The sequence below is a fragment of the Mytilus californianus genome, unplaced genomic scaffold, assembly GCF_021869535.1.
Source record: "Mytilus californianus isolate M0D057914Y unplaced genomic scaffold, xbMytCali1.0.p SCAF_1, whole genome shotgun sequence".
NCBI lineage: Eukaryota > Metazoa > Mollusca > Bivalvia > Mytilida > Mytilidae > Mytilus > Mytilus californianus.
In genome coordinates, this window is record NW_026262581.1 from 688,231 (window position 1) to 832,409 (window position 144,179).

Consider the following 144,179-nt stretch of genomic DNA (forward strand, 5'->3'; position numbering starts at 1 on the left):
AAGCAGACCAGACGATGTAGGTGGTAAACCACAATCTAAGACGTGGTAAAAATGTCGTTATTTAGTTTAGACACAGACACATCGTATAGATCAACAAATTCGTGATGGTGTCCATAAAATTTACGGAGTGTCATTTTTAATCTTCCCTCCTCATAACTCTGTTGGAGCAGTTTCTGCCTTAGGAGCAAACTCCTGTACATGAAGTCCGTATAGCGTGAACATGCACGAGCATAACGTATCATTTGAATTATGTAAACACCATACGATGGGGCAGAGGGTATGTTACTACTGAGAAATGGCAAATTGATAATTGGGAAGTTAAAATCATTCCGTTTGTCATAGATTTTAGTCTGAAGTCGTCCATCTGTGTCAATATTGAGGAAAAGATCAAGGTATGAAGCAGTCCATCTAGTATCAGTAGTATCCTTAATTTCAAGTTCACTGGGATAAATGAAATGAAATGTGAAATGAAATTTAAATTATATTCTTTTACTTGTAGATTTTTTTAATAATAAAACATTGCAGCCTACTGTATATTCATATTTATATTTTATTTTCTCAATCAGAGCCAAGAACTGTTTTTGGTAAGACTGTCCTTGTACGATGAATCGATGTTTAAAGAAATGCCATACAAAGATATTAAGGTTTTGTATAATGTATGACTTTATTCACGTCTCTTAATTACTTTTATGGATTTTCATCTTCGTTAAAAAAAAAATGAACCTAATATTGTTGTTGATTCAATCGTTGTCTTTTTTTATCTACGAATTATATCATTACATTAAATTACATATTCATTAATGGAAGTCATTTATTTCTATTCATCCTGTGCATGTGTGCTGTTGGTTCTTTACTATATAGCTATATGATTATGTATTCGACTTTACACTTCACTATATCTCTTTAACTGGTGATCATACACAAAAACAAATATTCAAGAACATTACAAAACCTAGAAGATATATTTAGTCAAATCTCCAGACAGATGACATAATTGTTTTTATTTAGAAATAGAGAATTTCTTTATCACTGATACGTGTTCATGGTGCTCTAATATATTAAAGTATGGAGGAAATGTCTTAAAAATTTTAATTTGAGTTTATCATATACTGTAAATTCAGAAATTATTGCGTACATTTATCATTGCAATTTATGAACAATGGACAAAAAATGCAAGATCAATTATTGCGATTTCTGGAAAAGCTGTATACATGTATATGTATATGTACTGATTATCAGAATGCGAATTTTTGTTATTGTGATATTCAACCAGTCGCATTATTCGCAATAATAAAAATCTCGCAATAATTTTTGAATTTACAGTATGCATGAAAGGTTGATTTTAAACATATCTTTTTAGAAGTGCTTTTCTGGATAAACCTTTATTAGGGATTCTCAAGTTTTAAACTTTTAAAGTCAAGCATGTATTATACCAAAGCTAGTAATTATTTATATAATCAGAAAGGACATGAAAATGTTACTAGTAGCCAAATCCATCTAAAGTCAACTTTGCCTAAAGGAGTTTTTACCTTAGTTTGATAATAATTTTTAACTTTTTCAACGGAAAATTTAATAAGGGTTTGTGATAAATCATATCAATACCGAAGCACTGACTACTGAGTTGATGAAACACTTGGGGAAATAAAGTCTACCAGTAACGTTTTCGACCCACTGCTTGAAAATGAAAAGAACAATTTGGAAATTAAATGCTTCAAAATCGCTTTTTCTGGATTGAAGTCATAAAGAACCGTCAACGTCAAATATTTAATGGTGAGGAATGTGGGACTCAAACTTATGAAGAGCTATGTAATCAAAACGCAACCTAGAAATAATAGCCTAATAGCTAAGTGTTACTTTGCCTGGGGAAGTTGGAACTTACGTTTCAATATAATTTCTAACAAAATCAACGGGAATTTTCGAATGGTTTGTTATAAATCATGTCAGAATCGTATCACTGACTATTGAGCAGATGGTCGTTTTGGGGAATTGTAGTTTAACTGTAGCGGTATCAATTCAGTGCTACAAACCAAAAAATAACACTTCAAATTGTATGCTTCCGGAACGATTTTCTGGATTGACCTTCATCAGGAACGCTCAACGTCAACGTTTTAAGGATGTAAAAGACCCGAAACTTGTAAAGAGCTATATAACCAAAAAGGAACCAAAAATTTATACCCAAATATATGTACGGTCAACATTCCCTGAGGGAGTCGAACCTTAGTTTCATGATAATTTCTAAATTTATCAACGGAAAATCTAAAATAAGGTTTGTTATAAAAGAGAAGCGAATCATATCTTTACCGTCGCACTGACGTCTGAGCTGATGATACCCTCGGGAACGAATAGTCAACCAGCAGTGGTTCCGAACAAGTGTTAAAAGACAGGCGAAAGATACCAAAGGGACATTCAAACTCATAAGTTGAAAATAAACTGACAACGACATGGCTAAAAAAGAAAAAGACCAAAAGACAAACAAAGGTACACAAAACACAACATAGAAAACCAAAGACTGAGCAACACGAACCCCACCAAAAACTTGAAAATAAGACTCTAGAAATTGTTTGCGTGCAAATCGTTTTATCCGTATTAAACTTCATCACGATCGATCAAAACCCAATATTTGAAATTCAATGATGTAAAAGATCCAAAACTGGTGGAGAGTTATATGGCCAAAACGCGACCCGAAAAATGATAGCCAAATACATCTTATTGTCAACTTTCTTGATGGAATTGCAACCTTATTCATGTTAGATTTGGTCCTGTTTGGTCATAAAGATCATCAACTGTTTTGGTTTTTATAGATCCTTGGCTTTCAAATATTCGGCTTTGGGCGTTCCTGAAGAAGGTAACTCCAGAATAGCGCTGCGGACGAATGAAATTTATAACGTGTTGTTTTCCTTTTTTCACAATAATTTCTAAATTTATCAACAAATAATTTAAGAAAGGTTTGTTATAAATCATATCGGTACCGATGCACTTACAACGTATACTAAGGAGATGCTTCCCTTAAATAGTATACCAGCGGCGTATCGAAACAATGCAAGAAAATGAAAATTACCCTTTATGCATTTTATTCGTTCAAAGCGCTTTACCACAGAAGCTTTCACGCAACCAAATGAATGTTTATAAATAATTATGGACACATAACGTTCTCATGATCATTTTCTATGTAACCCACAGCTTTAACTTATTGAAACTTGAACACTAATATATCAAACTAATTTTATTTAGATTGTATTATACATGGTTATTTGATATCAGGATATTCCAATCCTTCAACAACTCTTCTTGTAAATTTATCAAGGATTACTTTGATTTTGATATCGGTTAACGCATACAAGGTTCACTGACAAGAACTAGGCTGCTAATTAGTTTTCCAATTTGCAAAGTATTTGCCTTAGACCGAAAAAGGGCATCAATTTTTTAAAGTACTAAGGATTTTCTACCTCAGAAATAGATTACCTTAGCTGTCAAAACTTTTAAGAATTTTGGGTCCTCAATGCTCTTCAACTTCGTACTGTTGTTGGCCTGTTTAACCTTTTTGATTCGAGCGTCGCTGATGAGTCTTTTGTAGAGGAAACGCGCATCTGGCGTACACAATTTCATTCCTTGCACTTTTGATGAGTTTATGTACAATATGTAAAATAAAAAACCAGAAAAGGAAATCTTTATTTCGTTAACAGATGGAAAATTGTCGCAGCCTAGTCCATATGGAACAAAGCTTCCAGAAATATACCAGAGTGTTTAAGAAGTAATGTGGCTTTGAACAAAACGATATAGCAACTTTGGGCACATGTTGTTGCTTATAGAACAAGATGATATGTGTTAAGTGTTATAGTCAGAAACGAGAATTTAGCTTTACATCAAAATGCTAAGAAATACAAAAAGATGCGTCCAAAAGTAAGTCCACATTTATTTTTACACTTTTTCATTGTGCTATGTATGGATTCCAAAAACGTTTTTGTTTCGATTATGAAAATGGCTGCCTTTCTATCGAAGTACACACATTTTTAATTTTCCTTTCAGATTTGGTTTATTCTTTCTAGTCACGTTTTATAATCATTTTAACATGAGTAGTCATACTATTTCACAACATTTTACATTACAAAAATTTTGAATTTTTCCATAAGACATCTTAACTTAATTCCGAAACCGAATCTAAACCGATAACGAAACCAAATTAAAAACCAAGGACAGTTGAGTGGGTTAAAATTCTCCTCTGTTAATGTAAGTGTGAACCCAATCAGTGTTATCATTTATATTGTTCTAAATCATATGAAAGTATCATATCGATGATTACTTGACTAATCAACTCATATGAATCATTATTTGAAACAGTGAAGATTAATTCCACCTCTACTGAATACGATGGTAAAAGTAGTATACAATTTGAGATGTAGATATGGCTAAAAATGTTATAGACATTTACCATATGGCATGTTTTCGAAAAGACTGTGCTGCACATAGCTAACTTAAAATTTGTCTAATGGGATGTTCTACATTCACTCTTCTTGTTAGGGTCTTATCGTGGACTTTGTTAGATTTGTGTTGATCACGGATTTTCAGATTTCAGAATTAGAACATTATACTTCATGGGTTACGTTATTAAATTGGGATCAGGATCAACGCAAACTGGTCAACAAGGAGACTTTAAAAGTTTCGAAAACGTAGATGAAACGAAAACTTTTTAAATCATACGCAATATTACACCAACTATATAACGATGTGTAGGACTGAACCTTCGTAGAAAAATTCTTCATGTTAAATGCACATCATTAAAAAGTATAAAGTTAAACTGACGTATTCAACTGTATATTATTGAATATGTGTATTCAGTAAGAGCTGCAAGAACCATCTTCCTTTTTATCTTTAGATTCATGTGAAGTGATGTTTCATGTTATAATCGATGTGATATCGTCAGTTTCAGAAAACAATATCTGTTTAGAGTTCATTAAAACTAAACAACACTGACATTTACACATTATAATCCGAACTCCCTCAACCATCCTTGGTTTCGATATGTGTCTCGGTTTCGATCTCGGCTTAGAAGATCTTTATTGGAATTGAAATTATTCTTTGATGTCATGGTCTATGATGCTCACTTCAACATTGGTAGGCATTATGATTGTGAAAATTTTACAATACAAAAGTTTTCGATTTCCTTATTAGAATTGAAATTATTCTTCCTGTGTTGTGCTAAAAAATGTAAACAAGACGTCAAATATTTTGAGCGTCAGAGGCGCATTTCAGGATTTATTGTCATCATATAAAATAGCAATTTACAAATGGATGTTCATTTAAGAAAATATACAGTATTAATTTTATTTTCATAATAAGCTGAATACAAAAATCAGATGTTCTGGTATGATTGCCAATGAGACAAATCTAAACCAGACACCAAATGACATAGAGGTAAGCTATAGGTTACCGTACGACCTTCAACACTGATCAAAACCTATATCGCATAACAAGCTTTAAAAGGCCTAGAAATGACAAATGATAACCAATTCAAACGAGAAAGTTAAGTAAAGGCTTGATTTATGTACAAAACAATAAAACGATAAACAAATATGATATACAGCAACACACGAGAACCACTGAATACAGGCTCCTTACTTGGGACAGGCCCATACAGAATGTGGCGGGGTTAAACATGTTATCGGGGGCCCGCTTTATCATGAATAGTGGTGCAACAGCACAATACAAATCCAAACTTTACTAAACAATAAACATAAAACAAATTTCATCAACAGCAACAAATGACAACCCCTGAATGACAGGCTCCTCACTTGGGACAGGCACATACGGACTGTATCGGGGTTAAACATGTTTACGGGCGCCCAACCCTCCCCCTTTACCTGTTATCGTAGTGTAACATAGGAATAAGCTATAAAAGTGCTTAACTCAAGAAAAGACACAAAGTACCAATGTGAGAGAACTATCCAAGGTCAAAGGAATATTTTTGACGCTCGTAAACATGTTTAACCCCACAACTTCCTAAGTCAGGAGCTTGTAATTGAGTGGTTGTTGTTTGTTGCTGTTGATTATATTTGCTTTTTCTTTATTGTTTTGTACATTCGATAAATAATGTCTCTTCAGTGATGCTAGAGGCCAAAATATTTGAAATTCAAAATAGAATACAAACGTTAAAGTCCTGATTAAACCAAACAAGAACTGAGATATAGTTAAATCTAGATTAGTAATCAGATTTTTGCATAAGAGAGAGATTTAGACCTTAATTCAAAAGGATTTCTCAAATTTGATAACAGCAAACTTCAATCAAAAGTTATCCGTATTGTCATGCCAAGACCGAAGTAAAAGCTACTAAACTGGTGGTACCCTCAGGGACATACAGTTTAATAACATAGATATCGAACCAGTCGTAGTTATAACAGAACCGGTACAAATTGTACTGCACCAGATGCGCAATATAATCGTGATTGTCTCTTCAGTAATGTTCGAGGCCTATATATTGAAACCTGCAATATCGCGTTCATGTGTATAACAAAAATAGCTACCAATAGAAATTAAATTTACTTTCGTGAATGAAAATTGTCAAATGAACGCTTGCATTTTGTGGTCTGGTTTGTCATAAATGTATGCCATTTAACAAAATTTCAAGAATACCAGGGTTATAGTTTTGTACGCCGGACGCTCGTTTCGTCTACAAAAGACTGATCATCGACGCTCGAATCAAAAAAGTTATAAGGCCAAATAAAGTACGGAGTTAAGGAAGAGCAAAATACAGATTGGACTTTACTACAATACATTCCTGACGTTCTTATGCATCTAATATAGATAACAGAGCTGTCGATTGGTATTCATACGCATTTTTTAGCAGTATCGGTCAATTTGGTACACAAGGGATGGGAATGCGTATCATTATTGTTGTTAATACAAGTTTTACTCTTTTTTATTTCTTAATTAATAATCTGTTTGATATATAAGACATGTGATTTTGACACCCTAATGCCGTTTCTTCATTTCTCAGCAATCACAAACCTTTTGCTCAATCGTATGACGTTTATATATCTCAATTGATACGTTTCGCTCGTACATGCTCACATCATACGGGCTAAATTATTAGGGGTGTGCTTCTTACACAACAACTGCTCCAACAGAGTTATGAGGAGGGACTACTAAAAAAAGAAACGAATTGTTTGCCTTGAATTGTCACTTCTAAATTGAACATAGGTTAACTACTGTCGCTTTAATTTAATTCTTTTAACCTGATGTATTTTCATGTTCTTCCATACTCCGGATAAAAACTGATTTAACAACTAAAGGGTCTTGGAATAATCTTCATTCCAGTTAAAAACTGGTTGAAAATCTAATCTGGTGTGTAGGTCCTGGAACGAGTCTTACCTGGAAGAACAGGATTTTGATATCTATTTAAAAATAAAAAATAAGTATATTCTAATTTTAGCCTTCGATCAAGTTCTTTTCTTTTTTTCTATACTTCATCAATTTGTTTAATCATATCTGTCACTTACTTCTGAATAGATATACAAAAAACTCATCAAAGGAACCAGCCTTATAATTGTGTACGCCAAGCGTATATTTAAGAAGTCCAATATTGAGATTAAAAGCTTATCTTGAAAATATATATGGTGATCTATGTTAATAACTATTACATTTGACATATATCATGTATAATAACCGTTCATAATTAATCCATTGATCGATGAACGGGTTAAATTTCTTCCAAATGTATAGATATTCATATGTTATTACTCGATCAAAAGTTAGCAAGCTTTTATTTATTTTACCGTTTAAATTAAATAAACAATCGAAATATTAATTTGAATAAGCATTTTGACTTGAGCAAGAATTGATTTTTTGAAAACTGCAAAAGCCATGACCGGAAATGGTTCAGTATAGTTGTCAAATTTATTGACCAAAATCCGCTCTTTTCTGGTTTCAGATCTTTGTTAGATAAACCATCAACTCGATTTTTAAACCGATAGCTATATTTGTGTTTTTGATATTATTATTAAGTAAAGTCATCAACATGATAATCTCGGATGAAAAAAATCAACGAATTGGTTTAAAACTGTTTGAGATTTCAGTTTCTTCAGATGAGATTTCTCTGAGTGTATCTAGATTAAAAATAAAGAGTCCTTGATATATTATTATTGGTTGAAAGTATTTTATAAAAAATGACGTGAAATGTGTTCCTAAAATCTTTCTATAAGAATCAATTTCCTATTGGAAGTGTTTGACTATATAAGGAAACGTTGCATTTTAAAGGGGCATTAGCTACGAGATATACAAAAATTAAAATATGATTTTTTTTTCAATCATTGATGAAGGTGAAATAGTGAAATAATTATTCGCTTTTAGCAGCCAGTTTGGTTGAATTTTGTCTGAATAAGTTAAGAAACGTCGCTGATGAATTATTCACTTGCAAGGGAATAATTCGACCTTATTGGATCCGTATTCATGTGACCTTCAATTTAACCCTTTAGCTAGAGATGGGTTATGTATAAACAAGGCCTGTAAAGCTATTAAAAAAAAAGAATGTCAACATTGAAGTGAAACAAGGGTAAACTATTTGGTTGACTGATTCGATCCACAAACACTCATTCTTATACAGGTAAAATTGATGATTAACCTTATAATATGAAATCAAACAGACCTAGAAAAAAACCAATTACACGTGTTCGCTATCTATCAATATCTATATTTATGTTTATATCGGGTTATGTGACCGTCAACAGTCTTCTAACCTCGATGGTTAATTAGATGGCGTCTAGACTGAAATACACACGAAATGCTAATACATATTATCGAGTCCATGCATCGTAAATTGTTTGTTTTAGACTTTTTTATAAATTTGATATACGTTTTATATTAAAGTAAAAAGATGTGGTATAATTGCCAATGATACAACATTCCACAAGAGACAAAATGACACAGAAATTAACAACTATAGGTCACTGTACGGTCTTCAACAATGAGTAAAACCGCATAGTCAGTTGTAAAAGGCCCCGAAATGACAAATGATAAAAAATTCAAACGAGAAAAATAACGACCTGATTTATGTACAAAATAATGAACGAAAAACAAATATGATATACAGCAACAAACGAGTTTGAGTCAAATCGGTGAACATGAATTTGACAGCTAATGCCCCTTTATATTACTTTTTTTTCACTTTTGACGCTCGCAGCCCAAAGTTCAAGCAAAAACAAGAGTGAACGTAGAGTATTTGAGGCTCACAGAATCAATAAAAATTAATAAAAAACAGAAATGAGTTAAAAAACATTGCTAAATAATCAATTTAAATGTTAACATCATCATTTTCGAAATGAAGTCGATTCACCCTCTGTACCAATTGAGACGATAAAATCATTTGTTGATTTGAAAAGTTTATGATCTTGTCAATGACAAGCCTTCATTCGTTCGGTGCAAGATCATACATGATTATATCAATTTCATCGTACTTCATTGGGTGTTACTAAGTTTAAATATACTGTAGAAAGATAATTAATTACGCGCCACAAATACTTTATATGTTTTGTTAAAAAAAAAACAGTAGTATACCGCTGTTCAATAGTCATAATTCGTTTAAGCAAAAACAAATCCGAGTAACAAACTAAAACCGAGGGAAACACATCAACTTTAAGAGGGAAACAACGGAACAATAGAAACACTGAATTACAACAAAAGCAAACGCCAACATACATAGAAACATACTATCTGATAACAACTGCCATATTCCTGACTTGGTACAGAACATTTTGAGAAAAAATGGTGGATAGAACCTCGTTTTATGGCTAGCCAAACCTCCCGCTTATATGGCAATGTTAAAAATACCACTAAAATGACAACACTACGTGACAGGAAAACAGTACAAACAAACACAATAATATAATAGTACATAATAGTACATTACAACATGTAAACCGCAGAAGAACAACGGACAGCACACCAGGAGACCACAAACAAAATAGAAACTGCGCGTCACATGAATGGATCAACGTCACACAAAGTGCTGTATTTTTTGTGACGTTTATATTATCACAGGTAAATTTCTAAAAATAAAATAGATTGTTTTATTTATAGACACGTACAAGAATATAAATTTGAATTGAGTTTGTAATCCTGTGCATATAGTTGCTTTAAACTTAAAATCATATAAATGAAGTAGCTGATCTTTTATCTTAACTTTTACATACATATATAAACTATACTATAACTATATTAAGCAATGTAATAAAACGGAATCAATATTTGTCTTGCAGGTGTCTCAAGAAGATAATCATAGTTGTAAACACTTATACATTTATAAGGTTGTTGTTAAAAGAAAGGATGTTTTGAGTGCTGTACAGTACCCGTCTTTGTAATCAATTATGTTTAGCAAAATAATTATACACATAAAATTGAGAATGGAAATGGGGAATGTGTCAAAGAGACAACAACCCGACCATAGAACAGACAACAGCAGAAGGTCACCAACAGGTCTTCAATGTAGCGAGAAATTCCCGCACCCGGAGGCGTCCTTCAGCTGGCCCCTAAACAAATATATATACTAGTTCAGTGATAATGAACGCCATACTAAACTCCAAATTGTACACAAGAAACTAAAATTAAAAATAATACAAGACTAACAAAGGCTAGAGGCTCCTGACTTGAGACAGGCGCAAAAATGCGGCGGGGTTAAACATGTTTATGAGATCTCAACCCTCCCCCTATACCTCTAGCCAATGTAGAAAAGTAAACGCATAACAATACGCACATTAAAATTCAGTTCAAGAGAAGTCCGAGTCTGATGTCAGAAGATGTAACCAAAGAAAATAAACAAAATGACAATAATACATAAATAACAACAGACTACTAGCAGTTAACTGACATGCCAGCTCCAGACTTCAATTAAACTGATTGAAAGATTATGTCTTCATCATATGAATATCAGGCACAATCCTTCCCGTTAGGGGTTTAGTATCATACCATCATAACATATATGAGAAGAACATAACATAGCATACCTTAAGAATAAATAACTTTATTAGGTTTTAAGGCACCGATTCACCTTTTCCGTGTGATAGATATTGCCATCCAAATGTGCTGTTATTGTAGTTGATTCTCCTTTTATTTTCATTTTTCTTTTTATCAACACGATCTGACAAGGTTCGAAAATATTGACACGATACATCAACTGGGCTCGGGTATATTTTATACACTATATTGACATTAATCCAGCCAAAGCATGATATACATTAACATGTCTTTTCGAATTATCTGTGGTTTCGAAAGTACAATCAGTCAGCTATCACATGTGATTTTTAATTTAATTTTTATTTCCTTTTAAATTTTATCGACAACCTAGTATTTCAATAAAAAAAAAAGTCGATACCAGATGATGTTACATGTCATTTTCAAAACATATGTGTTGTATTTACTGGTGTACATGTACGTGTTTATTGAACTGATATATAATTACTTAATGCGATAAAAAATAATCACTATCTAACAACAAATCTCAATCACCATATAAAGAAGCGGGACGTTATTCAGATGAAACAATTAGTAATCGGGATAGATTTTATTAATTAAGTACTACTTAGAAAAAACTGAGGTATGAGCGTTCCGGATAAACGTCAATCCAGAGAAGTGCATCGGTCGCATTACAATTATAACGTGTTATTGTCCTAGACTTACAGCCCTTGGATGGTGTAAACTTCCCAAAATAACGTGTATGGTGTAATGGTGTATGGCATATGGTGCAATGGTAGAAGGTGTATGGTGCTATGGTGTATGGTGTAAGGGGAATGGTGTAATGGTGTATGAGGAATGGTGTGATTGTGTAACGTGCGATTGGGAATGGTGTGAATGAATAGTGTACGACATTTCATTGGTTGAAACCGAAGTTCATTTTATTTTAATTTTTCGGATTGTAAACATAAACAATAATAATAATCCTATTGTTCTTTTTTCCCAGTAAAGCAAATTACTTTACTCGTTAGACTCTATGTCATATATATTTAATATACACATATTAAAAAATCTTTTTTTTTCATATTCTTATTTACATTAAACAATGGCTTTAAAATTACACACTTGTGATCACATGCAGTTATCATAAAAGAAAGGATTTTATTTAAACTAGAAGGCGGATAGAAAGGTTATCCACGCATCGGAACAGTATTTTTATATCACGGGTTATCAACATCATTTTTAAAGTTGCTTCGTTCCCCACTTTTGACAGTCTCTTTATAAATATCTTATCGTCATTCACCTATGTTTGCCTTGGATTTACGATTCTGTTTTCCAAAAAATGTTCAAAGGAAAATTGTACAGTGTTATTGCACATAAGGTGTTGTATAATTATGAACAATCTCGTCAATTTCGTTAGATTTGTCTTTACGGATTATAAATGATATCTTGAACGTCCGAAAAAATATACTTATGTGAAACGGAATGAAATATTTGCCACTTGATATTTAGCCACCAACAAAATCAACCAACCGACATAATATACTAACAGTATACTTTTCCTAGAAGAGAACTTCTCATACTTTTCATTATAAAGTACAAATGAAATCTGTCATGTCAGTCACACTGTTGGATGATGAGGTGGAATAGTTTTATTATACAAACCATCCTGAACTACTGAGTTTAAATCATCACACCTCAGCAAGCACGACTAATTTATGCGCAGACCAACCCATCACACAATAGCCCAAAAGGAATCTGTGATGTACCCGTCCATATTCAGAAGTCATGGAAGTGGGAAATACAGATACTGATACTGACTTTAGTGGCAGTTTTATATAACGAATACAGAGATGAAATGCTGGCACTCTAAATTAAAGCGGACAAGATTTTGTTATCATTGTATTGCAATGTTGCTGTCATTTGTATTATACAATCCATCCTGACATCAAAATATTGCTGATTTACTATGCGGCTGCCGCTATATAGATTTACATAATAAAGTGCAAATATGGTCAGTTTTGTTTGATACTTTAAAATAGTTTTGTTATACGAGTCAGCCTGAGGTATCAAAACTACTGAAATTTTCTTGCGAGACAATATTTTTAATAAAAAGAGGGCATGCTGGCTATCTAGATTGATGGGGACAAATTTTTGTTGTCATTGTATTGCAATGTTGCTGTCATTTGTATTATACAATCCATCCTCACATCAAAATATTGCTGATTTACTTTGCGGCTATATGCTGATTCACTATGCGGCTATATAGATTTACATACATGACATAATAAAGTGCTAATACGATCAGTTTTGGCTGATGCTTTAAAATAATTTTGTTATACAAGTCAGCCTGAGGTATCAAAACTACTAAAATTTTCATGCAAGACAATATTTTGAATAAAAAGAGGACATGCTGGCTATCTACATGTCGATTGATGGGGACAAATTTTTGTTGTCATTGTGTTGCAATGTTGCTGTCATTTAATTTGTATAATGCAATCCATTCTGACATCAAAATATTGTTGTTTACTATGCGGCTATATAGATTTACATAATAAAGTGCAAATATGGTCAGTTTTGGTTGATTTGTTTAAATAATTTTGTTATACGAGTCAGCCTGAGGCATCAAAACTACTGAAATTTTGTTGCGAGACAATATTTTGAATAAAAAGAGGACATGCTGGCTATCTAGATTGATGGGAACAAATTGTTGTTGTCATTGTATTGCAATGTTGCTGTCATTTGTATTATACAATCCATCCTGACATCAAAATATTGCTGATTTACTATGTGGCTATATAGATATACATAATAATGTGCAAATATGGTCAGTTTTTGTTGATGCGTTTAAATAATTTTGTTATACTAGTCAGCCTTAGGTATTAAAATTACTGAAATTTTGTTGCGAGACAATATTTTGAATAAAAAGAGGACATGCTGGCAATCTAAATTGATGGGGATAATTTTTGTTGTCATTGTGTTGCAATATTGCTGTCATTTGTATTATACAATCCATTCTGACAATAAAATATAGCTGCTTTACTATGTGGCTATATAGATATACATAATATTAAAAGTGCAAATATGGTCAGTTTTGGTTGATGCTTTAAAATAATTTTGTTATACAAGTCAGCCTGAGGTATCAAAACTACTGAAATTTTCTTGAGACAATATTTTGAATAAAAAGAGGACATGCTGGCTATCTAGATTGATGGGGACAAATTTTTGTTGTCATTGTATTGCAATGTTACTGTCATTTGTATTATACAATCCATCCTGACATCAAAATATTGCTGATTTACTATGCGGCTATATAGATTTACATAATAAAGTGCAAATATGGTCAGTTTTGGTTGATACTTTAAAATAGTTTTGTTATATGAGTCAGCCTGAGGTATCAAAACTACTGAAATTTTCTTGCGACACAATATTTTGAATAAAAAGAGGACATGCTGGCAATCTAGATTGATGGGGACAAATTTTTGTTGTCATTGTGTTGCAATGTTGCTGTCATTTGTATTATGCAATCCATTCTGACAACAAAATATTGCTGATTTACTATGCGGCTATATAGATTTACATAATAAAATGCAAATATGGTCAGTTTTGGTTGATTTGTTTAAATAATTTTGTTATACGAGTCAGCCTGAGGTAACAAAACTACTGAAATTTTGTTGCGTGACAATATTTTGAATAAAAAGAGGACATCCTGGCTATCTAGATTGATGGGAATACATTTTTGTTGTCATTGTATTGCAATGTTGCTGTCATTTGTATTATACAATCCATCCTGACATCAAAATATTGCTGATTTACTATGTGGCTATATAGATATACATAATAATGTGCAAATATGGTCAGTTTTTGTTGATGCGTTCAAATAATTTTGTTATACTAGTCAGCCTTAGGTATCAAAATTACTGAAATTTTGTTGCGAGACAATATTTTGAATAAAAAGAGGACATGCTGGCAATCTAAATTGATGGGGATAATTTTTGATGTCATTGTGTTGCAATGTTGCTGTCATTTGTATTATACAATCCATCCTGACATCAAAATATTGCTGATTTACTATGTGGCTATATAGATATACATAATAATGTGCAAATATGGTCAGTTTTTGTTGATGCGTTCAAATAATTTTGTTATACTAGTCAGCCTTAGGTATCAAAATTACTGAAATTTTGTTGCGAGACAATATTTTGAATAAAAAGAGGACATGCTGGCAATCTAAATTGATGGGGATAATTTTTGATGTCATTGTGTTGCAATGTTGCTGTCATTTGTATTATACAATCCATTCTGACAATAAAATATAGCTGCTTTACTATGTGGCTATATAGATATACATAATATTAAAAGTGCAAATATGGTCAGTTTTGGTTGATGCTTTAAAATAATTTTGTTATACAAGTTAGCCTGAAGTATCAAAACTACTGAAATTTTCTTACGAGACAATATTTTGAATAAAAAGAGGACATGCTGGCTATCTAGATTGATGGGGACAAATTTTTGTTGCCATTGTATTGCAATGTTGCTGTCATTTGTATTATACAATCCATCCTGACATCAAAATATTGCTGATTTACTATGCGGCTATATAGATATACATAATAAAGTGCAAATATTGTCAGTTTTTGTTGATGTTTTTTAATAATTTTGTTATACTGGTCAGCCTTAGGTATCAAAATTACTGAAAAATTGTTGCGAGACCATATTTTAATTAACAAGAGGACATGCTGGCTATCTAAATTGATGGGTATATTTTTTGTCGTCATTGTGTTGCAATGTTGCTGTCATTTGTATTATACAATCCATTCTGACATCAAAATATTGCTGATTTACTATGCGGCTATATAGATTTACATGATAAAGTGCAAATATGGTCAGTTTTAGTTGATGCTTTAAAATAATTTTGTTATACGAGTCAGCCTGAGGTTTCAAAACTACTGAAATTTTCTTGCGAGACAATATTTTGAATAAAAGAGGTCATGCTGGCTATCTAGATTGATCAGGAAAAATTTTTGTTGTCATTGTATTGCACTGTTGCTGTCATTTGTGTTATACAATCCATCCTGACAACAAGATATTGCTGATTTACTATGTGGCTTTATAGATATACATAATAAAGTGCAAATATGGTCAGTTTTTGTAGATGCGTTAAAATAATTTTGTTATACGAGTCAACCTGAGGTATCAAAACTACTGAAATTTTGTTGCGAGACAATATATTGAATAAAAAGAGGACATGTTGGCAATCTAGATTGATGGGGACAAATGTTTGTCATTGTACATGTTGTTTTGCAATGTTGCTGTCATTTGTATTATACAATCCACCCTGACATCAAAATATTGCTGATTTACTATGCGGCTATATAGATCTATATAATAAAGTGAAAATATTATGGTCAGTTTTGGTTGATGAGTTAAATAATTTTGTTATATGAGTCAGCCTGAGGTATCAAAATTACTGAAATTTTGTAGCGAGACAATATTTTTAATAAAAGGAGGGCAAAAATATTTCCAAATTTTTTAACCCTATATAAATTAACAGATTGTGAAGAAGTGCAAATATGGTCAGTTTTGGTTGATGCTTAAAATAATTTTGTTGTACATGTTGTACATGTACCAGTCATCCTGAAGTATTCATTTTTGGCATTGTTTGTCGATTTTATCTGAAAACCAAGTTTATAAGATTTACGATACATGTTAAAACCGATAATAATAGCATTGTAACCAATATCGTTTTTAATTTATAGATAGGCAGATCGCGGATAAATTTGCATTACAAGCGTACTTTATTTACAAATACATGTATATATATTTAATCTGTATTGTTTATATAACCATCATAGGCATGACCACGGAGATTTTAATTTTATACATTAATTTACAATATTGTGATCAAAATTCGTTTTTTAAATCAAATAAATAATTTTGTAGTCGCACGCTTTCTTTGAAATTTAATTGCTTTATGGATTATTTCGGATCGTGTAGATAGAATGGGGAATGGTGTATGGTGTAATGTGTAAGGTGTATGGTGCAAAGGTGTAACGTGTATGGTGTAATGGCACAAGGTGTATGGTGTAATGGTGTATGGTGAATGGTGTAATGGTGTATGGTGTGAGTGGGAAGTTTACACCATCCAAGGACTGTATACGCAGGAGGGGTTAACTTATTTGTACTTTTACATACTGTTAATTCAGAAATTATTGCGGCATTTTTTATTGCGATCTTAAAATGACAGACCAAAATGTATGAATAATTATTGTAACTCAGGAAAAGCTGCATACAAATGTATGTTAGAATCAGAATGATGCGAATTGCTATTTTTGCAATACTCAACAAGTCGCATTATTTGCAATAATAAAAACCTCTCAATGATTTCTGAATTAACAGTAATACAAATATATTTAAATATATATTGGAAACAATTTGCTTCATTCGAGTTATAAAATAACAAATCAGTAATCATGGTAATGAATGAGCAAAACTGGTGCAAACCGATATAATTCGGTTGATGCAATGATTGAATAACCATGTTAAAATTTATAATTCATTATTGAAACACATTGACCATAATGCAACCAATATGATAATTCCCTTCTTGAAACATTCAATCAAGTGAGAAAATATTAAAACGGATATATCTCTGATCAAATAGATGACAAAAGTTGGGTATAAGACCCAATGTATTTATTACATACTGGGCATCTAAATATTTCCATTATTCAAACATTGATATTGTTGTTCATTTAAATGAAGTCTTTCAGACAAACGATGGTTAAGTTTTCAATAAAATCTGATTGACTGATGGGAAATTTCGAAATTCCAAAAATCTTTATTACCTAAACTATAAATGTGGCAACGGAAATATATGCATCGGACAATTTGGTTAATCTATATAAGTGTTGCAGATCATGTGCATAAAGAAGGTAGTGAATGGAAAGATAGTTACTTAACTTCAAAATTTATTAGTATTCAGCTGTAATCCGTTACATTCAGTTAAAACGAAAAATTGAGGATTTGTACGAATGCTTTAGTTTAATATTCAGTTGCAGAAGACCACAGTTATTACTGGCCATAAGCCATGTGCATATATAGATGTCTTGATTATATGTCAAAGAAACAGCAAACGACTTTTAGGTCCATGTGCAATCTCTAACAATGGACTATTGATATTCATCAAGTCCGAATGCAAATGACGAGTTCAACTTGAGTAAACAATCTGAAAAAGTGGAAAATTAATTAAGTCTGTATATATCTTTTACCTTGTCTTTGTTAATTTATCCAAAAGGGACATATAAAAAATACCACAAATTTCTGCAATTGAATAACCATGACTTTCTTATGCAGGTGTTATAGATTACAAACACATGTTAGGTCAAATCAATATTCATAATACCGTATCGAAGAAAACTAACAGTTTCTAAAAGTATCAGCCTGCTGATATTCATCATGCTGGATTCTAAAACCGCTACTTGTACTTCAGAGTTGATTTTATATAAAATCCAGAAACAGCATAGAAAGATACGATCATCAGGAGTATAAAGAGACACATCTAAAGACATGATGAACTGGAATATGCCTTATTGTCATTAAAGAATTGTTAAAAAAAAAAATGATATTAAAAGAAAGAAGAAATTGGAGGTGAGTGTTACAGTGACATTTGGCCTTGGATTGACCAAAATTACAAAGACAACATGTTATTTACAATAATCTTTTACAGGTATGAATAAGGAGAGATGTTGGCTGGCTATATGTCATAATTGCTTAATGTTGGTTTAGAGGGGGTTAAACATAAATAGGGTGATATATTACAATGTCTAATGAAAAAACTATCCAGTTGAAGACAAGAATCTATGCAACTATTAAGCACTGTACAGTCTTAAACAATGAGCAAAACACATGTCGTAAAGTAAGATATGACAACATGATAAAAAAATTATAAGCCAAAATCATCGGCCTAATAAATGCAAAAAGCAAAAAACAAAGGGCAGACAGCAATCAAATGCAACCACTATTTTTTTTACATACGAAAGAGACATAAAAATGTGACGAAGTTAAAATGTACCGATCGTTCGACACCCTCATAGGCAGTCAAGGTCGTTAAACAACCCCTTTAGTAGTTAAAATGTGTGTAAGTGTAGAGACCCGTACAAAAAAACAAAAATGCATAGTACCGTTCAATGAGATTACGTGTCTTTCTGACATGCATCCATAACAAGTTGGATTCATTCCAGTGCGCAGATTACATTTCAGTAGTAGTGCTATTTAAAACAATGTCGTTTCAATTTTTGTTCTTTATATTGACAACCTTTCATGTTATAAGTTTTAAAAAAAAATTTTATTCATGGAAAACATTTCGAAACAGGATATAACTTATCGTACAAGTACAGATTGTGTAGAGAAAGACCAAATAATTGTCCAGTTCTGAGGAATAATGCAGCAGGCATGTAGGGCCGACGCCCATTATTTCTAATGAATGAATAGTTATTTGGAAACAAAGGGGCGGACGATACCAAGCGTACATTCAAAACTCATGAGTGGAAATAAGTGGAAGAAAACTGACAACGCCATGGCAATAAATAAAACAAAAAACGACGAAAATACGAACAAATTTCAGAGAAAACTGAAGGTAACGCAACATAAATCACACCAAAAATCGCGGGTGAAGTCAGGTGCTCCAGAAGGGTAAGCATTTTTTTGCTCCACATGTGGCAACCGTCGTGTTGCTCATGCAAGTACAAATTTGGAGATAAGTCTCATTTGGTGATGTCACAATCGCGAAAAAGAAGACGGTATTGTGGTTATGACAATTTTTACATATCCGTGGTCAATTGTAACGCAGATATTCCAGAACGGTCAACTAACTCGCGACCTCATCATTAAAACTTTCGAACGGATGGTTTCAACTTCACGACATGGACTTTAGCAAACTTTAAATACACCTCAAATATTGAAATTAATCTCCATAGTCAAAAATTTTGAATATTTATATTTTAAGTGGTTTTCCTTTCATTTTCCCGTGTTGTAGCAAATAATTTGCAGTCAGAATTCTTAGATCAAACTGACCATTTATTAACTAAACAGAATTTTTATGAAAATAAGTATAGATATTATAAAAAGATTTTCAATAAAATTCATCCAGATTTATTGGAGAAGCACGTCGTGTAGCGAGAATGAAAGGATTTTGTTTGGTGTTTTAGAAAAACAAACCTAAATATTAATGTGTATATGTATATGTTGATGGATTATGTGTTTTTTTGTTTGATAAAGACTGGATGCAAAATAATCTAAGACTGAAGACTAGGATAATCTTCCAGGTATGTTACACTGTAGTCTAGGTTATTTATATAATTAACTAATAAGAATGTGCTCGATTGTTTGTACTTTCGCAAACAAAATATCCTTCCATATATCAAAGCCTATTATCGGATGAATTAAAATAAAGCAGCAAAATAAGTGTTTGATGCATATTCCCACATTTTGTTTTGCTTTTCTGATATCAACAAACTTAAATCTTATATCATTTACTAAGAATCAATAGAGAAAATGATTCAAATAATAATGAAACAAAAAATATCCGTTGAATATTTTTTCTCTCAATTTTCTTGTAATTACGAAGAAAAAAATTCAAGGATAACTTCTTCATGTACATTGAGTATTTTACACTGTACATATTACAAAAAAGTTCATGAAATTGATGATATTACGCGTTTCTGTTAAAAAAAATGAAGATAAAACGCGCTCAATCTATAACAGTTATCTTATTCTAATTGTATCTACAACACCAAAAGTATATCCCTTAGGACTGTGTCTAGATTAATAACAATCCTTATATTTGAAAAAAATATAATCCGAATGCTTAAATTGATAACAGTTACAATATTTAAATTAATAATCAGCCAAATATTTAAATTAGAGCAAATATGCAATTTCGACCATTTCAGTTTCTTGAACTATTTGTTCCTCACACAATATTATTGATGAAAATAGCAAGTACGCTAAAAAATATTGTTGAGTATCTATTTTTTTTCTTTATTTTTAAACCCCCAAGGGTGACTGAGGGAATATAATTATTGTCAGTTAGATCTTCATCTGACCGGCAGTAAAACCCTTGTCAAAGTAGGGCGTCCGTTTGGCTGAGCGGGATATACAAGTACGCTGCCAAGTCCGGTCAGAATTGGAATTTTAAATCCGATGCCTCCTGTAATGAGAGAGCCACGCTTTCTGCATGTTAAGAACTCTTGCAACAACTATTTGAGGGGGCTGTATCTGGCCTGTTGCAAGGCAAACTTTTTCCTATCCAATATAACCTCATTTTCCAGTGGCAGTTTTAAATTCCCCGACCATGATCCCGGACGGGCTCTATTACAGGACCTACCTTTTGTATTTATTACTAATTTGTTCTCGTCCTGAACATGCTTAAAATATTTCTCTCTTAATATAGCAAACAATTAGAAAATCAGGCTAGGGAGTTTTGTGTAAAATTGATATAAAAAGTTGCTACGCAAAAACTTGCATATCGACTTCAATTTATTTTTCTAATAGATCTACACCTGATAAGAGCATGTCAATTAACCGCATATGTTTACAGCTATATTAGTGAAATTCAGAAAGAAAAAATTCATTGACATGCAGCAAAGAGTAACAATATTGAAATTAAGTAACATGGGGATTTAAACGGATGCACATATTTGATGCAAATACAACGAGATGACCGCACACACATGTACAGAATTTCGAGAGACCTATTTTATTTTTTTTAAATATTTTTCCTTGATTTTTTAACCAGAACAGACACAACTTTTAAATCTTTATATTTAGGCAGATGATATTTTATATTGCATGTTCACTTAACATTGAGCAGATCAGTGTACTCGAAAACTTTAATGTAGAAAAAAGGGTAAATTTGGGGAATTATTGCATGCTTAGGACTATGTGAAACACTCCGAACATTGGATACTAGAAAGGGTTTTTTGTTATTGATATGAAACAAATAATATATTTTAAGCAAGCTTCTAATGCAATCATCTTGATTAATAGCGAAAATAAGACATTATGTATTTGTATGTCTATCATGTATACTTCAAATAACAGAAAACTAATAGATAAATTTTCATTGCCAACTTCACAAATTATACATACTGGTCTTGAGTTATAGATTCTAGGTGCTGACGTTGTGTGTCATCATCTTAACTTTGCTGTTTTCCCTTTATTTCTATGTGTACTTTTATGCTACTTTTGGTCGTATGACTCTTGGCGTGGCACGGTATTTTGTCAATCTAGCTTTCAGGTTTTTTGGCTTTGGGCGTTCCGAGTGCGGTTGGTTCCAGCATTTCAATTTAGACGCATGAAAGTTTTACAATGTTTTTTTTTTATTTTGTACACTCATTGTATTTATATTTTACTTAATTTGTACTTTATCGGGAAAGTGTGTATATGTCATTATGTTTTACTATAATGTACTATTATCTACAAAAAATTTTTTCTTGGCGTCTTTCTTGGAGTGTGCTCCTTACGCAGAAACTGATCCAACAAAGTTATGAGGAGGAAAGATTGAAAATGACACTTCGTAAATGTTATGGACACCATCACGAATTGGTTGATACATACGATGTGTCTTTGTCCAAACTAACTAAGGACATTTTTACCACGTCTTAGATTGTGGCTTGACATTACGTCGTCTGATCTTTTAAGTACCGAACGTGACCTATTCCCGATTGTGACTATTTTGCTGAGTGTGAATTCGCATTGCTATAAGACGTGTCACGGTATTTTGCTATCCAAAATTCATGTATTCAGTTTTGATGTTATATTTGTTATTGTCAAATGTCTTATCGCTTGTAGTTGTTATTCTTACTTTTTTCTGTTCTTTTCGTGTGTGAGGGTTAAGATAATTTATCACCCAGTTCATTTATAAGATTTTAGTTTGGGTCAACTAAAATTACACTATGTATTTGGTTTTCAGTTTGATTTAGAAGAAATACCGACATAGCTAGATAATATAATTAATTATTAATTACTAAGTTAAACACACTTTTATATTAATAAGTATTGTAATTTTCATTGTTATTAAATACATGTAATATCAGTATTACAAACCTTATCTTGAACTCTATCCTATTTTTTTGAAATTTTTAGAAATTTACCTGTGACGTCACTTTTGTGTGTCGATCTATTCGGCTGACATACAATGCGTTGTTCGGCTGTGCTGTTTTTATGTGCTGATCTAGGTAGTTTTACATATTCGTTTTTCTTCTGTAGTTAGTCTCCACTTCAATGTTGACATGTATATCGATTGTATGGTCATTTTTTATATTTTATAAATTTGCTGTTTGCAAAAGTGTGAATTATTCTAATACTAAATATTTTTTTATCCTAGGCAGATAGCCTAGCCGTGTTTGGCACAACTTTTTGGAATTTTGGGTCATCAATGCTCTTCATCTTTAGGCCAGGCGCCTTTGATGACTATTAGCTTGTCGTAATGTTCTATTGTATTGTTTATTTGTGTGTTTCTCTGTCCTGTATGTTCTTCCATTTACTTGTATTGTAGTCCTGTCATGTAATGTTGTGATTTTAGTGTTATATTTAACATTGCCATTAAAGCGGAAGGTTTGGTTAGCCACAAAACCAGGTTCAACCCACCATTTTTTCTTAAAATGTCCTGTACCAAGTCAGGAAAATGGCTATTGTTATCTTATAGTTCGTTTCTGTGTGTGTCGCATTTTAGTGTTCCTGTTGTGTCTTTGTTCTCCTCTTTTATTTGATTTGTTTCCCTCAGTTTTAGTTTGTAACTCGGATTTGTTTTTTCTTAATCGATTTATGAATTCCGAACAGCGGTATTGTTGCCTTTATTTAGATTTATTTGTATGTTTGTTTGAAGGTTTTAAGTCAGTCGAGTAGTCCATGTAAGCATGTGTTTACATAATTTTGGCTGCTTGATCCCAATGATTGTCACGTTGACCATTTATTTTTGTTTGTGTTGTTCTCACGACTTTATTAATATACATGTGTTAAGAAACTATAAACAACAAGTGTTTTTTTAGCAGGCTATAAAGCCAGGTTTAACCTTCCATTTTCTTCGGTAAATGGTTGTGCCAAGTCAGAAATATGACAGTTATTTTCAAGTCGATCCTTTGGTTGATATGGTCGAGTTATACGTGTTATAGGATTTGTCAGGTTTTATGAATTTCTTCCTTTTTGAATCTTTCATTGAGTTCGGTATTTTTGTTAATACATTTTTTCTTTAAACCGTACAACGGTGGTTTATAAATAACTGTTTGCCATGGCATTGTCAGTTGCTTTTTTCGTATATATCTTCTCAATCAGTATGGTAACCTTCAACAACAAACTTTTGATTTTGTCGACTTTTTAAAGACTCCCTTTTTCTATTGCCCTTACTTTATCACTATTGTAGAGTGCATTGTTGAAAGCGGATGTGGTTGTTGAATACCACCTCAAAATCCAGTTTAGCCAATTTTTGACTAAAAGACGAACATGACTAAATAATTTAGTGTTCAGACTTTTAACTTACCGTTCAAGACTTAAATCCATTCCCTATTTTATAAAATCATATATTTTTATTTTGTAAATATATTATTTTATCAGGTTCTTAACATAATATATGACGTGCGTAAGAAAAAAAAAAGTATAACAAAAATACAGAAATCCAAGGCAAATTCAGAACGAAGTCCATAAAAACTGACAAAATCAAATGCTATCAATCAACGGAAACAAATGAAAAACAACTGCCATATTCCTGACTTGGTGTAGGCATTTTCGCAGAAAATGGTGGGTTAAACCTGGTTTTATAGCTAGCTAAACCTCACTATTGTATGACAGTTGTTTATAGTTCCGTTATATTAACAAAATTGGGGTGAGCAACCTAAACAGGCATAATAGGTTAATATGACAATAATTGGTATTCAGCAGCCAAAACTGTGTAAACATACATCACGGACAAACAGCACAACTGACATACAAACATTCAATTAAATTTTACATAACTGGATTTGTAAGGGAGAAATAAGATAAAACTATCAAGATTCTCACCACAAGTAAAACACCTCTCAAATGAAATCTGAGACGCTTAAAAAATAACTGGAAAATATCCTTATTTATATATTTATATTTTGAACTGCTTACATCAATTCTACACTAATTTAGTGTTTTGGCTGTTATGTATTGATATCTGTATTGTGGTAAGCTGTTAAAAGCATGACATTCAACATCCACAAATTCCAATCTATCAAATGCCATTAATATAATGATTATTTATTTATGCAAGAATAATAATACTCTATGAGTTATGTGCCCTTATTTATATAATTATATTTGGAACTGCTTACATCTGTTTTGAAAGTAGCCTTGAATAACAATGGTAGAATACATTTAACGAAAAAAGAAGAAAAGTGAAGCAATTCACAAATTAAACGACTTCAGATCTGATATCATGCATCAATCAATCAACTTTTGGATCAATTAAAATCCAGGAATGTTTACATTCATAAACAAAAAACACTCTGAGCTTTATGAAAAAAGTGGACATAAACAGAATATCCAAATGTTAATGAAGGAACAGGAACCTTAAGCTTAGATTCTTAATTTATCAACAATGAATTATCGAAAAATATGTTATAAATCATTACAATTCCAAAACAATGACTTCTGAGCTGATCATACCTTAAGTGACCAACAGTCCTCTTGCAGCGGTACAAGCCTATTTTTAAATTATTTGTATATGTATATAGCATATAATTTGGTTTATAATTGCATTTTATTATTCAGTTGATGATGTCTTCACTTAATGATCTATAATGATTTTCGGGTGTTTGTTTTTGTTTCTGTGTCTCGTCAGGAATTTATAGCTTAGTGGTCAGATCACAGCCGTAAAAATAATTACTATTGAAAACCGTTTTCAAAGATAACGCACAGTCTTCTTGTTTTCGTTTAGTTTGTTAGCGATCTGTCTTTCCAAAAATGATTCTTCATATTTTTGCACTGGGATTTAACATAACAATCTTTTTTTACAACAAATGTATATATATATCTGAAGTTTATTTTTTAACATTCTAATTGTTTTACGGAAAACTATACTCAATGGCTCTCCGAGAAATAGGATATTTCCCATATACAATTGCAAGCAGCAGACAAGAAAATGACTGTTCATCTTGGTCAGTGCAAGAATTCAAGGAAGACCTTAATAATACTGGAATTAACATCATTTCAACATTAAGTAAAACAGTGTTACAACAAATTTATTTGGATAATCTCATATCAATCACCGAACCTTAAGAATTATCGAATGAAGACCAGGAAGGCTCGCCAAATTTACAAAATATGACCAGTTATTTGCCTAATGAACTACCACATCTTATCGGAAATCTAACAGAAGTTGTAAGGCCACACCAAATTATTTTCTAGTTCTTCGGACACTTTCGGTAAAAAAGGGTAGCGAGAGAGCGAAATTTTTTTATTTGTTTTTTTTTTACCAATTTTTTTTTTTGCAGACGAAGGTATTTTTTACTAGCGAGCGATTTTATTTTTGAAATATAAAAAAAATAAAATCTATGAAAAGCATTTAATGCAAGCGAGCCATGAAACATTTACACAGTTTTGGTGCTTCATGTTTTTTTACGTCTCATATCCTACTTTGTTTCTTAGTATGTTCTCAGACACCCTGTTGAATCTTTATACAACATTTCTAGTACAACTGCATTGAACAGGTACACATCCATGTTTGATGACAGTTATCATTGGTGCGTTATAAAAATAAGGAGAGGTAATATGATTGCCAATGAAACAACTCTCCACCCAAGTTCAAATGAAATTGGCATTTACAATTATAGGCAACCATACAGCCTTCAACAATGAGAAAACCCATACCATATAGTCTGCTATAAAAGGCCCCTAAATGAAAAACATGAAACAATTCATTTGAGAAAACTAACGGCCTAGTTCATAACAAAACAATTTACGAAGAACAAATGTGACAGACACGAACCAACAACTAGTGAACTACAGGCTCCTGACTTGGGACAGGCACATATAGAATGGCATGTAGTTTCGAATATACGTATGCAAAGCATATATGCATGTATAAAGCTTTTATATTCAACTATACATGTCCATATTTGTGAATACATTATGATGAAAATTTATAAGGACTGTCTTTCAAAAACTACATCAATTTATACTACTACGTATTCACACCAGATGCTATATATACTACATTAAACAAAAGAAACATTTTAATACATTCAACTTAATAGTCATGCTTTGATGAAAAATTTAATATGATTAACTGATTGTTGGTTGCTTAACATCCAAAGGCAAATATTTCATGCATGTTCAGGACGAGAACAAATTAGCAATAAACAGAGTGGGTAGGTCCTGCAACAGAGGCGGTCCGGGGCGAAGGTCAGTGAAATTTTGACCGCCACAGGAAAATGAGGGTACATTGTACATTGGACAGGGACAGAAATTTAGCCTTGCAACAGGCCACCTACTAACCACTGAAAGAGTTGTATAAAGGATTTTTAATGCGCAAAGAGTGTGGCACTCTCCTTACACAAGGCATCAGATTTAACGTCCCAATTCTTACCGGACGTGGCTGTGCACCTAAACATCCCGCACAGCCATACGAATTCCCCACTCTAGGGAGGGTTTACTTCCAGTCGGTGGAAGACCTATGGTTATCATATTTCTTTTCCCCAATCACCCTAGGGGGGAAGAAGAATTTTATAGCAACTGATCAGATCTTTATGTATATGGGGATATTGTTCTGTGTTGAATGCCATACATATACTGTGAACTTTACTGGTTACAAACCTCAACAAATTTAGGCACTGGTGCCAGTGGTGGAAGTTTGTCTCGTTGACAATCATACAATTTCTTATTTTTTAGAAGATTTTGTAAATTGTTGAATTGGATTAATGTGTTATATTCAATTACCACAAGCACTTTCTTGTCAAATTTCATTTGCTTTATAAATTTGTAATGATACTAGAAAATACAAATAAAAGTTTCAAGGGAAAGTTTTATTATAAAAGATTTAAAAAAAGTAGAAAATATAATAGTTTCATCGCGGTGCCATTTAAATGCATGTACCGCAATCTCCAGAATTCTCTCTTCATGCATGTTATATTGTCATCATTCAAATCTTCCAATTCGTAGGCATTGGTGCTTAGTGCCAAATAAGTGTGGTCTTGCACGGAGTCGGAGCCCTTTAAACATATCGGTTAACGAATTATCAAAACCACATTCCACTGCTGTGTTTGGTAATAAGGCCGTAGCCTGCGTTACCACTCTAACTACACATATTCCACTCGTGTCTAACGTTTAGAATATATACATATCATATTTGTCCATGTATGTCTGTATGACGTTACTTTAAAACGCACAATTGATTAAAATTTTGGTTATATAAATTAAGAGACAGCCGCGCGCGGCTCCGTACTGGACGCGGGTTTTTAAAAAAGTAATTTTTTTCTCGTCGAACTTTCACAACACGCGGGAAATCCGACGAACGAGGTATTAATTTGGCGTGGCCTAAAGGAACTAAAATTAAAAATTCTACGAATTCTAACAACACAAACAGCGAAAATTCTATTTCTTCTTTATCAGCGGAGTTTTCAGGGACTCTACAAGAAACGCGTCGAAACAGGTTTGCACAATTGCACACAGCAGATATTCATGCGTTTACATTATACAAAGGTCATGAAAGTGATTTCGGGATAACTCCCACCCTTAGCACCTCTGCTGCTACAAACAACGGGTGTGCCTTTCTTGGATATCATTTTGACAGCGCATAATAAGCAAATAATTGCAGGTAGGGTCGTCAAATTAGCTGGTTTGTTTATGAAGGAATACGAATCCGTTCAGGCAGCTAGTACTTTACTTACCAGCAGTGGTCTAGGAATTAATTTGCCGGGAAAAAAAGATATCCGTCTTCATAAATTTCTGACTATCAAAGAGTTCGTATGTACTTTTTGAAAATTTAAGCGCGTCATGTGTAGGGTGTTTTCCTCAACGTAGTGAGGAATTAGATTATTACCTAGCTAAAATTTTACAGATTGAGACTAGTTATGGTGAGATATTTTATGAATACCATCAGCTTTTGGTCCCAAAGCTGATACTGCACTTCACGATTTTAAGGTAAAATTGAACTGGGGGAGTAAAAGAAAATGACATCCTTAGGGTTTTAGCTCCGCATGCAAGGCCAAAATTTGTAGACTTTGTGACGCTATCGACCACGGAACAAATGTTTGTCCTCTTTCTTCTCAATCAGTAGAACGTAATACCGTAAATTGGGAAATTTTGGCGGTTTTCATTCGAAAGGCATGTGTTTTATTTTGGTGTGTGTAATTTTGGTGCTTCGTCCAATTGATGTGTTTAATTTTGGAAAACAATAGAAGTGTGCGAGCTTATTCATATTTGCCCTTATTTACCCGTTTACGTTTATTGACAAAATACACAAACTAGAAACACGACAAAGTTAACTAAATGAAGGAATCGGATACGAATGCAATTGCAAATAATTCCGTATCTCGGTGTTGAAAGCCAAAAAAAAGTGATTTTAAATAGATTATTTATTTTTTACAAATATCATATGAAATAAATTTTAATCATTATCTCTCTTGCAGTACATGTTAATGATTGACGATCAAGGATTTAAATTTTAATCCTTATGCCTCTGGCAGTTCATGTTAATTAATAGAAGATAAAATAATACAGGAGTTTTGATATTCTAATTACCAATAACGGCGTCTAATCAGCAATAGCCTGGCATATTTATGACATGTGTGAATACAACTTCATATTTTGTGTTCTTAACAATTTCAGAAAAATGACAATTAAGTGAAAATTATATAGTGTTGTTAAATTATACCCGGTATTTATTTGCAGATTTGGCTATGTATAGAATTATAGGAAATATACAAAAGATATAATAGCATAAGATATTTTCCCCAACAATTAACATTACAATATCGTCGTACCGGTCCGCGATTTTGGCGTTTTAATTTTTAGTGTTTGCTTTATTTTCGTGTGTTTAATTTTAGCACTTTCATTGGAGGCATGAAATAAACCAAAATAAAACTACAACCAAAATAACCCAATTTACGGTACATATCCGAAGAAAATACCATCTTCCGATCACTTTGATAAGAGGGGCAGAACATGAGTTGTGCACGACGGGAAAGAGATCTGCAATAACTATAACACCACAAGGGTTTGCGCTAAACGGGGTTGTTCATTGTTATTGGTTCTTATTTGCAGTTCTTGTTTCGCTTTTCATTCAGACTTCAATTACAACAAAGTACCAGTGGATACTAAAAAAACTAAATTTCAACGAAAATAAAAATATACTAGTAATAATTCCCGTTATCGAAAATTCACCGATTAGCGTTCAGTTGTTACGTGAATTATTGCAAACACATCCGGATATACTTAGTGTTAATTATCTTTGTAATGGGATAAACGAGGGTTTGACTCTGTGATTAAATGTACTGATGTGCAAACACTTGAATAACTTTTCACTTCGCTCTTAACCTTTCTTTGTACGGCAGCTTATTGACAAAGCATGTGAAAAGGGTTTCTTGTCAGGTCCGTATAAAATTCAATCGTTTAACAATTATCGAGTCAGCCCTTTGAGGCTTACTGAGGTGAAGTACTCCGGGAAAAAGTTGATTGATCAGCTCCACATAATGATGATGGTAATTGTAGTAATAATGACTTGATCAGTAGAGAAGATTGTTTAATAAGGTATGTCTGAATGGACGATGCAATCAAAGTTTAGGTATTTTTTCGTTGTGCTCAAAGTTTATAGCTTAGAGTCAGATCATAGCCGTAAAAATAACGACTATGGAAAATTAGTTTATTGATAACGCTCAGTTCTTCTTGTTTTCGTTCAGTTTTTAAACTTGTAGTAATAATGACTTGATCAGTAGAGAAGATTGTTTAATAAGGTATGTCTGAATGGACGATGCAATCAAAGTTTAGGTATTTTTTCGTTGTGCTCAAAGTTTATAGCTTAGAGTCAGATCATAGCCGTAAAAATAACGACTATGGAAAATTAGTTTATTGATAACGCTCAGTTCTTCTTGTTTTCGTTCAGTTTTTAAACAGTCTTGTCTAAACAAAAATATTCCCTTCGCCACCCCCATTTCAGCCAGCATTCATTCTGCATGTGACGGGGACATATCAGCTACGCAGCAATACCTCTGCACTGCCATTCAATGCATTTTATCACTGGTCAGTCTTTTAAATTACATTTTTTTATTCCCCAAGTTATATCAAATCACAACTCATATTTCATTAGTTAAACAACAGTTGATAGGAAAGGTCACGTCGATTTTACCACTGTTTCGCAAGCAGACATAGTTCGCGCAAACTAAACGCTTTACAACAGATCAGGATTAAGAGAATTCGACGGAAAAAAATTTCAAAATTAGCTTAATTATTTTCAATATTAGCTGAAATATTTTCAAAATTAGCTGAGCTAATTTCCCAAGGGCAATACTATACTTTTTCATTTTCTGGTTATAAATTTTATATTTCTTTTATATTTGTTGTTTTTTTCTATTGTAACTATTCGTTTTCAGTCAGACATTTTGTCTCTACTATAGCACCACCAGTCACTTAGTTACCAACAGCTTATCTTAACTTGGTACAGATCATTAAGGTCATTTACAAGTGTATACCAGTTGCAACCTTTCAACCACTGTTTCGCAAGCATCCATAATTCGCCCAAACTAAACGCAGATCAGGATTCCGGGAATTCGACGGAATTTTTTTCAAAATTAGCGAGAAGATTTCCCAAGGGCAAAACTATATCATTTCATTTGTGGTAATACATGTTATATTTCTTTTATATTTGTCAGTTTTCTCTGTTGAAATTAATCGTTCTCAGTCAGACATTTTAAGACTGTTAAATCACCACCAGCCACTTAATTACAGAGAGCTTATGTTAACTTGTTACAGGTAGTTAAGGTCACTTATAAGTGTATACCAGTTGCAACCTTTAGTCAATGTGTTCTAAAATATGTCACAATGTAGTTTACTGTATACGTTCTTGAGGTGGTTATAAATGCAAGTAATAAAAATGATCTTTATAAAGTTCGTGCGTTCTAAAATATTTTTTTTATTAACCAATATCAAGAACGCTTAATCTTAACATTTTTTAACCCAGGGATGTATAAATACATAGAAACTTTATGAGCTGTAACTCAAAAGGGGACCTTATAAACAAGACAATTAAATCTAATCTTAAACTACAAGTACAATTACATGATTTTCTTTCAATACGTGTATTTAAGGTCGGTTGCGTTTCATAAACGACTATGTATGAAACTACAACTAGGTGCATCAATGTTTTCCAACAAATTTTATTTGATTAAACAACACTCTCCGTTCTCGCAAGGGACTGATGCTTGTAAGGTAGTTTTTCGTTAGTACTTTGATAATAACGTTACTGAAGAGAGTATTTTTGAGTGATATGGAATATTACAACACTCTCTTAACATACATATCTCAGTTTATACGTTAGGTTTGTTCATGTTCACACTAAGCGGACAATAAGCTTAATCGTAACAGTCAGTTTTTATTGGTTGAGGAAGTTGGAGTGCTCAATGAGAACCACCGACATTCGTCAGAAGCCGTTGCATGTGTACTGAATGATACTTTAGCCTAGAAGAACATGATTTATTTATAAGTTGTTTTGAATCAGCCTTCAATAATTGGTTCAGGGGAGGGTTGAGAGCACACAAACATGTTTTATTTTACCCCGCCATATTCTATTTGTGGTTTTCAAAAGTCAGGTACTTGCAATTAAGTGGTTGTCGGTGGTTGTTGTCTGTCATAATTGTTTTTCGTTTATGGTTTTGTCATAAATCATGCACAAGTGAATGAGTTCTTGTCTGAGACGATCAGGTTGATCTTCACATCATTTGCATAGTCTGAAAAAATGATTGAAAGTGTCATGTTCAGTCTATAAGTCTATTTTCTGAATTTTCCACTGCGATAAATGCAGTGCTGTTCAGACAATTCGCTTGCAGTCAATTAAGATCTGTTCAGTCTATGCTCAGAAGTTGTTATTTACTTTTCTCATTAACATCAAACTGAAATGTTTGAAAATATACTGGCTGGAAGCGAATGTATGAACAGTACTGAATTGACCGCTGTGGAAAAGTCTGAAAATTGACTGAAATACTGACTGAATAACTTATTGTTCAGACGTTTCAAATGCTTTTCAGATCAAAATGACCGTTTAAGACTAAAAGTATGACCCACCGAATTAGACCTATCACTGAATTTGTACTTACGTGAGTAACACGACGGGTACCATTTGCTTACCCTTTCGGTGCACCTGAGATCACCGCCGGTTTTTTCGGTGGGGTTCGTGTTACTCAGTCTTTATTTTTCTTTGTCGTATTTTTTATACTGTTGTTTGTCTTTTGATCGTTTGTCCTTTTTATCATGGACTTGTCAGTTTGCTTTCGACTTATGAGTTTATATTTTCCTTTGGTATCTTTTGGGTCTCTTATTTTAGTGTTATACATTCAAATTGTCCCAAATAAGAAGGATATTGTCAATGTACTATATGAATTTTGAATTTATCAATTACTCTGCTTATTGCATTTTGATATTCAATATCTTTTAAATAGAAATTTCTAATTTTCAGTACTCATTTATTCTTCCGGAAACCCCTGTTCAAAGGTTTAACACTACCGCTTGATGGTCAGGCATTCTTATCAGTACCGATTTAATTTTACAATTTACAAAGATAGACTGTATCCCTTAATAATTAAAACTAAAAATATCATACTTGCGTGTGTCTTATTTTTTACATTCCACGTAAAATTGTGTGCTTTCATGTAGAAAACGCCAAATATGTAGAATATTAAGATTATTCATGACAGTTTATTAACTATCAACAGGATTGGAAAATCTTGCATGTTTATTTAAACTTTTCCTTTCCACATGTTTAACGATACATAGGAATCCCCAACAACCAGTGTTATATATATATATGCTAATAAAGTTTTCTTTATAAAATTGTTTATTTTGTTAAAGACATAATTGATATCTCTTCTGTAATATAGTGTATTAAGACAATTAATGACAATATTGAATTGTATTTTTTTGCATTTGATATAATAAACCTCCAATCATCAACACCTCATGAACTGACAAATATTGGCATTCAGTTTTAATGGTAGAAGAAACCAGAGTACCCGGAAAAACCAACGCCATTGGTCAGGAAACTGACAAATAAATGCAACAGTAGTATACCGCTGTTCAATAGTCACAACTCGATTTAGGAAACTGACAAACCTTATCACATACAAATTGAGAACATCCATTTTTGGTAAATACACAAAGCTGGAGTCAAAATCACACCTGTAACAGTGATAGGCTAGTGGTCATCAAAGTAAACCAACCACCTAGACCATTTGGCCACCATGCCCCTGCATTGGAGCAAACAAAGATAAACAGTTAAGAGACTTTTTTTCTTCAATAAACTCATCAGTGGAGTTAAGTAAACTACTTAAAATTATCACTTTGCATATGTATAAATAAAGATCACAGAAGTATAAGATGATACTGCCTAAATATTAACAAAACTTATATTGTTTTTTTTTTTTCAGAAAGAACAAACATGCAATCATGCAAATCAAATTTTTAAATATTTAAAGATGAAATCTGGTCAACAAATTTGTCAGTTACAACGTTGAACTGGAACTCAAACAACTTCTGCAACTCACCACATCTGGAATAATTTCCAGATTGCCATTTCTATATAAAAATAAGGAGATGTGGTATGATTGCAAATGAGACAACTATCCACCAAAGATCAAATGAAATGGATGTAAGGAATTATAGGCAACCGTACGGCCTTCAACAATGAGAAAAACCCATACCGTATGGTCGGCAATAAAAGGCCCCCACATGAATAATATGAAACAATTTAATTGAGAAAATTAACGGCCTAATTTATAACAAAACAATTTACGGAAAACAAATATGACAGACATGAACCAACGACAACCACTGAACTACACGCTCCTGACTTGGGACAGGCACATAAAGAATGTGGCTAGCTTCAACATATTTGTGAGCACTCAACCTCCCCCTAAACTGGGACAGTGGTGCAACAGTACATCATAAAAACAAACTATAAAAATCAGTTGAAAAAAGTCTAAACTCATCAGATGGATACAAATAGAAATATATCTCACAAAAACACAGAGTGGACGTGGACGGGTACTAATAAATCCCAAAAACAATTGCATCTGACAAATTGTTAAGATATAAGGAAGGTCGAACCCACGTCCTTTTCATCTGATTTTAAATAAAACAAAATTGAATAAAAACTTTCCTTTTTTTTAACTTGCAAGCAAACAAATATGGAATTTAACTGACAATTACAAATATGAATAAGAAATACCAGGAAACATTTTTTTTTCCATTAAGAATAAAAGAAAATGTTGGTAATACGTCAATGAGGCAGCAATCAACAACAAAATCCCCGACGTCAACAAACTGTCTTTAACATAAGACATGTATCCACACAATATGTCAAGCTCCATACAAGTTTAAAATTTCAATTTCATATTTAGGTTCTGTGCTCGCTTTAAACAATTTGTTTTTCAGTATTATGATAATTATTTATTGTTGTTCGATTTTCAAATATTCCCTTTTGTAACAGCTTACAATCATGGAATTTTTTAATGTGCTATGTTCCAGGATGGAAGTGAGAAAACATGTTTGATGTCTTGAAAATGAAGGGCGGGGGACTCAACATGGAGTTTAAGAATGTTCCTTTATGTTATTGAAAAAAAATGTTGGTTTTTATTAAATAATACAAAAATGGTTTGTACCACGATGATGAGTGGTCGGTACTTTGAGAGTTCTAAAGATGTCACTATTACGTTTCTAAAACAGCGTAACAATAGGCGAACAAAGGATTTTGAAAATGATTGAATGATTGATTGTTTATAGCTAAACGTCCAGTGGCAAATATTACATGCATGCTCAGGACGAGAACAAATTCACAATAAATACAATAGGTAGGTCCTGTAATAGAGGTCGTCCGAGATGAAGATAGACGTGGCTTGATACTTGTACATTCCGCAAACTGACGCCTTACTTTGGAAAGGGTTTTACGGCCAATGGGAAGATGATCTAAGTGACCATATTTCTATTCCCCAATCACACATACTTTGTCCTACAAAATGCTGGACTTTGCAAGAACAAGTTGTGTACAAAAAGCGAAAATGATATTCGCACTAATAAATAAGCCGTACTATCAACCGGTGTAAAATGAATATTCTATTAGCAAAAAATCCCCCTCCAACTGAAAAACAAATGGTATACTAAGGCTATTAAATTTAATCATGTTTTTAACAAAGCAATGTTTGAGTTTTGTCATATAAATAGGAAAATAACTTAACTCATAGCATTATAATAATCATATATATTCAATAAATGTAACTTCCTTATTATAATAAATATTCACAATAAAATCGAACCTGTTTTAAACTACATGTAAACATTGATTTTTATCATTGGGAATGTAAATGAGATTAATGTAAGTGTAGAGTACACTTACACCACACCAAGTTGAGCTCAATGTGAACACGGCCATTAGAGATACATTTGTTTCGTTTGATTCCTAAAGCATTCATAAAACGTATTTTTATCCAGATGAAAATTTCACAGTTCCTGTCACATATCGATGGTTTCATTGCAGCGAGTTAGATTTGAATGCGGAAGCGGTTGTGTGTTTGATTTCCAGTCTGCAAAAAGTTAGGAGTAAGATCAACGTCTTTAAACAACAAAAATGCTTGGCGATTAGATGACACAAGAATTTATCTGGACTGTTACTTTGTGAGTTAGCAAAAAGGAAATTCGACTCAGTGTATCCGTCTTGTACAAAAAAAAGTTTTACAAAAATACCGAACTCCAAGGCAAATTCAAAAAGGGGAAGTCCATTAAAACTGACAAAATCAAACGATATCAATCAAGGGTACAAGTGAAAAACAACTGCCATATTTCTGACTTCGTACATGTATTTTCCGAAGTGGTGGGTTAAACATGGTTTTATAGCTAGCAAAACATGGTTCATATGTATGTCAGATAAACTCGTACTTGTCTAAATATGTATGCATTATTTGCCGCTAGACATCAAACATAACACACCAAACTAGTTGGTTTCATCGTATGAGTCAGTCCATACAGTTGACAAATTGAAAATAAATGATTGGATGAAATCAGATCATAAGTAAAAAGACATTTTATCTAATTAACATACAATAACCCCTGAAATTCATAACCTATATGAAATGTATAAAACTGTATTCTTATTATTGTCTGTAGCTTTGACAGAAATGAACAAATTAACGTCGTAATTGTTTAAGCGGTGTCACATTAACTTAACTTTATCTGATTGAAAAAAAATTTTGAAAAAGGGAAAAGAAATGAACAGTTCCGTAAACCACATGTATTTGTCAATGTTACATCAAAAGAATGTAATTTTCCATAGCTTATGCTTACTGAGGTAAAATGATAATTGCCGTGATTGGATTAGCCTTTTAATACGATATATGCAACATTTTGTTCATTACCATATAGTATATGAAATATACAGTGATTTTAAAAAAAAAAGCATCACTCATCATAGTATGAAGGACATTCAAACTGGAGTAAACAGTTATAATATTGTACCATGAAGTACGGCATGTTTGGTTATGCTTATAACTTCATTTCATCAAAGTTAAAGCAAAATACAGCTCCTTTCCTAACTGTTGATACAAATAAACGGTTGATCAATTAAACATTATTTCTCAGAAATATACATACTATTTGTAAAGCTGAATTCACCAGATTTTACAATTGCATAAGAAATAATTGTATCAGTTCTTCGGAAAGATACATAGAGAACTATTTAGCAATTATCTAAAGTAATCTTATATTGAAAACAATATGGTCTCAATTTAAGACACTTTAGACCAATATCATAATCCTCCATCATAAATCAGTTTACTCCAAAATACCTCCCTACTTTAAAGATCAGTATGTACCTATCATCTCTTATACCTAAACCAAACCAATTGCAACTAAAACTATCAATTAAAACACGTGTTGTAGGATCTCCACATTGGCGAATTCAATTCTAAACCTCCTGTTTGCACCTGTGTTAGCTCCTCATTTATATATAACCCTATTGGCTACGTTTTTATTTGCGACCTGCACATTGTCAATATCACTTCTCTGTGAAATGTGTAATTCAGTGGCCCGACGTATCGTGAGCCTAAATCCATCAATTGGAAATACAACTTTAAAATAATGATGGAAACAGTCGAGGATTGTGCTAGGCAATGGGCTAAACGCAAAAAAGAAAACGTAGAAACTCTTCCCAAATGGGTTAAGGCTGTGGGGTCGTTGATTCAAATTAGAATTAAAAAACTAAATGGGTCTATGAATGCACACACTACATCAATCTTCAGAGACCCAAACTGTCCTACCTCCATGACAACTTTGTTATTGTCCTCGCAGATCAATCCCCAAACAGCTTCGTAGTTGTGTGTTAATCACATTACATTAACTGTTTGATAAAGGAATTGTGTATTGACGTTTCACTTAGAAATTCAACATATACCCCTACGACACTTAACAAGGAGGAAATCCTGAATAACCATAGGTCTGTTCTATATTCATTTGGTATTTCAACCAAAGATGAAGAACTGGATTTTAATTCACTGTATTGGATACCGAAATTAATTTGCTCACACATTTTTGTCAATATAATGGAATGCTATATGACTGTCATACAAGAGAGAGGTTTAGCTAGCTATAAAATCAGGTTTAGTCCACCCTTTTCTACATAAGGAAATGCCTGTACCAATTCAGGAATATGACAGTTGTTTTTCATACGTTTCATGTGTTTGAGCTTTTGATTTTACCATTTGATAAGGGACTTTCCAATTTGAATTTTCCTTGGAGTTCGGTATTTTTGAAATTTTACTTATTACATAGGTTTCTCTACAAACAACGATATAGTGCTGGGTCCTTTAAGTGCTCAACGAAACCTCTTACTAAATTATTGGCATAGATTTTTTCAGCAATGGAAGTCGGGCTACAAATTTACACCTTTTCACTCTCCTGTCAATCATTAGGAGATAAACCATTAGCAGTTGGTTAATTTATCATGTGTGTAAACAAATGATTGCAACGTGTTTGTTGGCCATAACCTCGGTCAAACATTCTTGTCTAAACAGTTATATACATCACAAAAATCTACAAATTTTGTTAAAAACTATTTAACAGATGTTGTTGGGGGACATGTGATTCTGATACCAGGTATCCAGATAGAGTCCAGAATGTTTTTTTTTATACCATTTCCAACCCAAAAGACAAATTTTGATGTTTGTTTGAGATGGATTAAAGTATGTGGGAGACCAAATAACCAACTGAATATCAACAATATAACAAATGATACATATGTTTGTTCCAAGTTAAGCAATGAATTTATGATTCATATGATATTTTTGCAACAAATTCAGTATCTACTTATTAATATCAAAGACTCCTTGTATCTTATCTTAATCTAATAATAATAAATTATGCAATAAAGTTATATGAAGTGAAATGAATACAAGTAAACTGGATATGATAATGAAATAGGTAAACAAGGATTGAAAGTGATAAAAGGTATATATTTAATTCTTTTTACATATATTCATTAACACAAATTAAATTGCATTCTTCTAAATTTGAAATAAAGCATTTCACTCTTTTTGTCTTGTAGCACTTCATTGATGGAAAACCTTATATCCTGATCCTTGTCCTGGGACAGGTGGAGGGGTATTTCAAGCAAGAAAAAATCAAAATAAAAAGTAAATTGAAATAATTGACATGAGACAACTGTTTCTGTTCCAAAAAAGTCTGCATTTGAAGATCAAAATAATAAAGGGTGTCAAACAGAAGAAACAGGTACATTACTACTCATATTTTGAAAATAAGGTATTGCATGTAATTTGTAATATTCACACAGTTTTACAAACATAGACATTTGAAATTCTTTTTCTGGTAAAACTTTTGCAACAGCAAAATCACTTTGAGGGTAAACAATAAATTCACAATAGGGTGTTCCTGTAACTAACAACTGTTCTTGCACTTGATAATAATAATCATGTGATTTATTTATGATATATATATCTCCAGCTTTTAATAAATAAAAATTTGCTCAATCCAGTGCTTCCTCAATCGTCATGTCACGTACAGAATATGGACATTTGATTTCTATGATTCCAGTTTCTAAATTTGAGCACACTTATCCATCTGGGCCCAGTTGTTCAAAAGTGTCGTTAAATTTAACGATGATTAAGCCTAACGAGTCGTTAAATCTTAACGCAGTCGCTAACTAATCAATGCGTTAAATATTGTTGTTCAAAAAATGTTAACGACAATGTTACTTAACGCAGTGTTAAAATTTAACGATGTGATTAAAAAAAAAATTCCCACAATTCTTAGAAAAATTAAACTTCCTGTATTATTCAACATGGCCGAAAATATGTCTGTAAAAAGTACAAGGGAGAGGAAATTAAATTTCACTGCTACTGAGAGCAACCTAATAAGTGAGCTGGCTACAACCCACCTAGACCTCCTGCAGGGGAAGCATTCCCCAGAAGTAACCAATGCCAAAAAGCAGGAAATGTGGCTAGACATCACCAGCAAGGTTAATTCCTTGGGGGTCTGCCTCATGACAGAGACAGAGGTCAGGAACAGGTGGAGAAACCTTACCCGTGGGGCAAAACAGAAGTTTACTAAAGTGCAGAGGGAAAGGTCACAAACTGGTGGTGGTCCTCCTCCTACCCAGCCTTCCCAGGCAGAGGAGAACATCATTAACTGCATGAGGGACACTGCCTCTTTCCGTTGAGTTCCCGGTGGTCAGGAAGCTGCAATTGAGGGACCAGAAGGTAATAAATATTTAAAATGTTTTCAGATTACTGTAATAATGCTTTTAAAACAGTCTTTTTATTCCGAAATTCACATGACATATTTATTCAAAAGGCTACTTATCGTCTGCAATAGACGTATTTACACTTGTATGCAAATTTGTCCGCCATTACGTAAAATCACACAGGTTCCCGTAAACTTTGACATCATAATTCAAAACATTTGACGTCATAATTAAAAAGTGATTGTTGACGTCAAAAGGTGATTCGGAGTAGATCGAAGGTCATTCGGAGGCAAAATATAGCTTAATACCAAAAGTGTAAATACGTTTATGTTTACAAATATACAACAGGGGAATCCCAAATAGTGACCCTGACCTTCGAAATAAAAATAGATGCATTTTTATTGTAACAATATTGAGTTGTAGACTGCGACAGTTTCAATGACAGTCTTGTGTGCTTTCTTAAATCATTAATATAAGACAAATGTCCTGCCGTTTGTGTCAAAATCTCACCTTATGTAGCTTATTTGTTTACAATTCATTATTCCCCCCCCTGCAACTTGGCTGTCCTTGGCGCCGAAAAGAAGCCGCTTGTGTCATAGCAAAATATTTATGGGGTGTTCGAGGATAAATTTTGTGCAACGTTGTTTTTTTATTTGATATGCATCCATTTTTGTGTGTTCTGTAATTTGACATTCATCCGTGCAAGATAGGTTTTGTGCATGTATTTATTTCCTGCTCATCATGAAATGCGTTTGTTTAAACATTCTCCAGTGCACGTACCCCACCTCCTTTTATCACCCTCATTCCTGTTTATTTCGGTATCGGGTCCGTTCGCCCTAATAACATGTTCGCCCTGGATCTGTTCGCCCATAGAGTCCGTTCGCCCTACTTTGGAAAAAATAATAATGTTCAGGGCATTAAAGTTGACTATATACACAAATAAATTTAGATGTCTTATCAAATTTCCAAGAATTATAGTAAAGCAATGTAGCATGGGTTTCATTATGCAATGCAACTTGTTCCATAATTTGAGTTAGAAAATGAATATTACAAAACAGCTTGCAGCAAACATTTGTTTTAATAGCTATCACCTGGGGAAAATTATTAATATATCAAGGATATTTTTATAGTGATATATACTATAAAAATCCTTGTTAATACTAAGAATAATTTTAGGTTGGCCTAAGTAGGCAATGCCAAGTTCTGCAGCCATTTAAGTGCCTATATTCAAGTTTACTATTTGTTGCATAAAATCAGTTTCTCAATGGAAGTAAATGTATAATATTTCCTTCAGGTAGGCCCTCTTCCTTAGTAAAAAAAGCAAAAGAGATGAAGGGTCAAATTGAAGAATATCTTCAGAATTACCAGCCATTAAAATCATTGCCAAAAGTTGAATGATTATGTTGACAACACTAAAGGCATCTCTGAGGAAGAGAGAGATGAATTAACTTCATATCTCAGCTTGAAATACAAAGACATTTTCAATATATCAATCAGTTCTGACATTCCGTCTATGATGCACAACACTATATCGTTCATAATCCATCATTCAGGAAACAAAGGTACAACTATTTTGTGAGAAAAAAGTCTTATCTTAAATTTCTGTCACCACTAAAAACCTAAATAACCTATATGATAAAATATTAATATTTTGTCCTCGTCTAAATTCTTGTTTTTGTATGGCTACATACGGTTTATTGATATGTTATATATTATACCATCTTCATTTTACACATACAATACAAATACAAAAATAATCACAGATAGAATATGTTGTGTTCATCTGAAAAGATATGGTAAGATATTTTTTTTTGGGGGGGGGGGGGGGGGGGCTCTTCTTAGGTTTGGTATTTCCTAGTTAGACTGGATACATCCGTAACAGGAAAAAAGTTGAATGTGAGCGCTATCTTTACTATGAAAAATTTGTGGTTCTGCATAGGAATATATTATTTGATTATACCACCAACAAAAATAGGGGCAGCCCCGTTATTCCGACGCCCCATTAGTCCAACACCCCATTGGTCCGACACCCAAATAGTCCGACGCCCCATTAGTCCGACACACCATTGGTCCGACACCCCAATAGTTCGACACGGAATAATTGAACAATATTTTAAATAAATGATCTTTATTTCAAGAGGATAATCCCATTAGTTAAAACTAATTCTCCTGAGAGTCCTCAAAATAATAATAACATATTCATAAAGTACTTACAATATTATAATTTTGCTTAATGTCCAGTGGCAAATGTTACATGCATGATCAGGACGAGAACAATTCAACAATAAATACAATAGGTAGGTCCTGTAATAGATGCCATCCAGGATGAAATAATGTCAATGAAACTTGGACTGCCACAGGACAATGAAAGTATAGCGAATAGGAACAGAAATTTGCTTTGCAACAGGCTCAGACAAAAGGCCACCGACGGCCCCTCAAAGAGTTTTTGCAATGGTTCTTAACCCACAGAGAGCGTGGCACTCTCTCTACACGAGGCATCAGATATAACGTCACAACTCTGACATTTGTTGAAAATTATACACCCGCACAACTAAACGGACGTCCAAATTTGGCAAGGGTTTACTGTCAGTCGGAAGAAGACCAAAGTGACAATATTTCTATTCCCAACTGCATTTTAAATATATATTAAAACTAACATGACCTTGCCCATCGAATGACTTAGAACAGGTAATGCAATTTATCAAGGTTGGTTGGTAGATATGTATTAGCGAAAATAGTGGGATATATTTACCGAAACAAAATGTAGAATGATTGAGACGCGGAGTAGCGAACATTTTGTCAAACTAAATATTATACTTTGTTAAGTTTTGTCGATTAACTAACATGAAGATACGCAGCTTGTATCTCTCTCAAAGCAGAGAAATAAGAAAAGTTAAGGCTCCAATTAGGCTTTACTGCTTAAACGATTGTATGTGAGATGCTTGCTTGGTTCAGTGGACAGAATTATTTTGAGAAGAACATTCATTTAGTTTGTCTTTATGCAACAATGTTTGTACTTAATTGAAGAGCGAATTATTTATAGTTAATACCTTCAACTCTTAAGACAGTGTAAAGTTTGGCGCGTTCTCCGTAAGGAATCTGTTTGAGTATACGAGTTTACAATAAAATGCTCCGCTGGGCGCAGCTTGATACGACCGCAGAGGTCAAACCTTGAACAGTTGGGGCAAGTATGGACACAACATTCAAGCTTGATACAGCACTGAATTTGGATTGTGATTAAATATTTGACACAGCATTGGTTTCTGACACAGAATGAATGTGGTCTAAGAACTTAAAATTTTTAAATTTACCTATTCAAACCATATCATTATTATTTGCTTTTATATATAAATCAGAAATAACAATTTAAAATGGAAAATTAAAAAAAAAAAAACCTCCCCCAAATTTTTTGAACCCCCTTATGATTCATCCCCCCCCAAACTCAATCCCAGCCTTCCCTTTGTGGTATGGTACCTTGCAGTACAATTTCAGAGAGATCCATACACTTGAACACAAGTTATTGTCTGGAAACTAGAAAAATGTTGTTTTTTTTGCCCCTTTTAGGCCCCTTATTCCTAAACGTTTTGGGCAATTACCCCCAAACTCAAAGCCAGCTTACCATTTGTGATATGGAACCTTGTAGCACAATTTCATAAAGATCCATACACTTACACACAAGTTTTTGTCCTTAAACTAGAAAAATGCTTAGTTTTGGCCCCTAATTCCTTAACTGTTAGTACCATCACCCCCAAAATCAATCCCAACCTTCATTTTGTGGTATTGAACCTTGTGGTAAAATTTCATAGAGATCCATTTACTTAAACTAAAGTTAGAGTGCGAAAACCAATGTGTCTTCGGACGACGACGACGACGACGCCAACGTCATACCAATATACGACCACAAAATTTTTTTGCGGTCGTATAAAAATGTGCTGGTAAATAGCAATGATGACAAAACAGGTACATTCAATGTCAAGAGAAGTTGTGTTGGTTACTAGAGTTATTTTCATGTCGCATGTTTGCTTGTGTTGTTCAAAAGAAAACCGATAAGTTGTGTTTTTAAAGATGCAACAAAGAACACAAATGAAAATAACTATATACAGAAAAAAAGTTTTATGAATATGCAATTACAAATATTATCGCTTATGTAAACAGTACATGTAGTTGGCTATTTGTACATGATTGGTAGTTATTTGTTTGTCTAATGTCCAGTGGCAAATGGTTCATGACTATTCAGTTCAAGTTCATTCTGACAGCACATTTCATCCATTTTTATCGAAGTTTCAACCTTAATAAAGTCTTTTTTGTATAGAAAAATTATCAACGATTGGACAATTTTACTATCGATGTTATAAACTTAAACTCGCCAATTTTCGAGTGTATCATCAATTAACAATTCGATAGCTCTCATTTTTTTTTTAAGTTTTCGATCTTTAAGTTCTTGTACAGAATACTTGAATGGATATAATAATGTTTGGAAACAATAATCCCTTTTTATGGTAAAATGACACTTTTTACAGTTTTGACTGTATCCGAGACCTAATCGCGTGAACATTATTCTTTATGATGAGAGACTGCACTGCTGATGACATTTCTTTTTTAGTAGAATGCGTACCCATATAGAACACATCTTGTATTAGTTTACCAAAACTTGAAAGGTTCTCGATTTCTTTATATGCATATGGTCATGCTACTTCTTTAATAGTAGTACCAGATAGGTGGCATGGTATTATCTGTTTCTATGATATACTCATAAGAAAGAGTAGTTCAAATACCACGTCAACAACGATTCTACGAAGGAGTGTCTGGATTGGTGAGGGGGTTCGTTCATTTCTGTATTCTATAATTTTTAGGCCATATTCTCTATTCTTTATACTTTTTGCCCATTATTCTCTTATCTTTATATTTAAGCACCTCACTATTCTCTATTCTTTATTTTTTTGGTCCATTTTTCTCTATTCTTTATATTTTTGCCCATTATTCTCTGTTCTGTAAACCCCCATCCACACCCTCATGAAGTAGATTTTCTATTACGGCAGTTATTAACCTTTGTCAGACTATTGGGGTGTCGGACCAGTTGGGTGTCGGACAAATGGGGGTGTCGGACTAATGGGATGTCAGACCAATGGGGTGTCCGCATATCGGGGCGACCCCCAAAAATAAGCTCACTAAGACAAATACCAACCATCTTTTATTTTTTCTAATATTATGAATCCAAAAAAGGAAAAAAATGTAATCATAATCGAGGGGCCATTGAGGGTGTGAATGGTTTTTTTCAGAATGGAAAATAATGGGAAAAAAAATAATAGACAAAAATTGACAAAAAAAATGTAAAAATAGAGAATAATGAACAATAGCATAAAGAATAGAGAAAATGGCCTAAACAATTTTAAAATAAAGAAATGAAGAACCACCCATCCAGACCATCATGATTTTATTCTTAGATCACGGTAATATCGATACAAATATCTTTGATTTAAACGCTGTGTACTTGTTGAATTAATACCGTGCTAAAAAAACATTTTTCTTGAAATCATCTGAAAGATAAACAGTTGGCTTCTGCTAACAATTAAATACAAATTATGATTTTTATTTCCATTTTGTTGAAAGTACACAGAAAAGCCATTGGAGTCAACTATGTTTAGTCTGCATTTTTTTAGGGGTAAAAAATAATTGGAAGTAAAAAATAAGAGTGCAGAAATGAACATTCATCAAAGAAAATTGAATAAAAGATTTTAAGATTTATAGTTTGTTCTAATGAGTACACATACCTATTTCAGACCAATTAGAACACACTTTGCAGTCCAGTGTGGATGTGCAGTCCAGTGTGAATGAGGAGATGGAGGCTGTATGGAGGAATCGCCTGGAGATTCATTTTAATGCCATCAGTGATTCCTCAGTTCCTGCTGCAGCCCCACTGACAGTTGTTAATGAGATGGTACAAAACAGGACTGACCTGAATGTTAGGTATACTCTAAACTCTAAGTACACAGACATTTGAAATTACAAGGATATAAATGTCTTCTCCGCTTTTAAAGTAAACTACATCTACATCACCTTGCGATAATATATAGTGGCATTTATGGTTTTGTTTTTGTTTTGCTTTTTTTTAAATTTATTTGCCTTTTTTACATTATTTTATTAGTACCAGCGTTAATATATAGCATAAAATGCTTGAAGAATAATATGTGTATATGTTACAGTGAATTTGTATAATTAGGGATTATGTAGAATCCCTGACTTTTCAGGGATTATGTAGAATCACTAAACTCATTAGTGATTATATATAATCCCTGAAAATGACGAGTGATTTTACATAATCACTGAACATTTTAATAATTATTCTACAAATTCCCTAATATAATTTCAGGGATTATCAATATTGATTAGAAAAATTAAATATAGACAATTTATCATTTTTTTCCCTTATTCCTTGAAATTTTAGTTGAATCGTTTTCATTTCTGATCTACTACTACTAGGTAAATCTTAAGTAAAAAGTTTTTTCCATTTATATTTTATTCAACTGTTGAACCACATTATTTCACAAACAATAAGTATGGCACAGGCATAGATGTTGCTTGGGTTGGAGCAAACGTATGCTCAAAAGTTACTGCAAATTGCAAAATCAAGGAAGTGTCAAACGTGTAAATGCTGATATTAAAGATATGACAATTACATGGATGCGGAATAATGGTTGGCATGCAGGAATTAAATTTGTTCAATTAAAAAAAATCCAAGCAACCACTCTGGCATTAAACGGACACCTATAGACAATGTTTGGAGTAGAGGCAAAGGTTGGCTTAACATCATCCTCCTTGCCAGATGAAATAATTTTTAAACACAGAGGATGATCTTAAAGATATAACCAGAAAAGAAAAAAAGATGTGGTAAAATAGATGTGAACCAAATAGATGTGCCTGTAGAAAAGTAGGACAAATAGTAAATAGTCGTTGCCATCCAAATTTAGTTTGTAAAAATGAATGATTGTTTTTGAAATATTGTGCTTTACATTTTAAAATATTATGTCACATTTTAATGTACTGTACCTAATATTTTAATTTATCTTACCTTCTATAGATTTATGGGGATATGATTGGTTAATCGACTACACATGGTGATCATATATATTTCATATAGGGTGTCCTAAAAAATACATGGTTAGTTACCATATACGGTTAGCAAACATATGGGGTTAGTAAGGGGTTACTTCCCTTTTAAAAGAAAAATGACATCTGAAAGGTTTAAACAGACGAAGAAACTGGTAATAAACGATTGAAATACATTCATAAAACAAATCTAAAGCTAACACGTTGTTATTGTTGGCATTTGTTTTTTGTATAGACAAATGGAAGTAGGTTCTTAAATATGTTAATTTTAAGTATTGAAGTCTTTGAAATCACTTTAATAGGCCGCTAGTCTTAATACCACATGGGAAGATAGTCGGTAAGATAAATTAGTTACATGGTGTGCTAGTGACCTAATACGATATATATGGGGTCAGTAAATTCCATATGGGGATTTGAGCTTCGCTCTCACCCCATATGGAATTTACTGACCCCATATATAACGTATTAGGTCACTTACACACCATGTAACTAATAATATTGTGCTGATCATTTTAATATATTTTGCCTAACATTTTAATGTATTTTGCTTAACATTTTGATATATTTTGCCTAACATTTTACTATGTTGAGGTTATCATTTTAATATTTTGTGCTTAACATTTAACAATTTCTGTATATAATGATGTTTTAATATGGTTTTATAAAATAAATTATTTAACTTTTATTCATTTTCTTTATATATAAAACTAATTTTTCATTTCAGTTATTATGTATAATCCCTGACGTTTTTTCTAGTGATTATACATAATCCCTGAAAATTTTAGTGAGTATATATAATCCCTAAACTAACCAGTGATTCTACATAATCCCTGAAAATTTTAGGGATTCTACATAATCACTGATTATACAAATTCACTGTAACATATATACTAAAAATATTCAGTCTCCCAAAAAATGTAAGTTAAACTGACCTCATTGTTGATACTATAGATCTTCTATTTATGAAGAATTGTTGTTATATCTCGTCCAATCGTACATAAGAACATATTCACAACAACCACACGTCGCTTAAGCATAAAATGATAATTGAAGTGGTCCAAGACATAAAGCATCAATCGTTTCACTTTTTAAATGATTTTCGTAAAACATAAATTGTTTCTGAAAAGAATTGAAAATAGTGGGGATGGGGAGGGGTTTAACATTCACTAAAAAATAAATAAAATAAAGTTGATGTCTAATTAGTAAGTGATAGTAATATTCCCAGGTTAAGTTTCGTTTCATTGCAAAACTATAAGTAAACCTTAATACAAGAACATAAACAAGTTTATGAAGCCTGAACAGACATGGATAAATAGATGTACCTGATACACTTTTATTATGTTTTTATATGCTATCCTCTTGTACACGTTGAAGTGTAATAATTAAATCAATGAAGTTCTATGCATATATACAAAAATTGGTCAAGTGGAATTCATGACATCTATTTTATGTTTTATCTCCTTGTTTTCTAGATCCGATGAACAGGAACCACCACAAAAAAAAAACCGAAGAAAAAGACAGCTGATGATGTCTACAGTCTGCAGTGTCAAGTTTTGGAGAGAAAATTAATTAAAACAAACCTCCAAATTCAGTTGTATGAAAGACTACACAGCAAGCTTGATGACAATCTTACTGCTGGGTTGCTGTCTTTCATGGAGCAGTAGAATATAAAGATTCTATTTCTAATGTTAACCTGTTGTTTTTTTGTTTTGTTTATCTTAAATATATATATATATTTATATAATGACTCTTTGTCTGGTTTATTTTTTATTTTCCACTGGCAAAAACCATTTCATAAACAGGAGTGCCCACACTGATATGTTCAACTGCTTTCTGAGGCTGATCACAATTCAATTTATGCAGAAAGTCTTTAAGATAAAATTATAACTACAAATATCACAAAAACTTTATAAATGACTATACGGTATATGTTTTATTCTTATGTGAGGTCAGGTGAACCATGTATTGGTGGCCTTCGGCTGTTGTCTGCTCTATTGTCGGGTTGTTGTCTCTTTGACACATTCCCCATTTCCATTCTCAATTTTACTTATTGATATGAAACCTAGCAATAATTCAATAGACCAAAAACTGTCTAACCTATAAATAATGATTGAGAAATTCACATGACAGCAAAAAACTTCGTAACATAAAGTATCTGTATACAATTTATGAAGGAAGCAGAACTTCTACCTCTTGAAAAATAAAGAGAGACAAAATTACAGAAACCAATTGTTCAGAGAACAATTGAAGGTCTTTCCACATCAAAGAAATTTTGAAAAGAAGATAGTTAATTTATTTTGATGCGATACATAAGTGGTTTCGATATACTTTTGAGTCATATAAGGGAGATAATTTGCTTCTTTCAGTGAATTAAATGTCACTTCAGGTCTCATATGATAGCTTTTTTTCACACTGATTCCAAAAATATATAGTTTGTATATACTTTTGCCTGTAAACCAGGAGATAATTGGCCACTTCCTGTTTATCGAAAGTCACTTCTAGTCTTTAGTGATAAGTTAATGTATCTACAATACAAAATATATGGATTCCTTTGAACCAAAATTTAGAAGTTACCACATGTTCAAATGACAAATTATTAGAAATATATTGTCAATATCTTGTACGGTTTATGAAAAGAAGTGAGAATAAGCCAAAATCAAAATTTAGAATTTGACCTTGACCCATTTTTCTTTTTTTTTGGACCAAGGACCTCAAATCCAAAGACCCTAGGTCTCTAACACTTTTGGTTTTTCATTTACCATTGCAAATTACTTATATCAAATGCATAAGGGGAAATAACTCTGATATGAAGTCTCCAGATAACTTCGGTTCAAATGATACCCTTAATCCTGAAGACATAACGAGCAATTTGGTAAAATAAATTTGTCGTAATCTTTTACGGTTGCGAAGAAGTAGCAAACACAAGATAAATAGTGTTCGGGGAGATAACTCTTACAAAGAAAAGTATTCGGTTAAGCAGGGTCAGTTTTGAAAGCGCATAAACTGTTCGATATAATATACCAAATATCAAATCGACATCTTGCGAAACAACCAAACAGCGAAAGAAAAAAAAATTAGGGGGAAGAAAAAAAAAATAATCAGAACAAAATCAATAGGTCTTTCCATGGAAAAGTGGAAAGACCTAATAATAATCAGAACAAAAACAATAGGTCTTTCCACAGAAAAGTGGAAAGACCTAATAATCAGAACAAATACAATAGGTCTTTCCACAGAAAAGTGGAAAGACCAAATAATAACCAGAACAAATACAATAGGTCTTTCCACAAAAAAGTGGAAAGACCTAATAAAGTGGAAAGGTAATTAAGAATTTAATGTGCGAATGTAATGTGTGAAGTACATCTGAGTGATGTGATCCCTCATTCTTCTTCCATCATTGGCTCCATTTGTACACTGCATCTATATTAGGCATCTCCTCTTCTTGATCTTCTGGCAGTTCAGGCTCATTCATCCACAAAGCTATATTGTGCAGAATGGCACAAGCCATGATAATGCTACATACCCTTTCAGGTTTCATACGAATCTATAAAAGTAAAAAAAATATTAAAATTTAAAATGAACTTATGACATTAGCAGCCTTATTAATTTGACACTCTTCCCAAATCTTTATTAAGCCTTTTGTTCAGTGGTTGTCGAGTGTTCATGTTGTTCTTAGGTTTTTCCTTTTTTTCTATAGATTAAACTTGGTTTCCTTTTTGAACTGATTTACACTAGTCATTTTGGGCCCTTAACAGCTTGCTGTTCAGTGTTATACAAGGCTCCGTGTTGAATGACGTATAATTGACCTATAATTCTTAACTTTTTATACAGTGGCGGATCAAAAATTTTAATAAGTGGGGCCCACTGACTGCCTAAGAGGGGGCCCGCTCCGGTCATGCTTCAGTGATTTGCTATATAATCAACCATTTTTTTCCAGAAAAGGGGAGGCCTGGGCCCGCTAGCCCCCCTTCCCCCCCTCTAACTCCACCTCTGTTATACATTGTGACTTGGTTGCAGAGTTGTCTCATTGGCACTCATATCACATCTTCTTATTTATATGGTCTTATATACATGCATTTTTTTAAATTTTAGTTTTTAGTTTTTTGACACTATATAATGAATCAAATTATTTTTTCTTCAAAATTTAACACGTTAAGTCATGGAGGGAATCTGCTTTTAAAATATAAAAAAATTGTCATTTGCTTGAACAGAATTATTTTATGAAAAAAAAACATTACCCCAATCGTAGTTAAATGGTTGTTCCCTAACTTGATTATTTTTTTTTTAATTTAATTTAATACCTCTGAATGAAGTACATGAAAACGCCTTTTCCATCTCCCAAAGGTCCTTTCTATTACACATCTTGTTGTAGCATGATGCCTGTTAAACCTTGTCTGGTCTTCATTTGCAGGACGGGCATAAGGCGTCATGATGAATGGGCGGCATGGATATCCACTATCCCCAAGTAAGATGCCACTTTCCCAGTTAGGTGTCTTTTCCATGTGTGTACATACCTAAACAATGAAACTGGTATATGTAAAACAAAATCATGTTTCAACTGGACAAATTGTCATGTAAATTAAGGGATGATAAAAATGAAAATATTTAAAGAAGAGTTCCAATATAAAAAAAGAAGATGTGGTATGAATGCCAATGAGACAACTCTCCACAAGAGACCAAAATGACACAGAAATTAACAACTAAAGGTCACCGTACGGACTTCAACAGTGAGCAAAACCCATATGCAATGTCCGCTGCATTGCATATATGTTATCTATTTAAGATACAAGGGCAATAACTAAATAAAACAATTTAAAACAATTTATATATCTCTTAAATTAGAGAAATTAAGGCTTCAGATAATGAAATGTCATTACCAATATGATTGATTGTTCTAAAAGGCATAACTCTTTTAAAAATTAATTGCTCAGTGCTGTTTTTGAAACTCATCAAAAGCATTGATTATAAAACTTACAATATAAACTTCATAAAAATCTGGCAAGATTTGTACACATAATTAAGGGGTCCTTATGGGGCAATTTTCCATATTTAATCATTATTTCCAAGAGGCATAACTATATTAAAAATAATTCATCAGCGGTGATTTTTTAACTCGTTCAAGACACATAAAAATATTTTTTGTCAAGATTATGCATAAATTTGTCAATGAAAACATTTTTTTATTCTAAAATTCCCAGCCTTTATTTTATTTTTTTCTACAGCACTTCTTGGCCATTTAATAAACTCGTTCTGCCTCCTACACAATGCAGTTGTGGTGTCCTTTACAACCCTTGACACTGTGCCTTTGTCCAACCCTTTAAAAAGATTTTTTTTTATTAAAACCATGATGACATAAGAAGAAATTGGCAACATAGATATTGAGGGTAAATTCGGTAATATATTAACATTAAAAACAAATAAATGAATGAATACAAATATAATAATAAAATCAATTAAATTCTTACCAAGTGTGTCTCCAACAACTTGTAGGAAACTTCCACTGGCCAAAAATCTTAGTGTAACCATGACTTGCTGTTCCACAGTGAATGCATGGTTTCTGTGTGTCCCTCTCTGTAAGTCATCCCTAACAAGGTCTGAGAGCACCAACATACTACGTCTGCTGAATCGATATCGTGTCCTTAACTCCTCATCAGTGAAATCCAAAGATAAGCCATCCCTGTTGCGAAAATGTCGCGGTCTTCTTTGTTGAGGAACATTGTATAATGCTAAGCCAGCCATGTTTAACGCAGTCGTTAGTATTTAATCATGGGTAAAAATATGATTAAAGTTAGCGAGAGTTTAACACAAAAGTTAGCGATAATATTTTTGAACAACACTTAACATTATCGTTAAATTATAACGACACGTTTACGACAGTTTAACGCAGTCGTTAGCCTAACGACACTTTTGAACAACTGGGCCCTGGTGTAGCTCCAAGAAAACTAAAACTTGGATTTGAAACTAATCCACAAGCATGTAAATGGCTGTTACCACATTTGCCAGCATACTTTTCCTTTGCCTTAATCTCGTTAGCTATTCCATAGGAAGTTGATGCTAATGTAAACTGTTTTTTATTGGAAATAGAATTCAAAAATGTTTCCTTTATATCCCTTTTTCTTTTTGCCACTTTTGAAAAAATGGAGGCTGTGATTCTCTCTTTTTTTTGGGGCTATCCATTCCTCCAAATCAAACTGTCGTACAGTTTTTCTTTCCAACTCAATCGCTTCGTTGGCTGTTATTGGTATGAAGTCATTACAGCACTTATAGTTTTGATCAATTTGAAAATCACTAGCAATTAGAAATGCTGTGTTTCCACGTAGTTTAATTGGTGAAGTTTGAATCTGGCCATAATGTTGTAGATAAAAAGATAAAAATAAACAGTATAACATGGATGTCAATTAAATGAGATAATATCTAATATTTTTTTTCACAGTTTATTCAAGTTTAGACATCTTGTCCTTTCAATCATCAATACGGAACTTGGAGGAAGAAAAAAGTGGACTAATAACAGAAAATGTACAACTGAAAACTAAGATTGCTTCATATATTGAACAGGATTACAGAAGAAAGAGTTTTAAAACTCCACCTAAAAAGAAAAGTGTGAATGACAAGCTTTTTCAGTGGATAGTGTTTTAACTTCTAAGGTCAAAAATATATTTGAATACTATACAGGTCTGTCTTATGTAAGATTCATAATGCTTGCTAATTTCTTATTTCCAAATGACAAGCCAAACCCCGGTTCATATAAGGAAAAATGAAAGGAGGTTAGAGAGATGAACCTGAAGGAACAGCTATTTTTAGTTCTATGCCGTTTGCGTAATGGTTTGTGCATCTTAAGGATTTGGCATATAGGTTCAACCAAGAAATCAAATATCCACGAAAATGTTAGTTTTCCTCAATCCTAGAAAATTGATATTCACGAAAAAAAATGAATCCACAGTATCCATTATCTGTACCTTAAATTGGGATTTTTAACATACTGGCCACATAGAGATGAAATAATAAAAAAATATGACAAAGCAGTACAGAGATGATTTTCCAACTTGTCTTGCAATTATAGACTGCACTGAAATCAGAACAGAGAAACCAAAATAATTAAAATCCCAAAGTCAGTGTTATGCAGATTACAAGTCATCCACAACTTTGAAGTCGCTGGTTGTAACTGATCCAAGGGGCTTCTGTGATTTTTGTGTCAGACTTATTTTCAGGTTCCATATCTGCATTTTATACTGCAAGTGGATTTTACAAACTATTGCAACAACTCAAGGACATAGGATACATACAAGACAATGACAGTATAATGGCAGATTAAGGTTTTAGAATAAAAAAAGACCTTCATGAATTAAAAATGAAACTAAACATCCCACCATTTGCGTCTTTCGCAACTCAGATGTCGGCAGGATATGTGACCGTTAACTCGTAAAAAAGCTTCACGCAGAAAGCATATTGAACGCCCAATAAATTAAATAAAAACTTTAAACTAATAAGCAGAAGAATTCCAGGATTTTTATTTCACAGTATAAATGAAATATGGACAGTTTGTAGTCTTCTCACAAATTTTCAGGATATTCTTGTTAAATAAACCTATTGATTATGTTTAATTATGTGTATATGTCGTATACAAGTTGCGATTTTATACATGTTATAACATGTACAGAAATAATGTACATGTTATAACTTGTTCAATGCAAAAATACAAGTTATAGCATGTACAAAAGTACTCGTACATGTTATAACATGTACAAAATATTTCTTAAAATGGTTTTAACTTGTACAAAATTTGAAAATAAAATGGAATGCTGTATTTAAAAAAAAACAATAAAGCAGAATATACATTTCAAATTTATAGAATAATAAATAACAATAATCAAAAACTCAGAACGTATTGCTTGACGGCTTATTTTGGCATAATGCGTTTTCATGTCATTGTATGTTTTAAGCAGTCAACCATGGCCAACAGCAGTTTGACTCTGTTTGATAATAGCATACATTTTCTCAATGGCAACAAAGTATATAACTGTTTCATCTAAAGTTTCTAATAGCAATGCCTTCAAATTTTGAATTATACCCCTCCCCCTTTTTTTTAACATGCAAATAATAAAGCAAGGTCTTCTATGCATACTCTATCAAAGCCAGAGAGAGAAAATGGTTTTTATTGGGCCACGTTTAACTACATGTATGTCTTAAAAGGTATTAAGTAATTATGAAAACTATTCATCTGGTCATTAACTGTATCAGAAAGGACAAAACACACTAACATGAAATAACATTAATAAATAACTTTGGAATTGTTGAATCTGCTCTTCAATATTTTTATCCTTGGGCATAACTGATGTCAATCTTATGCATCAAATTATTATGTTGTTATAATAAAAAATATCATTGCATGAGTCGAATGTAATTTTGATGTTTTAAATTTCAATCCTATCCTTTGAAAACAGGGTATTGTTTACAGAGGATTTTTTATAAAAACTATTTATCGGGTCATTAACTGTATCAAAAAGGACAAAACACACTAACATGAATGAACAATTAAAAAATGATGAAAATATTATTGAGAATAATGACATGTGTTGTAATAATAAAAACATATCCTAATTTAAAAATTTTGTACAAGTTAAAACCATTTTTATGCAATATTTTGTATATGTTATAACATGTACAATATTTCTATACATGTTATAACATGTACAAAATCGCAACTTGTACACGACATATATATTCTTTGAATCACTGATACATTGCTTACATGGAAAAATAAAGATGATCCTGTTTGAACCTGGCCAAGTTTAGTTGGTACTGTAGGACTATTTTCTTGAAGTAAATATGATAATGGAATATTTTTGTCCTCTTTCAGTGTCAGGATTTCAGTAGGCGTTGCAACTGGGATACTTTCTTCATGTATTTGCGTGAAGATTGGTTTTCTCTTCCTTTCGGCTGGTAGTTTTGCTGGGTCTGCAAGTGTCATTGAGACAACAGGCTGAGGTTTGATTTTTTTTCCCTCTTGGTTTATGCCATTGCTGTGGTAAACTTGTAGACGACAGTTCAGCTGGAACCTCTTTTGAATTTAAATTCTGGTAATGTGCAATTGTATGCACTAGTCTTACAACATGTGAGCATGTTCCTGAAAAAAAATATTTTGTTGTAATATATATCATGCATTTGTGCAGAACATAGAATATAAATATCTTTTTTTATCTTTTTGCTCAAATTATAACACTGAGTTTTGATATCATAAGTTGATAAACTGATAAAAATTAAGTGCACAGCATGCTGTGTAATACTATTATTTATGACTAAAACATGGACACATGTAATCATAGTTCATGTTGAAGTCTTGCTGTGTTTGTTTACATATACTACCAGTTCTTATCATTGTTACACTAATTAAACATCCCAATAACCAGTTAATACAAAATATTAATAGATAAATACACATATTTATATAAGAGATTGATATTACTTACCCAGCTACACATGCACATTTGCTATCAGAGATGGATTTCTCATCTTTCCTCACAGTAATGTTTACTTTATGTGGATGTTCATTTTTCCTCATAGATCTATAACATTTTGCTGCAATATCAACTACTTAGTCATTAACTTCACACGAATTTACACTAAGAATATATCCAAGGGTGAAATAATTATATCCTTGTTCTTTGGATCTTCCACTTCAAGGTTTATCTTTAAAATATCCAATGTTGGTAAAACATCTAACTTTGTAGTTACCGCCATCTTGTTGATTAGCTTGACCTAGGATGCTGGGTTGCTATGTGTTGTTAACGGAGGCGGGGCATAGCATGGAATAATGGAAAAGTGTATTGTGAAACTATATACTCTAGGGGCGGCGCAATCAGATGTGGATACTTAAACATTCGAAAGATCTGTAAGAGTACATTCAATCTAAGTATCTTTCCTCTTGCAATAGTATTTAAACAGTTGACCTTTCTACCATTTACACAAGTATTCCCGATTCCAAACTAAAAGACAAATTAAACGAATTGGTCCTTACTTGTTTCATTAAGATAATGGCCAAAATAGATACAGGTATATTGTCTTAGTCAGAGAAAAATCGTACTTTGTAAAAGGATAGCCTTGATTCAAACAAAAAATTCTTTGAAACTGATATTCTCAAGATGCTTGATTTCTTGATTGACAACATATTTGTTACGTTTGGAGGACTTTTTTTTAAACAAACCATCGGCATTCACATAGGAATCAACTGTGCTTCTCTTCTTGTCGACTTGCTTCTTTATTCATATGAGGCTGACTTTATGCAGGAGCTTCTTAAGGCGAAGGAAAAGAAGCTAGCATTGTCTTTTAACTGCACGTTCCGCTATAAAGATTATATTCTTTCACTAAATAATTCAAAGTTGGTTGACTATGTTGAACGCATCCATCCCATCGAACTTGAAGTAAAGGATACATTATATACAGATCAGTCTATCTCATATCTTGACTTACATTCAGAAATTGATAATGATGGTCGGTTGAGAACAAAACTTTACGCCAAAAGAGAGGATTTCAGCTTCCCAATTGTTAACTTTCATTTCTATGAAGCAACATTCCGGCAGCACCTGCATATGGAGTATATATCTCCCAGTTGATACAATATTCCAGAGCTTGCATTTCCTATCATGGTTTTCTTGAAAGAGGGTTGTTGCTTATAAGGAAGCACGCTATTGAACCACGAGTTCAAAGTGGTAAAGTTGAAATCATCTTTTCGAAAATTCTACGCACGCCATCACGAGTTGGTTGACTGTTATGGAATATCTGTTTCACAGATAACGATGGATATGTTGCAACTGTTGTAAGAACAATCCTGTCCTTTTTTCCTCGAATGCGACCTACCGAATTAGACTTATCACCGGGTTTAAAGTTACATGAGCAACACGACGGGTGCCACATGTGGAGCAGGATCTGCTTACCCTGCCGGAGAACCTGAGACCCCCCCCCCGGTTTTTGGTGGGGTTCGTGTTGCTCAGTCTTTATTTTTCAATGTTGTTTGCTGTGTACTGTTGGTTGTCTTTTCGTTATTTTTCGTTTTTTGCCATGGCATTGTCAGTTACTTTATGACTTATATGTTTGAAATTTCCCTTTGGCATCTTTCGCCTCTCTTCATTCAATTAGAAAATGGATACCAACATTACCTTTGGGAAACATAGGATCCAAAATTTTGCCACTTAACTGATTATGACTTTTTATGTGTTTTGACGTAATTTGATAATTGTCTGCCTTTAAGCACCAGCGACAAATGTCACATACATATCTTATGTTAAATAATTGATCTTGATGAAAGATATAAACATGTAGAAACAGATTTTGGAATACTGTGACGTCTCCAGAAATATAGGAAAACGACAATGCGAATTCGTTAACTACATCGAATACTCATATGACTTATTTTGGGATTGTATATGTGCCAAAAAACACCAAACATTTTTTTTTTAATACAAAAATTATAATCTCACTATAAATCAGGAAATGAGTGATTCCCACATATCTTCGTGCACGTTAAATCGGTATTTGGAGAACGACAAGGTAATAAATTATACAGTTTTACCCGTGAACTGCTGACTTTTTCAGTATCCTGTATGATTCTAATATCTCAATAGATTTGGTTTATCGTTGTATATCGTTTTCAAAAATAAATGTTCGACTATAAATGTTAAAAACGTGGCAAACCTTATTTTGCTTCACAAAATATACGTACAAACAACGGTACAGTTCCGGCTCATCTGCATGTTCTACAAAGGAATTGTCCATTAGATTGACAAAAATTCTGTTTGCAGTGATAGAATGTACATATAACTGTGGTCTTTTATCTTTTCATTCTATCAATACATCAAAAACAAAAATAAACATCTAATTGATTATTTAGAAATATTGACTGACAAAAACAACCCATTTGAGAACAATATCAGTAACATTTTAAAGTAGCAGTACCCTTATATTTGACAAACTCTTGATTTTTTATGTGTTCCGTCCAATTTTACCAGAAACACGAAAATACTTCCTAAATGATTAGACTTTAAAAATGTTTTATGTCTTCAATATATGAACAATATATCTTGAGACTTAGTTTGTTTCTAAAGACATGCAATATCGATAAATCATACATGGATATGTATTATGTTGATTTGTAGATTTTTTAAATGGTTAAAAAGGAAGCTAGCGTGCATATGTATATGTTTTTTTTCGGTTTCTCATTCAGAGTCAAGATCTGTATTTTCAGACAAATGAATAAGTTTCACTCGTGATCCTCTTCTATAAGACAGGAACTTGATATCATTGTACATACAACTGTCGTCTTTTATCTTCAATTTCTATCATCACATTGAACAAATTTTGACATATACCATGAATATTTTTCAGTTTTATTTTATGCATTCTGTAAATGTTTGCTGTTGAATGTTCATTATTATGCATTCTTCTATGTATTTCACTAAATATCCTCTATCCGGTGTTTTTGTACAAGAAAAGTGGCAAATCTATTTTGTCATATTTGGAGACAGATGACATGAATTAAGTCATTCTGAAATACTAAAATTCCTTCCAAACTGCTCAGGTTTATATGATACTGTTCATGTCTTATTATGTATGCATTCATGTGCATGCTTGATTTTGAAAATGTCATGGACTATGTCCATGTTACATGACATACAATAAATGCTCAAGATATAGAGTCGAATTGTAATTATATTTTGAATCGGGAAAATTTGTATCGGTGGTTATTGAATTCAAGAATCGACTAAAAAATATTAGCTCTTGAATGAGTTCAAACAATTTAAGTCATAATCAAAATGGCGTCAACAAAAAAGTAATGTTTCCAAAAATGAATGCATACGACAATGCTAACATTGAAACCTCAATGGCTTGAAAATTGGAATAACGTGGTTACTCTCATTCTCATTGGAATATGGAAATACAATGCATTGTGAACGGAGACCTATGCAAACAAATCCATTTACACTGTTGACATAACTATATTTTTAAGTATACTCTTAGATATAGAATTATAAAAAAAATATCAATAAGAATGCGCGAACAATATTGTTGCGTTCTTAAAAAATTCCAAGAAGTTATTATTTTTAGTATTCATATTTTATGACAACAGTAATATCGAGTAGATTAAAATTACAAAGTAACATAATTCATAGCATTTCCATCACCAAAATAAACTTTGTCACTGTACGCTGATTTTCCGCTTTTTGGAGGAAACACTGAATCAATCTGTCCTTACAACTCGCTTGAAATTGTACAAGAAAAAATCTGTATCTTAATCTATATTATGAAATCCTACTTACACAAATATGCTTATTTTATGATTTATCACATTTACATCTTAATCGCGATATGGAAATGACCCAAATTTGTATATTCATCCCTTTGCTCAACGTACTGAGGTAGATATCAGGCCGACGAAAGGACACAATGATGTAAAATGACGTCGTCTAAAACCAAAATAATTTGACGGAATGATAACGCTTAGAATCAAATCATAAACCTCCTGATTCTATTTAGGATACATTGATAAATCAACTTTAAGTAGCATCCAACGGAACTCATTTTCTGTGAAAAAAAGTATTTAAAAAAGATTTCTAGTATAACAGTAGTCCCTTTGTAGCTTGATTTATAATGATCCCTCTTCGAAATATTGACTGACAATATAAAAAAACACATTTGAGTACAATATGAGTAACATTAAAAGGTAGCTGTACACTAAAGCAAAAGTAAAACCGCGCGGGAATAAAATGTTTTTGGCTTGTCTTCTTATAATTACTAATGTCTATTTCTTTTTGGGTTAATTATTTCTTGTCTTAACATCATGCAGCCGTTCTTCAACATTATACACCGAGCTAAGGGTCAAATTATTCATCAAGGAAACTTTTTTGTGCTCACCTCAGGTTTGAGTATAAATGTGAGGAGATACCTGCAGCACTCACGTGTGTCCATTGGGTAAATTAGTCTGAGACACGTCAAAAACTTTTAAAACAGATACACTTAGAAAAAACGAAGTCCAAGAATCAACGATTAACCAGCTTGTATCTACGATATTTACCAAACGTAGTGGTAGTTGGCGATTTCTTGGATATAAGACACTATAAAAAGGAATTAAATGAGAGGCAAAAGATACCAAAAGGACATTCAAACTCATAAGTCGAAAATAAACTGACAACGCCATGACTAAAAAAATAGTCCCAACATAGAAAACTAAAGACTGAGCAACACGAACCACATAAAAAAATGGGGGTCATTTAGTAATCAATACATAAAACATTTGATGCATACTTTGAAGTGACAAAAAATACTTTCTCTCTATTTTTGAAGATTTAATTCAAAGAAACTGCAGACGAATTGTTTTCATTCGTGTTTTTCAATATGTGAAGGAATACTGATCCTTTGAAAATACTAATTCAATCTAGAGGTCACGATGGGTCAATCGGAATATTATATTTCAGAATATACAGACGATACCTCTATCATACTTAATGCATCACTTCAGGCTAGTTTTTTTGTTCATCTCTCCATACTTTACTTACAAATGTTGGATTTTAATATCTTTATTTAAATTTAGAGAAGACCAACGTTGTTTGATGTGAAAAGAAAATTTGAATTAGTATCCGTATTTTGTGATGGATTGGAATTAAATCTAACAAAAATAGATACGTAAAATAGTTTCACGACTCTGAAAAATGAAAGTAATTAAAACACAAAATAACATCTTTTCTTCCCATTAGTACCTAGTTCAAATAATAAAATGCTTAACTGATTTCCTTTCGTTTGTATGCGGAAATACAACTATGACTTATAGTTTTATCAAAACTACACTTAACAGTAGGCCTGATGATTATGATGACAGTTAAATGAAAAGATTTAAACTTATATAAATAAGAAGGATACGCATAAATAATTTAAAAATTTTTAAGGAAAGAAAAGAACAAAATTTGTTTTTTTTTAACTTTTTCTAGGCCCTAACTCAAACTTGAAAACGTCATTTTAACAATGCAATTAACATAAAACATCGATTTTATGTTTAACAGTTTATGGGTTGATTTAAATGTATTTAATAAAGTGTTGGTGTTTTATCAATTGTTGTTTTTCTTTCAACAGTCTACTCTTGTTTCTCTTAAAAGTGTTATAGTAAACATACGATGCATTAGAAATATGTTCCTATGAGAAACAAAAACTGTTTCGTGGACAGATAAGCAATATTTGAAATCTTTAAGAAAATAAATACTTATCAAATTTCAATATATTGAAGCAGTGCTTTTCTTGTTCTGACTGTTTGTTGTATTGTTGTTAGTGCTTCCCATTGTCAACTGACGTGGTAAAGGGGCATGTTTTTTTAAAAAAAACCTCTCATGAACCTCCGCTATAAGTTCACGTGTCTGTAATAAGCTTCTTTGTTTATATTGTGGAGAATGGTGATGAAGACAGATCTTTCGTAGTATTGTTTAATTTATTCCCATTTTTTGAAGACTAAACCAGGTTCAATATTTAATAAATTAAAAAGAAACATTATATAAGAGATGTGATTATTTGATAATCTTGATTTGCTGTTGATTTTAAGTTTACTTTACATCTCATGGTACGTGCTATGGTCTTTTGATATTGACCAGAAGCAAATTTTAAACTTTGATTAACGTTGTTATAATTTTACATAATGGCATTTCTACTATTTTGTAAAAACATGAACCCGTTGTTTTCCTTTCCCTAAGTAATGTTGATTCCAATTCGTAGTAAGGTAAGGATATCGTTTTCTACCATAACATCTGTGTGCGTTAAAAGCTATAAAATCATGATTAATATCGTAAAGTACACCAAGTACAAGAGACCCGTTGCTTTTCGTGACACACCATGCTCTAGCAACTACAATTAAATCACCCCAGGGGTTTAAAACATCACCATACCTTCCCAAACCAGAATGTTCAATCGAACTAAATGATACTACGACATCAAATAATCCAAGAGTGTTATCCAAGTACTGGCGTCTGTATTCCGACGGAACGATTGTTGTAATGTTATCATGTTCAGAATGAATTTTGCCATATTCAAGTGTTACAATGTTGTATGCACCTGCCTCTAGTAAACAAGCTTCAACCCACGGTCTTTCTGAACCAATGACTAGAATACGACCGTTTTTAACACCTGGTGCATGACGTAGTCCATCTCTTAATGCATTTGTTTCAGATATTCCATACGCACCGAATAGTTTTCCTTGTCTTGCTTGTAATAAATACTTGTTAATCAATGATTTTGTCCAGACAGGTGTTCTTGCATCATTTCCGAGATATGGCTGATTGAAATAGGATTTGTGAACTCTTATCTTACCTCCCATTGTAAAATCTTCCTGAAAAACAGAAGGTATATTTCTTGGAGCTTGATGAAATCCATGAGTAGAATCAACATATGCATTGCTGAATAATGCTTTGCAATTTATATTTGCTGTTATTCTATCAAAAAATATGCCTGGATGGCCAACACGCGATGTATTGCAGAGGTCGCCACAAATATTTCGAACATTGTTGATTTCATCGATATATGTACGTTTTGAAAACTTCAGGTTTTCATTATTTCCCACCCATTTCCTTTTTGTCATGCTTATCATGGTGCAAAACAAAATTATCAAAATTAAAAGCGGAACAAACTTTTTATAATCTAATTTTTTAAACATGGTAAAGTCTTCAATTGATGATACTCATCAGCTAAACTTCTGAAAGAATAATGATAGAATAGATTAATTACTATAGATGACATTAATTTAACAATAAGAACTGTATGTTATATATTTGCCACAATAAAGCAAGGTTACTTGTTTGACAAAACTTTTTTGTACATTCTATCCTTACAAATAAGTTTAAGGTACTGCAGAACACACATATATATTTGCACATAGGCATGTTTATTCAATTTAACTTCCTATTTCTGTTTGTTTATATTACATTATGTATTACATGTACCTATATGACATTATATATTATCTATATGACATTATATATTATCTATATGACATTATATATTATCTATATGACATTATTTTTTTTTTATCTATATGACATTATTTATTATCTATATGACACTATATGACATTATTTATTATCTATATGACATTATCTATTTGACATTATTTGTTATATATATGACATTATCTATTATCTATATGACATTATATATTATCTATATGACATTATTTTTTTTTTATCTATATGACATTATTTATTATCTATATGACATTATCTATTTGACATTATTTGTTATATATATGACATTATCTATTATCTATATCACATTATTTATTATCTATATGACATTATTTATTATCTATATGACATCATTTACATTATGTATTATCTATATGTCATTATTTACATTATTTATTATGTATATTACATTATTTATTCTTCCAAGGCTATCAAATATTCGAATTTGAGCGATCCTGATGAAGGGAAATCCAGAAAAGCGCTTCGGACGCATAAAATTTATTTAGCTTTGCTTTCAATTTATATCCAAATACACATGTTGCCTTCGTTGTTGTCGTCCTCTTCATAAAAGAAAAGGCGTAAAGGATGCTGTTTTTTACAAGTCGATTCAGTATTTATTAACAATTACAGAGTGTTATGTTCGCCATAAAAAATCATATCAAAACACCATTTCAAATCACTAAAAAAAATAAAATACAATCGATTTCACTAAATCAAAGTAATATACTGAATATAGAATACTATGCAAAACGTGTGGTTTCATGACCATAATGTGAGTGCATCGATAAATACTGTTCAGCCAACTTACACAGATAAAATTGACTTAAGATGGATTTGGTTTTTCGTTTATGTCTCTATTGATCATTTAGATTCCCCAGTATTCAAGTATTTATTCAACACTGCTTTTGAAAATGGTAGGTTAATTATTTCTGATTTAGGTAAATCTACTTTGGACGATCGATTTTTTTTATCAAAGTGTTATTTCAATTTCTTAGCACTCGGTCAACACCTTTTCTATGGGGCAGTTAGCCTCAAGGGTATCATTAGCTCAGTAGTCAATGGTTAGGTACTGACATAATTCATAGCATACATTTTCTTAAAGTACCTGTTGTATAATTTAGAAATTATTAAGAAACTAAGGCCTTCTCGGGCAAGTTTATATTACATGGACTTTGCTTTTCTTCTTACGTCTCCTTGAGTCTAGTAGCTCTTCAAATATATAAGTATTTATACATATTTGAGTCTTATATATTTGTTTTGAGCGTTCCTGATAAAGGTATATCAAGTAAAAAAATTTAATTGCACGAAATCTACAAGAGAGGCGAAAGATACCAGAGGGACATTCAAACTCATAAGTCGAAAATACAAGGTGCTATCTTTTTACACGTAGCGTTGTCAGATGGACTATTTCCGTTGTTGAAGCTACAATAAAAGTAAGAACCATCAGTGTATCAGTATTGTTTTTAATATGAAGGACATACCTCTTACACAGTGAGGTACAACCAGAAAAGACAAATTTCCTATGTTTTAATGTGTATTATAGGAGAAACTATTTGAAGAGCAATATATTATTCACTACATATGTTAAATGAATAACAGGGACCCTTCAAGTGAACAGAAAACGTCTTCAACAGTAAAGTATTTGCGGTCCATTGTATTCTATATTTTTCCATAATTTGATTCGTCGTTTACTTTATATATTCTAAATAATTTATATCCGATTTGGTCATTACTGTAAGTAAAAACATATGACATACAATATTGGGCACAACTCTTGCACAGTAAAATCGATTACAACGTAGTCAAAGATACTATGCTAAGGAAATATAATAAACTGTTTATTAATACTGCTATTTTTCAAATTGCAATCTCTCTTTAAATTTCTTTCATAAAACAAAAACTAACGTCGTTGAATGTAAATAACAAAGCAGAACTTGACATTGATAAATGTAAAGCAGGCATTTCTAATCAGCTATACTTTGATTTCTTATTTCTATTTCTTTGTTTAACTTTTTAAAAATTAGTTTTGTCAATATTCTACTTTTATATTGTTTAGTAAAAGTTCTGTTAAACTGCATGGATAAATATTTAGCGGTATGAGGGTGGGGTTCTGTAATTATATAAACCAATCTATCAACCGGATACCTGTATGGAATTAACTGTTAGTACTCGAGGTTGTCAACAATGTATCAACAGAAAATATGAGAAAAATTGGCATTCTATAGATCATGTTAATATTGAAGCACTGACTATTAAGCTGATAGTTCTTTCGGAACAGAAGTCCACCAGCAGAATTTTAATTCTAGATAATTTGATCATGGACTTCATATGGAACTGACCGTTTATCTATTATACAGAAGTCTAAACGGATGTTCGTGTAATACATATGTCGAGTTTCCATTGTATGACGTAACTTAAATGTTTTGTAAAACATATTTTGGTCAAATTTCTGTAAAGCAACAATATCTGCAGTAATATATGAAGTTAAAACACGAATAAGGAGCACAAACAATCAACAGTTCGAACCTTACAATTAAAACAAATTAATTGTTGATCAAGAGATGCGATTTTTCCCTGGCGAAATTGTTCGAAATAGACTTCAATGAAAACATAGTAGAAATTATCATATTAGACAAGTGTTAATTTGATTCTGGAGTGCTTAACTGCATTTTGGTAGCATTAACAAAGCGTGGTATACAATTAAGAAAACAAACACTGCTCTCTGAAAATACTGTGTTCTAAAAAGTATAAAATTGATGTTCATTTTAACGATGTTTATGATTTTGAAATCCGAATTTTTTTTATATGCAATTCCTGTTTGACTGTTTCAAAGGATGGGGACATACGGGAGTGTAGTATCTTTGATGATGAATACTGTTTTTCTAAGGTAGCTGGGGTGTCTAAATGTTCGACGATAGATTTTTTTTAAACTTCTGTAAATGAATTTCTGGGTCAATGTACTTTCAAATTTCAATAAAAAAAATTGGGGTTACGGACTTAGTTTTTTTGTTTTGTTAAAATACATTGAATTAACGAAATCACAGTTTTTTTTATATGGGTTATATAGGAGAAACTTAATTTTTCTTTATTGAGGAAAAATCAAACGAGAGAATTGGCTAAAATTTAATGAGAGAATTGATTTTCATAACTATATCCGAAATATCAAATACGAATAAGGGGTCACGGGTTTATTTTCTTGAAAAATAAAAAAAAAAAAAAAAACACACAAATTGTCGTATCAAATTCAGTATGATTATAGGATTTTTTTTTTTAAATTTTAGATAAATTTACCGACACTTAATTTTTTTATACTTGGTAAAATATTTTTAGACCAAAAAGTATTTTTGCAACTTGCCTCAAAGGATGATCAGAAAAAGACACCCGATCTACATTAAGAATTTACTTTTTTAACATGCTGGGGTTTTGACATTGGCATTCTGTATAAACACCAGTCTATGACTCTCATATCATAAGATATAGAAATATTGTCATCCCTGGATTTCTCCCGGAATCTAATTACCCCTTGTTGACGTTGGCGTCCGCTCTGCTGGATGTACAATTACGCTGCCACATTAGGGAGAATGCGGACGTTAAATCCAATACGATGTTTAAAGAGAGTGCCACTCTCTGCATGTTAAAGAATCATTGAGACAACTCTTTGAGGGGGGTCCGTATGTGACCTGTTACAGGGGAAAATCTCCAAAATAATATTGTTTTCTATTGGCAGTCATGCAAAGTTTCCGCCGTTAATCCCTGGCGTCTCACCTTGCAACAGCTACTTATTGTATTACATGTTAATAGTTTTTCGTCATGATTATGCACGAAATAATTGCCGCTTGACTTTAAGCAAAAAGAAATCAATAAATCCTGATCGATTTTTATGTACCAATTGAATTAATTGTCAATTTGGTTTGTTCCTGGATATTTACGTAAAATTTGCCAATGGACGTTATCCAATCAACTAATTCATCTATTCATATATCTTGTTTTGCCGAACACAGTCAGTGCCGTAAAACAAAGGTTAGAATCTGTGATGTTTGTCTTATGTGAATGAGGATATTTTCATCAACTTTTCAGCATTCTCGTTTCGTTCCGATATCACTTAGCTGTCTCGTCTATAAACTTGTTCATCTTTTTTCAAGCAACATTGGTATATAAATAATTTGGGATGAGCTTGACTATGACAAAAATGGCGATAAAACAGGAGGAATATCTGTTTTAATTGTGATGGGCAGTAAGCATTGCCATTCAATAATGATTTGTACGTCCCAATTTTTTGCGTTTTCAAAGTAAAACTAGAGTATACAAGGAGAACCCGTCACCACCAAACAAGATCTGCACACAAGTTAACTGATCGAATTAGCAGTTCACTTATTTTGCGTTTTAGCTATTACCATACAAACTGTAATACAAAGAGGAAAATATTAGATTGTAAAAAAATGTCAACTAGATATACACATAAGTCCCATGACTGAAATTGTCAGTCGCCTTGAATGACGATTGTCACCGTTGTTTTGCGTAATAATTGTAGATGGAGAGAAACTTTAAACAGCAAAAACGGTCAGAAAAACACGATCTACAAATAGGTTTAACTGCCTTAATCGTCAGTTGATTTGTTCTAGAAATTATTACCCTGAAAGACATTTGTTTTATCCATTATTGAAAACTATAACAGATTAAAACCATAATAGAAATAGAGAAACTTGAAATATCAAGTAAAATCACCTAGAAAAGATCTGCAAATTTTTCAACATGACGTAGATCGTAATTCATATAGGAGTTATTGCCTCTCAAACCGAATTTTTCGGCTCTACTCTCCTTCCCTTAGTTTATCTGGCTAGGATATGATGTAAACCCTTGTTACATTATTGTTTACAGGGAGGTTACGGCTCACGTCAAATGTAATAGACAATAACCCGACAACTCTATTGTCATAAATTGCTGTAAATAAAATAGAAAAGCGTCGATACATATTTCAAATGTGCATGTTGAGCAGACTTCTGGTAAACGAATATAACAGGAACTGTTGTACAAAACCTTTCTAGATTGTTAATTCATCTACCCAGTATACTGGTTCATAATACTATCTTAGACTACCTTATCTTAAAGAAAATAACTAATAGAAAAAGACAAATGAGTAATGAACAGATAAAATTGGTACTGTTATTCTAAAAAGGTATGTAAAATCCCGTTTGAATGGTTTTACACTAGTAATTTTTGGGGCCCTTTATAGCTTGCTGTTCGGTGTGAGCCAAGGTTCCGTGTTGAAGACCGTACTTTGACCTATAATGGTTTACTTTTATAAATTTTGACTTGGATGGAGAGTTGTCTCATTGGCACTCATACCACATCTTCTTATATCTATGTAGAGTATAATATGTATTCCTGACTCACTTCTGGTATGTATTGAAGCTTGCAATAACCTCCTACAAGTACATTGTATTGTTGTGTTATTTTTTTTAGAATCACGATATATTGCTAAAATAACACATACAAACCAAATTTGAGAAAACAAGTATTTAGCAACTTAACAGAAAAGAACAAATAAAGTTCGAAACTGAAGAGCATTGAGAACTCAAAACTCCGAAATGTTTAGCCAAATACAGCTAAGGTTATATATTCTAGGGGAAGAAAATCCTTATTATTTCGAAAAAATCAAAGTTTTGTAAACAATTGATTTATAATTATCACCATATCTATGATAATTCATGTATGTCAACACAGAAGTGCTGACTACTAGGCTGGTGATAACCGCGGGAAGGAAACTACTACGAGTGCGGTATTCTCTGGTGGAAAGTTGTCAAATTGGTTCAAATTGCATCGTGGTGTTGAGAAGGAAGTATACTTTCAGCAAAACTCTACCTAATTTTTATCAACGACCTCATTGACAAATTAGAAACTTGTCAACAAGGTGCTTTTATACATGACCTTAAGGCTAGCACGCCGGTTCAAGCTGGCGATATTTCAATAATCGCAACTGATCGCCAATCTTCACAAGTTATGGTCAAAATTTGCGAAGAGTACAGCATCCGTTGGACCTTTGCGTTATCAGCAGGGAAAAGTCAGCTCTTACATTTTGGTTAATCTACAACTGGAACCGATGTGCTTCTATATAATGAACCAATATCGACAATTAAGACAGCAAAACATTGTGGAATTAAGCTTTATACGTGCCTTAAGACTATGGAACGTACAATAGACATTTGGAGAACCCTATGTGCAACAGTATATCTTTAATCCGTCTAGGTGTTCATCCAGCTATTTTAAACCCTATTGTATATTCAAAATTCGCAAAACAAGTGTGTTATCCGAAGGCGTTGTACGGATGTGAATTATGGGGCAAACTTACTTCAACTGAATGGTTAATGTTGGAAAGAACTCAGCACTACATTTATTATATATTCAAGGTTTACCACGACGCACACGAAGTGATATGGGCCTTCCGATGATCAGTTGGTTCAGCATTGAAAGCTATGTGGACGAGAAGAAACTTCTATTCTTAGGGCGGATATGTAATCTTCCGTGCGAATCTGTATCTTTCCGTATATTAATTCGTAGAGTTAACGACTTTAAATACAACGACGGAAGCCATTCAAATTTGGGATTCACTGTTGACATTATGAACATTTTGCAGAAATATGATTTATCGACATATTTTGATGATTTCTGTGAAACCGGACTTTTCCCATCACCTCTAGTATGGAAGCGTATTGTGAAAACAGCAGTGGCCGCTTTCGAGATTGTTAATTGGACAAGACGTATTAACATTGATGATGACTTTGTTGCTTTTAAAACGATCAAAAAAACATATGCACCTCACTCTGCATGGACTGTAGCATTGAAGCATCCAAACCTACGAAAACAAGCTCATTATTTGATTTCTGTTTGATGTTTAGTAAGAGAAAATGGCATTGGACAATACATTCTCTGTGACAGATGTGGTAGAATGTTTTTGGATCCATTAGTTCACGCTATTGCTTCATGTGACTATCTCGACGAAACACGTGATAACTTTTGGTGTGAAATCATTAATATCAATCCAATAACTTCAGTATCTTCCTAGCAAACATGTCTGATGAAGAACTTTTTTATTATTTACTTTCCTGCAATTCGGACAATTTCCCACTAGAAACCGACCAATTAGAGACATTCCAAGCCATATGCGTTCGATTTATCTTTAAATTTGGATCTTTAATACAAGATTAGAATAACTGTAATATCCGTTACTGACAATTACTCATTTCAACTGATCATGAAATTTCTGATTTAATTTGCCTATTTTGTTAAAATATTTAATTTTGTGTTTATTATAAAATAAAATTGAGAATGGAAATTATGTTTATTATTTACACTCTCCTTCTGGAGGCAATAAAGAATATATATATACATTGTACTGTTGTGTTATTTTTTTGAGAATCACGATATATTGCTAAAATAACACATACAAACCAAATTTGAGAAAACAAGTATTTAGCACCTTAACAAAAAAATTCGATGTTGGAAAATGCAAAATCTTGGATAAATATCGTGATTTTAGTAAACTTAAACTGTTTACCAAAAAGCAAGATATCAATGATATAAAAATTACATTGTGCATTAGCACTGAAGACAAACAATATCGGCATTGGTTTTTGTACTATATTTTTTTGGATTTCTGTCCAATAAGTTGCGTCAGAAATTTGAAAAGGGCTTATTGAATTGGGGAGGGGGTGTAAGTCTGATGTAAGTATATAGAAGTTCTGAAATCATTTGTGAATTTTTATTTATACTTAATTTTTTATGAAAAGCGACTCCTCGGATGCGCAAAATTTATCAAGTATTATTTTTTAGAATTGGGTCGATGCTGGTGGAATGTAAGTACCTGAGGCCCAGTAGTCAGTATTTTTTCGATGATTTGTAATATTTGTTTCGTAAATTATAAGATGATCAATTTAGAAATTAATAAAAAAAAAACTAAGGTACAAGAATCGATCGAAATATTTGCGGGAATATCCCTGTAGTACCCCCTGCATTCATTGGTCAATTGTGAATGAGGTCTGTATAGGGTGTTAACTCACTCATTCATAAAATATAAAATCATTATTTTGAAAAGTTAAAGTTCACATATAAATAACTTATTATAGATCAGGACTGAAGTTTGTACGCCCGACAAAAGACTCATCAGTGACGCTCGAATAAAAAAAAAAGTTGAAAAGAACAAATAAAGTTCGAAACTGAAGAGCATTGAGAACTCAAAACTCCGAAATGTTTAGCCAAATACAGCTAAGGTTATATATTCTAGGGGTAGAAAATCCTTATTATTTCGAAAAAATCAAAGTTTGGTAAACAATTAATTTATGATTATCACCATATCTATGATAATTCATGTATGTCAACACAGAAGTGCTGACTACTAGGCTGGTGATAACCGCGGGAAGGAAACTTCCAAATATACTCATCTTAGATACCAGGATTAAAATATTATACGCCAGACGTGAATTTACCATGACACCAGTAAAAATTACTCGTTGGTTTGATAAAACCATCCTACGGCATTTATTAAAATTTATTTTCAATTTGATTGTTATGCAATTAAGTTAAGTATTTGTTATTTGTTCCAATCAGTATTTTTTGTCTATCATATAAGTTGAATCCGATTTAGACTCGTTGTTTAACTCAGTAAATATCTATCTTGATCCCATTATATCTATCTTATAGAAATTGTCACTAACAGCTACCGCTATCATAATATTTTTGCTTAAAAACAAAGAAATCATCTTATTATTGCACAGAAATTTCCCTGTTGGTACTGACTTTTGATAATCATAATATGAACAGCAAGTTTTCCATTTTTCTATTGGTATATTCAGTTTCAAAATAGGAAAGTTTTCATATTGAACAAATGCTGCGAAACTATGGGAAGTCGTTTTCGTTAAACAATTATTAACCAGTTTTTCGAGAAAAAATACTAGTATAAGTAACAAAAAAACTTGTTTAAGTAACACCTCTGACTGGTCAACTATGAGAACTATTAAATTAACACACTAAAATTCAGAAAAATTCAAAATACACACTGCTCATTACTCTTTACTCATTGAAATTTAAGAAAAGCATACTGGAATAATATAAATTCAATAATTTACAATGCGAATTAAAAATTACACAATGGGAATACAATGTCAAAGTAAGATTAGAATGAAAAACACACATTCTTATGTTTTTCATTTTAAATTTCTGTTTAAATTTGCTTTGCCCTTTTTCGAGAATGATGGTATGATCTCAAGTTAAAAGAAAAATACACCATTTGTCATATTTTGTTTTTTTCATGAAATTCTGAGAAATATTTCTATGATTTTATTAGAAATTTATTTTAGTAAGGGAAGCATACCATTAATAAAACTCTGATTTGTGCAATTTTAAGGAGATCCACTCAAACCCCTACCCTGCTTCATCCCAAAAACTATTTTCTGTCATATGTTCAATTCTAATTGATATCGTACACTAATACTCTCGCAGAATATCAAGACTAACTCAAAAATTGCCTCATTTAACTTTCTTATGTCAATTGCTTTGCTTTTAAAAAGGGTTATATATATATGTATATATATACTCAAGTCTAAATTGAAAACAACGTTCAAACCTATGATTTCGTTGCATAAAAACCGCAATTTTTATACGTGTGCATGCAAAACAAAATTCTTCGTATAGGGGTCAAAATACAGCACAAACAACATTTCCAAAAGACCAAAAAAGTGAAAAAGTATATTTTAACAAACACATTTGACTAGAAGGTCGAACAACGGATGTTTTTAAACCCTACTGACTGCCATTGGCGATTGCCAAATAAACGTATCACCAGATGTAACAAAATGGATCTTAACTATTAATTTAATACCAAACAGAAAACAATAAACTTGCGGAAAAGATGGTATACCGCAAACAAAAGGTGCAAAAATTAGTACACCATATCCGGATTTCGACACTTAATGTCTCTTCAGTGATGTTAGGAATCGAAACGGTATTTGGGAGGCCATATAATTTACCTCAATTTAGGATAGACTCTTGAATTTTGAAGAGTCGAAATAGGATGAACGGATCATATAAACCCGAAGGCAAATATAATTCAAGCCCAAACGAAAAAATATAAACAAGTCTAAATTGAAAACAACGTTCAAACCTATGATTGCGTTGGATAAAAACCGCATTTTTTATACGTGTGCATGCAAAACAAATTTCGTGGTAGAGGGGTCTAAATACAGCACGAACAACATTTTCCAAAAGACCAAAAAAGTGAAAAAGTATATTTTAACAAACCCATTTGACTAGCAGGTCGAACAACGGATGTTCTCAAACCCTGCTGACTGTCATTGGCGATTGCCAAATAAACGTATCACCAGATGTAACAAAATGGATCTTAACTATTAATTTAATACCAAACAAAAAACAATAAACTTGCGGAAAAGATGGTATACCGCAAACAAAAGGTGCAAACATTAGTACACCATATCCGGATTTCGACACTTAATGTCTCTTCAGGGATGTAAGAATCGAAACGGTATTTGGGAGGCCATATAATTTACCTCAATTTAGGATAGACTCTTGAATTTTGAAGAGTCGAAATAGGATGAACGGATCATATAAACCCGAAGGCAAATATAATACAAGCCCAAACGAAAAAAATATAAACAAGTCTAAATTGAAAACAACATTCAAACCTATGATTGCGTTTGATAAAAACTGCAATTTTTTTACGTGTGCATGCAAAACAAATTTCTTGGTAGAGGGGTCAAAATACAGCACAAACAACATTTTCCAAAAGACCAAAAAAGTGAAAAAGTATATTTAAACAAATGCATTTGACTAGCAGGTCGAACAACGGATGTTTTTAAACCCTACTGACTGCCATTGGCGATTGCCAAATAAACGTATCACCAGATGTAACAAAATGGATCTTAACTATTAATTTAATACCAAACAGAAAACAATAAACTTGCGGAAAAGAAGGTATACCGCAAACAAAAGGTGCAAAAATTAGTACACCATATCCGGATTTTGACACTTAATGTCTCTTCAGGGATGTAAGAATCGAAACGGTATTTGGAAGGCCATATAATTTACCTCAATTTAGGATAGACTCTTGAATTTTGAAGAGTCGAAATAGGATGAACGGATCATATAAACCCGAAGGCAAATATAATACAAGCCCAAACGAAAAAAATATAAACAAGTCTAAATTGAAAACAACGTTCATACCTATGATTGCGTTGGATATAAAACCGTAATGTTTATACGTGTGCATGCAAAACAAATTTCTTGGTAGAGGTGTCTTAATACAGCACAAACAACATTTACCAAAAGACCAAAAAAGTGAAAAAGTATATTTTAACAAAACGCATTTGACTAGCAGGTCAAACAACGGATGTTCTTAAACCCTGCTGACTGCCATTGGCGATTGCCAAATAAACGTATCCCCAGATGTAGCAACATGGATCCTAACTATTAGTTTAATACCGAACAGAATTTAATGCCTTTTTATCTTAGCGATCACTACAAGGATACATATAAATGCTTACAAATACTAATCAGTCCATACGAATAAAACAATATAAACATAAGGAGATGATGTATGATTGCAAATAAGACAACTATCCACCAAAATAAATGACGTGGATGTAAAACAACCATGTAAAAATAAAAAGAACGAAGGTTTTTAGGGAAGAAAATAGTTAAAAGAAAACGTGGATTGCTAGACATATATTTCGATATTCACCTCTGTGAATCTAGTGTTAAAGCCAAGAAGATCAAATTTCGTAAAAGAAGAGGGTAGATAAAAATATCAAGTAAAACCGCTATGGTGTTGGTCACAGTGTCGTCAGGTCACAAAAGACGCTACTTCATCGTATTGTAAAAATTGGTGTAAACGGGAAAAAGATGAAAAGAAAACTGTTGATTCTTATTTTTTAATGAATGTATGAATGTTGTGGATATTCGAATATCACATTTCGAAAATGATTTAAAACTAGATAAAAGAGTACATAATACGCCTATCTCTAGACCTAGAATATGAAACAAACTTTAAGTACTGGAAAAGCGGTTGTGTTTGTAGCGCCCAGCAAACCAGCCAACAATGTGGTGTTGGTATGACGTTAATACTACACGGAAGTTCTTAAGAATGAAATCAATAATTCTTCTACATTCAGGTCCGTGCGGTCCACAGAGCATATTATAAACAGTCATATCATAACTACGCCACAGTTTGAGGCATTCTGGACATTTGAAGGTCCCTACTATGTATTGGTTACCTAAACTTCACAAAAAACCGGTAAAATGTCGTTTCGTCTCGGCTTCTAGTAAGTGTTCTATTACTAATTTTTTTGTGCTTTTAACGAGTTCCTTAACTACTATCAAAGAACTTATCATTAAATTTTGTAATAAAACATAAGAAAATAGTGGAATTAACTATTTGTGGAGTGTAAAAAATTCTTTAGATGTTTTACATTTATGTACGTTTCAGCAATAAAGTTTGTCGACAGGTATTCGTATGGACGCCAATTGCGCCCTTTTAATAACAGACTTGTTCTTGTACTGTTATGAATCACAGTTTATTGAAAAACTCAAAAAGACCTGTCTAAATTGCATCTTATCGTTATCTTGATGATATTTTTTCGTTAAATAATCAATAATTTTCTAAATATTCTGCCAAAATTACCCTAATGAACTAACTTTAAATAAATCAAATATAAACGGTAATGACTATCTTTTCCTAGATTAAGATATTTCAGTTTTACATGGGAAACTCTACACAAAACTTTTTGACAAAGGGGACGATTTTTCTTTCCCTATTGTTAATTTTCCTTTTTTTTGTATCGGGGTGTTTTTTTGGCACCAACTTACGGTGTTTAATTATCACAACTCATTCGCTATGCCCGTGTCTGTAGTGACGTTTTGAATTTCAATGAACGTAATCTATGTATTACGGGTAAATAATTTCAGAGATTTCGTTAGAACAAATAACTTAAAACCATAACTAAATTTTTCCATAGATACAAAGATTTGGTTTGAGAAATTTAGCTGTAACTAAATAGTATTGTTATATATATATATATATCATGCATATGCACATTCACGGTTCTACACCTGTAATTTGGCATTGCACAAGGTCATGTTTTTCTCTGACTTGTAATGACGTCTTTACACTAAATCCATTTGGTGTTGGATGTGTACTGATTGATATTTTAGTCATTTGGTCCTTGTCATTCGGTCTCTGGTGGAGTGTTGTCTCAACATCTTCTTATTTTTAAGAACAGAAAAACGTTATCATTTGTTTACATCGTTTATTTAAACTATACTATTCACCACATTAAATGCATTATTTTATAAGATATGTCTGTTAACACCTACATATATAATGTAGATAAATGTCCTTAAGGATTGAACGAGAAATGTAAAGCAAACTTTCTGAAAGCTATTTTCAGCATTATTTACATACAGCTTTAATATAACATCACTTACTGTGACTGTTTAATTGCAAAATATTTTGTGATAATCATTTGGTTACATCAATACAAGCTTTATTATGATTCGAGGCAAAATATCAGTTATCATGCCGATTGTGTTCATACAATGGGGTAATGTTATACGTAATATCTCCGTCTTCTTTTCTCACATATTAAAATAGATTTTATTAAGTTCAACGAGGACTTACCATGGAACATGTTTTTATTAAATTTTGCAAAGATTGCAATCATAACACCACGATTTATATCATACTTTTCTTAAATTCGCAGTTGGTTAATTAAGAAATTATTAACATAAGTCCAAACTCCTTTAGGCAAAGTTGACCTAGATGAATTTAGCTACTCTTTTTTTCACCCTTTTAATCACAATATTATAGGCATTTTAGTCTTAAACGGTCATATGGATCAAAACATCATCTGAAAAGTCTGAACAATAAATCATTCAGTCATGTTCAGTCTCAGTCAATTGTCAGACTTATATAAACTTCGGTTAATTCAGTACTGCGCAGACAATTCACTTGCAGTCAATTCAGTACTGTTCAGTATCTTTTCAGACAATTCAGTATCATTTTGATGAGTACAGGTAAATAACATCTACGGAACAGTCAACTGAACATAAACTGTAAAGTGAATTGTCTATACAGTACTGATTTTACCGCAGTGGATAGATCTGAAAATTGACTGAAAGACCGAAAATGACTTAATGATATATTATTCATTTTTTTAAGAGTTCCTTAACCAAAATGACAGTTTCAGATCAAAGTTTGTCGATTACTGTCAAATAGCTTTATATAGTCAGGTATTTATACATCTTTGAATTTCATATTTGTGTGTTTTAACGTTCCCCATGAAGATAGCCTCAGAAAAGTGCCCGGACACTCGCAATTTAGGACTTGATATTTTTATTTACTTATTTATTGAACTTAGTCGGTACTACTACTGGTGAGTTTAAGATCTTGGTGGTGTCATCATAATTTCAGTAGTCAACGCATCTGTATTGACATGGTTCATGACACACTTTTCATAAACTCTCCGTTGGTCAAATAAGAAATCACGAAACAAATATTCTTACTTAAATAAAATTTTTATACTCTATGTTGTCCATTTTTGTCATATAGCTCCACACATGCACGTATTGGTGTCTATATGCATCGTTTAAATTCAAATGTTATGTTTTCCTTTGAGCGATCTTGATGAAGGTTAATCTAGAACAAAAAGTCAGGAAAATGGCTATTGTTATCTTATAGTTCTGTTGTGTCTTTGTTCTCCTCTTATATTTGATGTGTTTCCCTCAGTTTTAGTTTGTAACCCGGATTTGTTTTTTCTCAATCGATTTATGAATTTCGAACAGCGGTATACTACTGTTGCCTTTATTCGGATGCCCATACGCTATAAAGTGTAATTTTCATTTACTACAACTGGGTCGATACCACTACTGGTGAATATTTAGCCCTTGATGGTATCATTATCTCAAAAGTCAGGGCATATGTATTGACATGATTTATAACACATTTTTTTTTTAGATCATCGGTTTATAAAACTGGGAAGAAGAAAAAATCAGGTATTGAGAAAGTAAGGTTTTAACTCCCCCAAGTATGTTAATCAGTTAAAAAGATGAATTTGGAAACTCATGTTTCCTTTTTGTAATATAGTTCCATGCGTATTCATGTATTTATTCATTCTTGCATTCAAATGTTTGTGATGTGGTGTTTCTTCTGAAGTTAAATCTAGAAAAACGCCTCGGACGCACGAAGTTTATAAAATGCTATTTCCATATGCATGTAAGTATAATTTATAAACGTAAACAATTGATGTTGTTATTATCTATCCAATTGATTAACGTCTAGTGCCAAGTATTTTACGCAAATCTATGGCTAGAACAAATTCAAGACAAAACCAATTGTGGGTTCTGCAAAGTGAGTTGATTGTACTGAAGGACGGGAAATTTTGACTGCCACTAGAGAAAGTGCTGACCCCTAAAAAAATTAAATTCTTGAAAGTGATATTAATGTGCAGAAAAGTAATAAGCAGATATGTTCATTTGATTTTAGGTACTCTTTCTGATTTGACCATGAGGAATAATGAAACTCTTTACACTTGAAGGTCAATGAAATTTGCATAAGAGTAAATATTGTGTTTGCCGGCGGTTTCAAAATGTGTCGTGAATATATGGGGTAAAATAATTTATATTTAACTTAAATCAAATTTGATTGTGAATAATCTTTTAACTTGAGCGATCTAGTCTAAAATAAAAGCAAACATGCTTGCTATCATCAATGTTGAATATCAATAAATCTATCGAGTGTCAATTCATGGTTTACAATTCATCTCTGAAATATATTTGATATATTTTTTGCAAACTTGAATTTTACTGGACAGTAAATAAGACGTGTATGCATGTACTTACTGTGTTCAATAAACAAGAATTAACTATTTAAGAGAAAACTACTTTTAAATATTACGTTTACTAAAGATTTAAACAACAAGGATAGTATTGAACCCGGAAATTACAATGTAGGAATTACCTGAAGTAGAGTATGGGTAAATTGAATTAAATCATTTATGCAGTGCTAAATTCCATGTCATTTTCACATCTGGAGCAGGATCTGCTTACCCTTCTAAAACACATGAGATAGATTTTTTGTGGCGTTCGTGTTGCCCTTTTTTAATTTTAATATTTTTTGTTTTTTAGACTGTTGTTTATCTTTTGGTCGCTTTTTTGGCATGGCATTATCAGTTCGTTTTCGACTTATGAGTTTGAATGTTCATTTGGTATCTTCCGCCTCTCTTTTTTCATTACCTTTGATTAATATTTGTAAATTGTTTATCATTAAAATTTGTAAACCCACTTACATCGTTCAAATATCTAACCTTAAATTTGTAACTTATAATCATGTTGCCCACAATTTCAATATACTGCAAATACTTACTGTTCAATTTTAACATCGTTTTCAAACATAACCTATATTTTGAACAATATACACTTTTTGGCTGAACAATACTGTATATTATCAAATTAAGAAAACCGTTCTTAAATGCATCGTTGATTTTACAGTATAAAAATACTGTAGGTCATATTTCAACAAAATTGTACATTTAAATTATTTAAGATTTTGTTTATTAACCCATTTTTTCTGAATGCATCATAATCGAGGGAATAACCAATCAGAACATTAATAGGCACAATAGAACTAAACACACTTGGTAGTTATCCCATCTGTCTCCTTCTCCATTACTCTTTGTAAGTCGTTCTTGTCTGAGTAGTTTTATTTTGTCGGTATTACAGTTGCTACTTTGAAGCTTTGAGTTTTCCATCCGTTTTTATTATCTTAATAGTGTAATGAACCATGTACAACCATATACAGTGTAAAATCCAACAACATGACACATTTCAACTACAAAATCGCAGACATAATACAAACTCTGTTTGATTATGGTGCCTTACAACAGGAAAATGAAGTTGGAGGACACGATTTGTTTTTATTCAAATTGTCTTTTTAGCAATAGAAGATGGATTTTTTTTCCAGTGTTGTAACTTTATTTTATCTTTTTCTTTAATACGGCCATAAGAATTTTGAGGAAGACTGACCTTTAGACCATATTTAGTACAAGATGATTAACGAACATTTTACAATACAAACATGCTGTGATCTATAACACAAAAAGCTCATCACATGAAAACAACTGAAACATGTTAAATTTGAACTTATCAACATAGAACTGACAAATGTCTAAATTGAGCTAGAAAATTACAAGTGTGGACCAGACTAAGAATTGTCATTTTGGAAATGAAAAAATTCAGAAAAATTCAGAAATTTCAAATAGGAAGAGAAATTCCAAATTGGAACTGACAAATTCCAAATTGGAACAGAGAAAAACTACTTGGAACTGAGAAATGACAAATGTCTACTAAGAAATTAGAAATGTCAACTAAAAAATGAAAAATGCCAAGTTGGAATGAGAAGTTTAAACAACTTAATGTCCCTAACTGTTGGAAAATCAACCCTGAAGCGATACAATAAGCTATTGTACAAATGTAAATATCATATTAGACAGCACTGAAGTCCTGAAGTCGAAACATTGCTTTGAGTAGTTATAATTTGTATTTATTTTTCTACTCAAAACATAAGTAGATCGAGTTAACTGTTATAATATATTACAAGTTTGTCGTTAAAGTTGATGAGAAATTAGCATGCGCTATCAAAACATTGATATTTTTTTACATATAAAATTCATGAAAAGATGACCATGTACTACATAATAGGTGGTTTCTTTTTAACAAAAGTAAAAAAAAAAATTGAGAACAATCTAGTAAACAAGTTGATGTGAGAAAAAATTTAGATGAGAAACTGGGGGTTATCTCTGGTGCTTCGGAAGGGTAAACAGATCTTGCTCAACATGTCGTATAAGCTCTGCAACATGGATCGACGAAAATCCATTACCACGGGAAAAATGGTATATCGAAAAAGACAGTGATATGACACTGATAACATGTGGTTCTGCTACACACAGAGAGTTTGAAACTTGAAAAAAAGATTTAACGCCCTATTCCGACTGTAGGGGTCTGCTTGTTTTACCATTCCAAAGTGTCGAACAAGTGCTTCCTCAACTTAGGTCTGCCTTTGGAAGGGGACAATCCAAAAGGCTATATTTCAGAACTCAAGTCAATGGTTTATTGTTCAATGGATTAACATCTACATTAACTTAGGTTTAATATAAATAATAATGTTGCATATATTATTTTCGTGTTATAAACATTTTATGAGCACGATGGGACACACTTTATTTAATAGAAGGTAGGACAATCGGTCATACAAGTGCCAGTTCTATGTGCATCCATATGAGAAATGGGTTATAAAATTTTATCCTTTTTATAAAGTATTGAAACGTAAATAGTAATTCAACTTTAGCATTACAACAGCACATGTCAATATAAAGGAACTGTTACTTTCTTTCGACTGATCAGCCAAGCCGCCCCCTCTCCTTGAGAACATAACCGATCTGTTTGATAACATCAAGAATTAATATGGATTATTAAGTTATATAAGTTATTCAAAATAAAAAAAAATCCTTATCATCTCGTCTATTATACTTCATATGACTATAAAGACGCAAGCAAACACAACCGTAATCGATAAAGTGCAAACAGTAAGTGTCTGCTTAAAGGTTAAAAAAGGCAAATTCGTTGTGTTGTTTCGTTTCTTTTTACTTGATTTTTATTAGTTTATCAACATATGTTGCTTTTAGTTTCCTGTAGTAGCGGGCATATATTGACCCTACTTTCCAAATTATGAGAGGTTTTATTTTTCTTGATCACGTTAGAGAAAAGTAAAATAGCAAAAATTCCGAACTCCAAGGAAAATTCAAATCGGAAAGTCCCTCAACAAATGCCAGAATCAAAAGCTCAAACATCCCAAACGAATGGAAAACAACTGTCATATTCCTGACTTGGTACAGGCAGTTCCTTGTGTAGAAAATGGTGGATTAAACCTGGTTTTATAGCTAGCTAAACCTCTCATTTGTATGACAGTCGGATAGAATTCCATTATGTTGACAACAGTGAGTGAGCAAAACAAACAGACATAATAGGTAAAATTGTAAAAAAATAGGGGTACAGCAGTCAACATTGTGCTATAATCTTAATCACTATAAAAACAAATAACTATTCCAACAAAGAATCACCTGGTTCACCCAAAGTAACGGATAATTTTTTCTAATAAGATAAGTGCTAATTGTAACAAAAAACGAGTTATACGCTGCTTCCTGAACATGATATTTGAATGGTTTGAAGAATTTGTTTTTAATCGAACATTGGTAATATGTTACTGAAAAAATCCTACCCGTTTTGACAACATTTCTTCAAATATTTGTTCATAAAAAACGAATTGTAGGTATTTTTCAATTGGAGTATAATGCCAATCCGGTTTTAACAAAGCAGAGAATTCCGGTTCAGGGATCGATGAAAAACACTTCATGTGTCATCAATAAGTGCATATTACAGTGATATGTAGTTGCTTTTCCAGACGCAGAAAATAATACCTACCATTATAACCAAATCACGTTCTATTCTGTCTAATACCTCGCATTACATTTTAATTTCTTAATACATATTTTTATATTATCTTTTATGTTAGCTTAATTCCTGTGGTATTGGATAATAAACATTTCACTGATTTTGAGAGTTGCAATTTAAACTTAATGACGGGATATTAAACAATTATGCAAAAAACTTCTATTTTCAACACAGTATGGTGGTATCATTATTACATTAAAATGAATAATATATAAAAAAAAAAAACACACAAACAAATCAAACGTTAATTTGAAGGAAAATTTTCTCTGGAATTAATGGTGTCGACTATTATGACTTATCTAATGTACCTTCAGTTCTTTTCATAAGTATTTCGTAAAGCTACAGGGTGTAATTTTTTCAACAGACTAGGTACCTACGTACGGTTAATATGCATTAATATTTTGAAAATAATTCAATAGGAATAGATTAAACTTGATTAGAGACTATATGAATTGCAGATACTTGTAAGTAAAATACGTTAGAGAATGGCTTATTTGCAGATTTGCTTTTTTAAAGGTGATTTCTGATTAACCTTTCCCAAGATCACACGCGAGGAAGCCTTAAGCAAAAAAAAAACGAAAACGTTATAGATTTCGTCCGAAGCGTTATTCTGGATTAACCCTTTATCAGGAACGCTCAAGGCCGAATATTTGAAAGCCAAGGATGTATAAGAAGCGAAACAGTTGAATAACTATATAAACAAAAAGGGCATTAACACAATAGCCAAATCCATCTAAAGCTAGCTTTGCCTGAGGGAGTTGAAACCTTAGTTTATTTATAATTTCAAAATTTATTAATGGACAATTTTAGAAAGGTTTGTTATAAATCATGTCAGTACCGAAGTACTGAATAAAGGCAACAGTAGTATACCGCTGTTCAATAAATCTGTCATAAATCGATTTATCTGAAACAAATCCGGGTCACAAGTCAAAACCGAGGAAAACACATCAACTATAAGAGGAAAACAACGGAACAACATAAACACTTAAATGCTACAAAAACGACGCCAACATACATAGAAACGGACTATCTGATAACAACTGCCATATTGCTGACTTGGTGCAGGACATTTAAGAAAAAATGGTGGGTTGCACCTGGTTTTATGGCTAGCCAAACCTCCCGCTTATATGGCAAAGTTAAACATACCGCTAAAATGACAACATTCCGTGACAGGAATACATTACAACTTAACGCAACAATACTCAGGACAGAGACATACATAATTAAATAATATAATAAAACATTACAACATGTAAACCACAGAATAACAACGGACACCTCCCATTTACACCACAATAGAATTATGAATTGTGCGTCACACGAATGTATCAACGCCACAAAAAGTGACGTCTGAGTTAAATTTCTAAAAATAGAATATAAAATTGGGATTGAGTTTGTAATGGTGTTATTTTATGTATTTTCTAACCATTAAAAGAATATAAATAGAGAATTGTGTTAGTAATGGTGTAATTATTTGTATTCACTAACGATGTCGGTTTTTCATCTAAATCAAAACTGTAAAAACAAATAAATCCTGTGCATATAGTAGCTTTAAACTAAAAATCATATAAATGAACTAGCTGATTAATTATCTTAACTTTTACATACATGTAAAAAAATAAAATAGAATTCAAACCATAAACGATAAGACATAACACAATATCCAACCAGAATTACAAACGAAACATCATAAATAAATACATTGTATGCTCTATGGTCGGGTTGTTGTCTCTTTGACACATTCCCGAATTTCCATTCTCAATTTTATGAATGTTAGATGTATAAATACCGAGACACGTCTGATAGCAATGCGAATTCACACTCGGGAAAACAGTCATATTCGGGAATAGGTCACGTTCTGGACAGTTTTAAATGTCGGTCTATTTCTGAAATTAATTCTAACATAACTTTTGATTTTTTAACCCTGTATACCAACATTCCCCATGTGAAATTATAAAATTGTTTTGAATAAACATTGAACGACAAAATTTCTTCTTATGTGACGTTTACATTTTCTGACGTCAGACACGCGAAGCATTGAATGTGGTTTTTAATTTGATAGATGCTTTTGTACTTTTTTGTAAATGATTGTTTGTTTTGATATTGTAACACAGTGATGACTGCTATACCCATATTTTGACTATTTTATTTATTATGTCTGTTTTGTTCACGCATTGTTGTAAATATAACGAAACTTGAAGAGACTGTCGTACAAGTGAGAGGTTTAGCACTATAAAACCAGGTTACTCCACCATTTTCTACATTTGAAAATGCCTGTACCAAGTCAGGAATATGACAGTTGTTGTCCATTCGTTTGATATGTTTTGTCATTTGATTTTGCCATGTGATTAGGGACTTTCCAATTGAATTTTCCTCGGAGTTCAGTATTTTTGTGATTTTACTTTTTCGGTACTTAGCAGACCAGACGACGTAAATGGTAAACCACAATATAAGACGTGGTGAAAATGTCGTTATTTAGTTTAGACACAGACACATCGTATAGATCATTCAATTAGTGATGGTGTCCATAAAATTTACGAATACTAAGCTGATGATACCCCGGGGACTGATAGTCCAACAGCAGAGGTATCGACTAAGTACAAACTCATACTAACGTCACATTGAGTCCCTTCATGCAAACGTCACATTGCATGAACCATTAGACATTGCAATCAGTTAAAAAAAGGATTTATAATTTGTAATTCACATGTAAGTCTTATTTATTGATTTAATACAATTTTGACCCTAATGTATCAAAACATTCATTAATTAGAAACATTTCAGATAATTAGGTCATGACTTGGCCTTAATTTCAAAGTCGAACATCAATTGTTGTATATTTATAAATTACCTATTTAGAATTATCAAAGGTCAAGATCGTTTTGGGTCTTGCATAACCCTTTAAATTCACTAAAAACAAATAATACCTGATTACTCATCTCATCTTTTCAGAAAAATGTTTATATTGGCCAAGCTTTGATCCCGCCACTTGACTCTGACGTATTGAAAGGGACGTCATTAGAGATATGTGTCATACTTTTCACTACAAAGACTTCATATGTAATTGGGAGAACATTTTGAGTAAATTAACACACAGCACCATTGTCGCACAAAACATTTTTTTTTTATCTGAGAATGGATAAAGACAAAACAACATATACTAATGAAATGCGACGACTAGGCGCTTTCTTATCTATCATGATGCAAAACTCAAAAAAGTAAGACGTTGAATATTTTCGTCATTTAAAGAATTTCCAGTCATTCTATTGCTCTATAACTCGTGCAAATGGTATTTCTTTAATCAGAGCAAGTCTGTTTAATTCAAGTACATTCATGTAATATTTAAGTCTAAAAACCGAAATAGTCTGAAATGTGTATTAGATACAATACAAAGGTAACAAAGAAACAGGCCGGTAACAAACGTTGAGGGATAGTTTTTCTGCACGAGTAGTCAGGTGAAGATCCGAGGCGATAGCCGAGGACCTTGACCTGACTACAAGTGCAGAAGAACTTAACGGCAGTTTGTTTCCGGCCTGTTTTTTTTTATTACCTTTGTTTTGTATCTGACTTGTACGACGTTTCAAGAAAGAAGTAGTACATTTTGCATTTAGAAGAGGTAGCAAAATTAAACAGATTAGAAACTTAAATGGCCATATACCAGTTAATGTAAGTTACAGTTTAAACAAACTTTTTTTTTACTTCCCTTCAGTCGAGAGTTTTTTTTTCTCAAGAAATTCAAGAATCTAATTTTTTATAAAAAAAAACCAATCATGTCAAGTAAAAGTTGAATGTCGTACACATTTGAGACTTTTTAAAATGCAGTTTCGCAAGTAAGTAATGTATGAAAAACATTTCAGAGGTAAGCAATCTAACATTTGATTTTTATTTGGGGAAAAACGGAAAAGAGGGGGTGGGGATTAAAATAAATTTGAAATAAACAGGCTTGATCCTTTTTTTGTTGAAAAAAGCAGGATGTGCTATTCCATTCCCCCTTAAAAAAATAATAAAAATCGTACGTTTGCTCCCAAATATATGAATTCATTATATATGAATTCAATAACAATATAAATGTATAAAAAGAATGAATTTCATTTTTCATTAGTGAATGAAATGTTATTAAAAAATGGATTTTGTCTTGTTATTTGATATATATTATAATATAGGCATATATTTAGGATTTTTTTAAATTGTTTCATGCTTGTAGGTTTTTATATGTCTTTAATAGTGTTGATCGGGATTAGACACGTGATACAATATGACCCAATCGCAGCTTATCGTCCTCAATTGATGACATAAGTTGAATGATTTTCTTCAAGATTTGCTGCTTTCAACATGTATTAAAAGGACACTTTTTATTTATAGGATCAATCGTGCATTGGTGAGTTGATAGGGACTTTATATTTTGATTAGATTTGATTTTTTTTTTTATATATATTTTTTGTCTTTTTTATTGAAATATAAACGTCGTTACCAGCATTTCTTTACTTTCGGCATTGTCCAAAATACTATTCATGTCCATATATTGAAAAAAAAATACATTTACGAACCAACCATTTAGCTTCAAAAGGTGGTATGTTTTTTTTAGTAAGAAAATTATTTAGTTTTTCAACACTATCAATCAAATATTTTTTTTCGAAATTAGCACTTTTATATACGGTATTCGGAAAATCAGGAATCAGAACATTATTTTGTCATCTGCTTGACCACAATAAATTTTTTCTCATAAAATTGGGGATCAGAATATTTTTTTAGGAAAAAACCATAACACCCCTTTTGAAGTTAAATGATCAATCCCTTAGTGTACTGATATGAATAGTAATATACCCGAATTGTTTGAAAAAAAATATTATTATTGATGCCAATTAACGTAAATATTTTAATAAAAAGGACAAGAAATATGTCGGTGAAACAAAAAGTTCAAATCTAATTGAAATTTAAAGTGCCCATGAACTCACTGATCATGCACGAGTGATTCTATTCATAAAAAGTGTCCGTGTAACAACTAAAAAGTGTCCGTGTATCATCTAAAAAGTGTCCGTGTAACACCCGTTAATGTACTGTTTTTCTATAGCTCTGCTGGGGCAAAGTCGTACAAATTTCATTAAGGGCAACGCACCTTTATTTAATCAATAAATATGTTTACTTTTAAGTTTTATACAGTAACATTTTGGTAACACGTGATGAAAAGATTCGTACCGATTGCCTACATTTTTTTGTATTTTGTTTTGATACAAAAATGACAAATTTCGAATGGAATAACTATATGTACTTTGAGATAAAAACACAACTTCCAATTTATAAACAACAATTTTCGAAGCTGCAGAATATAACGTGGTACACACGTATAGGTAGTTTTATTGAACATGATACAGAAATTGTCATCTCAAGTTTATGTACATGTGTACGAATAATGTCATATTAGTGTATACACTAGGGATTGTCTTACTTCTGACATTAGGAACAGATTTATACTTTATTATAGACTATATGGTTTGCAGATACTTGTCCTCCAAACTGATTAGCTTCGAACGCTGCTGCTGAGACTAACGTAGACACAACGGATATCAACAGTGAAATTGAGAATGCAAATGGGGAATGTGCCATAGAGACAACAACCCGACTTTTACTTTTAATTCTGGTTCATTTGTATCTTTGTTTGGATTGTATTGAACATCTGTTTGGTTGCCACGCAAATGTTCTCATACACTGATCAGGGCATTGTATAGTTTGGTGGTCTTATCGATTGCTATACAAGTGGATTTTGCTCGGTTTGCACAAATTCGTCTCACCGGACCATTAATTAAAATGTCCCAGGGTTTTCACTATTTATCATTATGAAATGACAAAAAAAAAGTCATTAGGGCTGTCCACCTTTACACAAATCTTGTAATTTGAACAGTAGCCATCACGTGATATCTTTTAAGTTTAATCCCTTTCATTAGTTAAGTACCAGGTTTGACGGCGTAACTCATACTCCATATATTGGTCATACAAATATCACTAGGCATAAATTGTTAAAATAAACAATATTATGGTCATATTCTTAGTTTTGCATGTTACATAATAACATTAACGGTACCAATTTTACTCCAGCAGATGCGCATTTCGGAAATTAATGTATCTTTAGTGATGCTGGAGGCCAACATATTTGAAAATTCAAAAGCTAATTTGACCCCCCTCCAAAAAAAAAGACGCAATGTTTTGTCAAATCCAGACAAGGAATCATTGCTTCGGATGCGGGATATATATATTTTTTAATTCAAAATGACATGTGTTATCTAACTTAAAATTATCATATATGGTTTCGGACATTGGCATGCATATCCAAATCTACCATTTTACTACATACCTACCAAACTAATTTATTATTACATTTTGATCTCGTTTATTTTTTTATCTATATTATATATAATTTGAGTATGGTGCCATTATGATTCATTAATTCAATGACCTGGGGCAGTTCTCACGATCAATTCTGTGATTTTTACATTTTGACTTGATTCATATATATATATATAGTTATGTAAAAGAATAGTTAAAGCCAAAATAGTTAGCGGTACACCATGATTTGAAAAGCTACATTATCTAAATATAGCAAAATGGTATAACTAAAAAACAATTGTATAGCTAGTTTTGGATAGCTTTCAATTAATTAAGATATACGGACAAATGAAGGACCATATTTCAGGAGGAATGGCCATCAAACATTTTTAAAAGAGATATTAAACCAGCATTACCTGTATATGTGTAAATGACCATATTTTGTTGACAAATGTTAACTATTTTTACTTTAAAATCAACGTTGTCAGATTAAGAGATATCAAATGTATGTTTCTTTTCATCATAAATAAATTGAATAACATGAGTGCTACAAAACAATTTCTCATAGTTCTGAAATGAGATCCAAATTAGAAACGAATCAATTTAGAATATTTAGAATGACAAAAGATACAACCATGAGGCTAATAACTTGTTACACTAGACGCACGTTTCCTCTGCATCAGAATCACCAGTATTAGTGACCATCCAATCAAAAGTAAGAAAGCAAAAATCAAACAAAAATACTAACACAACATGTTCATTTCTGATGCATAATACCTGCTTTCTTATAACATAAACGGTACCATATTTACTGCACCTGATGTGAATTTCGACAATCAATGTCTCTTCAATGATGCTGGCGGCTAGACTTATTGACAGGGTTGGCAAAGTATTACCCGGGCGGGAAAACCCTGGTGAGAAAATCCGGGTTTTCCCGGGCTTGGCAATACTCCTAATAACGGGTTATATTGGGCAATACAGGGTAATATGATTTTTCAAGCTTATTTTTACACATAAGAGTAAAGACTTGTTGTAGTTTAATAGTATTATAGCTAAATAAACACATTTTATACAGATAACCATTGAGAGTCAGTCATGAATATTGAATTTCTTCCTTTTCTCCACTAATTCTACATGTATGTACATGTAGGCAGAATACAAGTTTTGGACATTTCAGGATACCTAGTTAATTTCCAAGCTTTGTTTCAATATTAAATCCAACAATATTAAATCCAAGTTGAAAAAAAGCATTTAATTGCAGTGTTTAAGTGAATTGTAAATTTTAATTGTTATACAATCATACTGCTAAATAAACACTCTAAGGGGAAAGGTCATGAACACTAATAGAAATCAAAAGGCTGATTATTGCTATATAAACAAATGTGTATTATAATCTGAATAATTACTTATAAATTGGTGATGTACATAAACATATATATGCTAAAACTTAGTAAACATTTTTAGTAATGAACAAAAAATGTTTAAAAGTAATTTTCCTATAGAATTGTAAATTCTAAATATTAGCAGAAGTCCATTACTGGACTTCTGATATTAGTTATATTTATTAAAAAAACAAATTGAAGTCTTTGACTTTATATTGCATTTGTGATTAATCACTGAATCCTCTTTAAAATTCATGGCAGTATTTCATATTACCCCGTATTGCCCAGTATTACCCAGTAAAACCCGGTTTTTCCCAGTATTTCCCACTGGGTTGGGCAATACTCATACAACCCGGGTTTTTGCCAACCCTGCTTATTGAACATCCAAAACCTAGTATACACATTCAACAACCGACAAAACAAAACAGGACCAAAGGTAAATCAAAACACAGACAAGGAAGCAGAGATGTGCACGATGAAAACTAAGGCAACTTTATACACTATCATTGAAATTTCATTTTAATATCTTTTTCATTATTTCCCAGTCACGTATTAATGTATATGCCATGTCATATACAGGACATGATAAAGTATTGGCTAACATATCCACGAGCATTTAATACGATAAAAACTCAGAATGATGTCGTATCTCTATCTTAAAAGATGTAGGCACCATACCAATGAGGGCATCTTCTATAAAACATGTGTGCTTACATATTTTACTGATATATTGATATATCCAATATTCGTGCACTGTAGGAAAACATGAAATGAATTTTTACTCGCTTTGCTCTCTGTTTCTAAAGCGTGTACAAATGATTTTTATTTTTTCTGCAATGTACGAATATTTTCTATATATCCATTTCACAAACTAATTTAATTTGACTCTCGCATGCAAAGTTTAGCTAGAAATTTTATTTGATAATAAAACGTAACTGAAATAAAATTTGAAGTATTAGTCAAGGAGCAATAATTAAACAAGGAGACCTAAGTGTGTTTGTTTTTCTATTGTGTGTCATTTAAACAAATATCTTGATCTTCTTTATTCTGACTAGAAATGACTGATGATTTAAATATCCACACCACAAAACAAATATATTTATTAGCATAGATAAAATGTCCTGGCAAATTTGTGCCCATATGTCTGTTTTTAAGTTATCCTATTATAAAAATAAGAAGATGTGGTATGATTGCCAATGAGACAACTCTCCACCAGATACCAAATGACATAGAAGTTTACAACCATAGGTCACCGTATGGTCTGTTTATGATTGTTTGGATCGCTCATCCAATTTTGTCATTATATCGGAACTCTAAGCAACTGTCATACAAGTTGGATGTTTAGCTAGTTATCAAACTAGGTTAATCCAACCATTTGTTTTTCGAAAAATGCCTGTACCAAATCAGAAATATGTCAGTTTGTTTTTTTTCCCTTGTTCCGTTGATTGATATTGTTTAATTTTGTCTATTTTTATGGACTTCCCGTTTTTGAATTTGCCTTGGATTTCGGTATTTTTGTTATACTTTTCTGAAAATCAGATTTGATTATCATGAAAATGAGTTCACGTATTTTGCGTATTACTATTAATTTATTTAAGATTAAAAATTGTGTTTTTTAATTAGTAAACGTTTCTTGTAATGAGATAATGTGAAATTTAGTTTTGAACATATCATGTCTTAGCAAAGTTCTGACAATTGTTTTAATGAGCATATTTATTCCCTGAGTGAAATTTTATAAACATCATATTTGTACACTTGCTACTCAGTTCAGTTTAATTTCTTAGATGTCGTAGTTTTGGTTCTTTGCTTTGTATATTGAATTCTCGAACATGACAGTAACAGTGCAACAGAAGTTGAACTGCAATACCTCCTTCACACACGTTTTAAATGTGTTTAATCCAATAACAGAGCATGTGCCGGTACAAGGTGCTATGTAAAAGTTTTTTTTTTCATATGACAACACATTGAACTGAACAATGATGTAAACAAGAAGAAAAAAAAATGTACCCCAACCCAGTCTTTAAAGATTGAACAATTAAACTGAATCTAATATATAATTTTACAGTCAGGATTGTGATAGCAGCATTGATACATCAATGGTTACTGAGACTGATTGTTTATCGACAATCAATATAGAATAAGAATATGTTTATGATTGCAAATGAGACAACTATCTAACAGAGACCAAAATGAAGTGGATTTAGGCAATTGTGTGTCACCGTACGGCCTTCAATAATGTGCAAAACCCATCCCGTATATCCAGCAATGAAAGGCACTGACATATTTGAATGACCAAAAAAATATGACAGACTGCAACAACGACAATCACTAAATAAAGACAAAAGTAGTATATCGCTGTTCAAAGTCATAAATCGATTAAGAGAAAACAAATCCGGGTAACAAACTAAAACCGAGGGAAACACATAAACTTTAAGAGGAAAACAACGGAACAACAGTAACACTGAACTGCAACAAAAACAAACGCAACATACATTGAAACAGACTATTTGATAACAACTGCCATATTCCTGACTTGGTACAGGACATTATAAGAAATAGTGGTGGGTTGAACTGGTTTTATGGCTAACCAAACCTTAAAATACATGCTCCTGACTTGTGATAGGCACATATAGAATGTGACACGGTTAATAATTTTTATGAGATCTTAACCCTCATCCAAACCTGGGACAGTGGTTGAACAGCACAACATAAAAACAAACTGTAAAAATCAGTTGGAAATGCTTGAGTCTTCAGATCGACACGTGGCACACACATAACTTATATAAAAACAAAAGACACAAAGTACCGATCTAAGACTAATCATAGTTACTGTAAGGTTCAACGCTATCCCCAATAACAACTTTTAGATAAATGATGTTCTCCAATTATTAAAAACTCAAGCATTTTGAGACGATGCTAAACATATACATTCATAATAACGACAGGATGTAGCACCATTATTATTCATAAAATGTATAGCAATACATATCTAGTTAACTTTTGTTGGGTTTTTTTTCAAAACAAAATTTATTTAAATGTCAATTTAAAAAATATTCAAAGACCTCACCATCTTAAATTGATATCCTTTAAGAATTAGTCTATCAAAAGGACCTATGATTGTTAAAACAAATAATTCTATTGCATTACAATGATTAATGCAGCTGATATTATGCTTACCAACTGCACACCTACGTTATGCATAATGTTGTAATAAAATGCATGCTATGTTACCAGACATATTGATTTTCTATACCGAGCGAGGATATTTAAAAAAAGGATTGGCATTCTTATTGAATTCTTACAAAGAACTTATACCAACAAAGATGACATTTACGTAATACAAACCCGATATACCAAGAAAACTGATTTCATGTTATGGCAAAAAGTGGTGTGGTTAATACCAGTACAGCAAATTAACTTCAAGATCTGACAGGGTTTTCCACTTTTTCGTATGGTCATATGACGAAAAATAAAGTAATCCGAAAGTAGAATTGATTCTAAGACTATCATATGTTTACCGATAAAGTTGAATTTTGGCAGCTCCGATAACTTCTGCTGGTATTGTTCCTGTTTTTTCAAGACTTGTTCTAAATATAATTTTTGTTTTGGTCTGGTAGCTCAAGTCAAATTTTTATTAAGACTGCTTTGTATAGATTGATGACATATTTGATATTTCCTTGTTTCTCGATATTTACATCATGTTTTCCGGACTATATGTGTATAGTTTTGGTTCTTTGCTTTGTATATTGAATTCTCGAACATGACAGTAACAGTGCAACAGAAGGTGAATTGCAATACCTCCTTCACACACATTTTAAATGTGTTTAATCCAATAACAGAGCATGTGCCGGTACAAGGTGCTATGTAAAAGTTTTTTTTTTCATATGACAACACATTGAACTGAACAATGATGTAAACAAGAAGAAAAAAAAAATGTACCCCAACCCAGTCTTTAAAGATTGAAAAATTAAACTGAATCTAATATATAATTTTACAGTCAGGATTGTGATAGCAGCATTGATACATCAATGGTTACTGAGACTGATTGTTTATCGACAATCAATATAGAATAAGAATATGTTTATGATTGCAAATGAGACAACTATCTAACAGAGACCAAATGAAGTGGATTTAGGCAATTGTGTGTCACCGTACGGCCTTCAATAATGTGCAAAACCCATCCCTTATATTCAGCAATGAAAGGCACTGACATATTTGAATGACCAAAAAAATATGACAGACTGCAACAACGATTTTCTATACCGAGCGAAGATATTTAAAAAAAGGATTGGCATTCTTATTGAATTCTTACAAAGAACTTATACCAACAAAGATGACATTTACGTAATACAAACCCGATATACCAAGAAAACTGATTTCATGTTATGGCAAAAAGTGGTGTGGTTAACACCAGTACAGCAAATTAACTTCAAGATCTGACAGGGTTTTCCACTTTTTCGTATGGTCATATGACGAAAATAAAGTAATCCGAAAGTAGAATTGATTCTAAGACTATCATATGATTACCGAGAAAGTTGAATTTTGGCAGCTCCGATAACTTCTGCTGGTATTGTTTCTGTTTTTTCAAGACTTGTTCTAAATATAATTTTTGTTTTGGTCTGGTAGCTCAAGTCAAATTTTTATTAAGACTGCTTTGTATAGATTGATGACATATTTGATATTTCCTTGTTTCTCGATATTTACATCATGTATATTTTCCGGACTATATGTGTATTTGCACCATACGCGTATTAGCGAACCATATGGGTATATACTCGTTTGGTTATTAACGGACCGAACCATACTATTTTGACCATATAGGTATGTTTTTAATAAATTCTAACTTCCTTCGCAGGAACACACAGCACTTTCTCCAAACCAAAATCGGCCAAATTACTGACATAAATCTATAATTTTGACAAATAGTCTGTATTTTGGTGTATCTGTTATCCTGCCTTCGCTAGAGCCATTTTAAAGCCCAGCTGGTATCATGTCTACCTTCTCGTCCGTAAGTGAAACCTCAGGCAGTTTTTTATATTTCTTATAATTTCAACTTATTTTCATTTAAACGTTGTGTTTTTATTCCTATTTGCTGCCTCTCTAATCTTATTTTCCAAATAAGAACTGAGGGACAGCAAATATGATCTACTGTTATTGTAAGATCGTATTAATAGGAGTAAAACCACACTAAACTACTCAAAAGAATTTGAAATATTTAAGAAATTCGAATTGACTTAAAACAAATTTATATACTAAAATAATGATTAAAAAAGAAGAATGTTCAATGTCCCAAGTATCTGTTAGTAAAACTATTTATTATTGTTTAATGGTTCATAAAGATATTCATTAAAGTTATATAATTCAAAGTCGAAGTATTATGTTTCGTAGAGAAAAATCGATTATGCACATGCTTTTACTATAATTTTAACTTGGAGTAAATTCACTATATTTCATTAAAACGTACACGTAATAATAGATTAACATATGAATAGATGATTCAAAAATTCATTTTACATACTCTTGATTTGTGACACCTAGAAGGGTCATTCTTATGTAATTTACAGTAAAAGTAATTTTTCAACGTTCATCGTATTAATAACCCGGACCATACGCGTATATGGTCATTACGATACGCGTATGGTCCAAATATTCATATGGTTCGGAACATATACAACTTTTATCAAAATCTAAATATATATTTAAATGTGCCAATAAAAAGAGGAAATTCAAATATTAAGTTCACTGTTTTAAAGAGGAATGAACTTACGAACCTTGTTTAATAATTCGTGTTAAATTTTAACTTAGGTCGGATTCGGACGGGCTGTGATGTTTAAGTTTGAAAATATTTAACTGTAGTCCTGGAATCTAATGATATAGGCTATGCAACTGTACATTAACTATAATATTTAACAGCATTATTCAAAAGTGCCAATATTTCTTTGTTTTCTTCGAAATAAAGTTGCATTATTGAAAATGTATTGTATACTAAATGAAATGGATCACGAGCAAACGATGTGGGCAATGTTGTAATTCAACTTTTACCATTTATGTCAGCTTTGATTTAGAGTGACATTATTTCATATCAACCATTATGAACCCGTATTAGACATTAAAAGTTTAACTATCTTATGATGATTTGCTGTGTTTAAAATACATTTATAAACAATCCTGTACTGGATTTTTAATTCAGTTGTCTTGGTATTTCAGGATGCATAGTACTTAAAAATAGCATCAATTATTATCCATGGCTGGTCTTTATATCAAAAATGACATATCGGTTTGATAAATTAGTATCCACACATACAAAGGATGGATTGTATATATCAATGATAGCAATATTGGCATCCAATTACCTCACATGTCGGCTAAATTAAGAGTGATGCGGTTTCTGCTGATTGAAAATACTAAACTGTTAATATTGATAATGAAATGCTATACCCATAGAGGATTGTTTAAAATGCATGTAAGCAATCACTATTAAACCGATTTTTATCTGAAACGGTAATTTTGAACTGACCAGATCTTACAAGACGGAGCAATTTATAAGTAAGTCATGTAAAAATTTTTTCAGTAAAATTTTAGACTCACCCACTGCGGTGAATTCAGTATTGTTCATACCATTCACTTGAAGTCAATTAAGGTCGTTCAGTTTATTTTTGCCGACTGTCAAATAAATTGTATTTACTTGTACTGGACAACAAAATACAGAGTTAAATGAAAAAAATACTGAATTAAGTGAACACATACTTAGTTACATGTCTATACTGCACTGAATTAACAAACAAAAATATGTGAAAGATAACTTTAACCTATAAGAAAACCTGACGTTTTAGGTTAAAAATGTTCTGATGATGTTAAAATTAAATGAACGTTCATACTATAATTCAATAACAAGTGAATACTTGTAAATCATGACTATATTTTGTAGGTTTTTATGAGAGTTCCAAACATTGCTTATATTTAATTGAAAATACTGATTTGTTTTTTTTTTATATCATAGCATTGTGTCACTCAAGATTGATATATAGTAATTAATACCAGCCACATTGGTATACAATTACTAAGGTTTGTGTTCGTCAGAGCCCACGCCATTTTTTTTAATTGAAAACGCCGAACCGGTCTCTTTGTTCCTGCATTGTTATGAGTCACAGGATATGCCTTAATTCTATAAAATCCTTCTAAAATCAACTTAATAGATCGAACTTAAATTGGTACCGTTAATATTATCAAAAACACTCACAATTACCTTGAATATTTTGTTTACTTTAAATGAAAATTAAACTTAATACTTCCGTGCGTACGAAGAGATTGTTTTATATTACTTCATCAAAACCATTCAGAACCTAAGAAATAAAAACCAAGTGTTATAGATTCTTGAACACGTCCAGAGCTGTTTCACCAACTGTTCCGAAAAGAATTTCCAAATCTATTAAGGTCAACTTTGCCTCAAAGAGTTGAAACAGGATTTTTTTTTTATCAAAGTTTACGTGTATAAACAGAAATGTAATAAAGGTTTGTTATAAATCATTCCAGTACAGAAGCAATGAATACCGAGTAGTTGATACTCTCGAGGACTACCAGTAAGCCATTTTTGAATAGTCAAGAGTTCTATAAATATACTGAGGAGTTTATGCAGGAAAACTTACACAAAACATGTATTACAAACAGCAATAATAGTTGTTTTCTAGATTTGGATATTTCAGTTTTGCCAGCGCGTCTGGCGTATTAAATTATAAACCTGGTACCTTTTGATAGCTATTATTTGTATGTGTCTCTGTCCTGTATGTTCTCCCATTTATTTGTATTGTAGTCTAGTCCTGTCATGTAATCTTGTCACTTTAATGTTATATTTAATATGCCATAAAAGCGGGAGGTTTGGCTAGCCACAAAACCAGGTTTAACCCACCATTTTTTCTTAAAATGTCCTGTACCAAGTCAGGACAATGGCCATTATAGTTCGTTTCTGTGTGTGTTGCATTTTAGTGTTGAGTTTCTGTTGTGCCGTTGTTCTCCTCTTATATTTGACGTGTTTCCCTCAGTTTTAGTTTGTAACCCCGATTTGTTTTTTTCTCAATCGATTTATGAATTTAGAATAGCGGTATACTACTGTTGCCTTAATTTACCAGGCAAACTATATAAAATAACAAAAAAAATTCGATTCCGTTTGGTAATTTTCCTCTTTGACAGTGAAATTCATGGCTCCTTCTTAGGGTGTGTTTATTCAATTTGTTAGCTATTTTGATGTTTTAGATTAAAGTCAGTGTTTTGTTGCCAGACATTACTAAAGAACTTTGGTTAGAAGCGAACTGATTGGTATTTATATCTGGAAAAAACATGATATATTTATAAGTTGTGAATGGCTGTCAACTAGCTTTCAATAACTGTGAGTATCCTCAGACCGATTCTTTGTGCCAGTGTCTTTTTTGTTAGTTGATTATTGTGCTACATGCCATCTGATGAGTCAAGCCCTTTTCAAATGATTTTCTGTTTGAACGGGCTGTGTTTCGTAGACATCAAATACGAGACCCAAGCACACGGAACATATCGTTAAGCGGACACATTGAAACATGCGGAAATGATAAATTCAAAATTTGCCCGTTCTTTTTATGTAAAAAAAACACTGAGACATACAGAAAAGGTAATAACTGTTTCTTTTTCAAAAAGACGGAAACACCCAAACTGCAGATGAATAAAAGCAGTGTTTTTATTCATCTTATCGTTTGGGTGTTTCCTGATTTTTGGAAAAGAAACAGAACGCCATAGACACAACAATAAGTAAAACCCATACCGCATAGTAAGCTATAAAAGACCCCGAAATGGCAAATGTAAAACAATTCAAAAAAGAAAACTGACCACTGATTTATGAACAAAACACGAAAAATAAATGTAAATATGATATACAGCAATAATCGACAACCACTGAATTACAGGCTCAGTTTGCTTTCGACTTATGAGTTTGAATGTCCCTTTGGTATCTTTCGTTTCCCTTTTAAATGTCACAAAAATCTTTATCAATAACAATATATAGCCTGGTAGTCAATATATTTCACTTAGCACCTTTCTACTGCAGAATTTGAAAACAAACTTCAACAAAATTAAAAAATTATTTTCTTAACAACCTTTAACAGATTCCATATATCTTTTTTGAATAAATGAAAATTGTTTTGTCCAAAATAAAAACTGTAGCTAGGTTGATACATAAAATCTAAGTAAAATGTAAAGCCTATTGATCAAGGATTAATAAACCGCTCACAAAAACACACTAAATATAAAAAAGAAGATGTGGTATGATTGCCAATGAGACAACTCTCCACAAGAGACCAAATGACACAGAAATTAACAACTATAGGTCACCGTACGGCCTTCAACAATGAGCAAAGCCCATACCGCACAGTCAGCTATAAAAGGCCCCGAAATGACAATGTAAAACAAATCAAACGAGAAAACTAACGGCTTAATTTATGTACAAAAAATTAACGAAAAACAAATATGTAAAACATAAACAAACGACAACCACTGAATAACAGGCTCCTGACTTGGGACAGGCACATACATACAAACAGAATGTGGCGGGGTTAAACATGTTAGCGGGATCCCAACCATCCCCCTAGCCTGGGACAGTGGTGTAACAGTACAACATAAGAACGAACTATAAAAATCAGTTGAAAGAGGCTTAACTCATCAGATCGATAAAAATACAAATATTACAAATACAAGTAGACGTGGCCGGGTACTTGTACATCCAAACAACAAAATGACACTAAGTACAGATCTGAGAGTACTCGCAGTTACTGACAGCTAGTTCAAAGCCACTAACAACTAATAAAAAAATCATACATCTAAGACTAAATTATCAATCCGTTAACATCCAACATACAATGGATATATTGTAAGCATAGCGAAATAAAAATAAAACAACAAACCTCAAGAAAAATAAACCAATGGACAAACAAAACCCAAATGAAATCTAATTACAAACCAAATATAAAGCAGAGCAAGCATTCAAACACAATACAATGACAACATAGAAACATAAACAATGAAACAAAACAATAAAATATCAACATATTTGAATTTCAGCTATAAAAACACAGAGAAGAGAATGTAAGGTCTAGAACACTACCAGATCTTCAAAAGTAGACAAGAAAAAGTGTTTTGTCAAAATGTCTTGCATTAAATGGCACATAGTATAAACAAACTTGTGATATCTAAACAGTGATTATGAGCTTCCGTCAACACACATGTGTTAATTTAACCTTTATCAATGTTATTCTGTAAATAAAAGAGAGAGTATGATATCACTAAAGATCTAAACGACCAATGACTTTGGATATGTATATCAATGTTCCTCTCTAAAATGTAAAAGTATGAAATTACGCAAGGTCATGTGTTAACCATGCAATAAAAGCAAAAACAAATCGGAAATATCAAAATAAACTACAAAGTCAAGCAAAGCAATAATAACTTATGGCAAACAATGCTCTCAGTAATCGAAAGCAATACCAAAGTGCTTTACCTGGACAAAGAAAATAACAAAGAATGGCCAACGTAGATACAAATATCTTGTTTTAAGAATGGATAAATCATACTTGTAAAACATTACTCTGATTAAAGCAAAATATTCTCTGAAACTGACATCATCCGTTTCTCATGAAGATTGAAATGAAGAAAGTATAATCTATAACTTCTCATTCTGCTATAAAGATGATGTCATCTCTCTAAATAATCTATAGTTTGGTGACTATGTTGATAACCTAAGAAATTCTCCTTCCCATGTATGTTACATTTTACTCATTAAACTATTTTATTATTTTGGCTGAAATTGTTATGTAATGATCAAACTGTTCCTTCCTGGAATTGATCATTACCTCTTTGGTTAAACGTCTTGTATCGAAAAAAAGAAAAACGTTAACTTGAAAGTTGCATTATTCAGACATTTACCATGTGAACCCTTACTCTTGAAAACACTAAGATAAAACAAAGTACTATGTCATGCCGTTCATAGTAAAGATTAAATATATGTAAAACTGATAAAAGAGAGATCTACGGTCTTAAGTGATAACCTTCAGGAATTGGTTTATTGAAATATTCTTTAATGTTACGTGGATCGTATATTGATACGATAGGAACATATCAACGTCAAGAGATACAATTAGAAAATAGAGTTTTGGGCTACAAAGTGTACAAACTACAATTCTAACCGAAGAACGTCCATATTGACTTAGGAATAAGCAACGTGAATGACACACAACGTTCCGAGATACTCAAGCAACATGTGAATAAAAGCAATGATTCATAAGCAGAACAATTTGGTGGCTAAATGAACATATCTATTTTTACTAGACAAGTCATCTTCTGAGTTAATTGCAGACATACATTAAATTCTTCCCTTTCAAATAGAACACACTCCTCAACGAGCCATTACGATCAGCGGAAAGTGTTTGTAAGGGGGAAACCTTTGTATGGTTTGTTACACGTGCATGCTCTATGGTCGGGTTGTTGTCTTTTTGACACATTCCCCATTTCCATTCTCAATTTTATAAGATAACATGTAAGCGAGTAATATTTACTATGGAAGCAGACGAGATACGTTAGGATAACACAATAGACAAAATGTTTTGTATTGATAGCACGTGTTTGCATATCTTTCCTTTCTCATATAAGTTATTGTAGTCATTTGTATATGCAAAACATGACTATTTTACATAGAGGATGCGATACACTTCTGACCGAGTGGCCGTTTAGCTGTAGCGATCGATGCGTCTTTTCTGAATACTAAATTATATCACAGTGCATAAAGGTTATATTAAATACTTGTATTTGTCTAAAAGATTATTTTTTTTCAGAAATAGACGTATGGAATGATACAACTTCTACAATCAAACAACGGATTTACATTCATGGAGAAAAAATAAACACGAACAAGATGAAAGTAGAAAAAGAACAAAAATAGAAAAATGAAATACAATAAAATTGAATTAGATGAAAATTGATAAATAACTATTTAATGTCATTCAAACAACTATGCGTTTCAATCAAAAAGGATAGAAAAAAAGTCTTTAGTATGAATAATTTTGATTTATATTAAAAATGATTGATTAAAATTTAGCATCTCAAACATCATATTTATGATATATTCGTGTTAATCTTTATGAATAAGCAAAAACAAATCCAGCAATCAACTCTTTAATAGTAACCTGAAACTGCATAATCTCAGTAAAACTAATTTTTGTGATGAAATATATCTCATTCTGATTAAACGAGTTTAAGATAAGGAATTGTTTTATAACACTACTTACTAGTATTAGCAGCAACAATGTTTACACGTTAGGCTATTTCCCTACAACATTGATGTATAATACTTACTATATTGAATACCTCAAATAAGATTTTTAAAATTCATAAAAAATACAAACGAAATATTGTATGCACTATTTTATTTTACATAGATAAATAAGGCCAAGATTCCGAGTTTTTTCTTCAAATAATGCGTACCAGTATTTTAAATCAGTATTGTTGGTGCTTGAAAATGCAATATTTTACATAAAGTTTAAATATTTATATTTGCCTGCAGTTGACTTATTGATGTTTGGAATAATTCAGAATCTTTATACCTATTTTTTGCATTAAAGGTTTTGATTTGGTTTAAGAAATCAGATATCCACTGACTTCATGAGGGATTGTTTTATATTTTCCTGAATGCTATGAATATGCAATTATTCAAATTCAAAAAGACAACCATCAAGCGTTTCAATATTTATCAGTATTTTCAAATATCGATAAACAGTACAAGTTTTACCTACCGATATAAAAAAAAACTAATGGACAGTGTTTTTAATATAATGTCAAATATAACCGTACATTTATTAAATTTCGTTTAAGTAATTAAATTATTGGTCAAGAGTACGTAAGTAATTCTAACATTTCTCTTTCATTTTCCTTAACATTCCGATATAACATTCATCTTTTTTTCTCAAGGTTAGATTAGATTGAATTAAATGTCGGGTTTGATTCTCTCCAAAAGTTTATAGTTATACACAAATATTTTATTCAGAAGGAGTGCTAACAATATTACTCCTTTTATATTAATTATACAATGGGAAAATAATAAATTAATAAAAGCATATATAATCAGATATTATGAAATAGAGTTGACAATTATTAAGTCTTGCACCCTAGTATATTTTGTGTTACATAAAATGTAGTTAATATAAGTCTACAAGTACTAACAGTTTGTCTGAATTGATATCATTAATATAATGCAGTAGCCAGTTCTTCGGCATAGGCACAAAATTACGGATATTGTTCTGTTTAAATTTGCTGTCGTAAAATTTGTGAATCAATTTAAATTAAGGATTTATCTTCCTCATCAATCAGTCTGATTCCTCGTCCAGGTCTGGGTATGTCTTAAATTTTTTGTTAATGTTTTAGCAACTTTTCAACGTTTTTAGTAGGTACTTTCAAATACGTTGGCCTCGAGTCTTACTGAAGAAACATTAACTGTCGAAACGTCATCGGGTGCAATTCAATTGGTACCGTTTCTGTTGTTACTAGGAACAGACAAACACTATTGTGGTTTTTTAAATTTTATTTGAAGCATTCTTAAATTCTTCAGTACGATTTGGTTTATGTTACGTTATATAACTTTATATAATTGTATCACATTAATTTAAAAGGGTAGTTTTTAGATAATAATTATTTACAATAATAATTAACACGAAAAGTATTAAAACAATTTTGGATGTAAGTAAAATATATTGGACCGATGTAGCCTACAGACGAGATTTCTTTTTTAATCAAAATCCTAAATCAAAAACAAAATGTTTTCAAATGTGTAAAAGACTCCCATACAAGAATGTCGATATTATATATTTTCTAACTATTGATCTAATTAAAGATTATATGCAGATTCGAGTGTGATTAACTATATCATTGGCCATGAATATAGTGGTATATTTTTTTTAACATTGTCGTAACAGTTCATTTAGTAAGAGATGTAGTAACAAAATATGAATTATGGAATAGCCATTTAAAGAACTACACTTCATAAAATGTAGCAATAAACTGTTTGCATGCACAACTAGTGTTAAGGTTTGTCATATATCTTGATGTTTTTGCATACCTAGATTAGCCTTAAATATCTGAACAACTTAAACAAATTGTTTAAACGATTACTGTAAGAAAAGGCCTGTAACAATATAAATAGTCTCTAACTAGACATATTCGGTAAATTGTCTTGCAAGATACATATACCTACATCCATATCATATGCTGACTTAAAAAAAAAAGAGAGAGCATATTATTTTTATAATAAGTATGTATTTTGGGGCACATGTCTATAACGAATAAAAATGATATAGGTATCGATAACGTTAAACTCTCATTAATTTACTTAATCACATAGTTTATGATATGACGAGTAAAAAATAACAGATTGATATTCTTGTGATGATGTTGTTATTTTATTTTGACAGACCATTCTGCTCTTATTCGTTTATAACAAGGGACTCCATTAATACCTTGCTTGGTGGCTGCGTGAGTGGTATTTGTGGAGTTGTATCAGTTCTGTCATCATAATAGGTGTTTTCATTCGCCCAGACTGTTTTCATGGCGGAATGAATATATTATGTGGCCGATATCGAATACCCACAAGAAAACATGCTTGTATATAGTCAATAACAAATTTTCTTAATGATGTGTAAGGTTATTTTGCAGAAAATTGCTATTGATATACCTTTAGTTACGGTTGTATTTTTTTGTACTTTCTAATTATCACTTCTTAATATATGAAAGTAAAATCCTACTAATAAAAGTAACGATTGAATTCTAATCTAATTAAAATTTCGGTGTTTCACACTTAATTTTTTTCCTCAAGGAGAAGTTGTGTAAAGAATCAAAATTATATCTAGTGGCCGTATGTACCAGTTTCGGTATTTAACTATAGCTTTTAATACCAAAGTTATTTAAGGTTAATAAAATACCACAACTATCATTTTATTCGTTTAAAAACAAAATGTGTTCCACCTAACCTTAAACCCCGTGAATGTGTATATACTTTGTACACGTCAGTGACATCAACAATGTTAATGGCCATGAATGGGTATGATTATAATAATAAATAGATCAAGATACATTTCAGTATTCAAACACTTTGAACTGTTTTACCAAATCTATTGTATGTGTATGTCTTCGGGTGTTAATATGGTAACATGGTAACATTGCAACATGGTATTTGATATCGGTCACACATAAATCTTGATAAAATGGACTTAAATATAGTAACATATTTTTCCTAATCTTTTTTGTGATCATTATCATCATTGATTATTCAAAGTTAGATGCATATTCGATTCAACGAGACATATGGCTGTAAAATAAGTTATAACGGCAAATCGTTGCAATCGGATCGTGAAAAATCCGGTAACAAATCTTTACCCGAAATTGTATCGACAAGACACATGCAAGTTTAGTTTTAGATCAGTTTTAAATCCAATTGATTGAACTATAAGATCAAGCACTAAATGAATAAAGATGTCCAAAAAATTGTTCGACAACATGCTTAGTATTTGAGAATAATCAAAGTTAAAACATAGATTGCTTTTACAGACTTCAAATGGCAGATTGTTCAACGACATTTTAATGTCGAACATAACTTAGACAAACAAAGATTCTTGACATAAAGGACAGAATAAATTTTCCCTGACCATAGTCATTTTATATGACTTATATTTCCAAAGGCCATAATTGTAATTATACAGTTACGTGTTTACAGTGTGCCGAAAATATAATAATAATTTGATATATCTGATCTCGAATGCTTTGGTGCCGCTGTTTTACTCTAAAAACTTTTCAGTATACAAAGTGTGCTGTCCAGTATTGTTAAGATTATTTAATCAAAACATCCTTGCGTTAAAATTCAGGTATCGTGTCAATTGTTAGATAAATATATCACTTTTACGTTTTCTGTTTGTAAACTTATATTCATACGGAGTGTTTTTCTTTATTAAGATCATAACAATTAAATTGCTTATTCATCAGTTTAATCTATGAAAAATGTATTATATTAATTTATTCATGTATGTTTACTTATTAATTAATTTATTTATTTATTTATTTATCTATTTATTTATTTTAATTATTTATTTATTTTTGTGTTTGTTTGTTTGTTAGTTTTGTTGTTTATTATTATTATTTTCTTGTATGTGTCAAGTACACAAGATAAATCATTAAAATGACCTCCTGTATTGGTTTGAAACGGAACAGACCTTGTATAACCAAAAATTCAACCGATAGGTTTATGAAATTCAAGATAAGCTAATGACGTCATGTAATTTGAAAACAATTTCCCGGTCAATGGATATGTAGAAACTTGCAATCTGCATTATTTGTTGTAATATCAGGAAAACGAACACCTATCTAATAAGTGTTGCCTCATGGTAACGAAGTACTATTGTTAATTTTTCAGAGCTATTTACCTGTACTTCAAAAACGTTTTCATAAAATGTGGCGCCAAACAGGTTGCATAAAATCTTCAGAAAAAAATATTTATTAGTGTGAACACATTTTAAAATTAAGATCCTTGTGCAGACTGTTCAGTAGTTTGTTATCTACCTGTATACATCAAACTAAGTCTGAATTACCTTAGAAGCTACTGAACAGTACTGAATTGACTGCAAGCGAACTGTCTGAACAATACTAAAATTACTGCAGCGGATAAGTCTGAAAACGTACTCAAAGAATAAACATTACTTTATGATTTATTGTTCAGACTGAATTTGCTTCTGTCTACCCTATTGTACTGATTTTAAAAATTATGATCAATTGATTGAAATGATTTTCTGCAGTGGATTCTGTGGAAGTTCAGTAAATGGGAAACCATTTCATTACTATGTTTTCCTTGACACCGGGCGACTTGGTTAGCAGTCGACGTAACAGTCATAAAACTCTCTCGAAAAATTGCGCTGTGTGATGCAATTTTGTTGACGCGGCGTTGTTTCTACAAGTTGACCTGGGTATGGATGTTCATTTACAACTCTTGTTTGCCAATACCGTTGTTGTAAGAACTAAAAGGGGCATATCTGACCTGAAATGTTGAGTATCATCACGTTGACTTATTCCTGCCTTCAACCTTCTAATGGCCTGATTCTGTTTTTCTTTGCTCGGTCCCGGTAGTTCAGAAACACAACTTTGTTTTACTGATTTCAGTGCAGGTATTGATTCAAAGAAATGTTACACGAAGAAAAAACACATGTAAAAAAATTCATGCATCGGTTTCAAATCTAGCGTCAAGAAATTCATGCGACGTCAATTAATCTTGTCAAAATTAACTATTGGAAGTGCGATCATTGCTTGCGAGTTGATGTGTATTGTTAAACAAAAATGACATGTCTTTATAATTTTACTACGTTAAAACATTCTTCATTTACTTTAATACAGTTTTGATTGTTAAATCCTGGAAATTCTGGTCATTGAATACAGTCAATATCTATAATTTACTACTAACAACAATTTTTAGAAATAGATTATTAACATATTTCCAGAATGTAGCCGAATTGTTCTATGTTGCACATATGTAGCAGATATATATAATTAGATAAGGGACAATGTCATGTTTTCATCTGTTTAAATAGCAGTTACAATAATTTAGTTGCAGCTTCCGTTTCGACATAAAATCTTATCATCATAGAGATTTCTGATGTATCAGTATTCCCATCCATCTGTAAAAAAGTTGTAATCCTGTCGTAATTTCCTAAATCGGTGTCATTGTATAAAAACAAACAATGATATTGGAATTAATTCAACTTTCATATATATTTTTGTTGGAATTTGCTACAGTTACGTATTTATCAATTACACATAAAGTTTCAGAACAGCTGTCCTCAAAGTCAAAGGACAAAATTTCAACAACATACTTGTCATCCACGTTTGAGTTTTAAGATGGTCCGGTTCGGGCGATGGTCATTTTTTTCTGTAATTTTTTCTTTCATAAGGTCAAAATTGGAAGGTTAGGAATTTGAATATCAAATAGTCTTTAAACTACTTAAAGATTTCTCAACAATGCAGATGACAATAAATTTGAACAAAAAATTGTGTATAGCAATACCAACATGACCAACAAGATTTCGATGTATAAGGTAGCTTAATTATGAAAATGATAGTGAATATCCGGTGCCGCTTTTGTTTTCACAAACATATATGCAAGCATTTCAATCTTTTGTAAATGTTATGTATAAATGGTAGAATTCAAGGTTTGACTTCCATGACTTATTCCTTTTAGCTTTTGTTAATATAAGGCCTACGATGATTCAAGGTTTTTCAACCTGGTTCTTTATTGTTTTCGTAAAATATCACATACATCTCCATAAAACAGCACAGCCAGTTGGCATCATAGAACTCGAGAACGAACGTTTTATACTTGCTCTCATCGTAATCGTATCGACGTGCTTATATGTAACTATATTTGCTTGATTTCTCAAAATTTTAATGAATGTAATTTAAAACATTTACAAAAATATAGATCAATATCGTATGAAAAAAAAATTACATTTGACTCCATGATTGCAGGCAGATAATCAAAGAAGATGTAGGGAATACCCCCAAAGAGACAGGAAGCCAACGACAACAATTACCAAAAAACAAATAGATATCAACATATGGTTTCAACAAAATACTGATGTGTATACAATATGTCCATCTCTAAATCAACTGTATAAACTCTATGACATGCGAGAACTACTGACCACGTGACTGACTTGGACCAAGCTATTGAACGTGTGGCGTTGTTTCACTGGATTTTTGAAATCGCAAACCTCCTACTATTTAACTTAGATCCGTGGATTAAAAAAACCTTCCATAAAATGATATACAAAATAAATCAGCATAGGAAAACTTATTAACTCATAAATGAAGGAATACTATATAACTGAAACACAAACCAAAACAATATCAATTAACCCAATTAAAGAATGATCGTTGTTACTTTGAAAGTAACTGAAAGCAAATTATGTAACATGTTGATAAGAAATCATTTCGTCTTCCGCCCAAGATCAGTTGCTGTACCTCGTAGATGTTTACTTCTTGCAGCGTCGTAAAGGTGTAATACCACCATTGATTTTCCCCTATTAGTCTTTGTTAAATTTGCACTTTTCAAAAAATTGTGCAGAATTTATCTTTGTTTCAAATAAAGAAATACTTGGCATGAGTAAAGTTTTATCCTGTCCAGTACTATAGAAAAAATTTCACATAACATTTCATTGCATATAAGAAAATAACCATCACTGGAAGTTAACCAATCAAATTTTCCCCCTTTTTTAACCTGTGTACAAGCTTTAGTAACCATGTAACCTCAAGTTTCCAAAATATTCTATAGAAACCCCAAATAAAGAAATAATGGTGCTTTGAAATACCCAAGATATATGTTTATGACTCAGAAATGTTTTACTGCAATGAAATGTAGGATCAATTACCTACAACTGTCAAATTCAAGGGAATATTTTTTTTCGACCTATTTTCGTATGTAACCGGATGTGACGTACTATGATTTGGTGGTATTACACCTAAAGAAGACTTTTTTGTTGAATAAACTGAATGTGACTTTTTTCCTTTGTAATACTGGTTATTTCAAGTATTCCTGTCAAGTTTTGTCATAATCAGTTCAATAGTTTGAGAAAAATCTAGTATAATGTAAGACGACATCTACAGCGATTCGAGCAAAATTTCTTCGAAAAATTCAAACCAAGCCGCATCATGATAGAATATAGTGTGGACCAATAAATGATCAAATATTTATCTCATCTGCCTACAAACAGTTGAATATGATACAAAAGATGACTTTAGGATGATAAATACTACGAATGGACCTCCTATTCTTCCTTATAAAGTCTCTTTTGGTCCATTTATACCTCTCATTTCCTCAAAATTTCTACTTTTTAGGCCAATAAATAAAAATTTTGGGGTAACTTTCACTCATTTATGATAGAAATGTTATTATAAATGATTAATTGAAGTATTCAAGCTGCTTGAACTATCCGTATAAAAGTTTACTGTCTCCAAGGAGGTTTCAATAAGTCCTTGCGTAAAACTTAAATTTACGCCGCGTTCCAGAGAGGGACATAAAAAACTTCTCTTTTGGTGAATAATTTGTTGTTACTGCTTTAAAAATAATTTCATTTACTTAAAACTATATATTTATTAAAGTATTTCTTAGGAAAAATTTTCTAGTATAGCAGAATATAAGAAATAAGGAGAAAAAGCTCCCCAAGACTCTAAGTATGGCTTGTTCTGTCAACTAATATTCATGGTAAAGTCCTATTTCAAGGAAATTTTCTCATAAAATGTATTTTGGAGACTCAATCCACTCAGAATATTTCATTATTTGTAATATTTCACTTAAATAGCAAGAAATTTTAACACATGAGAGTACTCACAAGGTCAAAGGTGCATGTACAGCTTCCCATATTAGGTGTAATACCACCATTGATTTTCCCCTATTAGTCTTTGTTAAATTTGCACTTTTCAAAAAATTGTGCAGAATTTATCTTTGTTTCAAATAAAGAAATACTTGGCATGAGTAAAGTTTTATCCTGTCCAGTACTATAGAAAAAATTTCACATAACATTTCATTGCATATAAGAAAATAACCATCACTGGAAGTTAACCAATCAAATTTTCCCCCTTTTTTAACCTGTGTACAAGCTTTAGTAACCATGTAACCTCAAGTTTCCAAAATATTCTATAGAAACCCCAAATAAATAAAGAAATAATGGTGCTTTGAAATACCCAAGATATATGTTTATGACTCAGAAATGTTTTACTGCAATGAAATGAAGAATCAATTACCTACAACTGTCAAATTCAAGGGAATATTTTTTTTCGACCTTTTTTCGTATGCAACCGGATTTGACGTACTATGATTTGGTGGTATTACACCTAAAACATTACAGAAACCCCTGGTAGCTATGCAGAAAACAAAAGAAACGTTTTAGTATTGATTCCTTCAAACTAAAAGTAAGTGAATTGATTTATAAAACAAATACGGGACGCAGTACTAGTGATTAAACAGTAACATTGTATACTATAATTTGTACCAATCCATTTATTTCTGAGTGTGATATCATATTTCCAGAATGCATTGCTATATTTGTGACAACATTCACTTAACGTGTTGAACAATTTAATATTATATATCTATAATGATTTAAGTAAACAGATAATACTTGACTTTAAATCCAGGTTTTCACTGCAATTGCTTACAAAACAATTATTTGAGGGTTGATTATTTCACGTCCAGTGGTATATGTTTCATGCATAATCAGGATTACGCCCATATCAAACCAAATGAAAGCCGAAAGTAAGAATGATTTAAAATTGGAAAAGAAATAGTCGTCCCGTTTGTCCACATTTTTTTGTAAGTAAATAATCATCTGCAATTTTTATATCAAATTCTAAAACATGACATCAGCCTTTATGAATGTTCGATTTAGTAAAAATTAGTTCAGGCGGACGAATCTTATTTGTATATTCAAAATCAGTCTTGGCTGTTAAAAGGATAACATATGTGTTTGTGCACGTATTATTAAAAGTAATTATCATGTAATTTTTGAAGTTTGAAACACGAAATATAAATTAAATTGTAGATGTTCCGGATACTTTACATTCAAATTTCTACCCAACATTCCCCAACTGGATAAACTTTTCTATACAACCTTACCTAAATAACTGAGTTGGTGTCACGAAAATAATTGCAACTTTAAGCAGAGTCTGCAAAAGAAAATACTGAAGTATATTTTAAATACAATTTCGATTGAAAAATTCAGTCTTATTTGTTGACCAGTTGTGTTACTTGTATTATATTTGCAAAAAGAATAGGACAAAACTACAACAAAAAATAAAATAGATGATCCTATAAGTATCATGTACTTGGATTGAATGATCAGATACTGAGGTATTCTTGAATATATGTTTAGTTTTCTTAAAAATATAGGTAAAAGATGATTTTGATGTATGTTTATACAAACGGACACCGCTGTGGGAAAAAGTATAACAAAAATACTGAACTCCAAGGTATATTCAAAAAGGGGAAGTTCATAAAAACAAAAACAAACAAAAAATGATATCAAACGCTATCAATCAACGGAACAAGTGATATTCCTTACTTGGTACAGGCAATTTCCGAAGAAAGTGGTGGTTTAAACCTGCCACTTGTATGACAGTTGTTAATAGGAAATGTGCAAGACAAAAAATAATATTATAAATATAGAAGACTAATTATCAAGATCCCAATATTAATTTTCTGTTTTTGTTGAGACTTTACCGATAAACAAATGATATATACTGCATTATATAATCCAAAGTTTACACTATATTTACGACAAAAGGGACTATTTTCGTTCCCTATTGTTAATTTTACTTTTGTGAACGAGTATGTTCTTTTGGCACCATCTTACGGTGTTTATACATCCCAACTTGTCGTTATGCCCGTGTATGTAGGGACGTTTTGGATTTTAGTGAACGTAATTATATATGTATTACCATTAAATTATTGAGCCAAGGATTTCGTTACCACACATTACTAAAAACCTTTAATAAATTCTTCCATAGATACAACAATTGGTTAAGAAGTTTGGCTGCAACCGTAGAAAGCTTATGTGATGTTGTTTAAAGAGACCGTAAATTTTGATACGATCCGGGTACGCTAATCGATCCTTTAAATAAACTTATTCTAAAAGGTTACAAAGTCATCACTGTAATTAGATCTTTGAAAATGGTTTATCAGTATAAATATTGATATTGTTATCAGTAAATGAAAACCAAACCAATAACAAAAAAACCGAACTCCAAGGAAAATTCAAAACGGAAAGTCCTTTATCAAATGTCAAAATTAAAAGCTCAAACACATCGATACAGATATGTACATTCACGGATCTACATGCTGTCGATACCTATTTTTTGGCTTTGCACAAGGTCATGTTTTTCTCTTACTGTTCATGACGTCTTTAAGCTAAATCCATTGAATGTTGGGTGTGTACGGATTGATATTTTAGTTATATACACATGATGTTCGTTGTAGTTGGCTTTGACCTAGCTATCAGTAACTGCGAGTGCTCTCAGATCTGTACTTTGTGTCTTTTGTGTTTTTGTAAGATGTTTTTGCTTTGTATCGATCTGATGAGTAAAGCACTTTTCATCTGATTTTTAAAGCTTGCTCTTATGTTGTGCTGTTACACCAATGTCCAAAGTTAGTAGAGGATTGTGAGCCCTCAAACATGTTAACCCCGCCACATTATGTTTGTGTCTGCCCCAAGTCTGCCCCAAGTCATTTCGAGACCATTTATAGCTTACTAAGCGGTACGGGTTTTACTCATTGTTGAAGGCCGTATGGTGACCTATAGTTGTTGATTTCTATTTCAATTGGTCTCTGGTGGAGAGTTGTTTTTTGCAATATACCATATCTTATTATTTCTATTGAATCTCTTAACTGATGGAAATCCACTGAATTGAGAAGGCAAGCATCTTCTATTGTGCATTCTTTACCCGTGCCGACATGCAAATAGACAATCAGCTAAAATTAACGATTTAGAAAAGTATACGACCTGTTAGTTACAGACCAGAATAGAGATCTAACCAAAGCCCTACCAGACTCCATTCGTTAATGCATTGAACATTAGAACATTTCGTGCTTAGTATCATTGAGGAATAATATTTATCTTAAAACAACAAGTTTGCTTTTGAATTTTTAGTTGAATTGCATTTATTCAAACCGCAATCCGACGGCAATATTTCACAGCTGTTACTGATTCTGAAACAATCTTTTGTTTCGGCATTCTGAATTACAGCCGTGAATGTGATTAGAAAAATATAATTTCATAGGAAATATTTATTCTTTTTACAATGTAGTTTAGCCTCATGAATAATTTGTCTTTGCTCAATAAGATTATATTTTGATAGATCAGGTTGAACAAGTAGTTTAATATCCCTGTTGGTGATCTGTTAGTACCCGAGGGTTTCATCAACTCAGTAGTCAGTGCATTTTTTTTGTTCACTCTAATTTCTTTTTCTTATTATCTATTATTTATGATTCTTTTATGTACCAACACGGATAATTACTCACTGTCGTTATTTCTCAGGTGCGATTGATTAGTAAAACATAAGTGATAGATATCTAAAATGTTGTTTGGGAAAAATGATTTATTCTAATTATAATATTAAACAGTTGACTGGAGGTGCAATCAGGGATGTACAGAATTTTCAATACCGGTGTAAACTTTCGTACACCCCAGATTACACAAAGATAACGAATTTGTTTTTCTTACGAAGCATTCTTTTTCCAACTTTATACCGGGATGTAAAATTGAAAAATTCTTACGGAGACTCCCATTACACTTTTTTCAACACTTATGTTGGTGCACATTGTCAAATATTATTTATTATTTTTTTTTTATTTTGGGGAATTTATAAAAAAAATCGTTATTTTTTTATTTTTTTTTTCATTCTTTTAAATTTTAGCAAAGAATAGTTTTTTATATTTTGCCAAATTATTATATTTTTTTCGAAATTTTTGCATTTACAAATTATTTTCTTTATTTTGAATATTTTTTTCTTTTTAATTTTGAAATGTTTTATCCCCAGGTGAACTTTGGTAGGGTGTTATTTAGACCGCCGTAATTAACCAATCAGATTGCAAGGTTCTTACTTTATAAGAAATAATATGTTTTACCTTGTTGTGTAGAAAGGGCTTACATAGGATTGGCCTGTTAACCAATCCGAATCAATTTATCTGAATCAAATATTGTTTAAACTTTAGTCAATGCATTAGTACTGATATGATTTTTAACAAACGTTTCTTAATGTTTTGTGTGATGAGTTGAAAAATGATTAAAAAACGAAGGTTCAAGCTCCGTCAGAAAAGATTACCTTGAATAAATTTGCATATTTTATGTTCTTTTAGGTCATATAGCTCTTCACGTGTTTAGGTCTCATACGTCTTTGGCTTTCAAAAGTTTTTGGTTTGTGCAATCCTGATGAAAGTAAATCCCGAAAGTGCTATTGCATTGAACAAAATGACTACTCATAAGAAATAACAATTCAACAAGGATAGTAAGCGTTTTATAAATTTAAATTCAACGAAATATATTTTTGTCCAACATCTATTGCTATTTGATTATTCAAATTCCTTCCTTTTTTTTTTAGCTCTTGGTCCTCACGCGTTATTTTCTCGATTCATAACTCTGTTTAAAGTGAATACATTTTACCTTTAAAATGTCTATCTCCATCTTATTCCTCTCTAATAGGTAATATATTCCATACAGGGTTAATACTTCAGATTCCATTCAAAAGTCTTTCAAGATATTGCCAGCTATCTCCCATCCATGTAAAATAAACCAAACTACTTTTTTGTCTCAGATAATTATTAATAATTTTGCGAATACCAAATAGTCTCGACCAATTTAGACTTCAATGCTCTACAATTTCATACTTTGTTTGACCTTTAACATGTTTATTCAAACGTCCCTCTGGCGTACAAAATTGCCTGGTTATCATTTATTGAGTTTTATTGACGTCGTTGATAGATATTACAAATTCAACATTGTCACAACAAAGTACACAAGAGAAACATACACGGATGAATTCAGCCTTTTAAGATTTGTTTTTGTATTTTATCAAAACAAAATATTAATATAAAAATAGAATAACATGAAGGTAGACACATAAAGTGAAACTTTTCTAATGATGTAAAACATAGAAATATAAAAGTTTACCTGCTTCTTCTCATTTCCTGTGTCGCCAAATAAAAATGATTGTGTTGCTTCTTTTTGTACAATAGTTTAATGTGTGAGATATAAAAAATGTATTTAAATTCAGTAATGCTCATTATCAAACCTTAAAAATTAAAACTAATACGGTAACAATGATATACATGAAAGATTTTTGGAATAAGATGCAACTTATTATTGAAACTAAAATTAGATAAACATGTTGTTGAATTCAAATGTTGATATCAGTTGCTTCCTTTTTATTATATAATTTACTTTATAAAAGATCTTATTGACTGTAAAACTTAAGAAATAGAAAATTGATGTGTATAAATTGCTTAAGAGTGAATTGAAATACAGATTTCATATAGAACAAACTAGACCCAAAAAAACCAAGACAATTACTGCAAAAATTTAATTATCTGATTTAAGGTATTGAAATATGATCAGTATTGTTTTTGTACATGTAACAATTGCCTTTAAAGATAAAACGAGAAAAGTAAAATAAGAAACAATAGAAGATGGCATTATGATCCTAATGCAAGAACTTTTAAAACATGGATGAACGTTAATGTGCATTTTATATATTACAGATTTTTCGTTTGTTATATTGTTCCTTTTTTTTTTAGCTTTCTGTACTTTCTGATGTTTTGTAACACGTACCCGTACGCATACAAAGCTTTTAATCACACGTATTGAAAAAATAAAATAAAATAATATTGTCTAAAAGGTTACTTTAACTTATATAGTGATCTAAATAAAGACAGAGCTGTGATAAGAACCATTATTTAGCCCATTAAAATTGCTAAAATGGTAAACTTATTTAATTCTATTAAAAGTATGATAATGTTATTCACAAATTAATAGGTTAATGTAATTTTGACACTTTAGTTCCAAAAGTCACTTGTGATGTCATAAACATGTCTAAATTTACGTAATTGATCACAAATCGTCATTTCACGTATATTTTTTTGTCAAAATATATATGGGTTACACTTTTATCCAAAAATATATTTTCATATCAATATCTTTGAAAAATACATTTTGTAGCAAAATATCTTTTTGGGTATATATAAGAAGATCTCAAAATGAGGCTATTTTGGCAGAATTTGCTATTTTGCGCTATATGATATAAGAAGTTTAAACTATTATGTCAATATGTGAGACAAATACTTAATTATACTTATAATTACTGATGTCCGATATACTGTCTTGTGGTATTTGGTAGATTGAAACAAAATGGCCCTACCATAACTTCTCCATTGGACAGCTAATTCAAAGCCAATAACAATTATTAAAAAAATCATGCATCTAAGACTAAATTATCAATCAGTACACATCCAACATCTAATGAATTTAGTGTAAAGACGTCATAAATAGTCAGAGAAAAACATGACGTTGTGCAATGCCAAGAAACAGGCATCGACAGATTGTAGATTCATGAAAGTGCATATGTATATAACAATCATGTTTAGTTTTCTTTTAATTTACTGATAACAAAATCAATATTAATACTAATAAAACAATATTCAAAGATCTAATTACAGCGTTGAATTGGTAACCTTTTAGTTTATTTAAAGGATCGGTAAGTTTACTAGGATCGTTTCTAAATTTCCGGGCACGGTAAACAACATCTCCGTAAAAATAAGGATGTGCTATACTGTTTGAAATAAGTTTTCTACAGGTACAACCAAACTTCAAAACCAAATTTTTATATCCATGGAAGAATTTCTTAAAGGTTTTAAGTAATTTGTGGTAACGAAATCCCTGCCGTAATAATTAACCAGTAATACATAGATTATACAATGTAACCGATTACATAACAATAACATCTTAATTGAAAAGTAATCGATTACATTTGATTTCTTTTCTTTTAAGTAATCATAAAAAAACATTTGATTGCATATAATTGCATTACATACTGTGATATAAAAGATATTTATATACATTTTATCCTTACATAAAAATCTAATTTTTTGATAAACATTGTATCCGTAATATATAGATATAAGAAGATGCGGTATGATTGCCAAAGAGACAACCCTTTACCAGATACCAAAATACGCAGAAAGGTTTGAGCTATAGGTAATCGTGCGGGCTTTAACAGTGAGCAAGCTATAAAACGCACCGAAATGTAAAAATGTTAAACATACAAACGGGAATAATAACGGCCTGTGTTATGTACAAAACAATAAAAGAACAACAAACAACAACCACTGAATTACAGGTTCCTGAATTGGGACAGGCACATACAAAATGTGGCGGGGGTTAAATATATTTGAGGGCGCGCCGACCCTCCTCTAACCCGGGACAGGGATGTAACAACATTGAATAAGAAGAAACTATAAAAATAGTTGCTAGACAATTTCAGGACAGAAATTCCCCTTCCAGTTCTTACAACGAAGGTACAGGCAGACGGGATTTGTAAATTAACACACATGATCAGAAAAACCCGAAGTGACAGCCCACATCTATAAAATTCTATTACGCAAGGCCATTTACGATAGAGATCTAGTGTTCAAAGTTAACTGCTAACCAATGTAATGGCATACTGATTCAAGTTAAAAGTTTCCAATGTACTCTAATCATTTAGATTCTGAAAATTTTACCCTAGAACATTTTTAAACAGTTCTACCCTTGAACAGTTATGGACAGTTCTACTGGTGTCCTGATTAATTCTACAATAAAACAGATTCTGACAGTGTTATCTCTGGGACAATTTTGTGGAGCTCTGTCTATTCATAAAATATTGTCTTTGTCTATTTTATTTATGTCTTTAATTAATTTTTCAATTTTTCAATTTTATTGATGTTTTGCTAGATTTCGTGTAGTCAGAATATTTTTCGATTTTTTTCATTTGTTATTTTTGATTTATTATTCTAATTATTTTTTTATATTATTTTTATCATTTGAAAAAATATTCTAGTATATCGTTTTTATCAATTATGATTAATTATTTAGAAAAGTTCGTGTTTTAAACTTTTATTATTTATTTCCTTATTGAATCTTTCTGATCTGATACGAATAATACCGAGGGTTCAAATTTACACAATGACATTCAACAACACATGTATCATTACATACACTAGTTAGTCAATTTTAATCTTTAACGGTAATTTTGATCTGATCAGCTCTTAAAAACTGAAAAGTAAAATGTAAGACTTTTATGCTATTTTCAGACTTATTCGCTGTTATGAATTCGGTATTGTTCAGGCAGCTCGCTCGCAGTCAATTAAGATATGGTCAGTCTACCAGAGTGGTTAAGTCTGAAAATTTGCTTAAAGACTGAACATGACTGCATACTTTATTGCTCAGACTCTTCAGAAGAAGTTAAGATCGAAACAGTCGTTTACGGCTAAAATACAATTGTAAAATGTCAGATAAATTAAAGTATCAGTAGTTTATCGGTGTTCAAATCCTATCAATTGATTAAGAAGGCACATCAAAGAAACAAACAAAAGCTGAAAGAATCGCATGAACTCCTGAAATGGGCGAAACCGGGTCCTTCGACAGGGTAGGCGTCTCGGGTTGTGTATGCATCACCCGCCAGACGAATCAACACTCAGTTAAAATATCAGAATCGGGAATATGACACAATCGGGAAAATCACAGATCAGACTACTATTCTGGTATCTGGAGATATAAGACTTCGAAAACAGGTTGTAAGTGAGTTGAGATCAGGAGAGTTTTTTGTAAGAGTTAATAAAATCGATGTCGACCAGGGTTGATAGTACGCAGAATGTATTACATTCATAGATGGATTGTAAATTGAACCTACTTATACTTGGCAACTTTTGTAGAGATTGATTGTTATCTGTTTAACGTTCATGATTATATCTGTATCAGTCGGTGAATTTGTCTTGCTAATATGTAAACAGGAGATAAATGTACTACATTATATTAAAAAATAAAAAAAAAATATGTTATAATGTATTCAGTTAATAGGTAAAAACGAATAATGAATAACCTTTATAATTCGTCTTTTGCAGGATACATTTTTTTCAGTTTTTCTGACAAATAAATAATGGGGAAATTGATGGAGTATTCGAAACTTATTTTAATCATTATTTTTATTTCTTTATTCATAATACTGTTCCGTCATACGAGATTAAAACATATTGAAAAACATGTAGAACATATAGAACCTATTACTGAGCAGACGACTAGCAAACACAATTCATATTTTTCAACATATTTAGAGGAAATAAACAAAACAAGGTTATTATGTGGCCAGCTGTGTGATACTTCACTAAAAGGAACTCCAGGAATTTTTTTTGATAAAATTACAGCCACTATAAATTGTGAAGCTTTATTTCAAAACGAATATGTTGATTCATCTCATGGACCTGCGCATGCTCCAAGAAAAATACCTTCAATTTTATTGAATTATTATACGATGAATGGACAAATAGAAGTGCACACGGCATATTTTAACCAACCCTACCTTGGTAGTACTGCGAGGATACCTATTTGGACCAAATCTTCACTCAATGAGTATGTTTGGTACTTACGGCATATCTGAAACTAACGCAATAAGGGACGGACTACAACATGCACCAGGAGTGAAAGGAGGGCGTGTCTTAGTCATAGGATCCGAAAAACCATGGATTGAAGCATGCTTGCTTGAGATAGGCGCAAACAGTATTGTTACACTTGAATATGAAAGGATCAAATCTGAACATGAGCTTCCATCTGAATATAGACGAACTTTTTTAGAAAATACATAAGATTATTTGACGCAGTTGTATCATATTGGACTAGGAAGGTATGGAGATTCTCTGAATCCGTGGGGCGATTTAATAGTAGTGGCTAGGGCTTGGTGTGTAACAAAAACAAATGGGTCTCTGGTACTCGGTGTACTATACGACATAAATAGGGATTACATTACATTCAATGCACACAGGTGTTATGGTAAAAAAAGATATCCATATCTGACAACAAATTGAATTCAAGATTATTTGGGGAAAGGACTTCAACGTGTGCATGTGTTTACAAAATAGAACTATTTATGTGAATTATCTAATATTAATATGCCTGATACTAGTATGATAGAAACGGAGGAACCAAAAATTTCATATCAATTTTAAATCAATAATAATGACGTACAACGATATCTCTTCGACGTTGCGGTAATTTATCAATATCGTGTGCATCTCGTTAGACGTCACGTTTATATAGATAAACTTAGCTGTATTTGGGAAAACCTTTTGGAGTTTTGGGTCCTCAATGCTGTTCAGCTTCGTTCTTTTACCTTGTAACTTTTTTTTTCGATCGTCGCTGTCTTTTGAAAACAAAATTCGAGCAAATTTATAAGCCTGGTATCTTTCATGAGTTTTTAATGAGCCATTTTAGTTGCAGCTCGTACAAGTTTCAATCCCATTCAGATTCACGGTGCGCTCAACTTCCATATACGCCATCATATACATGACCTGATGACCTGACCTTGACCTTATTTTCACCATTGATTGATTAACATTCTTATAATACCATCAGATTTTCAGTTATTAAATATAACAGTTAATTTTTGAATTGCTCATTGTGAGCTTACATGTCGGCTAGCTGGGTTCATCTGACTTTGATATACAGTGTGTGTGATAATATATCTGGTAAGCTTTTTATCTCTGTGATTTCCAAAAACAGTGTTGAAGCATACCTTTTTCGCTTTACAATTTCAATGCGTTTCTCAACATCTCGCACAATTTTGCAACGTATTCGGATGATGCAATTCTGCGCAAAACAAACACACATGTCATCGACTGAAAATGTTTCCCGTTCTTTTAAATACTCGTTTCGGAGACAAATGAAGCAGTCGAAGCAGTCGATAACACGTCTGCATGACTTGCACCTATAAATTGTCATATGACCTGTTCGCATACTTTCCGCTGTATTGCTACCCTCAATGGATGACCCTGTAGTCGTTTCCACGGTCTTGAGTTATGTGCTTCGTACATAGGAAGGCAACTTGTTGTGTATTAACTGTTTCAAATGTGTTCTCACTTGTTCCTAAAGATTCCAAACCGCGTATTCATCTCAATTCTGTCTAAAAAAGTTTCGCAATCTGTCGGCGCAGGCAAATAAACGAAAGTTTGAATATATATTATGTTTGTGATTTTGAGAGTCTAACAAAACCATTCTCTCAGTAATGATATGGCTTGAGAGTAATTTTGACGATACACGATAATCCGACGTTACATTGTGCGGCTATGTCCTGAATTTGATTTGGTTTATTCGTAAATTTTTTTGCAGCGTTTTAATGTTTAGTTATCATGTATTGTTGATTGATACGCACCACAAAAAGGTTGACAGTTTAACAAATTGGCATTAAAATATGGAAGATTAGATTTTGGTAGCTAGAGATAGATGCTAGAATTTGTTGTGAGCTCATTAACAATCTGTCGTGTATTTCATTATTTTGCATGGGATATGAAGTATTGCATATAGATGTGGAGGTCAATTATGCGAAATCTGCTGCATAGAATTTTAGTTCTGATTTAAGCTACTCTCATTTGATTTGTTATTCTATTTTGAGCTTGAGTTTTTGCGTGTTTTTATCAATTTACGTACTATATCTAAGAGATACCGATCTGCGTGTTTTATCTCAGCTTCAAGGGTTTCCTTATTTATTTACTCTAGAATTGCAGTGGAAGGTTGCGTACGAATGTCTCTTCTTTCAAAGTCTATCAAAAACTTTCAATTTCGTCGCGTTGTGTTGTTGATTTTTCCAACTCTTCTTCTATTTTGGAAACACATTTTTATGGCTCTTCAAAGGCCCACTTTACTCCCCTCTTTATCTCATTGTATCGTGGTCACCGTACCAATGTGACGGATGCGTAAAGTCAATGTAACATGTACAAAGCACGATAACAAACGTAAGGAACACCCATGTTCACCTTTGACTTTACAAGCATTCCTTACACTTCGATTCACTGTGTGAGGACACTTTCCGAAAACACAGTTCTTATCACTTAGAAAATTACATATAAACATACTTGTAGGTTACATTTTTGTACCATCGATTTTGCATCTATTAAGACACCAAATAAGTGCCAATATATTTTATGGTTATACACATAGTGCATGATATATTCAAATTTATTGGAACACAAACATGCATAATTTATAAATTGGAATGAAACGTCTCAAGACATGTCTTATATGTTCCAAGACATCAAAACATCAATGTAAGTCTGAGCAATTCCATAGGAATTTTGTTATTTTAGAATAAATATAGTTATGTCAGCTGTCTGGATTCATGACGAAATACATTTGCCGAGTTTTGAAAATATTGTTGAATATGTATCATTGTATTTAAACAGATATTCAGTGAAATGCATAGGGGAATGCATGAGCATATTTTGATAAAGTTATATGATAAAGATTCAACATCAGACGTGAACATAATGAATTAAATACAAAGTAGACGATTTAAGTATTAGATACAATACAAAGGTAACAAAGAAACAGGCCGATAACAACCGTTGCCGGCTAGTTTTTTGGCACGAGTAGTCAGGTGAAGGTCCGAGGCGATAGCCGAGGACCTTGACCTGACTACAAGTGCAGAAGAACTATACGGCAGTTGGTTTCAGGCCTGTTTTTTTTTTTTTTGTTACCTTTGTTTTGTATCTGACTTGTACGACGTTTCAAGAAAAAAGTAGTACATTTTGCACTTAGAAGAAGTAGCAAAATTAAACAGATTATAAACTTAAACGGCCATATACAAGTTAAAGTAAGTTACAGTTTAAACAAACTTTTTTTTTCACTTCCTTTTAGCCGAGAATTTTTTTTCTCAAGAAATTCAAGAATCTAATAATTTTATAGAAAAAACCACGTCAAGTAAAAGATGAATGTCGTACACATTTCAGACTTTTTAAAATGCAACTTCGCAAGTAAGAAATGTATGAAAAAGATTTCAGAGGTAAGCAAGCTAACATTTGATTTTCATTTAGGGAAAACGGAAAAGGGGGGGGGGGGGGGTTAAAGTATTAATTTAAACAGGCTGGATCCTTTTTTTTGTAGAAAAAATGCAGTATGTGCCATTCCATTCCCCAATTCCCCCTTAAAAAATAATAAAAAACGTACGTTTGTTAAAAATTTGTTTGCTTTTGTTATGATTAAGATTGTGACACGGTGTTGACTGCTGTACCCCTATTTTGACATTTTTACCTATTATGTCTGGTTGTCTTATTCACGCATCGTTGTCAATATAATGGAATTTGATGCGACTGTCATACAAGTGAAAGGTTAAGCGCTATAAAAACCAGGTTCAATCACCATTTTCTACATAAGAAAATGCCTGTACCAAGTCAGGAATATGACAGTTATTGTCCATTCGTTTGATGTGTTAGTGTTTTTGATTTTGCCATTTGATTAGGGACTTTCCGTTTTGAATTTTCCTCGGAGGTCAGTATTTTTGTGATTTAACTTTTTACTTCCAAATATATGAATTCAATAACAATATAAATGTATGAAAAGAATGAATTAGTTATGAAAAAATGAATTTTGTCTTGGTATTATATATATATATATATAGGCATATATTTTGGTTTTTTAAAAATGTTTCATGCTTATAGGTTTTTATATGTCTATAACAGTGTTGATCAGGATTAAACACGTGTCACAATATGATCCAATCGCAGCTTATCGTCCAAAATTGGTGACATGTTATTAAGTTGATTGATTTTCTTCAAGATTAGCTACCTATTTGAATATGTATTACACGGACACTTTTTATTTATAGGATCAATCATGCATTGGTGAGTTGATAGGGATTTTTTCTTTTGATTAGATTTGATTTTCATATATATATATATATATATATATATATATATATATTTCCTGTCTTTTTTATTGGAATATAAACGTCGGTACCAGCATTTCCTTTCTTTCAGCATTGTCTAGAATACTATTTATGTCCATATATTGAAGAAAGAAAAAAAAAACATTTACGGACCTACCATTTAGCTTCAAAAGGGGGCTATATTTTTTTTCTGAGTAAGAAAATTATTTAGTTTTTCAAGGCTATCAACCAAATATTTTTATAAATTAGCCCTTTTACATACAGTATTCGGAAAATCAGGAATCAGAACATTATTTTGTCATCTGCTTGACCACAATATATTTTGTTCTCATAAAATCTGGGATCAGACTATTTTTTTTAGGAAAAAAACAAAAAAACCCTTTTGAAGTTAAATAGTCAATCCCTTACTGTACTGATATGAATAGTAATATACTGGAATAGTCTGAAAAAAAATATAGTTATTGATGCCAATGCAACGTAAATATTTTAATAAAAAAGACAGGACACATGTTGGGGGAACAAAAAGTTCAAATCTAATTAGAACTCACTGATCATGCACGAGTGATTCTATTCATAAAAAGTGTCCGTGTAACACCCGTTAATGTACTCTTTTTCTATAGCTTTGCTGGGGGCAAAGTCGTACAAATCTCCAATGATATGCATTTTTTTGTAAATGTAATTATAGAATTCTAAGAATAAAAAAAACTATAATCATTTCTAGAACGACATTGAACTCATTACTAATTGAAGATGAATATTCGAAACATTCAGTGACGTAAATTCCAACTTACATTATAGCAAATATTAAGAAGACGTATGTACAACTTTGTATTTACTTACATACCTTAAAACAGCGATTGACCGTGCAAGGACTCTTGTCAAGAAACTTAATTCTTGATGCTGAGTGAGAACAAAAATAGTCATATGAATAAAAATGTTGGTTGTTAACTTCAAACTACAAATATGATACACTACACAATATGTTTACGTCGTTTTGAAACATGTTGTTTCATATTTATTTTTTGAAGAAAACCGATAAAACAAATGTATTTGGGGTATAAAGATCACGCAGTAAATTAAAAGAAGGAAACAGTTGACACATGCAAGTAAAAGAGCAACTTGGTGGAGGGTTGGGATCCCGATAAAATGTTTAACCCCGCCACATTCTGTATGTATGTGCCTGTTTAAAGTCAGGAGCCTGTAATTCAGTGGTTGTCGTTTGTTGCTGTGTTACATATTTGTTTTTCGTTCATTGTTTTTGTACATTAATTAGGCCATTAGTTTTCTCGTTTGAATTGTTTTACTATTGTCATTTCGGGGACTATTATAGTTGACTATGCGGTATTGGCTTGCTCATTGTTGAAGGCCGTACGGTGACCTATAGTTGTTAATTTCTGTGTCATTCGGTCCATTGCGAAGAATTGTCTCATTGGCAATCATACCACATCTTCTTTTTTATATTAATCGAAAAAGGTAGTAATACACATAATGTACAAAGTGTTTTGCAGAACAACAATCTCAAAAATAGAAATATGAGTATGTGTTGTATATTGTCCGGTGCCTTTATTTGCAGCAGGCGTCACTATTTTCACGCAACATTAGGGCTTAGATTTTTAAACTCTTTCAAGAACCAGTTCAACTTGTCATTTGGTGTCTGGTAGAGACTTGTGTCATTAGAAATCAAACCACATCTTCTTATTTTTAGATTAAATGCTGAAAAGTAAGCAAGATTTCCTTTCAACATTTGTTAAATGTAATGCTGGATATTCAGAGGTATAAGGAATAATGGCTAGACATCTTCTGCTGCACTGAAACGGGTGATCCTTTAAAAATTTAAAAACTTGGTTTCAAAAGTCTTCGGTCTACTCTACAAATATATGAAAGACAGGAGCGAACATAGACCTCGTTGTTGTTGTTGAGGTGACAGTGAAATATAACCATATAAATCAACATCATCAGATTTTCTTCCATCGTGCGTCATATGCCAAGTCAGGGGCAAAGATGCTTTAGAACATCACATTGAATATTTTTCAAATAAGTAGATTTCATTTGAATTAAATTTGATAAGTCTTAATATATACATATGAATAAAAAGAGATGTGGACTAACTTCATAGAGACAGCAAACCTACAACAATAACATGTAATGTATGTAAAAAGTAAAATCACAAAAATACTGAACTCCGAGGAAAATTCAATCGGAAAGTCCTTAATCACATGGCAAAATCAAATGACAAAACACATCAAACGAATGGACATCAACTGTCATATTCCTGACTTGGTACAGGCATTTTCAAATGTAGAAAATGGTGGATTGAACCTGGTTTTATAGCGCTAAACCTCTCACTTGTACGACAGTCTTATCAAATTAATTTGTTGTTTGGGTCTGAAATCTTTTAACAAAGTTTTATAGATTGTTCTTATGTTGTACCGATAGACCACGGTCCCATGTTTAGGTGGTGGAGGTGGAGTGGGGTAGGGTTTGACGCCAGCAGACATGTTTTACACCCGCCGCATTCTGTTTAAGCTTACCCCATGTCAGGAGCCTGTAAATGGTTTTGATTTGTTACTATTGATTTGTACATACATCAGGCTTTGGTGCTTAAGGTTGAAGGCCGTGTGGTGACCAATATTCAACTCTTACGTCATTTGCTCTCCAGTGGAGAGTTGTTTCATGGGCAATAACACCACATCTTCTTATTTTTATATGTAGTAGGTACATGCATTACATACATTTTGTTGTAATAAAGTATTATAACAAAAATGGAAATGAGTGCTTTTTCAAGAACGATTTTATTATTATGCAATTCTTGGTGATAATGAGCTACAAGATTGAACGGTTTAGTACTGATTTCATACAGCACTGTTTCTTACTTCAAATTTCTTACATTTGAGGAAACAATAAATTAAGATATATATCATATTTATCATTTTGACATAACAAATTATGTTTCTGTGGATCTTAACAGCTTCGTGTCTGTACACCATTTAAGAGAATTTCTCAACTTAGGAGCTTAAACTCTGCAACAGGTATGGTATTTAATGTCTACTTTCAATAACAAAATATACACCTTGTCAACGAAAAATTGAACATGTGTATTTCTTGCATCAAGGAAATTTTAATGAAGACTGAACCAAGCCAGAGATGTTTAAAACTATTCTTTATTTTTCAAAGCAAAATGTTCGGACACACTGTCATTTTGTTCATAGCTTTACTGCCAGTTCGACCATATTTTGTAAAGGCGTTTCGGCTATACTTTTTTATTGTTATAAAATAAATATAGAGAAACAAATAATTGTTTTCAAAGCAGACATTAAGAAACATAAGTAAAATACATTTTATCATACACTTATACTCATTGGTAAAAGTGTGTATTACATTAGGAATGTAATAAAAACAATCGTTAAATGGTGATAATCAAATGAACAATACTAAATGTTTTGAATGGATATTCTTTCTTTTGTCCGAGAATGTCATTGTTATTTTCTCTTTTCTGTCCGAATTTTTTTTAATCAAGCAGAAATTCAAATAAAAATGTGTTAATGTCTTAATCATGTGTGACATATAGAAAAAATATTGTGTCCATTTGTTTCAGAGCAACATATTTTATGAAAAAAACCGTTGTATTTTGTAACCGTAGTTATTCCGATCGGATTGGAAGTATAATGCATAAAGGCTTCTCATTTGAATCAGAACATGCAAAAAAACTTTCACCATTTACGCTTCAGTAACTGGAACTTTACTTATTGAAATGTTAATTGTATTTAATTTAAGTGTGTTAATATTGAGTCTCTAGTAAATACTATCTAAGTGCAATAATATCTCTGAGCTGGCACAGTGTTTTGCTAGGATCTTGTTAAGTGCAAGGAAGCTTCCATATAGCGATCAAGCAAAACCAAGTGAGCAAGTGCAGATATCTATTTTTTTTTTATATTCTTAAATAATTCAATAACAGACCATTTGTATTGCACTTCTTTTACTTGGAATTCATTCTCTGTATTTGAGTACTGTTAATCTTAAGCCTCTATAATCGCAAAAATATGAAATTATACTATAAATATTTTTGTCAATATCTTCATCAGAAAAATTAAATACAGTCGTGAACAGAATTTTAATGATCAGATTTATGCATAACCTACAATTTTTTTTTCACTTTCAGATTTCTATGCACCAACGTTCTCTACGCTACTAATATTTTGATAATAACAAAACACTTAATGTTTATCAATATATTTCAACTTCCATATTCAATCTTAGATGAAATTTAGCTTTTCGGTGTTAGTTCATATATATATTAGCGGCAATAAGTGAAATTAGGCAATAAGCTTAAATCCTAGGCAACAAGCTAACGCCTAGGCAGTATGATGTTAGGCATTATACTTAAATCCTAGTATTTAAGCTTAAATCCGGAAAAATGTGTCTAGGCATAATTCTTAATGCCTAAAATGTAAATGAAAAACATTTTTTTAAAAGTTGAAATACCTTTCGTACGAAAACATGATAAGAACTGAATGTTAAAAAGTCAACTACCTGAAAAAAAGTCACAAATTCTGGCCTTTAAGTTTTAACTCCGATATAACCAAAGCTGTAAACTCACGACCATTGTCACTTTGCAGTTCATGGGACGAACCAAAATTGCGAAAACATCAATTAAGTCGAAAGTCACCACTGAAGCACATTTTGACTAAAGAGCTACTAATGTAACAAACTTGTTTTACGTGATTTTATAGAAATTTATAGTTTCCATCTGAGTTTGATTAAATCCTTAAATCAACATGGCCTGAACACTTGAACTCTTTTGGTAAAATGGGTTTCACTTCTTCTCCCTTTCTTAAATACTTTTTCTTCTTGTTACAATTTTCACAAAGTGAGAAAATTGTTCGAACGAATCATGACATATATTTGGATAGCAAAGGAATCACGGAAAATATTTGCATAGGCAATACTAAGTTGGTTACAGCATACGGTCTCTGTGGCCATGACCTGTGTATGTGCCTTTTCCCAAATACTAAACAGTCCATCTAGAAAAAAGAAGTGTATGTCAATGCCGGCACCAGAGAGGATATTAAGTGTTACCTTTGTGTGTCCGTAAGCCCATACACGTACACGTCCCAAACTTCGTTTCCGTTCTCTAACTTCAGTTTGTTTCAACTAAATATTATGAAACTTACACACAATGCTTATTACCACAAAATACAGATCAAGTTCGAATTTTGGTGGCGTCACTGTTGCCTTCTTGAGTTATGTCCCTACATAACGTTATATGCAAGCGGGGGCTTCATCTATGTCCCACGAACACATTCTCCATTTGTTTTTTTTTTTTTTTTTAATTTCCTCATCATTCTTGATTACTTTACTTTTTTTTACATTTCAAGGCATCCAATGCTAAAAATGCCATACCTATTTAAATTGTAGTATGCTATAGTTTTTTTCTTGGGATTCTAAAAGGTAAAAATATCTTCAATCTTTGTTAGAATATCATTAAACTCTCTTGGGTATATGCTCCTTGTGATAACTGATTGAGGCCGCAAAGATTCAAGAAATTTGTCTTCAGTAGACATGTTAAACAAATGCTAAAAATACAGATTATGAAGTGAAAAGACTTGATTGCCTGGGGGACTTTGACAAAATGAGTCACAGTAATAGTAAACAGATAGAATCATCAATCCCCATCCTTTCATCAGATATAATCACGTGTTTGAAACATATCATGTTTTATATTAGAAAGTAATACACGTTAATTCTGTTATGAATAAGGAAAAATGCTTATATTTGAAGATCTGTTAAATTACTGTATATTAATATTTGGAATATTATATAAACAAATCTTTACATCAAGAATATTTCACCGAATGAACATTTACATGGAAGATAAAGCATAAATCACAAAGTCCCTTAATGCCTGAAATGATGTTTGGCAATAGGTTGAATAATCATCATCAGATTTCAGGTAATAAGCTTAATGCCTAATTTTATTATGATAAATTTTGTTGTCATGTGTTAGCTGCTCACTACTAAGAATATAAATAACAAAAGGCACCAATAGATTATTTGTTTTATTATTAGTTTCTTACAACATTTAAAACATATTATGCATACAAGACCCTCAAATTCCAGAGGTTCATTTAATGGTAAGAGGAAAGGAGAAAACCCGATGACACCATTAGATTATTTAAACAATTAGGTATCATATTGTTTACCTTTGTCATTATCAATGCTATCTGTCTGTTTTGGTTTTAGAGTCAGCATTTGGATTACTTATTTAAACACAATTTGTATTTATTTGTGATCAGTATTTTCAACTCTACTCCTCGACGAAGACGCAATCATAGTTAACGTTATTATATATCACTTACTCTGAATGATGTCTCTTTTAAAGACCGTCTGCCATTTATAAAATTCATCACATTCGTACGAAGCTTTATTCGAATTCACTACCCCTTTCAAAACTTCATTCTCGGTACAACATATGTTTTGAAACAACTGTTACAAGCCCCCATTCAAACCAATACAAACTTACAGCCATCATCTAGGATTTTGCCAGTTACGGACATTACAAATCAGTTCGCATTGGAAAAGAAAATAATGAGAAAAGATCCTTTCCTAAACTTTCCTTGACCAAACAAGGTCTCGATTCCATCAACTTGGGAAATGTCCTGCATAATAAATCAGGTCAATCGAAAATACACCCATGTTTTACAGATCAGTCTGCCCCTACTATTTCATATACGTATACCAAACCTATTGCAACTTTCATTTTCAATTACAAACACGTCTTGAAAGATCTCAATATTGACGACATCGAATATAAACCCTCTGACTGCACATGTGCTAGTTCCCCATTCATATATAATCCGACTGACAATGATATTAAACATTGTCAATAACACTTCTCTGCGAAATGTGTTATCCAAAGGCCCGAAATATCATTAGCCTAAATCAATCAATTGGAAACACAACTTCAAAAATACTGATGGATTTAGTCGATGATTATGCCAGACAATGGGTTAAACGCTAGAAAAAAGACGTAGATACCCGGTCCGAAAGAATAAAGGCTCTTAGGTCATTGATACAAATCAGAATGGGCCCATGAATACAAATGCTACATTATTTTTAAAGAAACAAATGTTGCAAGCATCAGTCATACCTTCATATCAAATATGCAGCTAAAGCCCAAAATCACATAATTTGTGTGTGTTAATCACATTACATAATTTGCTTGATAAATGAATTAAGTATTAACAAATCACTTAGAAATTCAAGATATCACCCACTATACCTACCAAGGAGGAAATTCTGGAACATATGGAATATCATAGGCTTATTCTATGTTCCTTTAATTTGAAATTTCAACCAAAGGTGAAGAACTGGGTTGGAAAATAACATAAGTGTCCTTACAACTAACGTTATGTTGCTGAGTCTTCCATGTGCTCCATGAAACCTCTTTCTAAATTATCAACATTGATGTTATCAGCAATCAAAGCCGGGCTCCAAACTAATTGTGAAACTACCTATTCTATAGGCAGCGTGAATCAGATGTGGAAACTGAAACATTCCAAAGATCTGTTAGGGTACATAAAATCTAAGATTCTTTCATCTTGCATTTGTAATAAAACATTTGACTTTTCTACACCTTACGCAAGTATTTCCCATTTCAAACTAAAATATAAATTGAAAGAGTTGGTCCTGCTCTGTTTCATAAAAAAAGAATGGTCAATGCAGATACACGTATCTTGTCTTAAGCATGTCAAGGGGGGATAAATTGTACTTTGTAAAAATGAAATCTGATTCAAATTTTTTTTTTTCTGAAACTGACATTATCAACATGCTTGATTTCTTCATTGACAACATATTTGTTACGTTTACAGAACGTGTTTTTCAAAAAACAAACGACATTCTCATAGAAACCAACTCCTCTTCTTTCCGACTTGCTCCTGCATGTCTGACTTCATACGAGCGCTTTTTAGAAAGAATGAAAAGAAGTTAGCATTACCCTTAAATATTTTTCGCTATATAGATGGACAATGAAGCTAGTTAACCCAGAAATCCAAGTGACGAAGTTGAGATAAACTTTTCTTAAATTTTACGGACGCCATCACGAGTTGGTTGACCGTTATGGAAAATATGTTTGCACAGATGACGACGGATATGTTCCAATCATCTTAAACACAATCCCGTCCTCCTTTTCCCCGAATGTTACCTACCAAATTAGACAAATCACTAAGTTTGTACTTACATGAGCACCACGACAGGTGCCACATGTGGAGCAAAATATGCTTACCCAACCGGAACATCTGAGATCACCCCCGCTTTGTCTTTATGCATTTTTTTTTTTATTTTTGGCATGGCTTTATCAGTTTTTTTTTCGGCTTATGAGTTTGAAAATCCTTTTTTGGTATCTTTCGCCTCTTTTGTAAAGTTACACCTGTTCTATATTCATATCGGTTAATAATTAATAAAATAGTAAATGAACAGTAAATTTGAACAGTCTTTTGTATGAAAGTTAATTTGTGGCCAAGCCGTCGTTTAATCCACCATTTTTTACAATGCCTGGACCAAGTCAGGAATATGACCTTTGTTTTCAATTCGTTTGAGATGTTTGAGCTTTTGATTTTTCCATTTGATAAGGGACTTTCCGATTTGAATTTTCCTTTTTTTTTTCTTTTTTTTTTTTTATTTTACTTTTTATAAGAACTACACAAGGCCGGCTTTGTATACAGTTACATACAATAATTTGTGTAAAGGTAGTAACTGACAAACAAACTGAAATTTAATTCAAATACTTCAACAGATTTACAGAAAAATGTATACGTGTATTGAGTCCTGACCAGTTTTACAGATGAACAATCAGTTTTGAAGTTCTTCACATTAAAGAAAAATATTGCCATAGGCAATTCAACGGACGGTATTGGAATTATAATAATGAAGATTTACAACGTTGCTGGACGAGAATAGATCGCCGACAATAACACAAAAGATCAACGTTAAGGCATGTGATTTGAAATGGAACACGACGACCTGAGATTCCAACAAATTAATTTCATAGAAAAGGACAAAACGGGAGGTTTTAAGCACATGGTCTAGGACTTTTTACCTTAGGATTAATCACACCAAAAGTAGTAATGAATAAGGATAAATGTGTGTTCGACGAATTCAGGTTTGATGGCAGGTTAACATATTTGATATATAGGATACTATCAAAATAAAGGCAACACAACACTACTATACCGCTGTTCAATAGTCATAAATCGATTCAGTGAAAACAAATCTGGGGCACAAACCAAAACCTAAGGAAACACATCAACTATAAGACGAAAACAACGGAACAACAGAAACACGGAACTGCTACAAAAATAAACGCCAACATACATACAAACGGACAAAATAGTAAATCCACGAATGTTTACGAAAGGAATCAATAGCGATAGAACCTCAGCACATTTTTTTTCACGAACGCCAGACAGTAAGCACACGGATTTTGTGACAGCAAATTCATCGGTCTTTTTTATGGCTAAAAACAGGGTATCAGCCATAGAACCGATTTCACCCTCATGCTTAAAAGCAGGTTGCGCTAACAAGAACCAGATTAACCAATCACGTTCTTCCAATCATAAACAAAAGAACGCGTATATATTTGGTACGACCATCAAAACTTGAAACCGTTTGTAGCAAATCGACTTAAACAAATATTAGAAATGAAAGCCAAGGTTGAATGGAATTACCCAGCTGATTACTTTACACGCAGAATTCACGCCAAACATCTAAAAAAACAACACATTATTGTTTACCCAAGGCTCATTGATGGCTTTGGGCTGTATTCTGCTCTTTGGTCGGGTTGTTGTCTCTTTGACACATTCCCCGATTCCATTTTCAATTTTATAAATCATTGTTAAACTATCAACAAATGATTTTTAACATGACAATAAGCCGACATAGACGAGGAAAACGAGAGATGAAAGCACGATGGTAACCATTAAGGATGAATATAAAGACAATGAAAATGTAAGGACGCAATTGAGATTGTAACTTCATCTTCACAGAAAACTAGTATCGCTTGTAAAACAACTTCAATTGTATTGAGACAAAAATGGATTTTTATACCGGGACATCCCATAACGCACATGACTCAAAGGATACATAGTATTCGTTATCATTAACGATGCATCACAGTTTTGTGTCATTAATCGTCATTGTTGCGCACATTAAGACATACTGGCCTTAACCGTACAGTGTACAATCACAACTACGTAAATGCATTAAGATTTAAGGAATGCCTAACAGTGCACCCGATCCGCCACTGGTGTCTTAAGACCGAGTTCAGTACCACTATCTTTTTTTGGTAACCGGTGTTGATTTGTACACAAAATGAAAATACGACGAACTATATGAAACATAAATTTGTTTATTCATATGTACTACAACCCAATCTATACACTTAGTCCCACATTTGACTGAGGAGTCTATATCACTTACTTTTTAAGAGATTTGTTGCTAGTGGAAATGTTCCAAGAATTGTGTTTTCCGATAACGACATCAACGTCAAAAGTCGAAAAAATAACAAGAACGAACCAATACAACCGTACCTAACAAAAACTTGCAGATAGTGGAATCGAATAAGAGTTATACCTTGTAGTGATTTAAGGTCTTCTGGGATCGCCTAAATGACTCATTAAAAAGACGATTAAAGCTGAACTTTGAAATTTGTGTGTTACTACGAAATTTTGCATACAATTTTAATTGAATTCATCCGTAACTTACCTTTATACTGACATTAAAGGTCATCCATCAGCGCTGACACCAGCGCACCTCCTATATGGCCGCCGCCTTCACATCCAATCGAAATACGAACAAAAAATAAACAGTGTTATATCTAGAGAGATTTGTATGTTAAACTAATAGATATATACAGAAATAAAACGAACCGATCAACCACGTTAGAATAGGATCAAAACACGAATATTTGACATCTCTTCGTGAATTTCACTGTTCATCCGGAAGAAATGAATAGACAATACAAATGGGAGACATTGTACAAATACACAATGATTTATATCGTACAATGTGGAAATTGTAAGTAGCACAGGATTTAGTCTCGGACTTTTTATGATACTAAAACCTGACCACGACGAGCTTGATTTGATATGTAGCATTACATGCCTTTATTTTTGCTTTTTTAGTTATGCGTTCTTTATATGTTGAGTAAGTGCATGCATGCTTTAGCTTACATATATATATTATATGTTATATTGTGATTTTTTTGCTTTTTTCGTTCTGCATTTTATTTTCAGCTGTTTATATTTCTAGAGAAAATGCATGCTTTAGTCTATTTCATAGATAGCACAATGTATGTGAATTTATAAGATCACCTTAAGAGGTGTATATATACACAACTGGAGGATGGGCGGGTTGCTTTTTTATACCTTCAAGACTCTACATTTTTTGAAAATAAACATTTAGATTGAAATAAAACATGTACATTTTGTACCTTCAATACTCATAAAGGGATAGAAATTAATATCTTAAGGTGGGCTTTAAAAAATTAATATTTAATTTTTGATCTCAATTATAGTAAATAAACAAATTGTGTATGCTTATTTAAATCTTAAGATGCAAAGTGACACCTCACATATTGTAGTGATGTGATATAAACATAAGACAAACTTGACCAGATCAGATAATTAAGCAAAAAACAATGGACATTTTGTGGTAAGGTGCTTCTTGTGTGATCTCTTCTCTTTTGTCTAAATAATTATTTTCAATATTTTATGTATAAACCTAATTCATTAATTATAAGTTTGTAAGAAATGGTGTTTAAATATTGAGATGTAGTACATATTATTATGCAGATCAGTACAAAACTTAGTCTGGCCTAAATTTGATCTAAAAACAAATTGAGTTATCTCCCCTAGAACACATATGTAAATCTGCATTAAGATGAGAAATATCTTAGTTTCATATTATATGTTTTATATGTGTTTCATCTTCTTTTTTGTTTGTTTATTTTATGTATATATTTATTACAAAACATGGATTTCTGGAATTTGGCATATATATGAAATATTTTTTAAGGAAGTGAAATATTATGAAATCAGTCCTGATGTCTCGCATGAACTATTTTTTCCTTTGTTTGTACAAATATCATACTTCACAGTTGAAGAACAAATATCATGATGGAAAGAAAAAACATTAAAATAATGTCTGTCCTATAATTGTCAAGGACTTCACATGAGGGAAAAACGGGGAGATATTTTTGATTATCTTTATTCAAAAGATTTAAATATATATTGTCTCCAGGATACACACTTTGTAGAACAAGATGAAGTTTTGATAAAAAAACCAATGGAAAGGCTATTGTGTTTTTAATTCATTTGCTTCAAATAAACGAGGAGTTGCTATTCTGTTTAAAAATGATTTTGACTATAAAATACATAAAGTTAAAAAAGATGGAGATGGCAATCTGGTGGGATTGGATCTTAATATTGAAGACAAGAGATTTACTCTGAAAAATGTTTATGGGCCAAATATTGATACTCCTTGCTTCTATGACAAATTAACAGAAATAATAGATTTCTTTGGAAATCAGCTTTGTATTATTTGTGGGGACTTTAATCTTGTTAAAAATTTCAACCTTGATACCCATCACTATATAAATATAAACAATCCAAGATCTAGAGAGAAAATTTTGGAAATTAAAGAATATAAGAATCTCATCGACCCATTTAGAGAAATATATCCTGATCTTAAACGATTTACATGGAGAAGGAAAAACCCTTTTAAACAATCTAGATTAGATTTCTTTTTGATTTCTGAAAGCCTTATAGATGACATTTGTGAAGTAAACATTGGTAATAGCTACAGGTCAGATCATTCACCAGTGATTTTGACTTTAAAAATAAATGACTTTATAAAAGGCAGAGGCCTCTGGAAGTTTAATAACTCTCTCCTTCAAGATCCTGAATATGTAAAACTAATAAAACAACAAATTACTAACACAGTTGAGCAATATGTAATGCCAGTGCATAGAGGGGATGCTTTACATGGTATTGATAATTTGGATATTGAATTTTCAATTAATGACCAATTATTTTTGGAGACCCTTCTCCTTGAGATTAGAGGTAAGACTATTTCTTATTCAACATTTATAAAAGGAGAAAGGACAAAACAGGAAATCCAACTGACTGAGGAGATACAAAATTTAGAAAATAAGGTAAGTACAGAGGACACTCTTGATGAAATAGAAGCCAAAAAATGTCAACTTAGAATTTTGAGACAGAACAAGGTTAAAGGTCAATATGTTAGGTCAAGAACCCAATGGATTGAAGAAGGAGAGAGGCCCACTAATTTTTTTTGTAATTTAGAAACACAAAACTTTGTCAATAAAACTATTAAAAAACTAGTTACTGATGAAAATACTGTAGTCGAAAATCAAAACGAAATCTTAAAACAATAAAAATATTTTATGAGAAACTTTACAAAAGACAAGAATGTCTTAAAAAAGTAACCTTATCAAGGGAATTACCATCTTTGACATCTAAATTAAATGATATCGAAAAAGAATCATTAGAAGGTAACATTTCTTTTACTGAATTAACACAAGCTTTGAAAAGGATGAAAGATAATAAAAGTCCTGGGTCAGATGGTTTTACTGCAGAATTTTTTAAAGTATTTTTGATAGACATTGGAAAGTTTGTTTTGAGGTCAATAAATTATTCATATCAGATAGGGGAAATGTCTGTCACACAGAGGCAGGGAGTTATCACATGTATTCCAAAAGAAGGCAAGTCAAAACAGTTCTTAAAAAATTGGCGTCCAATTACACTTTTTAATTCAACATACAAACTAGCTTCTACTTGTATAGCTGAGAGGATTAAGTCAGTTCTAAACAGAATTATTGACTCTGATCAAACAGGCTTTATCCCGGGTAGATTTATTGGGGAGAACTGTAGACTTATATATGATATTTTACACTTTACAGAAGAAAATGATATCCCTGGTATATTATTACTCATTGATTTTGAGAAGGCCTTTGACTCTATATCATGGGCCTTTCTCTTTGAAACACTGAAGTATTTTAATTTTGGAGACTCTATTATGAACTGGATAAAACATTTTATAATGATATTACATCTACTGTCACCCAGAACTGCTGTCTGTCAGACTTTTTCCGTGTGGAGAGAGGCTGTAGACAGGGGGATCCTTTGTCTCCTTACCTTTTCTTGCTATGTGCTGAAATATTAGGCATTTTAGTAAGAAGTAGTGATGAGATAAAGAGTATTACGATAGATGATTCAGAGTATATCTTGTCTCAATATGCAGACGACACATCACTTATTTTAGATGGGTCGCCTTCCTCACTGGATGCATCTCTCCGTATATTACAATTCTATGCTGAGATATCAGGACTGAAAATTAATTTAGACAAAACAAACGTTATATGGATAGGTAGTAAAAGACATAGTCAAGACAAAATATGTGTGAAGTGGGGACTGAAATGGGGTTTCAGTACCTTCAAATTATTAGGTATCACTTTCTGTGTTGATTTAGATAGAATGTTAAATCTAAACTATGCTCCTCTAATACAAGAAATAGAAAAAATATTACAAAAATGGTCAAAACAGTCACTTACCGCGTTTGGTAAAATGACAATTATAAAGTCACTAATTATATCAAAATTAAATCATCTGTTCCTGTCCATCCCAGGTCCAGATGATAATATGATACGTCAACTTAATAGTAAAATTTATTCATTCATTTGGGATGATAAGCCTGACAAGATAAAGCGGGATCTTCTATGCCAAGAATACTTTAGAGGGGGCCTAAAAATGATTAATTTGATACATTTTATACAAGGGTTAAAACTTACTTGGGTTAGAAGATTATTAAAGTCAAAATCCAAATGGATCCAATTATTTACCTCCACCCAAAATATAAATTTTACAGAGTTGGCTTATTTTGGAATTATTAAAAAATCAAAAAATAAATTTTGGGATGAAGTTTTTCATGCCTGGAAAATTATGTCAAAACTCAGACATCCATTTCATTTTGAGGAAGTCATTTCGACATCTATATGGCATAACGAACATATTAAAATTGATAACGTCAGCGTTAACTATAAAAATTGGTCACATCATGGGGTATGGACTGTAAATGACCTGTTAGATGAACATGGAAATATATTAACATATGAAAATTTTGAAATTATGTATAATTTCAAACCTATGTTTCTACAGTTTTATGGGCTTATATTAGCACTAAATAAATGGCTACAAGCCATTGGAATCAACACCGAAAGAGAGAAAAAACATCAGACTATTATACCTTTTAACATTAATATTTTCATTAAGTCCGAAAAGGGCTCAAAAGACATGTATACTATTTTAAATCAAGGAACTTTATCTATAGATTTTGTAGCAGAAAAAAAATGGGAAGGTATTCTTAATAAAGTTATAGAAAATTGGAAAAAAATACACTTGTGTGTTACCAAGGTTTCAAAAAATACTAGGTTATGTTGGTTTAAATATAGAATTATTCATTATATCTTAGGGACTAATGCTCTACTCTTTAAAATGAAACTTGTTAACTGTAATTTGTGTACATTTTGCAAGGAAGAGCCTGAAACTATAGAACATTTATTTTGGGGTTGTCATATTGTAGCCGACATTTGGCACAATCTAAATTCTTGGATTTTCGATATAGTTCATATAGAAATTCCACTAAATTTGAATATTGTCATTTTTGGCCTCTATGAAAATTATAAATTGAATTTTATTAAAAATAAAGTTATCTTACTGACAAAGTATTTCATTTACAGATGTAAGATGCAAGATATAAAACCTCATATTAAAGGTCTTCAAAATTACATAAAAGAAAACTTGATTTTAGAGAAACATATTTCTTCAAAATATTTAAGTATGGAAGAACACAACTTGTACTGGAACCCCTGGGCTAAGATCATTAATTAAATTTAAATTAGGTTAATGTATATACATATGTGTATATATATGAGTATTTGAAAGAACTTGTATACTAGTAGTTATACCATATGCATGCTCATATATTTCTTGTTCTACTATTACTATCATTACTATATTAATGAAAATGTTATTACAAATACTTCATCCATAGATTTCATAGTGTTAGTCCATAGAATGCTTATCATGCTTATTTATTTCACTTGCTTGATTATTGTACCACAAGATAAGTATATGTTGATACCTGTAAATTCATGAAGAAAGATAATAAATTATAAAAAAATTAAACCTGACCACATTTGTTTTATCGGTTTTCATTATCTTCATTAAGTTTTTGACCAAATGTTTGAAAGTAAGGTAAACATAGTAGGTAATGAATGAAGACATGGATTTACTATATTTGTACATACGACTGTCTACTTTAATTTTGTTTGATATTATGATATTATAGAAAAGCATTGACATATTTCTGATTATTTAAGTCTTTTTTTGAAAATTTACTATATTTGTACATACGACTGTCTACTTTAATTTTGTTTGATATTATGATATTATAGAAAAGCATTGACATATTTCTGATTATTTAAGTCTTTTTTTGAAACACACGAACAATTTCTAAATGCTAAGCCTACCAACAATGAATAATGTCTTAAGACATGAAACAAATATATCGATACTTAGTTGGTGCAATTTGACATGTACTATCTGTATAGCATATTTGTAATTTCAAGTCAAAATTCTTAATTAAAAATGTAAAATTAAAGATATATGATATAAATAAAGGCAACAGTATTATACCGCTGTTCAATAGTCATTAATCGATTAAGCGAAAACAAGCGGGAACACATCATCTATAAGAGGAAAACAACGGAATAACAGAAACACTGAAATGTTACAAAAAAAAAACGCCAACATACATAGAAATGAACTATTTGATAACAGCTGCCATATAAAATGAACATTGTCATTTTGTTAATATGTAAATTTTTTAAATGGTAAAAATGATCTCTACATTTGTACTCATGTATCGTTTTTAGTTTCAAATTCAGAGTCGAATTTTCACAATTGTCCTGTGGGGAAATGTAAGTAAATTTAAAAGTTAATTTGCGTGTTCTGAACATTTGTTATAGTGCATTGTTCAATTAACGTATGACAGATGTTCATCTTCAACAAGACATGGACTTCGCATTGTTAGAGATACAACTGTCGTCTTTTATTTTTTAGTTCCATCATTACAATAACACAAATTGACATACGAATGATTCTTTCATTTATCTGTTTCATTCATTCTGTAAAGGTGTACTGCTGATTCGTTATTATTATGCAGTCTACTATGCATTTTAGTATTGTCAAAACATTGAAAATGTATTTTGTCATATTGCAGACA

General features: G+C 31.9%; 2 protein-coding genes and 2 long non-coding RNA genes across 8 annotated transcripts in view; 2 read left to right on the plus strand and 2 right to left on the minus strand.

Annotated features, from left to right (window-relative positions):
- Positions 1-12,956, plus strand: part of LOC127726716 (uncharacterized) — a 15,813-nt gene extending 2,857 nt beyond the window's left edge. The window contains exons 2-4 of the long non-coding RNA XR_007993677.1: positions 567-644; positions 3,684-3,900; positions 10,248-12,956. This is a non-coding gene — a long non-coding RNA (uncharacterized LOC127726716). The remainder of the gene's footprint in view (positions 1-566; positions 645-3,683; positions 3,901-10,247) is intronic.
- A 5,528-nt stretch (positions 12,957-18,484) lies between these two features.
- Positions 18,485-21,876, plus strand: LOC127726664 (uncharacterized). The gene is made up of 2 exons (XR_007993644.1): positions 18,485-18,588; positions 20,218-21,876. It is a non-coding gene; the product is annotated as an uncharacterized LOC127726664 (long non-coding RNA).
- Positions 21,877-49,491: 27,615 nt separating this feature from the next.
- On the minus strand, positions 49,492-63,333 carry LOC127715250 (uncharacterized). The gene is made up of 6 exons (XM_052223094.1): positions 63,303-63,333; positions 57,486-57,589; positions 56,923-57,201; positions 53,479-54,182; positions 52,315-52,527; positions 49,492-51,557 (listed from the first exon to the last, which is right to left on the minus strand). Exons 1-4 carry the CDS (start codon positions 63,331-63,333, stop codon positions 53,904-53,906), a joined length of 693 nt encoding a protein of 230 aa, XP_052079054.1. The 3' UTR covers positions 49,492-51,557; positions 52,315-52,527; positions 53,479-53,903.
- A 171-nt stretch (positions 63,334-63,504) lies between these two features.
- Positions 63,505-118,145, minus strand: LOC127726412 (uncharacterized). 5 transcript variants are annotated; one of them, XM_052233894.1, is made up of 3 exons: positions 118,031-118,145; positions 117,524-117,627; positions 63,505-64,733 (listed from the first exon to the last, which is right to left on the minus strand). In XM_052233894.1, exon 3 carries the CDS (start codon positions 64,692-64,694, stop codon positions 63,696-63,698), a length of 999 nt encoding a protein of 332 aa, XP_052089854.1. In that variant the 5' UTR covers positions 64,695-64,733; positions 117,524-117,627; positions 118,031-118,145; the 3' UTR covers positions 63,505-63,695. The 5 variants fall into 5 exon arrangements, 3 of the variants coding, with proteins under 3 accessions (XP_052089854.1, XP_052089792.1, XP_052089924.1); XR_007993625.1 differs by lacking the exons at positions 63,505-64,733; positions 118,031-118,145 and adding exons at positions 104,446-109,990; positions 113,983-114,032 and having other exon boundaries at positions 117,524-118,024; XM_052233832.1 differs by lacking the exons at positions 117,524-117,627; positions 118,031-118,145 and adding an exon at positions 81,428-81,521.
- Positions 118,146-144,179: the final 26,034 nt, after the last annotated feature.

Excerpts from the sequence above, each read along its gene's own strand:
- LOC127715250 (XM_052223094.1), bottom strand. The coding sequence starts at position 63,333 with ATGGGAAGCACTAACAACAATACAACAAACA. Across the intron at positions 57,590-63,302 it reads TAACAACAATACAACAAACA|CAAAATGTTATAGATCTATG; the intron begins GTCAGAACAAGA and ends TTGATATTGCAG. Across the intron at positions 54,183-56,922 it reads AAGAGAAAACCAATCTTCAC|CCCCAAAAAAAAGAGAGAAT; the intron begins GCAAATACATGA and ends AGGAATGGATAG.
- LOC127726412 (XM_052233894.1), bottom strand. The coding sequence starts at position 64,694 with ATGTTTAAAAAATTAGATTATAAAAAGTTTGTTCCGCTTTTAATTTTG.